The sequence below is a fragment of the Podarcis cretensis genome (genome assembly GCF_951804945.1).
Source record: "Podarcis cretensis genome assembly, chromosome: 5".
NCBI lineage: Eukaryota > Metazoa > Chordata > Lepidosauria > Squamata > Lacertidae > Podarcis > Podarcis cretensis.
In genome coordinates, this window is record NC_137174.1 from 57770384 (window position 1) to 57881673 (window position 111290).

General features: G+C 47.0%; 2 protein-coding genes across 6 annotated transcripts; one reads left to right on the forward strand and one right to left on the reverse strand.

Annotated features, from left to right (window-relative positions):
* The first annotated feature begins 15275 nt into the window (after positions 1-15275).
* Positions 15276-75763, forward strand: LZTS2 (leucine zipper tumor suppressor 2). 5 transcript variants are annotated; one of them, XM_079977438.1, is made up of 6 exons: positions 15276-15409; positions 19995-20044; positions 66636-67046; positions 67978-68574; positions 69960-70229; positions 71430-75763. In XM_079977438.1, the coding sequence occupies exons 3-6, from the start codon at positions 66666-66668 to the stop codon at positions 72096-72098; spliced, it is 1917 nt and encodes a 638-aa protein (XP_079833564.1). In that variant the 5' UTR covers positions 15276-15409; positions 19995-20044; positions 66636-66665; the 3' UTR covers positions 72099-75763. The 5 variants fall into 5 exon arrangements, with proteins under 5 accessions (XP_079833564.1, XP_079833566.1, XP_079833563.1 ...); XM_079977440.1 differs by lacking the exon at positions 15276-15409 and adding an exon at positions 18865-19124; XM_079977437.1 differs by lacking the exon at positions 15276-15409 and adding an exon at positions 19152-19348.
* Positions 75764-76497: 734 nt separating this feature from the next.
* On the reverse strand, positions 76498-108560 carry PDZD7 (PDZ domain containing 7). Its single transcript, XM_079977422.1, has 15 exons — positions 108099-108560; positions 106124-106264; positions 104737-104911; positions 101498-101674; positions 99270-99417; positions 98174-98234; positions 96461-96931; positions 95368-95553; positions 87619-87776; positions 85455-85546; positions 85123-85214; positions 84006-84077; positions 82445-83035; positions 81017-81117; positions 76498-77163 (listed from the first exon to the last, which is right to left on the reverse strand). Exons 1-15 carry the CDS (start codon positions 108289-108291, stop codon positions 77017-77019), a joined length of 2805 nt encoding a protein of 934 aa, XP_079833548.1. The 5' UTR covers positions 108292-108560; the 3' UTR covers positions 76498-77016.
* Positions 108561-111290: the final 2730 nt, after the last annotated feature.

Genomic DNA, 111290 nt, shown 5'->3' on the forward strand with positions numbered 1-111290 from the left:
CAAGAGCACTGTTGCCAAAAGCTTCAGGTCCAGACCAAAGAGCAGCAGCAGCAGCAGCATGTGTCTGCAGACCCACAGTCATTGGTTAACTTGTAAGTAAGGGTTCGCCAGAAGCAGCTTAGTCATACTGGCCACATGACCCGGAAGCTGTACGCCGGCTCCCTCGGCCAGTAAAGCGAGATGAGCGCCGCAACCCCAGAGTCGTCCACGACTGGACCTAACAGTCAGGAGTACCTTTACCTTCAAGGGGTCTACTTATGAGTAAGCAGTCCTAGGCACTCCTTCACTGACAGCAGCTGAGGTTAGGGTGTGATGTAGAAGGGCAGAGTATATGAGGCACCCCCCTTGAACTCATAGCTTCAGTCTCCCTGCATTGCACCTTGCCTGAACTCCTTGTGATATTGACCTTGGGATGTTGTTCCGTGTTTTGTCTCTGAATCATGCTTGGACTTAGACTGATTATTTGTGCTTCCTCTTAGTCTGTTTGGACTACACCCACAAACTCTGTCCTCCACTGGTGAGTACTTTTTGGCGAAGGCTTATATGTTTGGTAACTGGGACCCTAGCCCAGTTTTTAAACTTAGTTTAAGAAGGTCTCCTAGCTGCCATGCTGCAGGTTCTATTCTCTGGCCATCTTTCCTAGAATGCCTCTCTCTGAGGAAGGACCATCTTGGCCCTTTCTCTGAGCAAAGCCAGGGGGAAGAGGAGAACCTTGGGCCCTGCAGAAGCCTTACATGGATGGTGGCAGATTCAGCAGCAAGATTAAGTGGACAGGAGAGCAGCTTGACACCTTCATCCCCTGAGGTGCTTGTCTCATTCTGCTTCATGATTGTTCTTGTCCTACTTCCCATCCCAGCTTCAGATTGCTGTAAGCTCCTCCCTCGTGGTTAATTTTAATTCTTTTAAAAATGTTTACTGGAATGTTGTGCTGTCCCCTCCTGTACAACTCAAACAAAGATGTCTTCTTTTAGCTCTTAAAGGTAGCAAACACTCGCCATATATAGCTCAATGGCGGAGAACACGTTTTTCATGGGAAGGCCCCACGTTCTATTATTTCGCCACTCCAAAAGATCAGATAACAGATGATGTGAAAGGCATCTGTCTGCGATCTTAAAGCATGGCTGTGGGATCTGTGGCCTCCAGATGTTGCTGGCCAGCAACTTCTATTTTCCCTGACTGTTGGCCATGCTGTGTGGCACTCCTGGGAATTGAAGGCAAACAGCATATGGAGGGTCACAGATTAGCCACCTTTGTCCTAGAAAGTCACTGCTAATTGTACTGGGCATGTCAGACAAACGGTCTGTTCTAGTCTGAGGCAACTTCCTATGAAGATCATGCCCTCTCCCAACAGCAGTGCTGAATCTTGCGTAGCAGAACTTCTTAAGGAGAAAATATGTGTTTTGATCATCTGGAAGCCCTTCAGAAACCTATATAAGCCTGGCCATAGGTGGTCACAGTGGTTCCCCTCACTATTGTTCCCGGAGTTGATTTCTTTATTTACTTATTATTCAGGCCACCCAATAAATATATTCTCTAGGTGGCTCAGAAGAAATAAAATAATGAAAATATTGAAAATTTGAGAACAGAATAAATAGCATCACGAAACCTTCTCAACAACATGGAGAAAACCAGTCGCATACCAGACATTAAAAGCCCAGATTTCAAGATGGCCAATTATTTGAAAAGGTCTGGGTGAATAAAAAGGTATTTGCCTGGTATAAAAAACACACTTAAAATGGTGCCAGGTGAGGCATTCTAGAGAGACTATTTCACAGGCTGGGTGCCACCCACAACAATGTCCCCTGCCTAATAAGCACCTACCTTGTTTTACTTAGTGGGGGCATGGAGCTGGGCTCCTGAAAAGCATTTTAAGGTTCAGGAAAGTATATGTGGGAGAAAGTGATCTTTTAAGCAACTTGGTTCTAAGCCATTTATAGAATCATAGAAGTAAAGAGGGTCATCTAGTCCAGCCCCCTGCAAGGCAGGAATCCTGCCCACCCACTGTTGGGATTCGCAGGATACTGCATAAGTCTGCAGGCTTCAACAGGATGATGCAATACTCTGTGAAGTGCTGAGTCAGAGTGTGATTAATGTGATTGGCTATCACCTGTTTTAAAAAGGAAAGCCTGTTTAACAGTGGTTGTGGTTGCTGTGGTGGTTGTGCTGTGGTGTGGTGATGCTGTGTGGAGAGTATTCGTTTTTTTTTTTTTTAATAATAATTTTTATTCGTTTTTCAGACAGATAATAAAAACAATATAGAACAATATAGCTTCAAAATCATCATTTCATACCCTTCTTTCTTTTGACTTCCCCATACCTCCCCATCCCTGCATCCTTGTTTAATGGTTCTTTAGCAACCCTTAGGTCCATTGTCTTAATTCCCTTTCATAAAGTTTCCTTTAGTTTTTTTAATTACTGCTGCAATTCTTTACCTCTTACCCCCTGACATCTTAACATTCCTCAATTTTACAATTGTTTTTAAGATATATTTTAAATTTCTTCCAGTCCTCTTCCACTGTCTCTTTCCCCTGGTCACGGATTCTGCCCGTCATCTCGGCCAGTCCCATAAAGTCGATCACCTTTGTTTGCCATTCTTCCAGAGTAGGTAGTTCTTGCATCTTCCAATACTTTGCCAGTAGAATTCTTGCTGCTGTAGTGGCATACATAAAGAAAATCCTATCCTTCCTTAACACCACTTGGCCAACCATGCCCAAGAGAAAAGCCTCTGGTTTCTTAGGAAAAGTCCACTTAAGGACCTTCTTAATTTCATTATAGATCATTTCCCAGAAAGCTTTAACCTTTGGGCAGGTCCACCAAAGGTGGTAGAAGGTGCCTTCAGTCTCATTACATTTCCAACACTTATTATTAGGCAAGTGGTAAATTTTTGCGAGCTTGACTGGGGTCATGTACCACCGATAGATCATTTTCATAATATTTTCTTTTAAAGCATTACATGCAGTAAATTTGATACCGGTGGTCCATAACTGTTCCCAGTCAGCAAACATAATATCATGACCAATATCTTGTGCCCATTTAATCATTGCTGATTTCACCGTTTCATCCTGTGTATTCCATTTCAACAGCAAGTTATACATTTTTGATAAGTTCTTAGTATTGGGTTCCAACAATTCTGTTTCTAGTTTTGACCTCTCTTTCTGAAATCCTATTTTCCTGCCCTGTTTAAATGTCTCATTTATCTGGTGATAGTGCAACCAATCTCGAACCTTAGGCTTTAGTTTCTCATAACTCTGAAGTTTCACCCTTTCACCATCATATTCTAGAATCTCATGATATTTTGGCCATTTAGAGTCCATATTAAGCTTTTTTACTTCCCTAGCTTCCATTGGTGACACCCACCTAGGGGTTTTACTTTCCAGCAGATCTTTATATCTAATCCAAACATTATACAATGCTTTCCTTACAATATGGTTTTTAAAACTTTTATACACCTTTACCTTGTCGTACCATAAGTATGCATGCCAACCAAAGCTATTGTCATACCCTTCCAGGTCCAAAATGTCAGTGTTCTCAAGAAGTAGCCAGTGTTTCAACCAGCAGAAAGCTGCCGATTCATAATAAAGTCTTAAGTCCGGCAGGGCAAACCCCCCTCTATCCTTTGCATCAGTTAAAATCTTAAATTTAATTCTGGGCTTTTTGCCCTGCCAGACAAATTTTGATATGTCTTTCTGCCACTTCTTGAAACAGTCCATCTTGTCCAAAATCTGCAACGTCTGGAATAAAAACAGCATTCTAGGCAATACATTCATCTTAATAGTAGCAATTCGGCCTAACAAGGAAAGTTTCAACCTTGACCATATTTCCAGATCCTTCTTTACCTCTGACCAACTTTTTTTATAATTATCCTTAAATAGGTTCACATTCTTGGATGTTAAGTTTAACCCCAGGTATTTTACCCTTTTTGTTATTTCCAAGCCTGTTTCATTCTGAAAACTCTCTCTTTCTTCCATTGTTAAATTTTTTTCCAACACTTTCGTTTTTTGTTTGTTCAATTTGAAACCTGCTACTCGACCAAATATTTCAATTAATTCTAATACTCTTTTAGTACTAGTGTCTGGCTGTTGAAAGGTCAATACTAGATCATCTGCAAATGCTCTTAATTTGTAATGTCTAACTCCGACCTGAACTCCTTTAACCAACTGGTCCTTTCTAATCATGTTTAACAAAACCTCCAGGACTGATATAAAAAGCAAAGGGGATATTGGGCATCCCTGCCGTGTACCTTTTTCTATGGGTATTTCTTCTGTTACCACATTGTTTACAATTAACTTGGCTTTTTGTTTGGAATATATTGCACCTATACCGTTTTCAAAACCTTGACCTACCCCCATCCCTTGGAGATTCTTTTTCATAAAAGTCCAACAGATATTGTCAAAGGCTTTCTCCGCGTCCACAAAAATCAGAACTGCTTTCCTGTTAATGTCAACATCTAGCATCTCCAAAATGTCTATAATGTTCCTCACATTGTCTGACATATGTCTCCCTGGGAGAAAGCCTGTTTGGTCCTTATGAATCTCCTCTATCAACACTCTTTTCAATCTTTTTGCCAAAATGTCTGCAAAAATTTTGTAATCCACATTGAGTAAAGATATAGGGCGGTAGTTTCAGACCTGGTTCTTCTCAGTTTCTGTTTTCGGTATAAGTGAGATGAAAGCCTCTTTCCACGATTCAGGTGCCTTTTTCCCCTTCAGAATTTCATTGCAAACTTCCTTCAATGGTTGTATCAACCATTCTTTCAGCATTTTGTAGTATTTAGCCGTCAGGCCGTCTGGTCCTGGTGATTTTCCCAATTTCATATTTTGGATGGCACCCTCTATTTCTTGTTCTGTTATTTCCTCATTTAAGATCCTTTTACTTTGTTCTGGAATTTTTGGTAAACCGTATTTTCTGATGAATTCTTCTATTTCTTGTTCATTAATTGGCCCTTGTGCATACAATTTCTTAAAAAAACTTTGAAAACAATTGTTTATCTCATTAGGTTTGTGGATAATTTTTCCATCCATTTCTAGACTTGTCACGGTGTTCATTTTCTGCCTTTTTTTCAATTGCCATGACAGAAGTTTCCCACATTTATCCGCTGATTCGAAAGTTCTTTGTCTCATTTGCTTTATCTTCCATTCTATTTGTTGGTTCATGAGCTCCATGTACTGCATCTGATAAAACTTTATTTCTCTCAAAATCTCATGGGACTTTGGTTTGGACCTCAATTTCTTCTCTCCTTCTTTTATTTTTTCTAGGATTTTTTCTTTCCTCTCGTTTTGTTTCTTCCTCTTTATAGAATTCTGTTGAATTAGGAAACCTCGCATCACGGCTTTGCTTGCGTCCCAAATTGTTCTTTTCTCCACATCTGTTTTCCTGTTAATCTCAAAATAATCTTTTAATGTTTTAAGGGCCTTCTTGTAAATCTCTTCATCTCTAAATAGGGTGTCATTCATTCTCCATCTAAAGGATCCAGTTGTTGTTAGTTTCATCTCCATCTTCACAGCATTATGGTCGGAGCAAGTTTTTGGGCATATTTCTACTTTTTTTGTTCTTGACGCCAGACTGCTAGAAATCCAAATTTGGTCTATTCTTGTCCATGTCATTTTTGCCTCAGAAAAGAAAGTTCCCTCTCTCTCTAGAGGATTCCTTGTTCTCCAAATGTCAATCAAGTCCATAGTTTCAGTCATTTCAAAAAAGATCTTTGGTAGTCTCCCTTCTTTTGAGATCACTTGTCTCTGTGCTTTATCCATGTTTGTTGAGACAACTCCATTCATATCTCCCATCATTACGATTTTATAGTCTATAAAGTCAACTAGTGTCTCATGCAACTTCTTAAAGAATTCGGCCTTCCCCTCATTTGGGGCATATACTCCAACAATCAAAATCTTTTCTCCTTGGATTTGTATTTCAATTGCCAGGTATCTTCCTTGTTCATCTTTAAATATCAATTTTGGAGCCAATTTTTCCTTCGCATAGATCACCACACCTCTTTTCTTCACTTTGTCTGATGAGATAAATTCTTGACCAAGTCTCTTATTTATCAATAATTTCCTGTGTATCCTGGCAATATGGGTTTCTTGCAAACATATTACATCTAATTGTTCTCTCTTCAAAATGTGAAAAACTTGTCGTCTTTTCCGAGGAAGGTTCAAGCCATTACAGTTCCAACTAAGAAGTTGCAGAGACATTTTGTGTTTAAGTACCTGTTCCTCCAACTGCTCCAAGCTTCTGTTCTTCCTCCGATGGTGGTGGTAAAAGTCCAAATGATAGATTTGCTATATCAGGTGGTTCTTTCTCCTCTACAGTTCCTTTCTGCAAATCCTCCAGGTATCTCTCCAGAAATTGTTCTTTGTCCTGAATTGTTTTTATTTTGATCTTTCTTCCTTTAAAGTTAAAGGACAGTCCTTGTGGGAACTCCCATCTGAATGGTATGGTGTTTTTCTTCAACAGGTCTGCTAAGCTTTTATAGAAGGTTCTCACCTCTAAAATATACTTGGGAATGTCCTTAAAGATCTGTATTTGACAGTTTTGGATCACCAGTGCCTTTTGATAGTGCAAGTTCAATATTTTATCTCTTTCTTCTTTTGATCTCAGTGTGATTAGACAATCCCTTGGTTTCTTGTCCTGCCTCCTGCCCAGCCGGAAGGCTGTTGTTATCTCAAATTCATCTTCTTCCGCCCATTCCTCTTGCCAAAAAACTGCAAAGTTCTCTGTAAGGAATTCCACAAGGTTGTCCCCTTCCCCTTCAGGAACCAGTCTTAGTTTTAAATTCTTCTCTTTCCTCTGAAGTTCCAGTAAAGAGAGGGCTGCATCATGCTCATTCACTTTTTTAATAATAGGCCCAAACTTTTCCCTTGTCTCCTCAGCCGTAGTTTTTGCACTTTCTGCAATCTTTCGTGTTTCAGAGCTCTCCTGGATTAGTCTATTTATAGAATCTGTATTAGACTTTACGCTGGCTGTGTTAACATCTAGTCTTGTTGTCAACTCTGTTAATTTTTTGGAGTTCTCTGTCGACAGCTTTGTCAGTGCTTCCAGAGATTGATTTATTTTAAGGAGTGCCTGTGTCATAGGATCCATAGAAGCTGCTGCTTTTTCCTGTGCAGCTGGTGCAGTTCCTGATATCGAGCCCCTTTTCTTCTGGGATTGTTTTGCTTTAAGCCTTGTTACTATCTCTTCTGTTGGGCCACTCATATCCTCAAGGTCGTTTTCACAGAATTAGTTTCCAAGTGGAAAATCCCACTGTTACTTTTCCAAATGCAACAATTTCACTTGAGACCCTCTAGAGGGAGCATTCAATTGTATCCAAATGGCAGGGAAAAACAAAGGAGCAAGAAAGTATAACAGTAGCCAGTAGTTTCCAATGTCCAAACCATAAACTCTCTGTCTTCTATGTAGCCAAAATGCAACAGGGTAAATCTAAAGTCCAGTAACTTTGTTACAAACAAGCCCCCACTTTAAAGAGTTTTAAATGACAGTTCACATCCCGGTGTCTTGTTTGGGCAGCCCGACCTGGGGGGGTTTGACAGTGGAAGGTCTTATTTTCCCAATAATTTTCCAGCAGGTTAACAATGTCCCAATCCCTTCCCCCCTTCTCCTGCCTGTCGGGGGGGAAATTTAAGTCCGATGTCAGTTTGACAGCTTATAAAAAAAAAGAAAAGTTCCCTTCAAATGCAGCTTGATTTTTCGTTGCTTTGTTTCTCCTGCTGCTCCGGGGAGGCAGACTTCCTTAATTTATGCCTTTCCCGTTTTCAGCCAAATTTCTTATTTTAGTGTCCCGTCAATTTCCAATCTTACTCACGGGTGTTGTAGTCAATTTCCAGTTACAGGAAGGAATCGGCGCTCTCCGTTCATGGCGACGCGGCTTCACTCCGCTAGCTGGGTGACGACTCTCAGCACCGCGCTTACCCCGATGCCGCTCAGAAGCCTTTAAAAAGGCTCCTTCACAGTGCCGGGGGGCGCAAAAGGTGCCCACCGAATCTCCTTTGTTCACAGGCTCCGCGCCTGTGATTTTAGGGGTCCCCCGCTCGCCGTAGCGGGTAAGACCCGAACTAGCGAAGCAGTCCTGCCTCGGAGCTCGAGGCTCGGACCGCCATTAAAACGCTGGCGCCGACCGGAAGTCGTGTGGAGAGTATTCGTTTGCCTTAAGGAGCAGGTACTCTTTTTGGACTGTTTTTGTAAATACCTGTATATAGCTCACATTAAAAAGACTGCACTGGGAAAAACCTGGGACTCTGAGCGTTTCTGCTGAAAGCGCCGCGAGGAATTTCGCGACACCCACAGCTGTCCCTGGGTGGGCTCGAACCACCAACCTTCTGGTTAACAGCCGGATGCCCTGACCCATTGCCATGTTTCAATAAATTGCAGCAATGATTCAGTACTGAAGATCAGGGAAGGCAAAGGAAGGAAAGCCATAATGTCCTGAAAACATTATTGTAAGAAAATGGAAGGAACCTGCCGGATTATTAGAATGTACTGAGGGAAACAGAAGTAATTGATTCACTATTAATTTCATAACTGGCTGGTGGGGATGGCAGGACTGTGTCTGTCCTTCTGTGATGCAAGGGCTGTTTTGTGATGGGGAATGCTGGTTGGAAGGAGCAGGAAAGCCTGTAGGTGTAGTGACATGCTTCCAATGGTTTCTGGAATATGCACACTCTGTGCATCTGTCTTCTGTCTTACAAAAAAATACAGAATTTAGCTCCTTTAGAATTTCAGGGTGAGTTGTTGTTTTTTTTTTTTAATTAAGCAGTCTTCACTTTTGCAGACAGGTTTGGTTTTTGTTTAAGTGTAGGGTATCTGTTTTAAAACTCGGATCTCTGAACAAATTCATGGAGGATAAGGCTACCAAAGGCTAGTCGCCTTGTTGGCTGTGTACTGCCTCCATTGTCAGACCCAGCATGCCTCTGAATGCCAGTGGCTGGGAATCGTTTCTTGCAGGCTTCCCATAGATTGGCCACTATAAGAACAGGGCCCTGGCCTAGATGGACCTTTGGTCTAATCCAAGGGATTCTTCTTATGTCCTTTTTTAAAAAACAACAACAACACAACATTACTTGTTTCAGTAATCTCCTGCAAGTAGCTCAGCATAATGTTGTTTGATGCAACATTGTCCTCATAGCAGCAATATTTTGTTACTGGGGAAAAGCCATTCGTTTGCATTTAGTACATCCGTTTCTCTGTTCTTCTCCCAGTGGCTATAAACAATTAAGAAATGTTGGCTCAGTCTTGCCTGAACTCCCACAACTTTGTGACCAACGTATTTTAAACTTGTATGTGGTGCCAAATCCTAACCTGCTTAATAAATAAAACACTATTTACTTGTACAAATCTCCCATTCTTGGTTCAATTCATCCAGATTTATTTATTTGTACCCTGTGCCTTTGAGTTCCCCAGGCAAAAATTAGATTTTTCTGTGCAAGCTTTTAACCTCAAATAATAGTTTTTCTCACTCTTGCTTTTTTAAAATTCCCATTTCATGTGTATGTTGAATTTTATGCACACAAAGCCCTTTTTGTAACCTGAAATGCTCCCATAATAAAAAACCCTCAAAGAGCAAACTTGCTGACTCATGGGGCTGCTTGTTTTGGTTGCTGCGCTAGCTGACAGGTGTATGCCAGATTTCCAACATAATCAGTTTGGGAGTTGGACCAAATGCTCTCTTGGTGTCTCTTAATTGTTTTTTACTGATTATATCTGACGTCACTTGACCACTGTCTCAAATGTTCATTCTGTCTGGACACCCGGGAGGAGATGATTGTCTTAGCATCAGTTCCTAAGTCTGTGTCTGAATGGTAGCAAATAATGGAAAATGATTGCCTGTGGATCTTTTTGCTCTCGGCAATTCTGTATGCCTGGATTTGATATAATTCAGAGCTGTTTTATTTGCTTGCCTTTATTGTACTCCCTTCTTCTTAAATCACAATAAACTAAAACAGATTGACTATAGCAAAACCCTTTTCTATTTTCTTTCCTGGGGGAACTTCCCTGAACAGCGTAATGTGTATTTTCATTTTGGCAAAGCAAAAACATCCCACCCCCGGCCCAAATTGTGGAGTGAAAAAATGTTCTAATCCTCTGAATAAGTAAAGTATCTCTTTCTTCGTGGTTTTGAGAAGTTTAAAGTCTTCAGAATAATAATAATAAATCCTGATACATTAAGAAGTTAAAAGTTTTGCGGTGACAGGATTGGTCTGAGGAAAAAAATGTAATGAGTATTTTATTTAAAATGTAACTACTTTCTGCATACAGCTTTGCTATAACTTGCTGATGAAATTTTGGAATGTATTTTTTTTTAATCCACATGTTCTTTCAGCAAACAGCATTTGCAGTATGTTCTCCAATTTCAAATCTGTGTGGTTTTCATTATCACACAAAGATCATTATCTCCAGCATGAAAATTGTACTTTTCATTGGCAGCTCTCCATGGGCCTGTATATACAGCCAAATAACACGGGTGTAATGGAATACACTGATGTTACTTGGTCATGCCTGATTGTCGCTGTTATTAGTGGCATACCATGCTTTCATCGTACCTCCAGTATTAACTGCGACTGAATAGGAGACATTAATTGCGTTGATGGCAATAGACCCTTGGTGGGCTGAGCTCTACTTTGATCATGGCCACCAGGGCCTGTTCAATACATTTTGCTGCTTGAGGTGAAGGTCAAGATGCACAGAAGCCAACTGGACTGGTAGTTGAATGTTTCTTCAATATTGGTGAAAGGACAGGGTCTCGCTTCACAAACCCCGATATGGGTTACACACCTAGAGTTGTAGCCAGTGTTGGTTTATGGGTAATTTCAGTTGGTCCATTAATTTCAATGGGTATCCTTTGACTAGGACTAAGTTAGATACCATTCATTAGATTCTAGGATGAGGAAGCTTTTAATCCATATTTGTTAAGTTGTGGGCGAACATATCAGACGACACAGCGATTCTTCCAAAGCAGCTCTTTATTTGTAAGCTGGAACAGAACTGAACTGAGGAGCTCGGTCAGCCTGCTTATATAGAGCTCCAGAACAATGTAACTGTTGCCATTTTCTAAAACTATCCAATCACTGAACATCACTTTCTATCCTTCATTTGCATACAAACTATCCAATCACTGAACGTCACTTTCGATCCTTCATTTGCATAACTATCTACAGTATCCCCCTGCTGGCCCAGGATGAGAACTCAGTACATAACAATATTGGTCCCAAACTTCAAATGAACTTTAAGCCTAATTTTTGTACTTTTTGTGTTTTGTTAACTCCTTGTTCTTCTCGCCTCCTGTTTTGTGTAACATCTTGTCTGATGAAGACTTCTGAAGCACTCAAAAGCTTGCCACCTTTTTGTGACATCTTGTTGAGTCTCAATAAAGAATGTTGGAGTTGAGCCTACAAAATATGCATGCAACCCCCCCCCCTTGCAATTTCAAATTCTTAAAATCAGTTATCTGGAAGAAGAATGGCATTCTCTGCCCACCTGCCTTGTGTGTATATACCAGGCATAGGCAAACTCGACCCTCCAGATGTTTTGGGACTACAACTCCCATCACCCCTAGCTAACAGGACCAGCGGTCAGGGATGATGGGAGTTGTAGTCCCAAAACATCTGGAGGGCCGAGTTTGCCTATGCCTGGTATATACAAACAAACAAATCATTTTGTTTAAAGTATTATCTATCTCTGTATAAGCATTACTACCAGCACACATTTCTGGAGGAGAGGTTGTAGCTTGATGGTAGGCTGCATGCCACCCATACAGAAGATGTCAGTTTCAGTCCCTGGCATCTTCTGGGAAAGGTCTCGGAAAAGCAGTAGGGACACTAACCATGCACAGGGACCAGTGGTCAGAGCAGATGGAGGTGGAGAGGGAAAGTGTGTGTGATCTTCCACCCTGGCTGCATGTGACATAGACATGGTTTCAGCTCCATATGTTTGCTTGTTAATGTGTAGTCTGTGCTTAATGCTCACTGACTTTTCAAAGAAAATCTCCAGCAGTCTCCCTGTAGAGAGAATCGGCAGCAATTGTGTGTATATGTGTGTGTGTTTGCTTACATAACTAAGAGCCTGATCCTAAAACACATTGCTTCAGAAAACAATTGCAAAATGCTGCATCATGCAAGGACACACACACACACACACACACACACACAAAGCCTTGCAACAGCAGGGCTGTTATGCCAGGGGCTCAAGGCAGTTATGGAAATCTTGGAGCATCAGTTAATGGCAAAACCGACTCTTTTTTCTTTAACGTTTCATAAGCTACTAATCAAGGGGTTTTTTTTTATCTTTAATATTTCATGCGCAAAGTGTCTCCCAAATGCTGTGTGATTTATGTAAGGAATGAAATGCAGTGAGAGCAGAGTAAGTCGACGCTTGGTACTGGATTGGCTAATTATCTGAGCTAAAAATGATCTGAGCGAAAAGAAAAAATCGATAACATGGTTATGGAAACTACTATGTGTGTATATTGCACGGAGAGGGGAACTTTTGACGTATTTGGGTGGAGACATTTCTTGGAGTGGGTGGACAGATGCTGCTTGGTGTAAAAAAGAATAATGCTTTTAGTACGTTGCAGCCTGATGCTAAAAAAAGACCACACACATGCACACAAAACAAAACACTCCCAGCTTCGTCAGCAAAACAGGAAGAGGGTTGTCCATGTGCTGTACAAAACATCTCCCCGACTCCATTACTCCAGTGCAGCCTCTGGGATCCTCTGTTTAGGTGCTTGTTGCATGAATACGAAGGTACATCAGGGTTCTCACCCCCTCTGCCAGTGTATTCTGGCCCTAGGAACTCAGGAGGAGGTCCCACCTTGATGCAGAAATTGCTCTGAACCTTGTATCCCTCCCATCCTATTATTCTGTGCTTCTATAGTTTGGTAATAGGGGTCTGTGCTCTACTCCCTGCTTTTTGGGGGTTGGGGGGAGGGGCTCCAGGCATCTTCTGCAAAAGGTGAACAAATGCATTATTCACTGGAGATACATGGTGGTTAAAAGGAATGTAATGGAGTGGAAAAACAGGCTTCTTCTGCTCCCTGCCCTCAAAAGCACAGGAAGTTAACTCCTGTCTCGCAGGCAACATGGGAAAAGTCACTTGCCTTGAGATGCCTGCATAGCTAATGTCAAATAATGCATGCTCTGTGACAACCCTACGTGTTAATTCCATTGGAAATTATGGTTAATGAATTACACACAGTCTTTTTATGCCAGCATTTATTTTTCAAGGAACTTAATCTAGTTTGATCACTCATGTGTCTCCTGCTTTGCAGAGGTTTGTTTACCTGCTTGTTCCAACATGCATTTTGCCAGATGTCCCTTCTTTTTCTAAGATGTTACAGTGTGATAGTCGCCTTTTTCAAGTTGTTGTAGTTTGGCAGAACTCTAAAGAACATCATCAACAACTCTAGAGTTTCTCTTGTGCCATTCCCCACTCCCTTCAAGCGCTTGCTCTACTTATATCTTTTTTATATTGCTTTACTTGTTGCTTTTCTGCACTGTCCAACAGCAGAAGTTCTCTGGGCAGTATGCAATGCAAATGATTAAAGCCATAAAATTACACACACACACACACACACACACACACACACACACAGTAACCAGCAAGTGATAAAACCTGTTCCCATAATGCTATCAAAGGAAGCACAATCTTCCTACCACAAAAGCAAAGTGGCAAACAGAAATATTAGCGGTGGCATTTTATGCTATGACTCTATTGAAACGCCTCCGTCCCTTGGCCTTTTTTTAGTACATAACGCCCACTTTAGAACTATTTTGCTCCTGTAATCTTTACCAGAATACACAGTTCACTTTGGTCCAGGGTGGCACTCAAGTCACATGCACACCATACATGTTCCCCCTCCAAAGAATCCTATGAGCTGCGGTTTGTTAAGAGTGCTGGGAATTGTAGCTCTGTGAGTGGAAAACTACAGTTCCCGTGGTTCTTTGGGTGAAAGCTATGTGCTTTGAATGTATGGCTTGCACTGTGAGAACAGAGGAGAAGAAAACAGAGCATATGCAATGTTTCCATAAACGTGATCTTCCTCATAATGAAAAATATTGAATGAGCTCCCGTGTATAAAATGTGTGAAGTGCACAGGAGTAAAAATAAAAATGTAGGTAACTAACTCTCTTGACCCACTTGAAGAAAACAACCCCAAAAGTTACCATATGGTAATACCCTTATGAGGAGGAGTAACTAGAGCAGAGCAAAGTAGTGAGCAAGCTTTGAGGTTCTTCATAGCTCTGGATATTGAGGAAAACAAGGGGGAGGGGAGGAAAAGAAGACAAAATGTTGGAGCCTCGAAGTCCACAATTTGGGTCTTAAAATGGAGTGCAGGAGGTGTTGAGAAGATTATACACTCCTCATACAATAGATTTCAGGTTGCACCTTAAAATTTACTGTGACCAAAAAAACCACCCACAATGACAGTCCCTCCCTCAGCAAGTAAGGAAATCAGTTATTATTGCTTCTGTGTCCCAGCAGCCCTTGCTGCAACCTGAAATCTGTTCTGCACCTACAGAGTCTAATCTAATTAAGTCTGCCTAATGCCTCCTGCACTCCAATTTAAGGCTCTTACAAACTACAGACTAGTATTTCTCGCCATCCACCCCCAACCTCCCGCTGCTGCCTTATGTTTTGCTTAACACCCAGACTGAAGAAGAGTCCTGGAGACCTCGAAAGCTGGCTTAATTGTTGCTTTGTAATATTTTAGTTGGTCCAGAAATAAAGATATGTCTCTGACGGCACGTGGTGCAGAAGGAAGGTGGTTGTTTCTGAATAGCCTTTTTAACGAGGAGCGTCTAACCTCGTTTGCTTTTATTGACGTGCGCGCAGCCCGGGAATTACAGTATACAGTATATAGTGAGGTCAGGTGGTCAGCTTTTTGGCTCTTCCCTTGTAATCTCAGAAGTTAAAAGGGCACAACAGACTCAGAGGAGCATGGTATGGGAAACAACGACACAACACCCATCCCGGAAACAAGACCAGAAAAAGTGCTCCAGACATCATCATAACTTTAAAAAGTTGAAGGGAGGGCAAGAGGCATAGCTTTGGCCAAGCCAAGCCGGCATTGCCCGCTGTCTCTCTTAAAAACCCCACAGTTTTAGGACTGGGACGTTGCCCTCGACCCTAAAGGCGCCCTTCCTTACCCCTCCCCCGATTGATCGTCTGGGACCAGACACTGTCCGCCCGTCGGGACTCTCCCGAGCGCGGCCCCTTCCCACTGCCCGTTAGCTCGGCCGTCCGGCCATCTAGGGGGGGCTTTAGGGGGGTGGCGGCCGGGCGGAGCCTGGCGTTGGGGCCGGGCATGGACTGGCCGGGGGGCGAGGGGAGCTGGAGGCTGCGGCGGGCTGTCCTAGCGCTCCTCTGGGCGAGGGGGAGAGAGCTGGCTGGCTGTGTGGACCCGAGATGCTGTGTGGCGGTCAGTGGAGGAAAACGCTTTAAAACTGAGGCAGCGATGAATTAAAACGCGGGGGGCGGGGGGGGGCGTTGTAGGGCAAATGTGGGGATACAGGGGAGAGATCCTCCAGGCGCTTAAGGCAAGCCTCTGCGGAGGGCTAAATGTCCTCGACATGTTTTTAAACTAAGCTTAAAATAAATACGCTGCTGTGTTGATGGTTTGTATGTGTGGGGCAGAAGAGTTGGAGTGTGATATTTTTAGGGGGCTGAGAACCTGTGTAAGGAGCGTGGGGGTATCATGCACGGGGAAAATGTGCTACGAGGCTGGTGGTTCTGTGGGCTATGTAACCACTGTCCAGAAGTGGAATATGGGCAATGGGTTGTTGGAGGGTCTTTGGGGAGACAGATCTTGGGTGGAGTGGAGCAAGGGACTGGGAGATCCGGTGGTACTGAGGTGTTGTGCTGGGTCAAAGTGTGGGGCAGGGGCTGAAAAGGCAAAAGTGACTCTTCCAGGGACGGGGATTTGATTACTGAAGGGGGATTTGTTTGATTGATTGATTTCAAAAGCTTATATCATGCCTTTTCCCAGATAATGGATCAAAGGTTCTGGGGGTTCAAGGGGTTTGGCTGAGATGGGCTCTGGGTCTGAGAGGGTGGCTCTCTGTAGAAGTCTCTGGCATGCTGAGGGAGGGACTGTTTCAACAGTGTACATTCCAGGCTCAGGAGCCGGCAGGGACTGGAGAGGTTTCAGTGGCTTTCGTTCCCTGTCTCACCTCCAGTGCAAACTTTCCCCGAAGCTTCTTTCCGATATATGCAGTGCCCAGCTTGCCTGGCAGCCTTCCTTTTCCCTTTCGGAATATAGAGTTTCCATTTCACAGCCACATGGGGAAAGCTGGCTCCATTGCAATCAGATATATTGAAAACTGTGACTAGAAGTATTCGCACGCCTTCCCTCCCTCCTCACATCCCTGGCCACATCTACCCTTGGACGTTCTAGCTTATTTGGACAGGAGCAGAGACTTTGGTATCTGGAGTGGCAACTGCCTGTTATCCCCTCCCTCCCTGGGCAAACTCTTCTCTCCTGTTTGGTATTAGCTTTCAGCCCAGGATGCAGAGCAGATGGTTTAAGCCTAAGTACTCCTGCCTAGCTGGTTTGGATGGTTTTTTCAGGGTTGTGCTGCAGGCTGTGCCTCTTGGGCATTCCCCAGGTTATAGCTAAATTTGCCTGAATTGCTTCACCTTATGTACTCTCTGCACAGTGTGGTTTGTGCCCATTGGAGGTGCTAGGGCAGAAAGCAGTGAGCCCAACAGCTGATGGAGCCAGAGTCAATGAGATTCAGAGCCAACTAATTCAAGTTTTGCCCCCTTCCCCCTTGCCCTCCTTACAAGGCATAGGTGCAAACTCCCTGGGGCCCCAAAATTCCCCATGAAGGGGCCGGGCATCCACAAATTTTGGTGCCAGGGCTGTGCACACTGCATGGCACCCACAACCCTGGGTAACCACGGTCGTGGGGCCAAGTTGGCACTCCTGTTACAAGGGCAACACTGAGACATAAGGTGGAGGAAGCTGACAGGCAACGCCAGCTCATAGCAGTTCTCAACCTGTGGGTCCCCAGATGTTGTTGGACTACAACTCCCATCATCCCTGAGCTCTGGCCTTGCTAGCTAGGGGTGATGGGAGTTGTAGTTCAACAACATCTGGGGACCGACAGGTTGAGAAAGGCTGGAAGGCAAGGCTGGGTGGGCTGCCTGGCTGATGTCAGTTTCATAGCTGTCAACTTTCAGATTTGAAAATAAGGGATCAGCAGCCTCACCTGTCCCGGGGACAGTCTACGGGATATCTAACAATCCGGGATAGCAGCGGGAAGCAGCGGGAAACGGCACTGGAATAAGGGAATTCCCCGCAAAAAAAGGGAAGGTTGACAGCTATGGTCAGATTGAGGTTGGTGGGGCAGTGTTCCAGTCACTAAAATGGGCCAGCCATCGCTGCAACTCCATTGAACAACTTGCCGCAGGTAACTAAGAATTACTTGCAGGCAAATGGGTGAGGTGGTGGATGAGGGGTGGATCCTTCGCCTCCCTCCACCACTTGAGTTCTGTGCTAACCACAGAGGAAGGAAAGCCCCTTCCTCCCTGAGAAGCATGCAAACCAAGCAGGCTGGTGGAGAAGAGGCGGATATGGAAAATAATCTGTTCTTCCTTTGCCCGTTCACTCAGTAGCCTACTTAGAGTCTAAGGAACCTGTATCTGCATGCTGGCAGCAGAGGGTGGGGGCTTCCTTTCCTCTACAGCCAGCATGGAAACAGAAGCTGGTAACTTTTGTGGGCTTATTTCCAAGGCTATGCTATATCTTTGACCCCCAGATTCCCCTTCTGTCAAATTGAGCTAGATTTTTTCTCACTAAATTCATTATAATTTCTGCACTCTAACAGAAAGGGTTCCCATGTACCCTTACTCAGCATTAAGTTTCGCTGAGTTTGGTGGGTGTTTACTTATTCCAAGGTCAGTGTGCAAAGGATTGCAACCTTATGGTTGGGGCTGATGAGAGTTGGAGACAACAACATCTGGAGGGCCCAATGTTCCCCACCTCTGTCCTAGCCCATCAGCATTAGCTCAGCCCAATCCCTTAGCTTTGCATGGAACTACTAGCCCCCTAGTGTGACTGTTCCCATATGCATCATATCCTACATCTCCTGTGCAGATTCCGAGACCCCTAAATAGATGGCACTCCTCAGTGCTCCTCAGCTTTCTTGCCCTGCGCATACATCCTGTTAACACAAGCCCCAACATAGGAATGACACTTTACAAATCAAAGGAAGAAACTCTTATGTGAGCTCCTCATGGGTAGAGAACATATTTAGCTTTGCTCTGACTTCCACTTTTGGAAGTGTTTTCTCTTCTAATGTAGAACTGATGGCAAGTTTTTTTAAAAAAAACAAAAAACAAAATTGAAAAGCCACTATGTTTTCTTTGGTGGCATTTCTTTTGCCTGCAATGATCTTTTGAATTGGGGGCAGTAGTGGGATAAATGTGTCCCTCTCCTCTCTTCTGAACATAACACGACCTTATCTGTTTCACAACCTTGGGGGAAAAGAGATTGGTAAAATGGTACTTTTTTTACTGGGTCACATTTGTTAATAAGCATATGCAAGGATTTTGATGGTCACGTGACATTGTTCTTCAGAGCTTGGATTGGACCACGCAGTAGCAGGCTGACAGCAGCTGCTCCATGAGTAGTTAGTTGAGCGCTACATAATGAGCCGGTCTCTGCTTTGTGTTTGGAGCATTAAAGGGTCTGTAACATGATGCTCTGACTTCTAAGGCTGGAGAATGGGGTGGGAAGGAGGGAGGGAGGGAAGAGAGTATTGGGGGCTTGTAAGCTGTGTGTGATTTGCTCATTGTGCCCGCTGGAAAGAGAAAAATCTCATGGGCCTTCCTCTGGCACGAATCCAGGAGTTTTTGCGCTCTCCTGTGCCAGGCGCAGGAAAGAAGAGAGGCTGTACAAATTGCTGCTTTTTAGTCCTGATCCTAAATTTGGTGGCTTCGTGTGCATTTGCCTTAAGTTGTTCTAGGTTATGTCTTGGAGCTGGTAAAGACTACAAGAAATGAACTGCACAGAAACAGAGGAACGTGATATGCACTGCACATGTGGGAACATGCACACACGAACCTAGTTGTTAGCATGAAAGAAATGTGAAGCGACAGGCGTCCCTCCCCTCCTGTTCTCTGATTAGCTGGTAAGACTGTTTGGCTGTGACGCTGGCCAGGATTTTTTTGGGGAGTTGGAATGATAGTGAGAAGGGCAGGCAGCAGGAATCAACTTGAAACTGCTAGTGGTTTTACTCTTGCAGGATGTGTGAGCCAGCCTCATCTGCCATTATCCTACATGGACAAGCTTCTCTGGTGGTTTGTCCTTTGGTTCGGAAGTCTGGCTGTTGTTGACCGGGTTTGCGTTTGTTCGGTATGTCTTTCTGCCTTTCTGCCTGCCAAGGCATATGGTGTGGGATAGAGAGCAGGGGAGGTGGTGCTGTGCAGCTCACTTTTCTCTGGCACAGTTTGAAACATAATGTTGCCTAGAGGGAAGAGTGTCCCTGCCCTGATCTTCGAACGATAAATTTGAGGAGGGAAAAAAAACAAACTCCATTCAGCCGCTGTTAAATTAATTGCTTGCGTTTGTAACTTGGACACCAAAGCTGGCTGTTTGGGTGGAGAACTCCACTGTGGAGCAGATGAATTTATAGCGAAAATCACTGTAATGAGGGAGTCCTCCAGCAATGAATTGCAGAATAGAAAAGTAGAGAAGTACGAACTTTCCCTGTGGCTATTGAGTTGTGCATGTAGAGAGGGTCTCGGCTGATTTTAGCAAGGGGCGATCTGTATTTTCCTCGTACACCATCTACTGTGTATTTATCCTTCAATGTTCCTTAATTTTGCATTTGCACAAGGAATCCAGAGCAATATGGAGAGTGGGGACTGATAACTTCTGAGAACCTACCCTATAGCCTGGTTGGTTGTTGTGACTGAAACTCATCATGTGCTACACATGCCAGAAACTGCACTGATTTTTCACTTAATCTTCTGGCCTCACAATTTTTCTCTTGTTACAGGAGGAAGTTGATGACAGGAGAGCAGAGCTCACTTTCAAGACCTGAGGCAGGTAAGGTACATGAAGGGAGCGTCCCCTCAGATACCACAGCAAAATTTACAGAGTTACTGTCATTTGGCTTCTGTGTTCCTAGGATGTGCTGGAGGTTGAAATGATGTGCTGTTCTTTATATGAATCGCTTAAGGCCGCTCTCCTTCTCCCCATAATGCAAGCTAGTTTAGTTTAATGTGCAGTCTTTTGCTTACTCTGGTACATTTATGACTATATCAAAGTGCAGCAGATTTGGTTGGCAAGGAATGGCCAAGGAATCACATTCTGAACAGCCTCCTTTTTTGTCTTTCTCATTTATCTTCCCACCCCCTTCTTTGGACCCCTTGCATTCTTTGAGGGACTGACACTTTGAAAGGGGATGGTTTGTGCTTATGATAGCTTTTGGAGAATTTGCAACTCCCCACCCCAAATCCCCCACATCAAATGACTTAGATATTTAAAACAACCATCTCTCAGGATATTGCTCACCAATACCCTCTTTAGAAAACTGACCCTGTGTGTATTTGGAAACTTGGACCTTACTTTGGCTCAGTCTTGCATATAGAATGAAAAGATTTACCAGCTTACTAAATAAAACTGGGTAGTACATGGGACGCAGGTGGCGCTGTGGGTTAAAGCCTCAGCGCCTAGGGCTTGTCGATCGAAAGGTCAGCGGTTCGAATCCCTGCGGCGGGGTGCGCTCCCGCTGCTCGGTCCCAGCGCCTGCCAACCTAGCAGTTCGAAAGCACCTCCGGGTGCAAGTAGATAAATAGGGACCGCTTACCAGCGGGAAGGTAAACGGCGTTTCCGTGTGCGGCTCTGGCTCGCCAGATGCAGCTTTGTCACGCTGGCCATGTGACCCGGAAGTGTCTCCGGACAGCGCTGGCCCCTGGCCTCTTAAGTGAGATGGGCGCACAACCCCAGAGTCTGTCAAGACTGGCCCGTACGGGCAGGGGTACCTTTACCTTTACCTTTAGTACATGTTTTCATTGTGCATTCACACGGCACTCAGTGTTCCCCATTCTTGTCACTGCACCTGGTTGCTACCCTACTGCAATCCTAAGGCCTTTCCCTTTAATTTCTGTCCTCCTCTGGTGCCAACAGAGCATAGCTTAGCCTGCCCACTTAACTTGGCAAAACTTTTCTGACACTGGTTGTCTTTGTGGCAAGAGAGAGAAAAGAACTGGGATGCCTGCTTTGACTTCCAGAGGGGGAGTTAATTATGTAGCAAGTTACAAAAGGGCCCTCCCCACCCTTTCCCCTTTTTGTGAAGGCCACTAAGAGACTGACACAAAAGCACTCATTAAACCAGATGACCTTCCAATCTTGGGCTTGCAGTTCCTGCTCAAGGCAGCTCGGAGCAGTGATGATAAATGCAGTGAAATTGACATTAATATGTATTCAGAGCATTTGCAGATACGGACAGCCTTGGGGCTGTCTTTGCCATGTGTTATTGCCCTGTGTAGTAATAGTTTTATAATTTAACTGTGCATGAAAGGCTTGTCACATGTCTTGAGCTCAACAAGGGCAGGTCTAATGCCTCCTCAGATGGGAGGTGGACAGAAAGAGGCACCAGGGTCTTAGGAAATGGCCATGTTTATAGTAGATTTTTTTTTTTGTTCTTTAGATCTTTCACATGACAGTCAGACCCAGGCCGCTTGGCCTCATGGAAACTCATTCTCTGTTGTGTCGTCCCACAAAACTGTGGTGCATGCATGGACTGATGGACATCCTCCCTCATCATATAGCTGAGAAATTTGCTATTAGTCACTTTTGTGCTTTTCATCACTTAAGTGCTTAATTTCCAAAACTGGAGATGCTAGAACTCATACATCCTTGAAACACAACAGTCTTTGCTCTGGAAACTCTTTACATGGGTCCATAGCTGGTTGCAGTTTCTCCATCAGAAGGGAAAGGAGCTTGGAAGCTGCAGAAAGGCACTCCCTTTATTGTTACTACTTCACACATTTGAAAATTGAGCTCTGATTTTGAAACAAGTTCTGGGGCTTTCCTTTTGCATCCCTTTGGGTGTGATTACTGAAAGTACTTATAAAGTTCTTTGCTTGCTTTGTTTAATCTCTATATTCTGAAATGCAAAATTAACACCTGCAGCTTGGTGAGACCTCGCCTCTCTTCACAAGACTGCAGCTGCCCTCTGATTTCGAATGAAGTCTGCAAGCATTTCTCTGATAAAAACAGGGACATCCTATTCAATAATAATAATAATAATAATAATAATAATAATAATAATTTAAACCCCACACATCTGACTGGGTTGCCCAAGCCACTCTGGGTGGCTTCCAACATATACTGTATATACTCAAGTAAAAGCCGACTTTTTCAGCACATTTTTTATACTGAAAAAGCCCTCCTCGGCTTATACTCGAGTGAGGGTCCTTTCAGGCTGCTCCTTCCTCCTCCACCACCTTTGCTGCTGTTGGCAGCGGCGGAAGAGGGAACGAGCAGCCCAAAAGCAGCCCTTTTGGGCTGCTTGTTCTTCCTCCGCTGCTGCCGCCACCAGCCTCTGCCTCTTGGGAGCACCCTAGGTAGACAGGGGGGCAGGAGGGGCTGGGGGGGAGAGAAGCCCCCTCTGCGCACACGCACACACACTTCAGCCCACCAGGAGGTTTGTGGTGTGGTGAACCAGTTTATACTCGAGTCAATAAGTTTTCCCAGTTTTTTTGTGGTAAAATTAGGTGCCTCGGCTTATATTCAGGTCGGCTTATACTCGAGTATATACAGGTATAAAAACAAAATAAAATATTAGACATTTAAAAACTTCCCCATGCAGGGCTGCCTTCAGATGTCTTCCAAAGGTTGTATCTTATCTCTTTGGCACGTGGGTTGCATAACTCTATACCCTCCAACATTTCACCGATGAAAATAGGGACATCCTAAGGAAAAGTGGAGCATTCTGGGATCAAATCAGAAAGTGGAACGGCTTCTGTAAATCCAGGACTATCTCTGGAAAATAGGGACACTTGGAGGGTCTGGGAAACCTATGGCCCTCCATTTGTTGTTATACTACAGTTTCCATCATCCCTACCCATTGGCCGTATTGGGTGGGGCTAATGGGAATTGGAGTCCAGCAGCAGCTGAAGGGCCACATGCTCTCCACACTAATGTAAAGCTTCTGGGTTCCATCTGGCAATCATATTATTCAGGACTGTGAAATGACTGAACAGAATATGCAGGATATAATGTGCATGGAAGCAAGCCTCATATTTACATGGAAGTAAGTCTGATTTCAGGAGGGTTCACTTGTGAGTAGGTGTGCAAGAGGTTACAGCCCCATTAAATACAGCAGGATTTACCTTTGAATAAACATGCATAACAAGAACATCAACAACATCTTATTTATATGTTGTGCACCTGACCGGGTTGCCCCAGCCACTCTGGGCAGCTTCCAACAACTTAAAGCATCAGCAAATTAAAACATCAACGGCATGAATTTGGATGCGCCCAGGAAAGTGCTGTATGGCATTTCATTTACAAGTATGGATCTTTGTACTAGGAAGAAAGTCTCAAATGAGTTCATTGAGTCTCACTCCAAACTAGTAAGATTGTCTAGTACTGCTGTCCAGTGATGGAGGAACCCTCTCCGACACCCGGGGCGGGGCATCCCGTATGGAGTGCACATGCGCGGCATCCCATATCGAGTGTGCATGCGCAATGACCGTACGGGCTGCCACACATGCGCATGGGCTGCCGCTTGCGCATGTGGCCATATGGGCAGCTGATCATGCGCGGAGGCCATACAGGCTACCGTGCGAGCGGCATCCCCTACGGACTGCGCATGTATGGCATCCTGTAAGGACTGCACATGCGTAGCAGCCCTTACGGACTGTGTGCGCCCTTGGTAGCTCCACAGCTGGTGGGAGGCAGGGGCCACCCCCTCCACCCCCCACTTCTTACGGTCCTCCTTTCGTCTTCATTTCCGTTTTGCCATTTCACCTTATTTGTACCAATCTCAGGGTTTCACATATGCTTCCTCGTCCTGGAACTGCAAGCTTGGGTTGCAGATTTCGTTTTGTTAATGAATGCTGAATTTGTACAGTTTCACCTATTTATGAATTTATGAATTATGAAGTAGCCAGGTTTGTTGTTGTTGCTGTTTAGTTGTTTAGTCGTTTCCAACTCTTTGTGACCCCCATGGACCAGAGCATGCCAGGCACTCCTGTCTTCCACTGCCTCCCGCAGTTTGGTCAAACTCATGTTCGTAGCTTCAAGAACACTGTCCAACCATCTCATCCTCTGTCGTCCCCTTCTCCTTGTGTCCTCAATCTTTCCTAACATCAGGGTCTTTTGGCTTCAGCTAAAAGACACTCCCAGAAGAATTGTGTTTGATATCTAGATAAATGGGTGTACAACTGAAATGGCAATAGGGAGAAAGTTTGTACCTTGTTACTGATAATTTCGCTTATAAAATGACTCTAAACTTGAGTACTAAGACCTCCCAATCATAAAATTTGATGTGGAATAAAAGAGCTTCTTGCACAATTTTCAGTAGTGGATCATGCAAATTTTTTTAGTCACAATGCACTTTTATAGAGGGGGTGAATGAAGGTCATAGGTCGGTGGTAGCAAGCATGTACTTTTCATGCAAAAGGTTCCAGGGTTCAGTCCCTGACGTCAGTGTAGACAATGCTGAACCAGATGAACTAATGGTCTGACTCAGTGTAAAGCAGCTCTCTGTGTTCCTTTGTTTCATGCAAGGCAGGAATAGCCATAATTTCTTTTGATAGTTGTTCTAAATGGCTAAGATTCCAAGCTGCGAGGAGGAATTTTTGGTAGAAATGAAAGGTGATGTGAAATGGGATTTTCCCTTTCCTTTGAGTGCTGCGTTCCCGTTTACATGGCAGCTCAAGGGCTCACCAATACTGCATCCGAAAATGGTGCAAATTAGGGGTAGGGAACTTTTTCCAGCCCAAAAGCCACTTTCTTTTCTGGGCAGCCTCCTGGTGGCCTCGTGTCACTGGTGAGAAGGGCCAGGAGCAAAAATGGGCAGAGCAACAAATGCCAGTTTAACTTTTGTTCAGTAGCCCTGAACACACAGCCACACGTTTTTCCTCTGTTCTGCATCCAGGCAAGAAAGTGATGCATTCTGGCCAGGCAAAAAACCCTAGCCTGGGGTTTGCTACCCCTGGTGTAAATAAATGAGAATGAGAATCATTTCAGTTTTCTTCACTTTCTGATTGATTCCTCCTGCCTTCCTTGGACCAAGAGGCCTAAAATAAAGGCAGACTTGATTATGGTAGCAATATGTACTTACAGGAGCCCACAAACACAGCACGATCGGGCTGTTTGACTCAAAGGGCGTGCTCACTAATGTTTGTGTGATTGTGTTACAAATTTATAATCTATAGTAAAAACACAGCAAGGCAGAATACAATACTGTATATAATAATGAAATCAACAAAAATATCCATAATTAAAACACCCATAAAACATCAATAAATACTGGTTGGTTAAAAGGAGAGGGGAGGGGGATTCATGTTGTTAGAAGCTTGCCTAAACAAAAAAGTTTTCTAAAAGTGTCTGAAGAGAGGGATGGTTCCTGCCCAACTTCTTTTGCCAGGGAGTTCCACAGGGCAGTGCATGCCACACTAGCATTCAAGTAAAAGGCTCGAATCCTAGTGAAGGCCAACTGAACCTCAAGGATATGGGGAACCACCAGAAGTGCCCCGTTAGATGATCTGTGATCACGGTGGAGCAAAAGGAATCTGATGGTTCTTAAGGTGCTTTGGTGACCTGGAAGAGTTACCGTTTGGTATAAGCCATTTAGGATACCAATTTGTCACCCTATTTTGAATGGAGATCTAACACTACTATAGTTTTATGGATTTGCTGGAGGTGCCTTGCAAGCTGCTCTCCTGGTGCCAGAGGCCTCTTTGTGTGGGTGGGCCCTGCATGTCAATAGAGTTTCTGCAAACAGAATAACTCGTGGATCAGGTTAATTGTGGTTTCCTCCCCAATTTGAATAGATTGCAACCCGGAGGTGGCCACACCCCTTGGTGGGACGTAGGCTGCACAGATGGCTCCGTAGAAAGATAACTGACCAAACAAACAGGAGAGCTTGATTTCAAGGGAGGAATTAACAGGAGCTGTTCTGTGGAATGGCACAGCAGAGAAAGGTTGCTCCCTTGTTCCAGGATGCATCCTGCTTGGGGTGGGGCCCATGTACCTGGTGTGAGTGGCCATGTGCCTGATCTACATGCAAAAGAACATCCACAAGGCGCAACTCATTCCCACCCCCCGGCCTTGGGGACTGCCCCCACTGCGCTTCCTGTTAAATCGGTTTCTGTTGCTTCCTATGGAATGCCTTTGCATTAGGCGGTTTGATGGTTAGTCACCGTGTTCTGTCACACTCGGCAACATATCAGCTGTGTCACTGGAGCCTACCTCTTAGGTTACTGTGTCTGGGGAAAGTAGTCTGCTGGAACTAATTATTCCCTGATGTGTGGGAAGGGGATGGGGGGCCCAGTGGGTGAGGGCCTCTTCCCTTTGAATTCTAAATCTTGCTCAACATGTGCCACGAGCAACATAGATTAGCAAGCTCTCGTTTATGGTGCAACGGGACATTTCATGTGTTCTTGTTGCTGTTACTCTGCCCCAGGGAATTCTGGGAGTGGTGGGCGACTGTGCTCATGAGAAGTCCCATTCTCTCCCACCCTCCACCCGCCCGGGCTAGTAGCATGCTTGGCAACGCTCCTTACTCGAGCCCTTGTTGTTGTTTTTTGTCTCTGCTAGGAAGGGAAGAATTTTGAGCTGGCGCCTTATCTTTGCAGCTTGGTCAGTTCCCCATGACCCTGGAGCAAAGGACAGCCTCCCACACGAGGTTAGCAATTTTCTCTGCTACACTTGAAAATTGCAAGGGTTGGAAGCCGCAACCAGACTCCCCTCTGCCTCACCCTAAATGGCACTGATGCTGTGCAGTTCTCAATGGTTGAGTTTGGCCGCCCCCCCCCCCCACGGCAGAGAGGATCTCATTCTGACTTGCTAGGTTGGGAGGCCTGCCTGGGTGTAGAGCAGCATTCAGTCTCTTGTGTCTGCAACAAGGACATCCATCAACACAGGCAGTGACCACAGGGGGCAGACTGGAGCTGGGGCACAGAGTTCAAGCATGCAATCTGTCTCAGATGGATGACAGAGATAAGCAGCACAAGAATCAGGGGGCAGTAGGGACAGGTGCGGCAGCAAGCAAAAGCTTGGTTTCTGCAAAGGCAAAATTGTAAAGAGACCATTTGCCCAAATGAGCAGACTGGGCAGTGAAAGAACAAGGGCTGCAATCCAGAGAAAGCTTGATGAGCCTGCTGAAAGTAATGGGGCTTTGATGGGCATCCGTAAGCGCTGGGTCTGCAGGAACTGGCCTATCCTGTTGCCCCAGAAGTGAAAACTGTGGAGTGCTTTGCTGACCAGTAAAAGGATATTTTGAAATCCACAGATCAGCTACTTGTCCTCCCCTGAAATATCATGACAATCTTTCAGAATGGTTCCCTGACAGCTGAGCTCCTGTGCAGTCTGTTTCTAGATGGCGCCAGCCTTGCCCTGCCCACTCAGAATGCTTTGTAGCACAGGCTGGGTACACATTGCTTATTCCAACCCAACCCAGGGAGTCCTGGGAATAGTAGTTTGTTAAGGGTGCTGGGAATTGTAGTTCTGTAGGGGGGCAAAGTACAGTTTCCAGGATTCTTTTGTTTTTGAGTGGGTGGAGAATGTTCTTTCAATATATGGTGTGTACGCAGCCACAGTATCATCGAGGAGTCCCACCTGACATCTTGGCCCTTGTGCGATCATGCTATGCAAATCTATGCATCTACACATGCAGATGCATTGAAGAATTGTCTAGTGGAAATTCTGTAATATGTTTCAGCTGATGGATGTCTGTTTTCTGCCCACAAATTCTGAGGTTTCCCACTGAGGAATTTTAAACACTCAAACAAGCCCCTGGCCTTGGGAGGCACTTCTCTGTTCTGACAGATGTTTGGGTGATAACCAGTAAGTTAGTTTGTTTCTCAGGATGTTGACCTTCATCCGTGGAGGGAGGATGGTGACGTCTCCCTTCCTCCCAATGGAGAATACAAAGAAATAGTACAGCAACGGGGGAGGGATAGGACTTCACATTAGGAGATTAACAGGAACAAAACGCAGAACTTTTGGGTTTCCATAACAAACACCATTAGCATCTGACTGCACTGGGTGGTAGTGTTAGTCCTATTCAAGGAATACCCACTGAAGTTAATAGACAGGACCAATACAGGTTTATTAATTTCAGTGGGTCTACTCTGAGTAAGAGTTAACAGGCTACAATCTTCTATACTTGCATAGTTCTTTGTTGTTTAGACAAACCTATCCAGACATGTAGAAGTTATATACGTTTTATTTCTTTTTAGCTACTGTTGCTTTTTAACAATTTCTTGAATGTTTTGGATTATTTGTTTCTAGCTGTATTTATTGACGGTTTTCATATTTCTTGCAAACTGTTTTTAGAGTTTTTATTACAAGCAAGTGCTACATAAATTTGGTGAAATCAAAATAAATGTGGAGGGCTGAGATTTGGGTACCTGGGAGAGAGTGTCTTCTGAGATAAACAGGTCAGCTGTGAAAGGAAACAATAGCATTTAAGAAAGATGCAAGATGTTGCTGTTGGCACTGTGCTCGCTTTGTGAAGGGAGGGCTCATTATCTCCTCCCTCCTTCCTCAGCGGTGAACAGTGTTTTTTATTGCCTTACATCCATCCAGAAATAGAATGTCTCCCCCCACCCCCACCCCCACCCACCCCCACCCCCATCCACCGGTTATCTGCTTGGTGTCCTTTGGGGTCTGTTAACCAAAAGAATCTCTGTGATGTGCATCTTACACCCTTCGTTTGTTTGTGGAAAATGCTGCCACTTTCCCCTTTAAGTGAAGTTTGTTTTCCTCCAAGTCTGGCAGCTATTTTAGTGCAAGCTGAAACATGCACGTGGTCTGCGCAAAACTCCAGATGGAGCCAGACATGGCTCCGCTCTCTCATCTCCTGGGCAGGAACAGGCTTAACTGCTTTCCTGCTCTCTCATCAGCTAAGGGTTCATTGATGAGGCAGTTTTGCTTAGTCTGTGGCCTGCACCTGTGGTCTTCCTTTAAGCCTCCTTTTTGCACGTGGGGGGTGGGGAGCAGATAAGGAACTGAAAGGCTCTCCCTGAGCACAGATAACTGGATCTTTAAAAAGCTGAGAAGCTCCTTTGCCTAAACACATTTGGCAGGATGTGCTTCCCTAGTGCCAGGGGAATCCAGTGCTGGGCACCACAGCTCCTGGTTGGCACTGGCAAGAGCACAACTTTCTTTTTGCTCCTCCTTCTCCTTCTGTGAGTAATCAATGATCAGCCTGCTGTGGATGGATGGATGGATGGATGGATGGATGGATGGATGGTTGCATAAGAGCTTGGATAGGAACAAAGTTTAGCACTGTGCCAGTTTTAGCTGGTGCTGATGAGAATTTACTTTGCATTTTGAGCATGGATGGCATGCTAGCCTCATGAGCACCCCAGTCGAAGCCACTGTTGCTTCCCATTGTGACTCTAGTGGGCAAATCCCACTGAGCCAGCTATTGTTCCTCCATTACCAGGTCAGGCAGGACATGTCCTGATCCTCTGGAGGAAGTCTTTGTTAATGCAAGGGCAACAAACCCAGGCAGCCCCCCCCTTCATTTTAGTTTCCTAGTTATAGGCGCTGCTGCAAAATGAAAGCACTTGCCATTGAAGTTCCCTACCCTTTTGTTTCAAGTAGTTTGTTCTGCAGCAAAGTGTGCTATTTTTAAAGGCTGCAGGTTTGATAGGAACATGGTCCGGTCCGTTGCTCAAATGTAAAAGAGTTACGCATTTCAATGCAAGAAGGGAAGTGTTCTCGTAACTCCCTCCCTCCCCACATTATAACTGCAGTAGGGCTGGTGCCAAGCATTGTCTACCCCAGGTGAGAACTCTATTTGAGCCCTTCCAGCTCTATGTTACCCAACTAGTGGGATGGTAAATGTAGGGAAGAGAAAAGGCTGCATATGGAACCTTTCTAACAAAAGAACAGCCAGACCCAAATCTGAGGTGCACATCTGTCAAAGGTTCCCAAAAGCTCACAGCGTTTGCAATCAGGTGAGATGTATGTGCTATACTTTATGCTGTGTCTGTGCAAAGTGTGGCTGGTTTTGAATCCAGAGGCAACTTGCATGCATTTGAATGAGAAACAGAATTTGCCTCTGGGCTGAAAACCAGCCACACTTTACACCGACATGGCTTATTATTATTATTTTTTTAAAAAACATTCTATTCATTAAAAACCCAAGTGGTTTACAACAGTCAAACATAAAACCATGCAGTAAAAACCATATATGTATATATTAAAAACCCCAGAGATCAACTGTTACAGAAGGATATTTTCTCACTAAGAATATTATCTTAGAATAGAGAATAAGCATGGAGGCATAGAAAGGTTTTCAACAGGCATTTGAAGGTTGGAACATAAGGCGCCTCCTTGGACCTCTGTTCTACAGGACTGAACCGATGAAACTAAAGGCTGTTTCTTGTTGCTGAGAAATGGGCTTTCCAGCTTGGGGGATGACCAATGACATTCCTGTATAGATGATCTCATTGATCAAGCTGGAATATAAGGGTTCAGGTGGTTCCCTAAGGCACCCTGGACCTAAGACTTTCTGGGCGTTATAAATTAAATTTATAAATTAGCTTGGTAGTGGATGAGCAGCCAGTACAGTTGTTCTATAAATGATGTCACATGTCAGGTGTCCCCATAGGAGTCTGGCCACTACATTCTGCATTCTGCACCAGCTGGAGCTTCCGAACCAGCCAAAGGGCAGCCCCACACTGAGCACATTTCAGTAATGCAGCCTTGAGGTGACCAATGCCTGGGCTACAGTGGTTAGGTATGGTGGACATTCCCCAAGGAGCAGGATCCGCTCCTGATAGTTGAATGCTTTCTCCATAGAGGTTTGTCAAGCCCCCTACACTGCATTCATTTTGGCATCTCCCAAGATCTGGCTTGCTTTTCCAGAAGGCTTTTGTCTGTTTTGTGTACTCTTATTGTTTTTACCCTGTTGCTGTGGGAAACTGATTAGGTGGCATTGTTATTTTTCACTACTTCTGAGTACAGTGGTACCTCTGGATGCGAACGGGATCCGTTCCAGAGCCCCGTTCGCATCCTGAAGCGAATGCAACCCGCACCTGCGGGTTGTGATTCACCACTTCTGCGCATGTGCGTGATGTCATTTTGAGCGTCTGTGCATGCGCAAGCGGCGAAACCCGGAAGTAACACACTCCGTTACTTCTGAGTCACCGCAGAGTGCAACCCAAAAATTCTCAACCCGAAGCTACTTCAACCCAAGGTATGACTGTAGTGTACTTTTTTTCTATGTTATCTGAATTTATTACTACAGTGGTACCTTGGTTTGCATATGTCTTGGTTTGCATATGTTTTGAATTACAACATGTCAAACCCAGAAGTGCATGTCCTGGTTTGCAACTTTTTTTTGGATTACAACCCATTTTTTTGGGATTACAGTGGTACCTCGGGTTATGAACTTAATTCGTTCCGGAGGTCTGTTCTCAACCCGAAACCATTCTTGACCTGAGGCATGCTTTCGCCAATGGGGCCTCTCACTGCTGCCGCACCGCCAGCACTTGATTTCCATTCTCATCCTGGGGCAAAGTTCTCAACCTGAGGTACTACTTCTGGGTTAGCGGAGTTTGTAACCCGAAGTGTTTGTAACCCTAGGTACCACTATACAAACATATTTTTTTTGGAAGCCCCATTGGCGAAAGCACGCCTTGGGTTACAACCTGTTTTGGTTTACAAACGGACCTCCGGAACGGATTATGGTTGTAAACCAAGGTACCACTGTATGGTCTGTGTAAGACCTTCTAGTGAATGGAATGGAAAAGGATTTGGATGAAATGACCTTTAAGTCCCTTTCCTCCAGCATTTTGATTCTTTAAGATCAGCAAGGTGACTGTAGGCGTGTGTCACAGTGAGGGGCAGTGATCTTTGGAATTGTCATTTGGAGGAGATGGTGTACTTCAGGGAAGTTTAGTGGAGAACAAATAGATCTGTTTCTAAGCATGAACAGGGCCCACGTGCTGCAAGAACAGACATGGTTTTCATGTCTCTTAACTTTTTAAATCCCCAAACAGAAGTAGAAACTTTATGCAGAGAATTACCGTATTTTTTGCACCATAACACTCACTTTTTTCCTCCTAAAAAGTAAGGGGAAATGTCTGTGCGTGTTATGGAGGGAATGCCTACGGGTGGCATGTCTACGGATTTTCCTCCTCTAAAAACTACGTGCGTGTAATGGTCGGGTGCGTGTTATAGAGCGAAAAATACGGTACATAGTTCTATCCAAGTGGCAAGTTAACCGTTAGCATACCAGGCAAGGAGCTAGGAGTCAATAGATTTTGCTTCCTTGTGAGAATCTTTGCTAGCCTGGTTTTCCATGGAGAGGATAGTCCTCTCCAGGAGTGTTTCTGGGCATATATTGAAGCAGTCATGCCATTTGTTTATATCCCACCTTTTCCTCCAAGGGGCTCAATGTGCTTTGAAGTTTTAATGTGCCCCCTGGCACAGACCTCTTTTTCACAACTGCTTTTTTGTGCATCCCTGAAACCCAGGTTTTCAGGCAGTTTTTGGGTCCCGTGATTTGGCTGGCTGTTTTGATTTTAGACCAAGTTTGAGAGGATTTGCATCACAGCCTCTCCCACTTGTGGGTTGGAGAGACAGATTATGTCTGCTTATTATTTTGCTCACTGTTTCCACCTGATCTTGAGTCAAGCAGGAAGGTAGACCACACCTTTAAACATATCTGGGATGAGTTCCTTCTCCTGTCAATTCCTTTCATCTCCAGTCAAATCCCTTTGTATATTGTATTGTATAGTCCCCAGCAAAATAAACAGTCTTCACTGTCAAAATGCTTTGACTTTTCTGAAGGTAGGGGGTCTTGGAGATGGGAAACCAATGTCTGGGCTGTACCACTTCAGGTGGCCAAAGATTGGGGGTGGGCAAGGTAGGCAAATCAAGTAATTTGTTTGCTTGCAAAATTCAATCCTGCCTTCCCACCAAATGGTGTTTAAGGTGTTTAATGACAATAATAATAATAATAATTAATAAAATAATAATAATAATAATAATAATAATAATAATAATAATAATAATAAAAACAGAACAGCAATAAAATGCAAAGACTATGCTTTCACAAGTTCCTGGAACAGACCAGAGGGCTTCTCCTGAAGGTCTTAAAACCCCAGCTGTTTAGTATGGGAGACTGAAAGGTCTTGCATTAAAAATAAATAAAACCCTTCACATAAAATCCATAATGTCAGGGGGAAAGCTAGATTAGAACCTTTTCTGTGACATCCTTTTTTCTACCTAAAGGCATATGTGTAGAAGAAAAATTAAAGTAAGCCTTTCCCCACCCAGTCTACAATGGTCCAGTCCAGACACAGGTTCATCACTGAAGTGAATATTATTATTATTATTATTATTATTATTATTATTATTATTAATAATATTGTTTATACCCTACCCATCTGGCTGGGTTTCTACTAGAGCTCAATGGGTAGGCCTTATTTCCTAGAGACATTCCTTTCTTCCCACTAGGTGGTATGAAAATCATGGGACTGCTTTCTTTGGTCTACATTATTCTGCAGACTAATAGCTTTTCAGGAGGTGAAGTTGTTATTCGCAGTAGCCCCAGATGTGTTTTGTCAGGCATCAAAGGCTGGAATGAATGAATGAATGAATGAATGACAGAACGAACAAATGAATGAAAAAACAAATACCCCCTATACTTGCATGTATTTAAAGTATCCAAAATGGAGGAATTAATGATAATGATTGGCTATTTAGAATAATGAACAATGTTAAAACGGTGTATTAAAAACGTGTTTATTGGAGAAATTTGCACTAATGTACTGATGAATTTTCATGATTTTTTTTTTTAAATAATAATCTCAAATCGATGTAAAATAAGGAGAACTGTATTTAAGATTAGAAAAACAAGAAACTGAGAGCACCAAAAGTGGCAGATCTTTCCATCCTTCCCCACGGAATGGGCATAGGCTGATCCATCCAAGCAGTCCTCATGCAGCAAGGGATGGCTTGCTAACAATCTTGGAATATTGTAATGATAGCAGCAAAGCAGATAGCAAGCTGTTTTCCTTTAGTTTTCTGGCTGGGGGGCACAAGAAGCAATGGGTTCAAATGGCAAGACTTTCGGTTTGGGTCAGATGTTACAGAAACATTCTAGCCCTAGGAATGGTTGTTTGGCAAGGCTCATTGGGGCTCAGCCTGAGGAACTGCAGTGCCAGGACTCATCCTGGAAAGCCACAAAATTGTAATTAAGCTGGTGCCTCTGAAGATGTGGAAAGTGCATTTTCCTTACTCCTGTAAGTAGCCATAACTCACCACCACACGTGTGGGATTATGAAGAAGGTTTTCAAGAGGATGTGGCTTCCATGGGCCTAAGGCCTAACACGCCTCTTTAGAAATGACCACCAGGCGTTGGTCATTTGGGCTCATTGTGGTCGCTCAAAAGCAGAGCAGATAATCATGTGGCAGATGTGGTCGCTTGCAAATCCCATGCCAGTCTAGGCGATTTGATTAGGCGACTATGATGACTGATACTGTCCTGACTTTTCTGTGGCCATAAGATAAAAGGTAAAGGTAAAGGTACCCCTGCCCGTACGGGCCAGTCTTGACAGACTCTGGGGTTGTGCGCCCATCTCACTTAAGAGGCCAGGGGCCAGCGCTGTCCGGAGACACTTCCGGGTCACATGGCCAGCGTGACATCGCTGCTCTGGCGAGCCAGAGCCGCACACGGAAACGCCGTTTACCTTCCCGCTGGTAAGCGGTCCCTATTTATCTACTTGCACCCGGAGGTGCTTTCGAACTGCTAGGTTGGCAGGCGCTGGGACCGAGCAGCGGGAGCGCACCCCGCCGCAGGGATTCGAACCGCCGACCTTTCGATCGGCAAGTCCTAGGCGCTGAGGCTTTAACCCACAGCGCCACCTGCGTCCCTATGGCCATAAGATACTTGACTATTAAAGCAAAGCTAGGAACTGACCACATCCGCTCTTTAGATTGTTCTGGAAGACTTGTCGCAAAACACTGCTCAACCCTAGAAGTAAGGGCTTGTCCATGCTTCTGCTTATCCTGTGATTTCTGGACATGGGTCTGAGAAGTTTTTCTTTTGTCCCACCTCTTTCCAAAGGAAAACCCACAGTTCACTGCTTAATTGGAGCACATATCAATCAAAAAATCTAGCAGACCTGTGCTTAGAAATCAAACACAGGACAAGTGTGGATGAGCGCTAAATCCCACTGTTTTCAGTAGGGCCAACTCCCAGAAAAATGTGCATAAGATTGCAGCTACAGTGTTCTTTTATTCTGGGCTAAACTCCCTCATTTTGGTTCTCGTGGTCATTAACATACACACACACCCCTTAGCTCACTTTGCTCTAGACCAGGTATGTTCCTCTACCTGTTGGTGGCCTCTCATCAGCTTCAACCCATATGGCCAATGATCAGGGATTAGGGGGCTGTAGTCCAACAATATTTGAAGGGGGCATCAGGTCCCCAACTCCTGCTCTGGTCCATTTTGGGGGCGCATTCTCAAGATCTCAAGAAGGATTACTTATGTCTTGACGCTTTTAACCACATGCTTATCCCCACAGTACAGTTGACGCATGTTTAGTGTGTGGCCAAAGATTCCTCCACTGCCCAGCTCACAAACTTAATTTGCATTGTGCTTTTCTATTATTATTTCTGATCAATTAACCAGAAATGTTGTCTTTGTCACTGATGTGGATCGGCATCTCCTCGACAGCATTCTTTGAATGCTCTGTGATTGAGGGAGGGTGTTCTGTTGTGTCCTCTGAGTTGCAATTATTAATGGTTGGTTGTCCTTTATAAATCTAGCTGCCTCCTCTGTTTGCATTGCAAGGGACTATGGGGCAGACACAGCACCCTCGTAAAGGTCTGCAGTGCTACTAGGTGCAGACCGTGCATTTTCTCATCATGCACAGCCTCCTCAGCTCCAACACCCTCCAGCTGTACCTGGAGAAGAGAGACGACTTTGCAACTGTGACTTGCAAGAGCATTTTCAAGAGCTCCTGGCTGGGAGCCACAAGCCTTGGACACTGTTTCCCAGAGGGTTGTTGTGACTGGTCAGAGGAGTCCCAACAATGCCTAGCCAGTAAATAAGTAACTTGTCTCGAAACTTCGATTTGTAGCCATGTTAGTTTGTGGCACCAAAAATAAATAAATGGAGAGAGTTGTTAAGCTTTAAAAGACAAACACATTTATGATGCGCTTTTGTGGACTAAATGACACTTCGTCAGATTCATTAACTGTTTTCCTCATTTAACAGGTACACACATACACATGCGCGTGCACGTGCACACACACACACATGCACGCAGAGTCTGGGTATGGCTAGAAATTCTTGGGTCTGAGGAGGCCCTGAGAATGTATCTCTGCAGTGCCATGCAGGAGTGTACACTGCATTGACTTTGTGGATCACACGGTTAAGGCTGCAGCCCTCTGCACATTTACCAGGGGGCAAATGTCACTGATTTCATGGGGGCTTACTTCTGAGTAAGGATGCATTGGATCAGGCTGCATGTCTTAGTTTGCACATTTGGTGGGAATGGGGCAACAGGAATAATTACATCTTCAGCTAACTCTGGGTTTGGATGTTACAGAAGAGGAATTAGTAATGCTGAAGTAATTTTAGGAGATGCATGGAAAGCAAATATGACAGTATTACTCAATAGTCACGGGTACACTATTATGGTTTACCAAGGGAAAAGAGTACACCAGCTAAAATTAATTTCTGGCTTTCCTATTGTAAGACTTGTCATGTGTGTTTTCTGTCATAAGGAACCTGCTAGAAACAGATCTGGGTATCAGCTGGATTTTACATTTCCAAAAAGGGGGAATCGGCCATTGCGTGTTTCTTCATACCAAAATCCCAAAGTATGACCCAAAACCAGCACAGCACCCAGCTGTTCTCCTGCTCTATTTTAAGACCAATTCAAATTTATGGCTTTACCATTAGACCATATTTTTCTCCCTTCACCTGCACCATCTCCTTTGTCTGACATCCTGCCTGAGGAATTCTGGACCACTCAAAAAAAAGGTAAAGGTACCCCTGCCCGTACGGGCCAGTCTTGACAGACTGGGGTTGTGCGCCCATCTCACTCAAGAGGCCGGGGGCCAGCGCTGTCCGGAGACACTTCCGGGTCACGTGGCCAGCGTGACAAAGCTGCATCTGGCGAGCCAGCGCAGCACACGGAAACGCCGTTTACCTTCCCACCAGTAAGTGGTCCCTATTTATCTACTTGCACCCGGGGGTGCTTTCGAACTGCTAGGTTGGCAGGCGCTGGGACCGAGCAGTGGGAGCGCACCCCGCCGCGGGGATTCGAACCACCGACCTTTCGATCGGCAAGCCCTAGGCACTGAGGCTTTTACCCATAGCGCCACCCGCGTCCCGCCCAGGACCACTCAAAAACTTGCTTGCTATCTTGTTCCATTTGGGCTGGTCCTAGGTTTAGTAGTACTGCATCATCTTCTAAGGTTCTTCTGTAGCCATAGGTGGTTTCTTACTGTCTGATGATCATTAAGGTACTATTAATCTAAAAATCCATGTAGGAAGTATCTCAAGCCACACCTCCCTGGAGGATTCTGGCTGAGTCTGAAAGGAACAGTTTGTGCACTTTGAATTGGGCCAGAGAAAGAGAAAGGTGATATTTTGAAGCTGGTTGGTAAAGGTTGCTGTGAATCTTGGGAGTGCTGGGTTGTTGCTCTTCTGAAGTTAGCACTGCCTATGTGTGCTTGCTTTCCATCTGCTAAACCTGTATATTTCTAAACATCTTGTCCAAAAGGCCCCTTGATTAGATAGACAGAGAGAGAGAGAGAGACTTGCCAATGTCTCTGCAGGAAGTCTGTGACAGAGCTTTCAATGGGTGCCTGAATTTCCTGCATCTCAAGCCAGTGCAATGGGTTAGGTTTATACACGAGAGCAAAGTGACTCACCCTTTGGGGAGGAATTTCCCCTCTGGGAGAAACAGAAGAATTACACTGGATGTCAGTAGGCCTAAGGAGCAGCCTTTGGTGTTGGATGTTTAGGGCTTGCTAAGTTGAGAGATGTTGCGGTCTAGGACTCTAAACCTTCCTGTCTGCCTGGCAAAAGTTGCAACAACTTGGATCCGGATTTGTGCAAACAAATAAAAAATGTTCCACCTCCTCCCGCCCCATCTGGTGATGTGATGCCTGCCAAGAGGACTTGCTTCCTTGTCTCTGTTTTCTTTAAGAAAATCCCCAGCTGACAACACGAAGGAAAGGAATGCACTTTCTTGGAGGCAGAGAGTCTTATAGTGGACCCTTTCTCTGCTCCAGATCTGCCGGAGTGGGGGCGGGCTTGACGCTTCTCTCTACCTGTGTCACTCATCATTCCCAGTTAACCTTGGTGGGTTTCAGATGGATGAAGTAGAGAGATGGGTGCCTTTCTGTTGCAGGCAGAGGCCTCTACGGAACAAGCCAAACTGGTGCACGTGAAGCCCATTGAGCATTGTCTTAAGATGTGGTCTGTGGTTGGTGCTCAGGGTGCTTTGCCAGTTTTCCTTGCAGGTGATACCTGGCCTCAGAAAGCAGAGGACTATGATTGTGTGCACATTTCTCCATGTGACACAGCGCACTGGTAGGACTCTGTGCGCTCGGGTGGGCTGAAGGTAGATTGGGATCCATTAGCTGGTTTGCAGTAGACTGGCAAGGGTTTCTGGCTCCTGTTTCCTATGGGGGCAAGGCCCATATCTCAGTGGCAGTTGAACTGCTTTGGATGCAGAAGGTCCCAGGTTCAATCCCCGGCATCTCCAGGTAGGGCTGTGGGAGACCCTTGTGTGAAATGCTGCCCATCAATGTAGACAATACTGAGTTAAACTTACCCATGGCAGCTTCCAGTGTTCCTGTGCACTTCTCTGCAGCTAGGCTGACGTGGCTTTTTGCAGTGATATTTGGGGGGAAAGGCTGCAGCTCTGTGGGAGAGCATCTGTCTGGCAGGTAGAAGGTATTGGGTTCAATCCCTGGAGCCTCCAGATTGGGCTAAGAGCATGCCTCTTGAAACCCCAGAAAGCTGCTGCCAGTCAGAATAGACAATATTGAGCTAGAGAGACCAATGGTCTTCCTAATAGACAACAAAAGGCTTCTTTTTCCTCACCCAAATTAAGCTTTCAAGGGCCCCTGTTCTGCAGTAACTGGCCTGCCATTCCAGTGCACTAACCACTACTCCACACTGCCCTGCAGGCCTTCTTCCTGGCCTGTTAAGTTCCCTTCTGCTCTGGAAAATGCAATGTGAGTCCTATCCATGGCATAAAACAGGCTTGCCTGATATTGGAGGGGATGTCTTCCATTGTGGTGTCTGAGGTGTGTGGGGGGTGTCTCCTGCACTGTCCTGGGGTAGCACTGCCACTTGACGGGGCAGGGTGGGGCGAGGGCAGTGGAAGCACCGCGTTGGCAGTGGTGGCACACCTGCCACCACCCTGCCTTGCCCCCTTCTGGTCCTGCCGAGCAAGTGGCGGTGCCATGACAGAGAGACTAGCCCACCTCATGCCACAGATGGCAGCTTGAAGGACTGTCACGTAACCCCTTTTCTTTCCTTTTCCTTCTCTGTATTGTGTAGTGCAAGGGATTTGGAAAGAAGGAAGGGTGAATAAGAACAGCCTGGGTCTCAGCGAGAGGCAGCCTGGGAATCCACCTTGTGCATGGTAGATTCTTGGCCCCAAAGCCTCCTCTCGCCTCCCATGGGCTCTGAGCAAGTCTCTGCAGAGGCTCCTTAATTCCAAGCCTCCCCCGTGTTTTCCAGTCGGGAAAACAGCCTTGGCTTTGTTCGTTTGCTTTGCCCAGATTTGTTTAATGAAGGGGCTGTAGCTTCAGCTCCAAAGTTTGCAGAGCTTCTCTTAACAAAGGATGTCATCTTTTTAAGCCTGAGTGAAATTGCCTGCCCCCGCCCCTGGTGGTTGGCCACTTCCCTTTGCGACTGTGCAAGGACTGTAACTGCTTATAGATGGCTCTTCCTAAATATGCCTGGATAGCTCAGTTGGTTAGAGCATGGTGCTGTTAAGGCCAGCATTGCAAGTTCGATCCCCATATGGGACAGCTGCATATCCCTGCATTGCAGGGGGTGGACTAGATGATGCTCAGGGTCCCTTCCAACTCTGCATTTCTGTAATTCTAAAGCAGCCTTTCTAAGCCTTGGTTCCCCAGATATTTTTTGAACTACATCTCCCATAATCCCTGACCACTGGTCCTGCTAGTTAGGAATGATGGGAGTTGTAGTCCAACAACACATGGGGGCCAAAGTTTGAGAAACACTGGTTTGTATTCTGTGTGAGCTATCTAAAGGTTTTTATGATGAAGCAGTATATAAATACAGATAGATAAGTAAGTAATAATACTTACTTAATAATAATAGAATACTTTTGTTTAGAAAGGAAAAGGGAATATCAAGATTTCAAAACTTTGCTGATTTTAACCACTGATTTCAAAACTGCACTTTCGTTTCTTTGAACACTTGAGCAACTCTTGGTATGAAACAGCTGGTTATAAATATAGTCCACTTTTCAGTAATTTAGTTATCAAAATACCAGCTTTCTCTTGGGACACACTTCCACTTGTCCCATGCCTAGAAATCATGGGTCTGAGCAGTTTTCCGTTTCCCCTGCCACTTTCCCCAGGAAAACCTGCTCTTTAGTGCTGAATTGGCACAAACATCAATCTGCAGAAAACCCAATTGACATTTGGTCCAATTCAGCGGTAAAGATTGGGGTTTTCTCCTGGGTTGGGGGAGCAATGAGGCAAGCGGAAGTCTGGATGAGCCCTTGGCAACGCTTGTCAAGCTTAATCCTATTCCAAGCTGGAAGATTTATTTCATCTCTGTACAAACTATTGACAGAAAGGTGGAGAATTTGAAAGCTAGTTCTGAAAGTGTCTGAATGTTGACTCACCTTGAGGTCTTCACCCCATGTGATTGCTCTGACATTTCTCTTGTGACACTGTTCTGTTTGGGTGGCACAGCAGAAATATTTGAGAGCTATGTTGTTCCTCTCCTTCCTGCTATGATTCTGCCCCCCTCCCCCGGTGAGCTGTTAAAGTTGGTCATCGTTTCACCAGCCAAACCTGTGCAGCTGGATAGGTTGCATGTGCCAGATTTTGAAGGGGTTAAACATTTACTAGGCTTTAATGTGCTCTGTAAGCACATGACTGGCGGCACATGATGGATTCCATCCTGTCATGTGAGGCTTTGGGCTGGAGAGTGTGATGTGCTATGGGTGGAGTGTTCTCCCCATCTGGTGTTTGCCCAGCCTGGTGAATTCTCTTCTGCTGAAGGAGGCGAGGATTTGGGAGGGAGAGAGGACATCCTGGATTACATTACAAAGACTTGCTGGCTGGGATTGATGAGAGCTGCAGTCCAAAGCTTCTGAAAGGCACTAGGTTGGTGAAGACAGGAAGAAAACTCATACAGGGCAGACCTCTGAAAGCAGGACTACAGATTGTTAACATCTGTCAGAAACAGGCAAAAATGTGTAGCCGTCTGCAAACTTCAGCTTAACTAACATACTGCCCTCTAGTGTCAGATCAAGGGGAGTCTATCGCTCGCTTTCCCTTGAGTTGTGTAACTCTTATGATTGCATCCTAAGCATACTGGCTAGGCAGTAAGTCCCACTGAACCAAGTGGGACTTACTTCTGAGGACACTTACACAGGATTGGGCCATCTGGGAGCAAAAGCTACATAATGTAGTAGGAGCACTTGAAACATTTCAGAGAGACATCATCAGAAAACTAGCCATATCTCTGAATGCACTCGGGCCATATCTTAGTGCCATAGTTCCCAAAAGACAAATAATAAACCACCTGTGGGTGTCCTAAGGTGGTTGCTTTCTGGCCTGTTGTAGAACAGTCTCCTTGAAATCACTTTAAACTTTGTACAGATGGAGAGCAGATGTACTGTAAATGTTTTTCCCCCCAATAGATTTTTATTGAGATTTTAAAGGTTACAAATAGAAAAAATAAAGAACATATTTAAACAGGGGGGGAAAAATACAGAACAATACAAGAACAAAGGGGAAAAAAAGAAAAAAAAGAAAATGCAGATAATTAAAGAAAAAAACACAAATCAATCCTTTTACATAACTTTCTTTCCTTTGCTTATTTCCTTGACCTCCTCACACCTCCCTTTTTGTATTCTAATTCAATTAGACATTTCAGCAAATCCTTTCCATCTTTATTTCTATCCTAATGATTTATCTTAATATACTATAATTTTACATTCTGTTCTTTCACCAATTGACAATCCATTTTTACTTAATCCTTTATATCATTTCTGCTGAAACCACATTACTTCATTCCAACATCCTTCTAACATTCCTTAATTTTACAATGTTTCTGTAGATAAACTTTAAATTTCTTCCAATCTTCTTCCACCAACTCTTCTCCTTGGTCTCGGATTCTGCCAGTCATTTCCAGATGTACTGTAAATGTTAATGGCATGTGCTAAAAACTACCTACCTTGCTAGGCTGTTATAAGAAGATGAAAATAATAATAATAATAATAATAATAATAATAATAATAATAATAATAATAATGCGCTGCCCATCTGGCTGGGTTTCCCCAGCCACTCTGGGCAGCTTACAGCAAATATAAAAAACAGTAAAAATCAGACATAAAAAAATTCCTGATACAGGGAAATAATGTATCAGAAACATTTCCTGTAGTTCACAAGTGGATGAGACTTTGATTTTTTTTTTTATGTCCAACTTTTTTGGCTGATATATGAAAAGACCAGGTTTAAAGAGTTGTAAACACCTGATATTTGGGGTGTTTTCAGTTCTTTACAATTAACCATTGCTCAAAACCAGTGGCATGAGATGGGTTGGGCTGAAACCTGCCCAAGGTCCTGTGGACAAATAGGGATTAGAATCTGTCCTTGTTCCAAAGACAGCACTGCTGACCAAATAACATTTCTCCACTATTGGTGTCATAGGCCTTTAAGAGAAGCCCCTCCCAAGTGTCTGTCCCCCCCCCCCCAATATCTACCAAATAGCAAGATTCTCCAGTGAATTTCCAGGAACAGCTGCTGGGCGAATCATATGGCTGCCATAGTCACAGCAGGGGGTTGGGGATGCACTTCTGTTTGAAGAAGCAGAAATCCAAAGAGCAAATAAACACCAAGGCCTGGAGCAGCCTCCTGACAAGGAAGATGTGGGCAGGCCTGTCTTCTCTGATCGGCAAGCAGGACACAGATATATCTACTCTGCCATCCAGTCCTGAAGCCGCCTGGCATTCTTGAACAGATGAGGGGGTGGCAACATCAGGGGCTCACTGCAAATGCCTCGTGGTGCCAGAGCATTGTTGGAAGGGAGTGTAGAGGCTCAGAAGCAAACAAAGGCCAAAGGGCTCTTGATCTTCCAGTGATCCTACCCCATAGCCCTTGAGATTGCATACCAGAGTCCCCACTAAATCAGAGTTTTTCCTTTTTCCGAGAAAAAGCCATTGCTCAGAGATAGAGCATGCAAGGACATTTGAGGTTTGGTCCCTGGCATCTCCTGGTGGGACTAGAAAAGACCCCAAGACCTTGGAGAGAACCTGCCAGTCAGTGTGGAGCATATGGAGCTCTGTGTAGCATCTGGCTTGTTTTTCATGCAGCATCGCATTGTGACAGCAGTGCCAGTGGTACCGCATAGGAGAAGGGCCTTGGCTCAGTGGTAGAACGCACATGTTGCATGCAAAAAGGTTCCATCCCTGAATCTTCGGATACACTGCCAGGCAGTGTCTATAATACTTAGCAAGATGGACCAATTTTCTGGCTTGGTATAAGGCACCTTCCTGAACTCCCATCTGTGCTCTGCCACTCTGCCTACGTACCTCCATGTTTATTTTTCTCCCTGTGTTGTGAGGACTCCTTCCTCCCACTGCTTATCTGTCATTCCCTCCATTGCTGTTAATTCAGAATCTGCTGAAGTTCAGCACCTAGGATAAGCTAACCCGGGGTATTCCAGATGTTGTGGTGACCCAACAGCTCACATAATACCTGACCATTGCTGGGGATTGGACTGGATTCTGTGAAGTGCAATGAGGTGGCCTATATGCCTGCTCAGTCTGCTGTCCCAGTGCTAACTATCAACGGGCAACTTAAAGGCATATTTGTTTTGAAATGCTAAGGTTTGAGGCAAGTTAAAAATCCTGCATGAGCACATTATTGGAGCAGGGGGCAGTGAGCCATCGGAGGAATATCCCTGAAAGATTACCGGTATATAAATCAATGGCGCCCTCTAGTGGCGGAAGGAGAGAGCAATTTCTGGGGATCACAGGTTGGGGGGGGGGGCTGGCTTAAATAATAATGGGAGATGTGTTCAAAAGGATTTGGCCAGGCTTGAGGATGAGGACAGCTATCTGGGTTGGGGGTGGAATGTCACCATCTGGGGAAAGGCCTGCCTGCACCTGTACTCGGCTTGCCATCTGTCTTGGCTCCATCTCCTCAGTGGGCAGATCAGTTGCAAGCGACAGCACAGCAGCAGGCAGAGTCTTGCATGCGGCCATATTCCCAGGTCCTTGCTTGCTGCAGCCAATGCAAGGAGCTGCCTCTGTGGTGGATGTACAAAGCGAGATCAGGCAGCAGTGTGTGTGTGTGTGTGTGTGTGCGACTGACTTCCTGGCCTGCACTGCTGGCTGGCTGGCATGGGCTGGGGACAGGAGTGGTACACACATGCCTGGACCCAGGCAGATATGGACTAAATGACAGCATGGAGAGACCTAGTGCAGCCGTGGGAGGGGAGCCCGGGGATGGGTAGAAGTGGTCATAGAGCAGCTTAGGGGTGGATGGGAAAGGATGCATAGGCAAGATGACATGAGCTTAGTGTTTACTCTGAACACTAGTTTGCAGGAGCACAGGAAGCTTGCTTTATACAGAGTCAGACCAATCACCTTTCTGGTTTAGTGTGGTCTGCATTGACTGGCAGCAGCTCTCCAGAGTTTCAAATGGGGGGCATTCCCAGCCATACCTGGAGATGCCAGGAATTGAACCTGGGACCTTCTTCATGCAAGGCTGATGCTCTGCCAATGAGCTTACGTTGCCCTTCCTGGGAGACATGCTTTTACATCCTTTGAAACTTCCAGGTCCACTGCAGTGAAATGAAGGGGGCAGCCCTCTAGGGGGAGGAGCTCCATGCACATAGTAGAACTTCCGTAGAGATCGTTGAATTGCGAGGTATGTGTGAAGCCAATTTCTTCCCAAGGGATTCTTTCTCAACTTCCGGAGAATGACCAACTTACAAAGGAGATCAAGCCTCATTGCACCTTTAATAGAAGATGGATTTCTGGCAGATATATGCAGTCCCCCCCCACCCCCAATTCCTGCATGACAAGCTGCATGGACCAAAAATCTTGCAAGCCACAGAACTATTGAACATGCAGGAGTCTTGCTCACCTTTGTAGCCAGTCACCTTTGAAAAATAAACAAGGGGAAATCAGAGATAAGTGGAAAAAAGTGGTTATGCAACCACAGTTGCTCAGCTTAGGTCAGGGTGGAATAAGGCTGAAGCCTGTCCATAGCTACTGAACCTGCACCTACACAGTTGGGTAAAGATGTGCAACCAGAAAACATTGGGGCAAACTGGGCTGCACATGCTAACTGGAGGCCTCCCCCCCCCCACAGGTGCCCCTTGGGGGTGTAGAGTGTTTGGTGAGTGGGCAAAGAGCCCCGTGCTTTGCAGTCGAATGGAGGGTGTTTAGAGCCTCGGAGGTACATTCTCATGTACAGCGGTGAGCACATTGTTTAGTCGTTTCTGGCTCTTCATGACCCCATGGACCAGAGCACGCTAGGCACTCCTGTCTTCCGCAGTTTGGTCAAATTCATGCTGGTAGCTTCAAGAACACTGTCCAATCATCTTGTCCTCTGTCGTCCCCTTCTCCTTGTGCCCTCCATCTTTCCCTCCATCAGGGTCTTTTCCAGGGAGTCTTCTCTTCTGACGAGGTGGCCAAAGTATTGGAGCCTCAGCTTCAGGATCTGTCCTTCCAGTGAGCACTCAGGCCTGATTCCCTTAAGAATGGATAGGTTTGATCTTCTTGCAGTCCATGGGACTCTCAAGAGTCTCCTCCAGCGCCATAATTCAAAAGTAGAGCACATCAGCAGGCGCTAAAGTTACACAGCAATTGCAGTTGTGTGCGCGCGCGCTCCTACTCCACATCGCTTGCGGTTGGCGATGTGCGGATGCAAAAAAGTCAGTCGCGCGGCGCACCACCAGGCGACTCTGAGATGGGCCTCTGGGTGGCGAGGCGTGTGTCTCAGGCCCGGCCGAGTCGGTGGGGGTGGGGGAAAGGGAGGAGGAAAGTGGGGCTGGGCGGAGAAGGAGGGTAGGGGGCGGATCCGAGACACGAGAGTCCCGGTTAGCCGAGGGGAGGAGCCTGTTCAAACTTGTCGAGACGCGGCGGCGCTGCGAGCCGGCCGGGGGAACTGTGCCCCGTAGCGGCCCAGCGGCGGACCGGCACCATGGAGGCGGCCAGGCCAGGTGCGGGGCAAGGCGGGCAGCGGGAGGTCGCGGTCCACTTTCCGGTGGGGGGGGGGGAGACGGGCGGGAATTCGCTTCGGGGCCCAGGAAGATCAGAAGGGGAGAGCTCCCCGCCTCCGCCAAAAAAAAAAGAGCAGCCGATTTGTGCGCTAAGAGTCTTGGGCGCTGAGTTCCAGTTGGCGACCGAGGGGGCTTGCTTGGGAGCCTCTTTCGGGATGCCTTTCTCCAGCGACGGGTCGCTCCTCTGCTTCCCCCGTCCACCTCCCTTCCTGAAGGCGGCTGAGTTGGCTGCGTGGTCCCGCCGCGGCGATCTTTGTTGTTGCGTGGAGTCGGAAGCAGGCCGGCGATGTTGCTCTTTATGCGCCCCCCGCTTCCCCCTCCATCTGCCTGCTGGAATCACATTTTCCCTTCGCCATCCGTCGACTTGCGTCTCCCGCGCTGGGAAAGGAGAGGCGCTGCTGCCTCTTGTCCCGGCGGCGAGTCGGTTTCTGAGCGCGTAATGTTGTTCCTTCGCGTTACTTTCTCCATGAAAGGGCAACGGAGAAGCGGGAGTCTGCGCTGCCGGGCTTGTGCCCCTTTCTCCCTCTTCGTCACGGGGCAGCCTCTTGCCAGCCAATGAGCTTGTTGGTCTGGCCTAGTGGGCTTCTCCTTCTCCCTCCTTTCATTCATGGGGAAAGTTTGGCCGTGGCCTCCTCCTCCTCCACATCCCCGGTGCTCTGAATCTGCGCCAGGAACCTGGGTTGATGGAGGCCAGGCTGTGTGCCAGAGCCCTCCCTCCCCTGCCTGGATGGGTTGGCTTGGGGTTTATGCCTGTTGAGAGTCCATTGCAGGTGCTTGCTCTGAGCAATTGGGCTAGTCCAGGGAGAGGGCTGTGGATGCCCCAAAGGAACCCCAGAGTGACCCCAGCAGCCAGGATAGCCAGTGCAAAGCCCTTGGATGAAACTGTGCAGAGCAGGGGGAGTAAACCTGTGGCTCTCCAGATGTAGTAGGACCACAACTCCCATCATTCCCTGCCATTGGCCATGGTGACTGGGGCTGATGGGAGCTGGAGTTCAGTGGTCGGCTGTGGGGTCTGGGACAGAGTGTTAGTCTCTCAATGCTGGAGGCGGGTGTGCATGGTGTGTGGAAATTGTAGGGTGGGTGAGTGTAGGTTGCTATTTTCAGCACAGGTGTGGGGAGGCCAATGAGGAAACCGTCCAATGTTGATACTGGGAAATGCTCCCTAAGCATCCTGTAGGAGCACGTGCAACAGCTAAAAAGGCTCTTTGAATGTGTTTATATGCACACAGTTGCATATTGTGCTGGAAGCACGTGTGTTGCACTGGGCAGATCAAACAATGCTGGCTTTCCCTGTTGTACATGTGTTTCTGTCAGCTCCTCTTTCTGCATTTAGCAGTGGTGGCTGGCTGCCATAAGCCCTGGAGATTTTTGTTTGCATGTAGAATAACAGTGGGTGCTGTGGGCTAATATCAGAAGCATTAACTATAAAAGATCCTCTCTAGGACAAGAATGTGATAATAAGATGCATTTATATCCTGCCTTCAAGGAATTCAGGAATGAATATATGTCTGTCCTCAAGTTTTATCCTCACAACATCCCTGCAGGCTAGGCTGAGAGACGGGTCCAGAATTGCCCTATAAGATTTGTACAGTAGTTGGATGGGGAGTTGGACCTGGGTTTCCACAGTCCTGGTCTGACCCGCTCAGCAATAGTCCAGCAATATCTGGAGGGCACCACGTTGACGAAGGCTGCTCTAAGCCGTCTCACTCCAGCTCTATGAATTCTCTTATTCTGTTCTCTCTTTTTCTGTCATTGGGGGTACATGTGAGTGAGCTGGGGACTCCCAAGAGGCAACTGTGTGTGTTAATTACATTTCCTGGAGAAATGAGGTGGCCTCTTTGTGTTTGTGAAGAGGACAGACAACAGGAACCATTCATCACAACTCATTGTGTTCGGATTCTTGCCTCTGTGTATATGGTGCTTTTTAAGATCCAGCCTGAGCCTGTTTGCGGTAGGGACTCTCCTGTTAGGGGCAGCTTGCTGTCCTTTGCAAGCTTGTGAATCACCATTCTCTATAAACAAGAACCTGAAAGCCCTGAAACTTTTAAAACTCTCTGCTGCTGGCAGTTTGGTCCTGCAGGGCTTGGAAAAGTCTGGGCAAAGCACTGCCATTTGCCATTTGCAGCTTTCAGTTCCAGGCCAGTTCCCGTGAACGATGGATAGGAGAGAAAAGTATTGAAGGGCCAGGAAGCCTCTCTAGTGCTCAGACTGCCAGGGCTGGGATTTAGGGAATCTTTGGTGATGGGTGCATCCGTGCATGCAAAGGCAAGGGGGGGGGGAGCAGCTTTTTCTTGGGTACATTCTGCTGGCAGAGTTGAGAGGAGGGAGGGGGACTGTGGAAGGGTAAGAGTCTGCTTGCTCTCTGATCATGTTCTTTGTTCCTCAGCTTTAGGCTGGACAGGCTTGATAGCTTCAGCAGATGCCTCCGCTCCTTGCTTTGAAGTGAAATAGATGGGGGAAGGGAGGGTACAGCCCTGACCGACCTCCCCTCCCCTCCCTGCAGTGTCTTGTTTGCTGGGCAGCATTGTTACACAGACACACAGCTTAAGACCGAATGCTAAGAAGTGGAGGCAGCAGGCTTCTCCTCTCCCTTGATGGCTTTCCTAGACTTATTCAGATGCCGTGCACAAAGTAGCACATTTTATTCCAAAGCATTGGGAGTGGGGGCTGTGGTCATTGTTGGGTTACAACTCTCATCACCCCCGATTGTTGACAGTGCAGGCTATGGCTGATGGGAGTTGAAGTACAACTATATATAGTTGTACAGGTGCTGCACAGGTGCTGCCCTTCACTGCTGCATTGTGGGAAAAGAAGCCTCTGAGTGCTGAGAGTGGTTTGGGAGAAATGGGGGTGGAAAGGGGCTTCTTTTTTTGGTCTCCCAGTGGAGGATAAGCATAGATTTCCAACATGAAAAGCTACTACTGGTTCCCCATGGTCCAGAAGCATGACCCACATTAACAAGGGGTTGTACCCTCAGCATAGTGAGCCCAGTTCTATGGAGCTTCGTCCAGTAGGAACCAGACGAGGACTGACACTGCAAAGTTTCAGATGTTGGGTCAGAACAATTTTTTTATTTCAGGAGGCTGCTTTAATGTCCTTGTTTTCTTATGTTTAATGTTCTTGTTTTCTTATGTTTAATCTATGCCTTTTGTACATTGTATGTTTAATTTCTTCTTTGTGAGTTGCTTTGAGACAACTGTGAAAAGTGGGGTAGTAGACCTTTAGACAGAGAAACAAATGAAGAAACAGTTACAGTCAATGACTCTCAGATCCAGCTAGGGTAGGGATAGATGGCCCCCTTAGTACATTGTCTATATACCTCTGCAGATTTATCTCATGAAAAGCCCAGCACAGCGCCAAGGGCTCTTGAACCTCTAGATATGGCCCTTGTGGAAGGTTAATTGCTAACTGTAGCCAGTTGCTTTGCTCACATCTAGAGATCTCAATTTTGCAGGATATGAATGCCTAGCAGTGGTGTCCAAACTTTTTTCAAAGAGGGCCACATTTGATGAAGTGAAGGGCCGTGAAGGCCAACCAAAGTTGTAGTTGAGGTTTTTTTAGGATTTTACCCAGAAAATAAACTACCACAGGGGCCGGATTAAACCGACTGGCGGGTTGGATTAGGCCCCCGAAACGGACTTTGGACATGCCTGGCTAGGGCTTGCCCAGGGATGCGCAATGGCAGAGTTCTATTTCCCTGATAGCTATAGGCAAGCAGGAGTTCCATGTTGGGGATTGACAGGGCTGGGGGAGGCGGCTCCTTCTCCCAACAGCCCACTTGGTTTGTGTGCTAGCTGTAGGAGAAGAAAACCCCCTTTCTCTGCAATCAGCATGGAAATGCAGAGGGGTGCCAGAGGAGCAGTCAGTCCTTTCATCCTCCTACTTCCAGTCCACTTGGTAGAAGGCTCTTTCTTTCTTTCTTTCTTTCTTTCTTTCTTTCTTTCTTTCTTTCTTTCTTGTGGCTAGCTTGTTAGGAGGGTAGAGAAGCCTACATTTCCATGGGTGGGATTGTAGAATAGGACATCTCCACATCTATGGCAAGCATGGGAATGCTGGCTAGAAAAACAAACTCTTGAAAAACAAACTTTTGTTGGCTTATTTACAAGGCAGGTGTATTGAAGTGTATAAACTGTGAACTAGGAAGTCCTTCAAGCAAATGTTTCCTTTGCAGCAAACTCAGAGGTCTTAACAAACCAGTACTCTCTCAGCCTCAGTCCCTTCTCTGCAAAATGGGTATGATAAGGCTGATCTTACCTTGTGAAGCATCATTACTGGACCAATGTATGTGATACATTTTAAACTCTCTAAAATGCTCTGTAAAAGCGAACTATTTTGGTTAACATGTTGCAGCTAGTTGGGATTAAGGCTCTCTGCAGCTGGCCCTCTATTTAGATTGTTTATCTGCCAATCCATTTTTTTGACTTCCTGCTGTTTAAACTTGTACAGTGGTGGGCAGCCCTGCCCCTAGGCTTTGCCGCAGTCAGCAAATTAGAATCCCCTCTCTAACCCCCCCACCAAAACACCCTTAACTGTATGCTGAGTAGCACAGTGCCACCATACGCAATGATCAAGAGTTGATTGGAATTCTTCTTTTTCATTTTAATTTCCAAAGCAACTCCTTTCTTCCCCTTGACAACTGGGCCTGTGTTCCAGAGATCAGTTGGCAATCAGGCCGTGCCCCCTGGTATGTTGGGAGCCCTGCCCATCCCATGAGTCGCTGAGCTTGCTTTGTGCTCCTCTTCCAAAAGTGCAACACAGCACATTTCTCTCTGCCTGCAAGTATTTACATAGCTGAGGCAGATGCTGCTGGAATTGTGGTGCCCGCATATCCAGTTTGCCACTATGATTGGGTTAGCCTAGGTAGCGAGGCCTTGGGCTTGGGAGTACAGGAGTGTGGCCGGCTGCTGGCTGCTGGGATCTAGTGTCAGCATACTGGCATTTCAGAGGACTGGGGGAGTTGGGGACTGTGTGCGCACATGTGCACACATGCGCCTTGGGATCTGCTTATGCTACGTAGTTATGATGTGTCAGGTACTTGCAGGGTTCAATAGTGCTCAGAAGGCCATGTCTTCTTCTGCTTGTACCTGTTCATTCCCCCTTCTCTTCTTTTCTGAAGGGTCTCCGTGTTAATTGTACTGCTTTCCTGGAAAAAAAACCTGGTGCAGGGACATCTCCCGGTAGCTTTTGGTCCTCCTGTGCCAGCCCAGGTCATCATATGGGATTAAATCCTTACTCCCCAGGTTCAACAAGAGGGTGAAGATGGTTCCTCCTCTCCATGGCTTTATGTGGAATGTGTGTGTGCGCATGTGGAGAGGAACCCTGCTGGGTTGACCCAGCCGTGGCCTGACTGAATGCTGCCCCTGATCAGTGTGCACTAGGCTGCTCTTCTGGGTGGCCTGTCACTCCACATCCATCCAGCGCTCCTAGTGATCATAACTCATTAGCTTGTCATGTGTGCAGCTATCACATGGCCTGCCCTCATGCTGGGGAGAGTGGATCTGCACTTAAAGGGGTGGGATGCCCTCTGGCAGATTGGTCCAGTCGTGGTAACATTCGTGCTTTGGTAGGTGGCATCTCTGTCCCACAGTGTGCTGTTCTCTGTGTTCTACAGCATCTGCCTGCAAACAACATCTCCTTGTGTCAGATAACTGCATCATACTGTGTTGCCAAAGATCCTGTGTAGGAGACGGGTCTTCTTGACTTTAGTGGTAGAGCACCTTTGTTGCATGCAGTGTTGGCTGCAGGTTCAACTCCTGAAATCTGTAGGTAAGGATGGGAGAGACCCCCTGCCTGAAACCCTGGAGAGCTGCTGCCAGTCAGTGTAGACAATACTGAACTAGATGGGCCCATGGCCTGACTCCATATGAGGCAGCTTCATATCGTAGAGTTGGAAGTGACCACAAGGGTCCTCTAGTCCAACCCCCCACAATGCAGAAATCTCAGCTTAAGCACCCATGACAGATGGCTACCCAACCTCTGCTTAAAAACCTCCAAGGAAGAAAAGTCCACAACCTCCCAAAGGGGTCCTTTCCACTGTCAAATATGTTCCTGTTGAGTTTTTTCTTTATACAATAGAGGTAGGGGGAGGAAAGCACAGCAATGTGAAGTACAGTCATACCTCGAGTTGTGTTTGCTTCATGTTGCGTTTTTTCAGGTTATGAATGCGGCAAACCCAGAAGTGTTTACAGGAGAGAGCAGGAGCTCTCTATTGCATCACGCGCATGCACAGAAGAGGCGCTCTACTTACGGACTTTTCGGGGTGTGAATGGCACCCTGGAACGGATCGCGTCCGTAAGTAGAGGTACCACTGTACCAAAGTGAGTATTTGCCTCAAGATAACCAAATCACCCAGTGCTCTACAGGAAACAGCAACAAATCAGGGACCCTATATGTTTGACTGGAGAGAGACAGTGTTACAAACTGAGATATGAAAGCTAGGAGCTAAACGGCACCTTAAACCTAGGTTATGGGTGCAACAACGGAATGTCTAGGCGCACTTTTTAAATAACAAGAAAACAGAGCTGAAAAATGAATGAACTGCAGCTAAAATCTTATATTCATTTTTCACATGGTCTAGTCTTCATCTGAAGACTGCAAAAAACAACAACAACAAAGCCATGCTTCCCTTGCCTGCCCCCCAAATATTCTTAAGAGGGTCTTTTCTTCAGTCTTCAGAGAGTGGCTGGAAGTGGGGAGGCAGAAAAAGGTCCTTGTTTCCTTCTAGAAAAGAACTTCAGCTGACTGTGCCATCCATGTTCATAAACCTGAGGATGTTGAACTCACAAAGCATATCCTTGCATATAAATCTGCAATGAGCAAATAAATACAAATAAGCATTGATTCTGCTCTGAAATCCACTGTAGTGCATCCCAATGCATTTCTGTCTTGGGAGTCATAACCTGTGGAACAACCTTTCCCAAACTGGTGCCCTCCAGAGATCTTGGACTCCATCAGCCGCAGCCAGGCTTTCTCAAATCTAGACTTAATAGGCATCATGAATTAACCTTTTGAAAATCAGGTCAAAAGTGGAAGTCTCAAATAATAATGCTTAGTACTTTTTAATTAGGAAATTTTTATATGTTTTCCTGCCATTACTTCAGATTTTTAGACAAAAATTAAACCAAGGAGATAACTGAAGGATGTCCAGCAACATATCTGCTTTAGGATTTGAACATTGTTTCGCCTGTTCTATTTACTATCCACACAACTTTCCAGGTGCTATAAACTCTAATATGTGCAGGTAAAATGGTGCAACTTTCTAGGTGCTGCTTTGCATCCCTTGGCAATAAAGATGTTGGGATTTCCCTAGAATGGATTATTTCAACGTTGTCATATCTAAGGATTTTCTGATAGAAGAATTCCCCCCCCCCAAACACAGTCATTTTAAAATAAGATCTCTGTTTGATTGGTCCTAGTGATCTGGGTTTGACAAGCATTAAAAATTGTCAGACATTAGGACCAACCTCAACAAAACAATATCAGATTTATGTGTGAGGGTTTTAGAATATTTTCAGCCTTTCCTAAGGCAGTTTTCCTTTGCTCTTCTAAATGTAGAGGGGATAGTAGCAGAATGTATGTTTTGTTTTTTTTTTTTTTTTTTTTTTAGGAGGAGCTATTTCAATACTGTATAAACTCGTCTAATGTTTGGACCTTACAGATTCTATTAAGCTATTTACTTTAAAAATCAAATGAAGTTTCTAGTCCTCAGAATAGTTTAATTCCTCAGCAGTTTTGAAACTATAAATCCCATTTTGTGATACTTTGTTCACTGAAATATATGTGACACCCCCACCCATCCTGCAGAAAGAAAGAAAAACTCCCAAGATCCTCATCTCCCTTGAACTGATCTGCTTACTGTGCTCTCCTGCCTTGCATAATGGGTTTCCCAGGTGCTAGGCCTGAGTGGTACAATCTGCAACTTTCTTAGGCTGTTGTCTCTGAGAGTGGCCCAGCTGTGAGGTCAAATTCGGGACCTCCCTGGAGTCCCAGGCTCATTGGTTCAGGCCAACATTTGCATGAAAACGGGAGCTTTTGTCTCCCAACTTAGGCTTCTGCTGCTGTTCCTGCTGGTGGATTATTTCTCCCATAATCCCTTAGCTTGGCGGTTGCTGGGAGATGTTGATTATGTTAAGGACAAGAGGATCCTGACATCAAACAGGGCCTGGAGCAGCAGGGGCCTGCATGGAAACAAAGATCCGGTTTCCAGGCAGATGCCTGTCCTGGATGAAGAGGAGCAGCAAGTGTGGGGTGGGTGGGGGAGGGCATGGCTCCCTAGATGGACGGACTGTGGAAAATGGGCTCCCTTCTCTGGGTATCCCTGAAATTCAGCTTATAAATGCTTCTTGAACTCATGTGTTAGATGACGTACAGATTATTGTGTCTCGAGTACATTTATGTGTTGTGTTGGCAAGTTTTAGGCTGCTCAGAGAACTTCTTGTCATACGGCAGCCCATCAGCAATGCAAATAAAAGAATAGATTTAGATGAGGATAATGTCTCTGGCATGATTTTGGGCTGTTTTCATACTTTGTCTTTTGAGGTGCACTCCTTTTGTGATGGGACGCAGGTGGCGCTGTGGGTTAAAGCCTCAGCGCCTAGGACTTGCCGATCGAAAGGTCGGCGGTTCGAATCCCTGCGGCGGGGTGTGCTCCCGCTGCTCGGTCCCAGCGCCTGCCAACCTAGCAGTTCGAAAGCACCTCCGGGTGCAAGTAGATAAATAGGGACCGCTTACCAGCGGGAAGGTAAACGGCGTTTCCGTGTGCGGCTCTGGCTCTGGCCAGAGCAGCGATGTCACGCTGGCCACGTGACCCGGAAGTGTCTCCGGACAGCGCTGGCCCTTGGCCTCTTAAGTGAGATGGGCGCACAACCCCAGAGTCTGTCAAGACTGGCCCGTACGGGCAGGGGTACCTTTACCTTTACCTTACCTTTTGTGATTATGAAACCTAGAGGTGGGCATTTGACTAGCCAAAAAAGATCCTGCCTCTTTAAAGTACTGGCATTGTGAGGACAAAGGAGAAAATAAATAAGCATCAAACTCTTGTTTGTAATTACATTTCAGCTGGGCCACAGCGGCTGCCTTGGCACGTATTGGCAAGCCAAACTTTCTGACTTTTCGTGGTTTATTGTGAACAAGCCGTGTGTTGGTGCATCCTGCCCAATAGTTCCAGCTTCACTCCTTCCCTGACATGAGAGTGGTAAACAGTCCAGGAATACTTGGCTTATCATTATGTCTGAACTCACAGACCCTGGTTTGTTGCTCCTTAACAAGCAATGTTAACGAGCCAATATTAACCCGCGAGTCGTGGTTGATTTGCTGATTGGGACTTGTTAGAGAATAATACACCATGATCCATGGTTTAGATGCAATCTCCTTCTTCTCCAGGGTGGGGAGCAAAGCAGGAATGATTGGGCAATGTGCACTAACCCACTGCTTGTTCACAATAAGCTGCAATAGACTGGAAACTTTGGCTTACCGTTTCGTGCAAACATGGCCACTTCAACAAGTTATGTAAGAACCTGGCTGTTGTTTTCTTTAAAATATAGATACATTATTACAGGGGTAGGCAAACTAAGGCCTGTGGGCCGGATGCAGCCCAATCGCCTTCTAAATTGGCCTGCGGATGGTCTGGGAATCAGTGTGTTTTTACATGAGTAGAATGTGTCCTTTTATTTAAAATGCATCTCTGGGTTATTTGTGAGGCCTGCCTGTTGTTTTTACATGAATAGAATGTGTGCTTTTATTTAAAACACATCTCTGGGTTATTTGTGGGGCATAGGAATTCGTTCATTTCCCCCCTCAAAATATAGTCCGGCCCACCACATGGTCTGAGGGATGGTGGACCGGTCCATGGCTGAAAAAGGTTGCTGACCCCTGCATTATTATATGAGCACTCTGCTGTCCTGGGTTCATTTCAAGATGTTCCTTTCCATGTGTCTCCTTCCAGTGCTTGAAAGGGTGGGGAGGGATGGACAGGCAGGAAGCATGGGATACATTAAGCATAGTTTGGATTCATTCCAATGATCCCTCTGGATCCTTCTACTTGTGCTGGTAGGGTTGGTTGGCATCTGTCTGTCTTGGGAGACAATGGAAGAATGTGTCTTCAGGGGTGAAGTTAAACTGTTGGGGAGTTACAGCTGCTGCTGTGGCTGTAGAGACGATACAGGGGAGACATGTTTTGTTGCAGCTGGGGCAGATGAAGGTGCCTGGTTGCGCTGATGTAGGTGCACACTTCCCAGCAGTCGTTCCTCCTCTGGTTAGGGACAGCAGTGGCGATCACCAAAAGGAAAAAGCAACACCCAGAGCAGAGCAGCTATCCATCCTGTGCTTCTGTGAAAATTGTGCTGTATTCTTTAGTTCAGGACTAGCCAATGTGAGCCCTCTGGGTGTTTTTGGACTCTTGCACCCATCAGCCACAACCAGCCCTGGCAATGGTCAGATATGATGGGAGCTTGCAGCCTTAACAGCTTTGGCTGCCCCTGTTCTAGTTCTTGTTGATCAACAGGATGGGACATGTTTGGAAAGTATCCAGAGGGCTGAATGGGCTGAGCACAAGTCGTAGTTGATAGATATAAAGCCAGTTCAGGAGTCAGACTTTGAAAACACCATCTTTAGAATGCTTTCCAGCAACCAGTGAACTGAAGTTCTCAGTTTACGTTGATCAAGGTCCAAACATGGAAATGTGCACTGTCTAGGGAAGAGTGACGCTGTATAGCACACTGCACAAAAATCAGCATCTTTCATTTTGGCAGAAAGACTGGGGTGGCGGAGAATCTGTCTGCAAGATGCCTCTGTTAAAGTTTGTGGAAGCCGCAAATTCAGTATCCTTGGGTGATGCGGAAGGGGGTTGACAAAGGGCGGATTGTTGTCTGCTTGCTGTAAATGAACTTTCCTTTCAATGCTAACTGCAGTTTCTCAGCATGTGTCACACATCTCTGATTCTGTGGGCCAAAATAGATATGTGCATGCTTATTATACACTAACAGAATACACTTTATTCAAGTGTTGGAGAGGGTCAGGGGGTGTCTCCTGCTTTCCTATATCAACGCGAGTGTCAGGGGGAGCAGAACGAAACCTGTCCCTTGCCTTGCCATGCCATGCTATGCTTGACTGGTTTAAGCTGTTTTCCATCAGCCTGGCTTGGAGACCAGAAGTGAGCCAGGCTGTGAGAGGCAAACAGCCTTAAGTGGCTGAATATGGTGAGTTAAGACAGGATGGGGGCCTTTTTTGTTCTTCATACGCTCATTTTGGTGCAAAAAGTAAGACTTTATAGGCAAATGGGTGAATAAACATATGGATACCTAGTTTAGCTCTGTGTTGTGCCTGTCATTTAAATGACCGGGGGGGGGGGGAAGAGTTCCTTTAAAATAACCCCAAATTGCCAGTGACATATGGACATAGAAGATGCTGCCTTCGTGTCGGACCATTTCTCCTTCTGGCTCCCTGTTGTCTACTTTGAGGGCGGGGAACCCAAGGTCAGCCATGTCTTCTGGGGGCTACATGTGGGGTGGGGCCAGCTGCAAAGGTGGACAGAGAAATTAGTGTAAAATTTACCTTTATATGGTAGCCTAGTTTCTTATTATTTATTCTGTATCACCACACACCCACAAACCCCACTCTATCCTCCCTCCATTTTATACCAACTCAATCAGGGGGTATTACTAGAGAGTTCACATTCCAGCCAGGGGGCAGGGGTGGCACATCCTATTTTGCTGCCTGAGGCAATATGGGAAGTGCTGCCCTTCTGCTGCCACCACTCCCACCATACCTGCCACTGCTACTGCCTCTGTCTGTCATGTGCCCTGCCACTCCTCTGTTGTGTGCACTGCCACTTCGGACGCTGGTGGGGTGACCGTGGGGATGCTGCCTCAGGAATTTCTACTGCCTGAGGTAGTGATCTCGCCATGCCTAATAGCAGGGCTGGCCCTGAGCAGAGAGGGGCGGGTAGAATAGGGAGGGAATGTAGCATGGGGAGGATCCTAAGGGTCAGACTCAGATAGGGAGACTTGGGTGTTGCATTGTCTCCTGGTCCTGAGGTTCCCTCCCATCTCTGATCTACTCTGTGTGGCAGTCTTGAAGATGTCCTTCTACCTGGGACCTTGTAGCTGGAGATGCTGGGGGGTTAAATATGAGATCTTTTGCGTGCAGGTCATGTCCTCTGTCACTGAGCCATGGCATTTTCCAACTATTTGGGATGGCTGAGAAACTCGCATGCTCAAAACTCTTTGTTCTCTCCAATCCTGTGAGGAGATTAAGAAAACATCATGTTAGGTGGGTTCTTTCATTCTGCTTTTGTGAGCTATTACGGAAACACTTTTATGTTTTCTATCTTCTCTCAGCCATGAAGGCTAAGCTATCAGAAAAAGGAAAGCTTAGCATTTTGAGAATTTCAGCTAGTGTTTTCAGGCTGCACAAAAATGGCTCAGCTCCCGCTGTGAGGAGGCTGGCCTTCGCTATCAGGCAGAAGACTCTGGCTCTCTGATCTTGATAAATTTGGTTATCAGAGCCCCATCTTCATTCCCTTTCAGAATCTTCTTAAACATTTAACGCCCTGCTTCATTATTTCACTTGATGGGAAGCTCAGCAGGCCGCTTTTGGACAGAGACGACTTGGCCACTGCACAATCTATGCCCTGGTAACTTCCAGATCGGATTATTGCAGCACATGCGACATGGAGCTGCCCTTGAAGATGACTCAAAACTTCAGGTGGCCCAAAATGCACTGGCCAGATTACTGGATGGGGTTCCATTATACTAACATGGCTCAGCAGGGCTGGGGGACCTTTTTCAGACTGGGGAGCCATATTCCCTCATAGGCAGCATTCTGGGGGCATACGTACGGTGGGTGTAGCCAGGGGCAACAAGTGGATGGAGCAACAGGTGTGATTCCTTCCTCTGCACAATAGGTGCACAATTCAGAGGTTTCTACACCTGCCTCTCCATCCAGGCAAGTAAGAGGCATTGTCACAGTTCAAGGACACTTTCCAGCCAAGCAAAAGCACTCAAGGGTGGGGTGGAGCAGGGCCACTGACGCAGCGGGCTTTGGCATTTATGTGGCCTGAGGAGAGTCTCAAGGGACAGATGGAAAGACCTGGAGACCCAGATTTGGATTAAAGCTTTAGTTGACTGAGGCCCAAAATACCTGAAAGATTGCTTCATTCCCTAGAGGCCCTCTCAGGTGTTAAGATCAACAGATTGGGCCCTCTTGGTAGATCTGCCACCCCCAGGGCCATGTAGCGGCTCCCAGCTTCGGTCCTTGGCATCTCCAGGTAAGAGTTGGGAGAGACTTCCTGCCTGAAGCTCTGGAGAGCTGCTCTTGGTCAGTGTATACTGTACTGAGCTAGATGGGCCAATGGTCTGATTCTATATAAGGCAGCAGTTCCTATCTTCCTATCTCAGAGGTGAGGGAGGTGGTGACCTGGAAGAGAGTATTTTCTGTGGCAGCCTCTAAGCTGTGGGATTCCTTCCCTATAGAGGTACATCAGATTATAAAGGTTCCACCACATGCTGAAGATGCCTTTGACACCTGAGATGCATGTTTTTAGAACCCAACCTATTCTTTTGATTGTAAATTGTTTGATCTGATTTTTAAATTGTATTTTTAACATTGCTGTAAGACGCCCTGGGACTTTATGGTGAAGGGTGGATAAGAAAACATTTTATTCTTATTACCTGTTGAGTAGGAAGGGTATTCTTTAACCAAAGTTAATGCCATTTACACTTGTGGAACATTCCCTAATTTTTTGGCTGTGCTGCAACAGGCAGCAGATGAATTTTGCATCATCTCTGATCTGGCCCATACGAGCAGCTCATTGTCTGTACTGTTGCAGGCTCTGTAGGCTATTTTCCTCTTCGAAATTGCTTTCTTTCTTGAATAGATTCCAATTGCAAATTGTAGCGAACGTTGAATTGCGTTAACCCTGCCATGCAGCTACCTTTGAGTTAAAATCTGGCAGCTTTATAAACTAGTCTGTGCCGGCTTGGAGTAGGAACTGAATAATCCCTTGTCTATGGATAGGAAGCCTAAGCTAACTGGAAAGGACATTGATGCTATTCTGGTGTTCTCTGCATCAAGTGCAAATGGTGTTTCTGTGGCCATTCATCTAGTCCCTTAGCTCCCCATCTGCCCTGAACAATTTCCTGTGGGCACTTGGGAATTCCAGCTCCAAAGCTATAGACTGCAGCTTAATTATTTGCTATCTTATTATTTATGCCATCTGGACTGGGGGCTGAGCTGTCCATATTGTTTCCTCTACTGGGACATCCACAATCGGGGGTTTGTTTTTTGTTTGTTAAAGGCCTTAGCTTTCCACACTTCGAAGGCATGCTTATATAGAACCATAGCTGTCAACGTTTCCCTTTTTTAAAGGGAAATTCCCTTATTCCGAATAGGATTCTTCGCAAGGAAAGGGAAAAGTTGACAGCTATGTATAGAACATAAGAAGAGCCCTGCTGGATCCAGCAAAAGGCCCATTTAATCCAGTATCTTGTTCTCACAACAGCCAACCAGATGCCTGTAGCAATGCTTTCTGCACTTGTGATTCTGTTTGACAGTAGTGAAAGTGTGAGCATGGAGCTAAAATGTATATGAGGTCTGTCTGTCCACGTAGCCCAGTATAGTGTACTCTCATTGGGAGAAGCATTCCAGGTACTCAGGCAGAGGTCTTTCCCCATCACCTTTTTTAACTGGAGAGGCCAAGGACCGAACTTGGAAACCTCTGGATGCAGTGCATGTGCTCTGCCGCTAAGCATTGAGCCCTCACCGCAGCATGTGCACAAAGCAATGTGTTCATTTTCAGCAATCTGGAATTCAGATTCAGCAATTCCCTGTTGCAGTTTGGAAGCCTTATGGCCAGGGTGGACAGCCAGTGGGCATGGATGGAACTGGTGGCAGGTGGGTTTCAACCCCCCACCAAATTTTTCTTTCTTCCTCCTCCTTGATTAGGCCAAAGAACTGCCTGGGCAGGCAACACTAGAGTCAGATTTCAAAGTGAGGCTTATGGTGCCCATGGATATGCATTGGCAGGTTGGAAATAAGAACAAACCTTTCTTGTACTTCTGCAGATATGATGGTGTTGTTAAGGCAAACTATTTGGAATCGAACCGTACTTGAGTTTGTGTTCCCAAGCTTTGGGTTAGAGAAATGGAGCTGAGCTGTGACTTTTTGCAGATTGTCTACTGTTCCTCACACACCATATCCCCACCTCGGCACCTTGCTTCTAAAAAGCTTTTCCATGCTCTGCACAGTGCCAGTGAATGGATGTGGAAGAGAACAGAGAGCTGTTTTCTCCTTCTTCCCTCCCACCACCTTGGTTCCTTTTAATTAACTGCATAGGATTGCAGCTCAAGTGTATGTCACTGCAGCCTTTGAGTGCATGTAGTGCACGGAAAAACTGTCTGTGGACAAATGTCAGCTCCCTCAGCCAGTAAAGCGAGATGAGCGCCGCAACCCCAGAGTTGTTCGCGACTGGACTTAACTGTCAGGGGTCCTTTACCTTTACTGCACAGAAAGGCTGAAATCCTAGGTTATGTGTTTCTGCTTGATCAATGGGTGAGTGGTTCAGATGCAACGCTTGTAACCACTAGAAGCTGTGCATTCGGTGTAGTAGTCTGTGGAATTCCTTGCCACCTGACATGAGAGGTGCACCCTCCTTGCTGAACTTCAGGCTCATGACTAAGACCTCCTTGTTTCAGGGGGCATTTTAAGGTAGTGTTCAGTTTTATGATAAATGATACAAGCTGTTCAATAGTGGAATGGACTCCTTTGGGAGGTTGTGGACTCTCTTTCATTGGAGGTTTTTAAGCAGAGGTTAGATGGCCATCTGTCATGGATGCTCTAGTTGAGATTCCTGCATTGCAAGGGGCTGGACTCAGTGACCCTAGGGGTTCCTTCCATGTCTACAATTCTATGATTCATAATTTATTGTTTAATTTTCTGGGTTTTGTTTTTAGGTGCACCACTTAGAAACATGAATGATTAAGCAATATATAAATGTCTTAAATACGAAAACATATATAAGAGTAAAATGGATTAGGCTCTGACTGCAATTTCCTTGTTGATATAATTTTCCCGTTTGACACAAGGGCGCTGGTCAGTATCAAGACTGTGTTGCTATTTTCAGTCTCCTTCTTGTGTGCTTGAATTTTCAAAATTCAAGGCCTTGTTCCCAGAAACATCCCTTCTTGGCCTCACAAAAACTAGAGTTAACTCTTCCTGCAGCAGTCTCTCCTTTTAAATTTCTCCCTGTATGTTATTATTTCAAACTTGTTCTTGTATATTATTAACTACCTCCTCCAGGTTTTTCTTTTTCTTTGAAGGCACAACTTTCCAGTCTTCTTTGCTATGGAAAAATGTTGGGGAACTTGACTCACATTTTTCTGACCTCTGTTTTGTAAATCTCTCCCTCCTTCCCTGTGCACTTTCATTGCCCCTTTGCCAAAACATCCAAGTTCTCTGAAAGCCCCACTTAACAGAAGCAGAATATACAAACAGAGATCGTGATCTAATTCGTATTCGCATGGACTGTACAAATGCATCTGGAATGTGGGGTTTGGGAGCAAAGGCCCATCCCATGACTCAGCGCTGGGCTTTCTTTTTTCTTTTTTAACAATCAGGGGAAGTAGAAGTTGTCAGGAAGTACTCCTGAAGTGTGTGTACTGGAAAGAACTTCCTGAGAAGATCTGATAGTGATGGTCTTCCTCCTGCAGTGGCCTCGCTTATTCCATATACACCCCTCTCCCCAGCCCTTTTGCTGAATAGGAGAACAGATTCTCAGTCATCTAAAATTCTTTGCAGTCATTACAAAATCACAGGGCTATGAGATTGTCAGCCAGACAAACAAGCCAAAGTGGTTTGGGAACATTTTCTTGCAGCTAGCTGCTTTGGCTTCTTTTAGAAAAAGTTTTAAAAGGATGTTTTTTTGTTTTGCAGTCGGCTCACTTTGTGCAAAAATGTAGCCAGGTAGGATGCAGCAGAAGTTACCCCTGAAAGTGAATCCTTTCCGTTGTACCTTTACTTCCCTCCTGTTCTTGCATTACGTTGTTTTGCCTTGCTGTGAATCCCGTACTTGGAGCATCTTTCTATTTTCTGTTCATCACACATCTCTCACTCCTTAAGTTCCTTCATCTCAATATCTGCTCCTTCAGCAATGTAATTTTCCTGACCTTAACTGCACCTTTAGGTTCACCTGACTTCCCCCAGTCTCTTGCCACTTTCCTAACCTTGCCACTGGTATATTCTGTACTGCACTGGCCACATTGTTGGTACTTAATCAATTTTGAACAGTTGTGCCTGTCTGAAGATTTTTGTGAGTGCAAATCCCACAACCTCGGTTGCTATCATCTTGCTGCTTTCTGGTGTGAAGAACTAACAGAAATGTGTTGCATATGTTTTCACTTGTTAGTCAGTAGCACCTGTGGCCACCGTTCATTCAGCCGCTCTCTCACCTCATTCACATGCCTCCCATTCACATCTCACTGCCTGAGCAGCTGGATTTCAAACATGGCAATGCAAAAGTTATGACAGTGGTTTCTGTCCCTCTTAGATGTGTTGCTGTATCAGGAATGTTTGAGTTGATGATAGCACACAGAAGGCACACACCCCACAACCTTGGGCTAGGATATTTCTGATCTCTTTGCATGAATTTGCAGACTGTAATCTGGGCATCTCAATCTGGCAACTGTTCCCTTTAACACCCTTTAAATCTGTGAGCAAGGGTAGAGTCTTTTGCATGTTGATGCTCTCTGAAACATTGTAGTGAAACACAAATCCCTTTACGCTGGGGAGCATTGGGGAGCCTGCCTTTCATTACGCAAGACCAAAGGCTTGTGGTAAGCAAGGAAAACAAGGCCAAAGTATTACCTTTGAGGTCTTTCTCCTGTTGTAGATCCTGTTCTATTAGAGTCGTTCTCCGCTCCCAATTCCCCTCTGCTTTTCTAAAAAAAATGCTCATGTCCTCATGCACTGCCCAAGATGGGAGCTGAGCAGGGGCTGGTCTAGTGCCTAGGGTTGGAATAAATGCGAGTTAGTTCCGCTCGGTGATCCTGAACTGCTGGCAGGAGCGGGAGACACAGGCGCTTTCTATTTAAAGCACAGCACAGAGGGCAGGTTATAAAAAGGAAATCTGCTCTGCGGACAGAAGCGAAGGGAGAGGGAAGCCGAGAGCTGGGAGGTGCTGCTGTGCTTGGCCTTCCCTCCCCCATGGCTCTTCTCCGTTGGTGGCGGAGAAATTGCCTCCTGGAATCCTTCTGCTTCCTTCCACCCCAGCTCCCCTATCAGTTCTAGGTGGGTGGCTTCCCCATTGACTACAGTACCTCCTAAACCGAACACGTAGCATGTTCTGCTTCTTGTGGAAGGGGGGGGAAATCACATGCAATTGCAGGAAGGATTAACAGAAGCCGTATGTATAAATGGCAGGCTAGTCGTTTCCCTCTGTGCAACATTAGCAGGGTGGTTGTCTGCAGCCCCACTTGGCGCTCCCGGATTGAGCTGCAGAAAGGAAGAGGCGTGCAAAATAAATCCACGTTGGAAAAGCAATTGAGCAATGGCATTTTCCATGGAGACTGGCAGGCAGCTCTAGCTGGCTGTCCTGGCTCTTGGAAGCAAGGAGAGGCAGCCAGGATGCCCATCTTGGAAGGAACAAACAATACCCCAGCTGTCTCTCCTAGATTCAAGGGCCAGAAAAGACACACAGCCTTTCTAGCTGTGAGAGAGGCTTTGCACTTCATGGGCTGTTGCTACTTGCCCTAGGCAAGTGGGTTGTTGCGCCTCTGAAACATAGTATTGCATGGGAACTCTAGAGCAGGCAGGGGGAACCTGTGGTTGAACTTCAACTCCCATCAGCCCTGCCTAGCATAGCCGATTGATGGGATTTGTAGTCCAACAACAGCTAAGAAGCCGCAGGTTCTGCTTGAAAGGAAACCTGCCTCTGTGGAAAGAGTTGGCACTCTAGTCTCCATCCAGTTCCCTTCCAGCCTTTGAAACTCTTTGAACACCATCAAAGGTGCCCTTTAAATGATAGTGGTTCCTATGTCCCTGCTGTTATGTAAAAAGGCATGGCAGGTACCTTCTCTGCAGCTTTCTTATCACTCCTGCCCACTCTAAGTGTGCTGAATCTTGGGTGGGGACTTGCTCACTTCTCTGTGCAGTAGAGATAGCTTGAGAGGCCACTCCCCACATACACATTGGTTTATTTTGCAGTGGGGCAGGAAAGCAGTGGACGTAACTGCTGCTGATTCTTCCAGGACTAGTTTATATATGTAGAGCATATAAATTTACATCCGGACATGTGTTGAAATAGGAGGATTTGTAGCATCCATAGCATTCTGTAAAAATAGCTCATGGGAGTCTTCCTGGCTTGATGGAGACCAGGAAGCAAAACACCCTTCTCCACAAGTGCAAGGTAGGCTCTGGACCTGCTGTGCAAGGGAGATCACTCCTCCTTTGTGTTTTGGAAGCTACCTTTAACCTTAAATATCATTGCCTGGCAGTGATATTGGGGGAATTTGAGTTGCTTTTAGACTGGGATTTTCTGAATGCCAGTATTTCCCTGGCAGGAAAGAGACTGACTTAACTTTTCCAGTGTAAATGAACTATGGAACACAAACTCTGCTCCTTGGCCTGTTTTCTATTTTGCTTTTCCCTCCTTGCTGCCAAGGCTTCTCTTTCTCCCCTAAGCCACCTTTGATCGTCTCCCCACATAGCAGCTCAAAGGGACCTTTCCCATTGACCTCTGGCTTGGCAGAGTGTGGAGGTTGAGAGCTGATGGGCTCCTTTGTGTGGTCTGATTCCTCAGTGATCGGTGCTGTCATTCCCAGGCGAGGCCTTCTTTTTCTTCTCCTCAAAGGAGAACCAACTCTGAGAACAGACCCTTGCGTCAGAGGCTGCTTATTTTTTGGTGGGCCCTGCTGATGTGGTGATTTCCTGGTCATGTTCTTAGCAGCCAATCCCTTCTCTCTTTCAGACCACGCGCAAAGCCCCTCCTGCGGACATCATGGCCATAGTGCAGACCCTGCCTGTCTCCATTGAGTCCGCCTCTGAAGGGGCTGCCCAGCTCCACACGAGTGCCTGCCCGTCCCCTGCAGCCATGGGCAGTGTCAGCAGCCTAATCTCTGGCCGGCCTTGCCACAAAGCCACAACAGAGTTTGGCCCTTTCCGCCTGCCTGGCGGGGCTGGTTCCCAAGAGCCCCTGTGCCATGGACTTCCCACCAAGAAGAGCAGCTATGCTTATGTAAGCGAAGAGGACTGGGCCGAAGAGGTGTCTCCCATCAGCCCCTGTAGTGACACGGAAGACCTGCAGGATGACAAGACCCGAGTTGGCACCATCCGCGGACCACCCCCCAAGTTGGTGCCTGTCTCGGGGAAACTTGAGAAGGTAAGTAGAGAGAGCGTGCTTTGGGCAGAACATGCTGGTCTGTCTAGATCAGCCTTCCCCTATCTGGTGCCCTCCAGATATTTGGACTACAACTCCCATCATCCCTGACCATTGGATATGCTGTACTAGGGCTGATGGGAGCTGTAGTCCTAAATTACCCGAAGGGCACCAGGCTGTGGAGAGTTGTTTTAGTTGATGAATGTTTCCTCAGCCCTGTCAAAAGGCTAATAAGGATCCTCTTCCTCCATTGTTCATCTCTATCCTGATTCTGTCTTGAGAGAAATGCATACTGAACACAGGACCCTTCTCAGTGCACCTATAATGTTACCCATTTAAACCCAGGAAGGTGTATGCAGCTAAGGCAAAACCATGGTAGGGTGTCCATGGGTTTCTGCAGGAATTTTTCCAGGGGCATATTAAAGCACCGAAAGAGGGAGCAGGTTAGTTTCTCACGACCCACAAAATAAGCAGAATAGTGTCTCTACATTTTGGCTCATAACTCAGCTTCTACAAATGCCAGAAACGCCATCTTTATTTTAAAATGAAAGCTGGGGATTATGGTTCATCCACGGTAGGGGCAACTATTAATGAGCTCTCTTATCCATGTTGCTAAATGGTGCTTCTGTTTGCCTTTCTCTGTATCAGCTAAAAAAGGGCAGCCAGAGTCGCACCACATCAGTTACTACAAGTAGCACCGTAGCTTAGGAGAGGGTTGTGACAGCTGAGGAGAAGGCAGGTAGGTCCATCCTGTTCAGAAACAGCCCTTCTAATCTTGACTGAGATTAGACAAGGCCCATTACCTCTCTTGTGATATATGGAGTACGCGTCTGCCCAAAGTGTGATAAGGCGGGGAGGGTTCATTATCCATTGATTTAACCTTCTGGTATCAACTTCCACCCTAGCAATCCTGTGCCTGTGTGCTGTTTTTCAGGCCATGGAGAAGACGCTTATCCGCCCCACGGCCTTCAAGCCAGTCATGCCCAAGAACCGCAATGGCCCACTGCAGGGGCACTTGGCTCTGCGTCCCGGTGCCTCCGTGCTCTCCGAGAGCCAAGCTAGTCTTGCCCAGCTCTTTGGCGGTGCCCCTGCGGGCAGCACCGAGAAGCACAACTCCCTGAGCTGCCGAACCAGCTCTCACTCAGGGACCATGTCGGACTCGGGGCGCAACTCCCTCTCGAGCCTCCCCACCTACAGTACTGGATGCAGCCAGCAGATGGAGCCAGTCAGCATCTCCATGGGTCACATCACCCTGGACGGTGGCGGCGGCGGAGGAGGCAGTTCACGTGGCCTCACGGGGCCTTCAAACTCAGACAGCGGCCGCTCATCGTCGAGCAAGAGCACGGGCTCTCTGAGCGGCCGGGGCCACCATTCCTCCGACAGCGGCTCCTGCGGGGGCCGTTCGCCTGTGCACAGCGGAGCGGATGAAGCCCTCCTCATTCACGAACTTGAGGAGAAGTTGCGGGAGCGTGAGGTTGAGCTGCAGCACCTGAGGGAGAGCCTGGACGAGAATGAGGTGGCCATTTGCCAGGTAAGCTGCTCGGGGTTGCTCGCTTGCTCCTAATGCAGGCAGGTCTGATGCAGCAAGGGGAGCACTCGTGTTTCTCACCAGGGAGAGGGTTTCTTTGGTTTCTGAAAGGCTGCTTCTACTGTGGGACTGCCTTTGTTGGTGCTTGGAGAGGCAGCAGCTTCTCGTTTTACCAGGCAGCTTTCATGAGGCAGTTGCTGTAGGGCAGGAACCGGCAGGTTCATCTCCAATAACGTCAAGCAACTGGGAGCTCCTTTGTGGCACAATTAGGTTAAATTCACCTCAAGGCAGAAAGGGGTACACTGCCTATCTCAAGGTGCAGTGTGTTGTCATTGTTGAGTAGGCTGGCAGCACTGCATGCTGGAAACTAGTCCTTGCAGGAATTAGCAGCATAACTTGGTTTCCAGTGTGCAGATTTGCCACTCCCCTTCTTGGCAGCTTCCGTACTATGACATTAACAAGTTCTCCAACTGTTTGTCTCGCAGCATCCTATTGTGACAGACAAAAATGAGTAATCATAAATAAGGTCTACATAATCTAATAAAGGAGCATTGTTGTGTGTCTTGTTACCAGAGTCATGATTTCACAAATGTTTCCAGTCTGTCATCTTGCTTTTCCAGACAGCATAATAATCTGTTCCTGGAACCCAGTTTGCACTTTGTTATCATCTAGGTGAATTAGCTGTAATTTTGGGCACTTGCAGGCTGCTATTATTGTAATCTTTCTGTTGAGACCCAGTGGTTGGCTACATCCCCTCCCATGCTGACTAGGATGTGTGATCAGGAGCATAGTATCCAGAGCACAAAATGTGATAGTTTCATTATGGTGCGCTAGTTGAATCTGGACTAGTGCATGCAGTCCTGGACACCATGTTTTAAGGGGGATACGGGCAAGCTGGAGAATGTTCCATGGAAGGCAACCAGGATGCTGAGATGTGGAGGAACCAAGTCATATGAAGAACGGTTGAAAGAGCTGGATGTGTTTAGCCTGGAGAAGAGAAATTTAAGGGGAGACATGATAGCTGCCTTTGACTATCAGAAGGGCTGTCACTCAGATCAAGAAACAGATGTGTTCTCTGTTGCTCCAGAGGGCAGAACTTGCACCAATGGGTGGAAATGGCAAGGAAGCTGATTTCAGCTAAACATTAGGAGAAAATTCTTAATGGTAAGATCTATTTATCAGCCTTAAAAAAAAGTATGCAAAACAGGGACTGTTTCCCTCCTCCCACCTGCCTGAAATTTGACAGGTCTGATCCCTGGGAGGGGTAGTGGAAATTCTGGAATGTTGATGCCAACTGAATTAAAACACAGAAGCTGCAAGCGGTGGCAGAGCTTTCCTAATGCAAGCAGTGACCTTGGGGTTGATGAAAAGGGGTGCTTTCCTTCCAGGTGTACGAGGAGAAGCAGAGGCGCTGCGAGGAAGAGATGGAAGAGCTGCGGCAGGGCTACACCGCCAAGCTCCAGCAGTCAGCGCAGAAGGCCCAGCGCAGCCAGCAGGTGCTGCAGCTCCAGATCTTCCAGCTGCAGCAGGAGAAGAAGAAACTCCAGGAGGACTTTGCACAGCTGCTGGCCGAGCGGGAGCTGCTGGAGAAGCGCTGCGCCTCCTTTGAGCGAGAGCACACGGAGCTGGGGCCCCGCTTGGAAGAGACTAAGTGGGAGGTGAGCCCAGGCTGCGTGAAAGAGGGGCTTCCCTGGCTCCCCCGCCCCCAGGTTTGAAAGTTGCATAGTGCACAAGGTTGCACCGCTAGCAGAGGGCTGGCTGTGCTGCTTTCAGAGATCCTGGAGGTTCCCTCTTGCCTTATTTCCCCTTAGAAGTCTTTAAACACCTGCCTTTAGTCTATACAGGGACGTCCCCCCCCCCAATCACTAGTTATCCCTTTCTGGCTGAATTGGAGGACAGTCCAGAGCAGCCTTCCCATCCAGCTGCCCTCCAGATGTTAGTTGACAACAACTCCCATCATCCCTGACCTTTCACCCTGCTGACTGATGGGAGTTTGAGCCCAACAGCCTCTGGTTGTTGAAGAAGGCTGGTATAGAGTCTTGAAGTATAGCTTTCACCATGGGTTTGGGAATAATCCCTGGCATACTTTTTAGTTCTCTCTCATATCCTCAAAACACATTGTTTTGGGCACTGTTCAGAAGATGTCAAGCAGAGATGTTTGGGTCTTTTGGGGTGGGGGGAGTGGAGGGAATCTTCCTGTTGACAGGAGCGCATTTTTCCTGGCCTTTGGTGGGAGAGAGTATCAGGGCTCACCCTGCTTGAGATTATTGGACTCCCTTTTCAATCTCTTCCGTCCTTGCCCTAGGCTGTAAATGCACTTATGCTGTGATCCAACGGCTCCTGTTCTGCAGGCTGCGATTTTGCTCCAGGGCTTGAGGACAGCAGGCTACCTTCTCATGGAGGAGAAGGCTAAGAATGGTTACTAGCCATGATGGGTGTGCTCTGCCTTCCACTGCTGGAGGCAGTAATCCTTCTGAATACCCGTTTCTGGAAACCACCAGAGGGGAGAGGGATCTAGTGCTCAGGGGTCCCGCTTGCGGGTTTCCCACAGGCATCTAGTTGGCCAGTGTGAGAACAGGATGCTGGGATAGCTCAGTCGGTAGAGCATGAGACTTAATCTCAGGGTTGTGGGTTCAAGCCCCACATTGGGCAAAGGATTGCAGGGGGTGTGGACTAGACGATCCCCTTGTTCCCTTCCAACTATGATGTCTATGATTTTTCTATGACTGGACGGTCCACTGGCCTGATCCAGCAGAGCTTTTCTTACATTCTTAATCCAACCACGCCTCTTGCTCTGCTGGGTCAGAATCTCTGGCATCTTCCAGGTCAGCTGATGCATCTTGTTTCACTCCCACCAGGTGTGCCAGAAGTCTGGCGAGATCTCGCTACTGAAACAGCAGCTGAAGGAATCGCAGGCGGAGGTGGCTCAGCGGGGCAACGAGCTGGTGCTTCTGAGGGCCCAGCTGAGGGAAGCAAGGGCTGAGCTGCAGGCTGGTGAAGAGCAGGTGCTGGGCTTGCAGGAAGTGGCCCACACCAAGTCCTTGGAGCTGGAGGTGTGTGCCAACGAGCTGGCCAGGCGCAAGAGCGAGGCGGAGCTGCTGCGCGAGAAGGTGGGGCGGCTGGAGCATGAGTTGGAGGGACTGCGCAGTGTGGGCGGGGAGCTCTGCCCCCTATTGGCCGAGTGCGACGAGGCCAAGGCCCAGCGCCAGGCAGCCGATACCCTGCAGGGCTTGCGCTCCCAGGCCGAACGGCTGCGCGCCGAGCTGCTGTGCGAGCGCCGGCGCGGCGAGGAGCAGCGGGAAGCTTTCCACGCCGAGCGTGTCACTTGGCAGGGGGAAAAGGACAGGGTCATTCGCTACCAGAAGCAGCTGCAGCACAACTATATCCAGATGTACCGGCACAACCGTGACTTGGAGAGCCAGCTGCGCCACCTCAGCCTCGAACTCGAGGCCCGGGACATGGAGGAGTACGAGATGCATGGGGGCGAAGGTATCTGCTTCGAGGAGATTGCCGCCACCGAGATCTGACCGTGCCTGGAGGAAGAAGGCCTTGGTGAATAGGCTGTGCGGCCGCAGACAAGGGAGCGTGCTCCGTCGGACGTGAGAACGGAGTGAGCTTGGGACCAGTGGTGGAGGGAGAGGTCTGCTATACCTGAATCCCACTGGGTAGCACTTGTTCCATTACTTAACTTGGCTGGGGAACTCCCCCCACCCCCACCAGCTTAACAGATTTCACTGCCATTGAGATAAGGCAAGGACCAGAAGCCAGGCAGTTTCACTGGGAGGTAGAGGCTGCTAAGGATTTTGTCAGTATTTTCCAGACCTGCCTTGTAGGGAGGCGGGACTAACCTAATGAAGCCCGCCCTTTGGAATGTTGTCCTCTTCCTCCATTCCCCACCCCTCCCCATGGGGAAGCAGCTGCCCTCTAGGTCCTAATGCTCCTCAGCCTCCCACAAAGGTGCTGGCTGTCGTATAAAATGGCTACCACTGTTTTGCCTCCTGTTCTGCGGGCTGGAGATACGGTGAAGGCAGGAAGCTCTCTCTTCTGCCACTACCTGTATGAAGTGACCCAGCTGGCCCTCAGCCACCATCTGGCTAGAAATTAGGCTGAGTTGGCTTTGCTGACAGCCAGCTGATCCACTTAACTGGTGGGAAGGAATTAGCATCGCCTGTTTTTAGGCTGGCTGGAGAAGCATTTTACAGGATGCTCTTTTGACCTTTGTCCCAGTCCTGGGCTGGGTAAAGTGAATCTTTAAAACAAATGGGGGGCATACAATCAAAAGCCATCGAGAGAACCCCAGATTCTGTGACTCTGACAAGTTGTACAAATTAAGCAAACTTGCACACATGCACTTTGTTTGCATAATTTGTGCTGCTTACAGTAGTTGTAAAGGGCAGGTTGTTTTGTAAGGTCCACACAAGCTATTTTTTTATAGTCATAAGGACAGCAATAATAAGAATGATAAATAGCGGTAAGACCCAACATTGATTCTCAGGATGCTGAATTCTGGTCCCACATTTAGTGCTTATTTCAGTGCTAAAGAGCGTTCAGAAGAGCTCTGCTGGGTTAGACCAAAGGCCAATATTATGTTTCCACAGTGGCCAACCAGATACCTAAGGGAAGCTCACAAGCAGTGTATGAGCCTAGCAGCCCTCCCCTGCAGTTTATCCACACACCCCTCAAAAAAAGCTGGTATTAGGTGTCAAACTGCTTCTGGTGTATGGAAGTAGCATCTAACAAATGTGACTGGTAGCCATTGTGTGGAATTACAGAAGATATGCCGGCCTAGCCTGATCTCACCCAAGGCATTGTGGGAAGACACTGTGCTAGGCTTGCTGAGGAAAAGTAGTCTCCCCCTGTGCTGTGGAAGCAGGAGCCCCCCCAGCCCCTCCCTAAGAAGACTAAAAGGCCAAAGCTTCTCAGGCATCTGCACTGGCTGCCTGATGCCCTGTCACGTGCCCTAACCTTAAGGGGAGCAGGACAGCCAAAGTGTCACAGTTTATAGACGATGTCTCTGAATTTTTATAGACAATGTAATCTGCATTCCTGCCCCATCCTCACTTCCATGATGAGTCCTGTCATGGAAAATAGGCAGGGTATAAGTAAATATATAATAACAATGATGCCCAAGTTATTTTTATAGGACATTCCCAGATATTTGAACGCCTCTTGTTGTAAGCTTGTTCTCCATACAAGACCAGGGCCTGCCCATTCGCTTGGGGTTGCTGAGTCTTGTACCAGGGCTCTGAGTTACTTGCTAGTCCCACTCCTCCCCCCCCCCCGGGGCAGGGGACCCTGCTGCCTGGGGACCTGGGATGTCCTTCTACCCCACCCCCAATTGCCTTTGTCGCTCCTGGTTGAGCTCTGATTTGAGAGTGCCTTTTGTTTGGCCTTGCTGCCTGGGTCTTCCCTCCACCCCCGCCTGCTTTTCTGCCCAGCTGTATCCACTCCCTGCAGGCTCCATAAGCTGCTTGAGGGCCCAGTGGTACTGCCTTTGAGCCTGCCTGCAGCACCATCCTCATGATACCCCCATTGCTTTCCTTTCAGGCCTGGCTGGCAGAGTGCCCTGCTGGCTACTGTTTCTCATGGATGATGTGGGTAGGCCATCATTTGCCAGCCTAATGTCCTTCAGATATTTTGGACTACAGCTCCCATCAGCCCCGGCTGGCACACTGGCTAGGGCTGTTGGGAGTTGTAGTCCAAAATATCTGGAGGACACCAGGTTAACGAAGGATGGGGTCAGTTGATGGACAGCGTCCCTTGACTGTTCCCAGATGCCTGCATTCTCAGTTCCATTCCACCTCATGGCTTCTAACCAAATGTGATTCAGTTTGAATCCTGGTTCTTTTGAACGCTTGGTTCCTGTTTTCAGTCCAGCCTTCCTTTTGGTCTTGGAGGCAATTGAACACCAGAGTTGCTCCATCCAGTGCCCTCAAGCCCACACATCTTTAAAAATCTGTACGCAAGCTGCTTTTGGAAGTGAGGAAAAAGTCCGACCCAAATGCCCACCCTCTATTCTCACATCCAAATAGCCTAGGGACCTTTTCTGCAGATGGGCTCTTCAGAGGGCATCATCTCCACTTGCGGAGAGCGATGCCCTCCATACCTGCTGTGGAAACCCTCCCTGATAAATTAAGCTTTATGCTGCCCACTAGCTTCCTGGAGGTAAAGTGTTTTTAAAAAGAGCTTCATTGCAAATGCCCTGCAATATTTGACCAGGAGCAAAAAAGGTCAGCGAAGCAGGGCCTTGTCTTCTGGGGTGCGGAAAAGTAATTTCCAGAGGAGCTTGACTGAGAGTGGCTGAATATCCTGTAAAGGAGAAAAGCTCTCTATGGTGGAGTGGAGAGATGTAGCCAGGCTGACTGCATGGGGACAAGGCACATATCCCTGGGGTTAACAGGGTATAGTTGAGCAAGGAGGACTAGGAACAGGAATGAGTTATCATTTCAGCCAATGCAGGAAGAACCAGATGGCAGAGCAAACATGGCTCACCACCTTCTCCTCGACCACCCCGAGTTCTCCTTTGTGCAGCTAGTCCTTGATGTGCCCATCCTGCCAAGCTGGTCAGATGTTCTTAGCCCCGTCCCTCTGGCTGTGCAAGCGCTGAGCAGAGAAGCCTCTCCTTGAGTGACTTGTGACCAGAGTGCAGCCAAAGCCCAGCCTAGTTCAGCACCCTGCTTGACAGCCCCATTGCTAGAGGAGGGACTGCCTGATATCTGCCAGCCTGGTCTAGCCTTAGCTCCAGTTCCTCCTGTTTATCCGCATGCAAGAAAACGAAAGAGCACACTCAAGAATTTGGGGAGGACGCATTCCAACTCTGGATTGTTTGCAGAAGGGAGTTTATGGCTTCCACGTTCACTTGGGAGATTGTTGTGCATTCCAAGAGAACAAGCCATCTCCGCCCACTTCCACCCCTGGTCATTCTTAACTCTCCTGTCCATAGCTATGGGAGTGCACGAGATTGGCGCCAGGGACACACAACACTAGACCAAAGGAAAAAGCTTGGTGCATGTTATTTCTGTGACTGTTGCTTACCTGACCCCTCTCTTCCCCTCCCTTTTTTTAGCACCACTTTGTGTTTTACTTTTTTTTTTTTACTTTTATTTCTGAAATTGTATATTTTCCAAGCTGTGTAAATTTCTTGTACAAACCAAAAGAAAAGTGTGAATTAAAAAAAGAAGAAGACGACAAAGCCACTTCTGTGTTTTTTAAGAAAAGCCACCTGGTGGTTTGATGGGTGAGGGTAGTGGAGCATGGAAGGATGAAGATAGGGTAGAATGGTTCTGATGATGGATGAGTAGCAGAGGTGGGTGGGCTGGTGGTCTTCCACTTGTTGCTGTATAAAAACTGGGTCCAAATGCACCTTGGTTCACAATTGCCACCTTCACTCAGTGGCTTGCAAAACATTTGTGGCAGCATCTTTTAAAAAATGCCCCATAAGGAATGTATCCACCTGGGAAATGGACACTCTCTGATCCAAAATAGCAACTTCAGCTCAGGGATAAGAAGAGGATGGATCTATCCCTTTCCTTTAGCAGATCTTCCCTATTAGGCAATAGCTGGGGGATGCTTTGAAACAGACATTAGGATTCCAGGCTAGAGATCCTCTGTAGGTCCTCCCCACGTGGAGTTCAGAGAAGAGGATTTTCCTTTTTGCTGGCTTGCAACATCATGACCATTGCAGAGCGGCTCTGAGGCTAGATGGAAACAGTGACCACCAGCTTGCTTTGCTATACATCTCCTACTGGGACTCCTGCCTGTTATTTCTCTATGGATTTAGCATTTGAGTTTCAATGGAATAAAGTATTGGGTGAATATATTAAGCCCTGTTTCCTGCACTAATGATCTTGTGGACTTTGGGACGGTTGTCTCTCCAAAAGGAGAAAAGAAAATCCACAATTCACTTGCAGACGGATGTTCAGTGCTCAATCTGAACTAGCCAAGTGTCCAAAAAGTGGCCAGGCTGGTTTAAAGGTGCCAGCCCTACATCCTGCTATCTGAAAACCTCCACTCGAATGAGAGCTGTACAAAGTTCCATATGCCAAAAACAACTCTGACGCCTGCTCACTACAGCAAGAAGTTTGTTGCAAAGCAACTAGTCCTGGTTGCAGCTGTCCCACTTACAGCTGCTCATGAAAACATCTTCTTGGTGGATTTTGGAAACAGAACACCTGATTCCTGTCGAGGCTGGTCCTATGATAGGTGCACCTGCGCTTCCCTGTTGCTACTCCAGAAATGGGAAGCTCGACATGTTCCCTTAAGCCCCCTGCTTGCTAAGTGGCTTCCCTTCTTACCCAGCCAGTAATTTGCTTCAGTGGTACCGCTACCTTTCTGAGCAATAGGCATCCATCATAAACAGGTCCTTTGCTGACAATGGGGGCTTGCAGCCACTTCGAAGGCCTGGGCTGGCCACGTTCTTCAGGACACGTTGCTTTGTCCACGGCATTACCTGGCTCTCTTCGGCACCTTCACCACAATCTCCATGGGCTCCTTGGCTTTGTTGCGATAGGCCTGGCGGATGATGTCCACAGCTCGCTGGTGGGTCACGTTCTGCAAACTCTCCCCTTCCACTGCAACCAGCTCTTGGCCTGCCTAGCAAAAAAAACCCCAAAGGAGTTAGAAAGGGAGGCCCAGCATCCCTATATGTTTTATATTGGGGAAGAGATGTAGCTCAAGAAGAAGGACTGCAGCTCAGTGACAGAACATCTGCCTCCCATGCAGAAGGTCTCAGGTTCAACCCTGAGCATCTTCAGGTAGGGCTGGGAAAGACCCCTGTCTGAAACCTGCCAGGGAGCTCTTAGAGCAGAAGCATGGTAGGTGCAGCTACACTTCAGAGCTAGAGTCACCAAATATACACGGGAACCAAGCTGTCTTAGCTATGGTGATGCTGCATGGAACAAGCCCCTCAGCTGACCTACCTTTCTTGTGTCTCACTTGTGTAAGCAGCTCCATCTTTGCTGTGCCCCTTGGTACTCTGTATATCAGCCTTCCTTAACCATTCAGATGTTTTGGGCTACACCCTTCAGCCCCAGCTAGCATGCTGATGGGGGCTGATGGATATTACAGTCTAAAACAGGAGCAGCCAACATGGTGTCCTCCAGATGTTGTGGAATACAACTTCCATCATCCCTGACCTTTGGCCATCTTGGTGGATGGGGATTGTAAGCCCAAACATCTAGTGAGCACCAGGCTGGGGAACACTGCACATATTCTTCAGTGCTGGTTCCTTGGATATGATGCCCTCGGTGAGCTCCCTCCCCTGAACAAGACCTCTTTCTCACTGCAATTGTTGCTGCCCAACGACTTGCCTCTCCCATTGCCTTCAGTGGGCACCACGGCTTGCCCATTGCAAGGTGTGCAGAAGTGACTGCTCTTGCTCTTTGCACTGCTCAGGAGGTTGAAGAGGGGAGGAAAAGTAACAACAAGGAGGAGGAACAGTATGTCCAGGAGCCTCCAGAGATTGGCAGCGGGTCCCCTGTTCAGATGTGGACCTTAGCAGATGCCCAGCAATGCCACAAGAACATAAGAACAGTTTGCTGGAGCAGGCCCATCTAGCCCATCAACCTGTTCTCACAATTGCCAGGCAGGTGCCTGTAGGAAAGTGGCCAGGAGGACCCAAGGGCAAGAGCACGCCCTTCTGCAATTCCCAGCAATTTGCGTTGAATCCACAACTGTCTCCTGTTGTCTTTAAAAGCCATTCCAAGTGGTGGCCATCACAGCCTCCTGTTGGAGAGAGTCCCATAGTTCAGTTACGTGTCAAGTGACAAGGCCGAGCTGGATATTGCATCCTGAGTTAGCAGAATAGATTGATCCCTGTGTATAGCAGTAATGCAAAAGCTAAGCTGGAGAGAGAGAGAGACTCCTGTCTCTGGGCTTGGCAGGGAGGTGGTCTGGCCGCAGAGAAGGGAGCTTTGAAGAAACTGGCAAGCCTTAGGTCAACACCCTCCTCCACCGCCAGCAGCCCTCCATAAATATCGCAGAGGAGTGTCACCTGTGCCTCTAGCCAGCCATTGACTGTTTCTCCCCGCCACAGCAACCTGGGGGACCATTAGGCTTCCCCCCCTCCAGAGCCACCTGGCAATCTGGGCCTGCCGTCCCCTCAGCGAAGAGGCCACTGAGGGGGAAATCTAATTACAGCTGCTCCCGGGGACAGATGAAAAGTTGCCTGGTGGGCGGGCGGGCGGGCGGGCCAAGGCCCACAATGGTTCTTTGTCAGCGCCCGGCCTCATTACGCAGGCCTTGTGAAATGCCGCACAGCGCCCTGAACCGTGGGGAACCCTGAATGGCACAATGGGGTGTGTATGCCTGCCGCTGGGGCCCTCGGCCTCATTATAGGACAAAGCACAATGAGCGTTTACTTGGTGGGGAGGGGGCGGATGTCTTAAAAGGGTGAAATCGCACAGGGAGGTAGAGCTGTGGGGATGTCAGATGGAAGGCGCAACCCCTTTGCCATGGAAGGGGCAATGTAAGTGGGTGGGGTGGGGGTCAGGTTCCTGGTATGGCCACCATGGCACACTCTTCTGTTTGGGAGCCAGGAGATTGGCTTGCTCAATGTGGGTTGGTGGCTCCTTAGAAAGCTTTGATCACTCTTTCGCAAACACAGGGATCAGTGTGGCTCACTTGGGATTCCCCTGCTTGTGATCCAGTGATCCCATCCCAGTCCTGTGGTGATGGACTCTGAGACATAAATACTCTGGAATAAGGTGGGTCTGTTTTGTAGAGATGCCTTGAACCCTAGTTGTGGATTATGGGAAAATCCTGTTTTGCTAGCATAACCCAGTGTGTCCTCATACTGGGACAAAAAAGTGGGATAAAAACGTCATTGATTAATGAATAAATAGATCCAGGCTTTGCTGATTAAGGTCTCCCTCCCTGGCAAAGGGATATGATATGGCACACTTGAAGGATTGTTATATTAAAGGTAAAGGTACCCCTGCCCGTACGGGCCAGTCTTGACAGACTCTGGGGTTGTGCGCCCATCTCACTTAAGAGGCCAGGGGCCAGCGCTGTCCGGAGACACTTCCGGGTCACGTGGCCAGCGTGACATTGCTGCTCTGGCGAGCCAGAGCCGCACACGGAAACGCTGTTTACCTTCCCGCTGGTAAGCGGTCCCTATTTATCTATTTGCACCCGGAGGTGCTTTCGAACTGCTAGGTTGGCAGGCGCTGGGACCGAGCAGCGGGAGCGCACCCCGCCGCAGGGATTCGAACCGCCGACCTTTCAATCGGCAAGCCCTATGCGCTGAGGCTTTTACCCATTACCTTCCTGTATATGGATTTGACTGGCTGAAATCTCTCTGTCTCTTTTTTTACTTCTTCCACATTAGTCCCACTTATGCACCATGATTTTTAGATTACAATGGTTTCATCAAGATCCTACAAGCTGCAATAGATCCCTCCATGCAGTCTTTTTCAGTTGTACAGTAAAAGTATGCTTGCATTGAAAGCAATTTATTAATTCATAGCAATAGGAACAGAGGAATAAATTTAGTAGGTTCTATGTGTCGCAATTCCACACAGAAGCTACAGACCTGTTCATCTTTGGGGATTAAGCTCCCTTGCACTCGGGAGGAGTTACTTTTGAGTAAGCTTGCATAGGATTAAGGCTGCATGAACAGTGGTGTAGAGGGACAGTCTGCTTTGATGGGAGGAGGAGAGAGGAAGAACAGACTGTAGAGACAGCAAAGCGAGAGTATAGGGATTAGGGAAGGAGAGAGATTGCTGCCTGCTCTATGACAGACTCCCCTGGGTGACCTTGGCCAAGTTGCTTCCCTGCTAGTATCGGGGATAGGAGGGGGGGTGCTGTCCTCCTCTGCTGGTGGGTTATGTGGGGGGGAGGAGCTTGGTGTGCAAATACTGGCTCCCAACAGAGCTGCTGAAGCAACTGCACAAATCCTATTGAAAGTGCACAGAGTAAGTGTTGTTTGCTGCATGCTGCAGAAGCTGTGTATGTTGCTGTGGACAAGCTGAGAAGAAATATATAATGGCTATGCAAAGATCAGCTACACTAGGGACAACCCATGTGCTGCGCTCCAGATCCTGTTGCCCTCACACCATCCCTAACCATTGAGCCATGGTGACTTGGGCTGATGGGAGTTATAGTCCTGTAACATGGAGAGCACACACTACATTGGCTTCCTGGACCAGACTTTCTCCACCTTGGGCCCCCAGATGTTGGACTACAATTTCCACCATCCCTGGCCACTGTTCCTGCTAGCTTGGGATGGTGGGAGTTGGAGTCCAATAACAGCTGGGGACCCAAGGTTGAGATAGGCTGGCCCAGACCAGACTGAGTAGTGCTTTGCTCTGGGTGTACGAGTGGGCCATGGGCAGATTGTAATACTCAGCTGCTAAGTAGAGAAACAAGGTTTGTGGGTGGGGGGTACCTGGCCTCTGTATGGAGCTGGTGCCGCTGAAAGCCAGCCTTGCTTTGCTGCTCTGCTTACCTCCAGTTCTCCACTCAGGGATGCTGCTCCCCCCGGAAAAATCTTTTCAATCTTCACCATTGGCTGCAATTTGGACTCTATCCCACCGGAAATACTGATCCCTGGAAAACAAAGTAGTTCTCTGTGAGCACTCGGGAGTAAGTTGGAAAAGTGGCTGAGCCAATACAATCCACTGCCAATACCATCCTCCCTGTCTGGAGAACAGGAGCACCAGGTGTGCCAACAGCCTGGAACAGCAGGTGGTGCCAGAGAGTGGCGCACATGCTTCGCTTGCTGGCAATTCGGAAAACAATAGGCCTGCAGACTCCTTAAGCACATGGTCTTCCAATTTGGTGTCCTGGCCTTGTGAGGTAGCAGGACCAAGCCAAAAGTTGTTGCTGCTGGAACAAAAGACTCGTTTCTCTTTCCTCACAGCAATTGGACTTCTCCATGACTGTTAAAAGTGGCATAATAGTGCTTTAAAGGTATGGTGTGGATGAGACCTAATTCTAAACGGGTGTTCACCACCTTGTTTACCTCCAAAGCAGGGTAGTCCTGCTGAAAAACCAGAGAGGTTTCTGAACTTTCCCTTGTCATCCTTGGGCAGGAGAAGGAGAGGTCCTTCAGCCTTCCAGATGTTACTGAACTACAGCTCCTGTCCTCCTTCACCGTTGGCCACACTGGCTGGGGCTGATGGGAGTCGAGTCCAATCTCCCTTCTCCTGTTCTAGGGAAATGGGAAGTACAATCCAAGCCAATACAGGGGAACACAAGCAACCTGGGTGGCAAACCATTGCAATGCTCCTCCCAGACTGAAGGAAGTCTGTAACTGCTATCGACTTTGCTGGAGGTGACAGGAAGGGCTATCCATATGTGGCCCCCCTCCCTTTGATACCTTCCAATGAATTGAAGCCTGAAATCTCAGATCTATTCCTTTCGGTAGTCTGAGATTCCTCACCTCGTGATAGTCAGAGTTGAGAGCTGTTTCCTTAAAGGTAAAGGTAAAGGTACCCCTGCCCGTACGGGCCAGTCTTGACAGACTCTGGGGTTGTGCGCCCATCTCACTTAAGAGGCCAGGGGCCAGCGCTGTCCAGAGACACTTCCGGGTCACGTGGCCAGCGTGACATCGCTGCTCTGGCATGCCAGAGCCGCACACGGAAATGCCGTTTACCTTCCCGCTGGTAAGCGGTCCCTATTTATCTACTTGCACCCGGAGGTGCTTTCGAACTGCTAGGTTGGCAGGCGCTGGGACCGAGCAGCGGGAGCGCACCCTGCCGCAGGGATTCGAACCGCCGACCTTTCGATCGGCAAGTCCTAGGCGCTGAGGCTTTAACCCACAGCGCCACCTGCGTTCCCGAGCTGTTTCCTTAGCTGTACGCAAATCACCCAGGAGGAAGGGCTGGGACCTTTGCTTCCATTTCCAGGGCTGTCAGTGGTGCCTTTAACTTACCCAGAGACTGTTTGCTCTTGGACAGGTTGACCGTCAGCAGATCATATTCCTCCTCCAGGACATCACTGGGGCCATTTTGGAGCAGGCCCTCTTGGTCAGCGGCCGGGGCGTCCTTGAAGAGCTGCTTCAGCTGGGGCCTACCTCTTCGGGGCCTGTTGACCGCAGAGTACAGGATGTCCTTGGCAGGCTGGACTTCCCCATGTGGCCCCCAGACTGTGGCTTTCCCATGGCTTGACTTGGGCGTGCGAGGCCTCCCTCGGCCAGGCCGCCCATCCCCTTGCTCTTGGGGTTGCCCCGCCTCTTCCCGGGGGGGTGCTGCTCGCGTGGGGCTCGCTGACATTTTTGCAGGCTTGCTTAGGAACCAGTGGGGCTGCCCACCGCCCCCAGCAGTTGAGGCGGAGATGCTGTGGGAGGCGTAGGCATCCACTGGCACATCGGGAAGAGGGGTATAGCCTCGGGGGTGAGTCCGTCTAGGGCTGGACGAGAGCTGCAGGCCTTTCATCCTATCCTTCAGCGCTGCTGCTGCTTCCTCCGCCTCCCCTCCTTTCTCCTCGCTGGTCACTGGCTTCAGGAGGAAGCTGCCCCGGAAATCTGAAACCAGAATCACAGGATGTGACCATCACCCGAGCAGCACTGTCCTAGCAATCCTCAGAAAAAGGGAAAGCAACTTGGTGAGATGGGTCTAGTATCTGAATGCCTGAAGTGAACGTGGAAGGAACCGTAGCTCCATGGGAGAGCATTTTCTCTGCATGCAGGTCTCAGGTTCAGTCCCTGGCTAGGAATGTTCCCTGCCTGACACCCGTGAGAACTGCTTCCAGTCAATACCAAGCTGTTTCTACACCTATGGTCTGGGTTTTAGGCAGCTTCCTCTGTCCCTAACTTGTGGAAAGGACTGGAAATGTGTGGTTGAAGTTGGCTAATACTTCCCAGTTCCTTGGTTGCACTGGAACTTCCATGCGGATAAGGATTTGTGAAATGGCAACCAACTTCAACCTTGTTCAAAATATAACATTTTGAGTTAATGTCGCCATACTGAATACAAAAGAAATGGTTGTCTCAACTATGCTTCCTCGGCTGAGATTTTTTGGAGTTGTGTGTGTATGTGTGTGTTAGCAGGAATCACAAATATGGCCTGTCCCATTGGTTACCACAATACCTATGTGCCATTCTTGGTTCCTAGGTAAGGAGCTGGCTTAAAGCACGTCAGTCCAATGACCCCCCTCTTTGCAGAGCACTATCTCTCCCTATGAGCAGAGGCTCACAGAAGATTTTCACCAGCCCTGTTGCCTGAGTTAACTGAACCAGAGGTGCCAGATATTTGGGCCTGACACCCTCCTTTGCCAAACACACACCACATTTTGTAGAAACCCCAATGCTGCAACTAGAACATCTCTTGCAAATGAAATTAAATGTGCACATTCATGCCATCTGTGTTATAACTCACTCCCAAACTCAAAATCAAAGTCTTTCCCCCCACATTGAGTCCTAAGTACAGTATTTTGCGGGGCTACATTTAAGCACGGTGTGTGTGTGACCCCGAGGATGAAGGCTGGAGACTCACCAGGCACTGGGGTGATGAGATGTCTCTTGGGAGGTGTTTCTTGCTGTGCTGGGCGGAGAGCAGGTGACCTCACTGTGAAGAGGGAAAGGTGGACAAATTGAGCTTCATTTTCTTTTGCACAGTTACCTTAGGTGGCATGGTGGCCAGCCCTTCTTCCTGGCTACTTTCCCCTAAGAGGTTAATTTCTAGAGAAAAGGGGGCTTCCGGGGCTTCGGAAGTCAGGCCTTCTTCTTCTATAGAAGGCTTATTCGCCCTACTCCCATGAGAGTATTATGTACACTCTGTGATGAAGGAGGATGTGCTATGTACATGTTCAGAAACTTCATCGTTCTTTGCATTAAGGATGGGGGAACCTGAGGCCTTCCTGTTATTGCTGGACTCCACGTTCCATCAGCTTCAGCCACTGCGGCCAAGGATCTGGGATCTTGGGAGTTAGAGCCCAGCCCCATCTTCAAGGACCACATGTTTCCCTTCCCTGCTTTATGCAACTCCAGGCTCAGTTGTGGTAGGTTGAAGGCACAACCGGCAGTGCAGACTGGCAAGCCAAGGGACTGGCTGGGGCCCCTAGATAGTCAATTGCTAGTTGCCCCTAGATAGTCAATTGCTAGTTGCATGAATGGCACAACATCCATTTTGCCCATGGGTGTAGCCAAGGAGGGCAGGGGGGCAGCTGCCCCCCCTAAATCAAGTAAATCAATGAAAAACTAAGTTTCTGCCCCTTAACATGAAGCCTGCCCCTCCCCGCAACATAAATCCTGGCTTCACCCATGATTTTGTCTCTTGGTGCCAAGAAGAACTGAGCAGAAAAATCAACAGTCATTTGGAATAAATATTCAGATGGTTTGCAAGAAATGTTGATTCAGCTGAGCTCTCCCCAAATCACCCCATTTGCTTTCTTTTCAGGACAAATAAATAGACTGAAATAATCCTTTCCTCGTGGCAACCCTTTTAAATAGGAATGTTTTCCACCAATTGCTTCTAACATCCATAAAACGAAAGAGAGCTTTGAGAAGCCCCCCCCCCAATCCATCACCCTCCCCCAATATAAAAGTAGGTGGGGGAGGGAAAGTGTCCCCCTCCTTCTTCCACCTGTGATCCTTGCTGGTTCCTTTCCCACCTGTTCTGCTCTTCAGGGCATCATAGGCTTCGAGCTCCACCGGCACAACCATACTGTCAAAACGGCCCAGATCTGTGGGAGTGATCACACTCCTGTAAAAAAAAAGTGGGAGAGAAGACTCGTGGGTGTCTGGTGGCTCAACTGTCTGCTCATGCAATGCAGCTGTTTTGGGGGAAGAACATGGCAAATAACCAATGAGCACCAGAAGGAAGCAATGGTCACCCTGGGCAAGGCTGGGATGATGTGCGCTTCCCTCCTGTGCTCCCTCTCCCCACCCTCTGAGTTTAGTGGTGCAGTTCACCCTCCCACGGTTTATTGCTTCCTGTTCCTACCTGATATCTCTGAGGAGAAGCAACTTTTCAGGCCGGTCGAGAATCGCCAGGAGTGGCCTCACCAGATCTTCCACCCCACTTTCTTGGATGTACTGTGTGTTGGGGAAAAAGTAACCATCAGCAGAGATCACCTGGCTATTCAATTTGAAGCAGCAGCAGATCCCCTGATCCCCGTTACTACTCTTGTTGCCCAGCTCCCTCAAAAGGGAGGCCATCTTCCCCTAGGCTCAGTTGATGGGTGGGGAGTTTAATCCTGCTTTCGGTAGGGAACTCTCTCCCAGGCTAAGCAGGACTGAACTGCCTGGGCATCAACGGATGGCTGGGGGCTTCAATCCAGCTTTCTGTTGGAATCCAGATGTGAGACAGGTGTTCATTTGGGGGAAATGGGGAGGCCTGGCAGGCCAAAACTGGGCCACAGACCAAAGGTGGTTCCCCCTCCCTGACCCAAAGTTGGACTCATATGCCTCATCCTAGCTTCAAGGGGGCAACGTGTGGCCCCAGCCCTCTGCAAGCAATCAGTTCAGATTTCTGACAAGAGTCAGGCTGGGAGGGGAGACAGAGAACAAGGCATGTCAGAGATACAGTGTGGTGCTGGTGTTACAGAAAGAGCCCAAGAAAATGGGCAGCCACCCCACATTCGGCTCTGCTTCTTCCCATTGCTGGTTTCAGCACTGCCCACCATTTGTAAGTGGCCCTCAACAGATTAGTCCCAAGGGAGTGTGACCCTTGACAGGAAAATCTAAGAGAATACAGACAGTGGACCTATCTGCAGACTGAGCCATTTTAATCAGAATGCTATCCTTAAACATTTTAATAAAGCATTTCAAGGTTGCAGTCCTAGACACACGAGAATGTAACACACACACACACACACACACCGTGAACACAATTCAACATGCATAGGGCTGAATTGCATGCTTGGAGGTGGAAGTCTTTATTAGTTTATAGGATTCCTGATAAGCGATAAGTAATCCTGCCCTTAGCGGTCTTAGCAAAAAGAAACCCGTTTCAGGGTGGCTGCTGCATCAGGCTATCAAGCAATCCTCTCCCTGCCCTAGTTTCATTTGTCCCTCTCTGCACGAAGATTAGTACCCCCCTCTCTTGGGCTTCACAGAAGCAATCTTGGGAATGAGTTTCAACAATGTGCTAGCTCAGAGCTCCCTCTAGTGGCACATCAAAGGCCAACAGGAATGGTGAGAAGTGGGAGGTACCAAACTGGTGAGGGCAAACATTCCATACCTTGCAAGTGTCCCAGAGAAACAAGGACATCACATTTTTTTCTCACAAGAGGACACTGGCCTTTTTGGGTGCTGTGACCTCACGCAATTACGCACAGCAACTCCCCCCATTTTGCATGGCACCCATGCCCAAAAAGCACTGGGGTTTTTTTTGGGGGGGGGGATTGCAGTACAAAATGGTGCAAGATCAAAGCACCAAAAATGGCCGCTGGCCTCTGGTGAAAAAAAATGGGAAGATGGCATCCTGGTTTTTGCCTTTGATGCATTGGAGGGTATGTAAGACCTTCAAAGCTGCATTGAAGGTTGGATTGCCAGACATGCCAATGCCTGCTTTGCCCTACCAGATTTTCACCCTAAACCTGCACAGAATAGGCTCTAAATAAAAGCAAGCAAACCAACTGTAGCCACAAACACTCTTACTCCACTTTAAGAGTCGTCTCTCTCTCTCTCTCTCTCTCCCCCCCCCCAAAGTCCTGGGAACTCTAGTTTGTTAAGGGAGCTAAGAACTGTTTGAAGATTTTCAACACATCACAAATCTCAGGATTCTTTGGTGGGGAAGCCATGACACTTAAAGCAAAATGAGAGGCTCTTAGTTAAATGAATGCAATGGGTGCAGACCAAAGCCTGCCAAACCATGTGCCAGAGTGAGACAAAACGCAAGAGCCTCATGTTGGACCATCCTGTTAATCGTCCTGTTTGGCACAGTAGTCACCAACCTGCTGCTTCTGGGAAGCCTGTCAGCAGCAGGACAAATGGATGCTTTAAAGCACAGCCTTACAGAAGAGAGGTGCAAACGTAACTGAAGGCAGAGTGAGGCAACTATAGCTCATAAGTTGTTGCAAGACATTTCACAATCAAGGGAGAGATTGGCCCATTCAGGCACCATGGCACACATGGCACACATGGCAGCTGTCCTCCATCCTTACCCGAGTGCAGTGTCTCAGCACAGCTGCTACTTCATCCTCCATCAGCAGCTTCCTGGCCATGTCTTCAATAAGCAGCAGGTGGCTCTCAGTGACTTTGCTGCGCTCCGTGCCATTGTACTGGGGAGAGGAGCCCAAGGAGGGGAAAAGGCGGCCTTTTTCTGGGAGGGGCACCACAGAAAGTCAGTGCAAAAACATAATCCGGGAATAACAAACCATGAGGCCATTAGCCACCTGGAACCACAAGCCTGAAATGTACGCATGCACTTGAAATCTTTTGTCTGTGGGTAACTACTGGCATTGCACATGCAAGTTATTCTGTACCCACAAGTACCCCAGTGTAGATGAAGATGGTCAGGGTGCTGGATTTGGATGTGGGATGTTCAGGTGTTGTACATTCACAGCTGAGAAAGGAAAGGCGTGAAGAAGTAGCAATTGATAGCAACACAAAAACACACACACACACACACACACAGGTTTCCAAAGGCATGCTCACGCGAAGCTACATGCTTGTTGGCCCAAGGCACAGCATGCCTTCCTGCTCAGTTACCCCGTCTCAGAGTGCGGGTGACAATCTTCTGTACGACGCTAACTGCAGGCAAGAGGGTGAGATGGGAAGAAAGAGCAAAGACAAATAGTTTGGAATCTGTAGTGGAGGGAAGCGGGGGCCATTTTGGACTGGTCTCTGCTCTGTCTGATGAAAAGGGAGAAAAGGAAAACTACTGCCATTCTGCCTTTTGGAGAAGTGTTTTTTTTCCACAATTTGTGCAAGTCTGACAGACAATGCTGTCTGTACCACCTACTGGCTCCTACAGATTGTTTTATGTGTGTGTTCTTCAACCAGTCATGGTGAAATAATTTTGCATTAGTGATGGGTTTATACCGGGCCATCCACACATCTTTCTGCTTTCTTAGTTGTCCTGCGATGTTTCCCCAATGTTAGTGCATTCTTACCATATAGAGGGGCACGTCTGCGTCTAGTGCAACACAAGTGAAATGATGCCCCCCCCCCGCTCCAAACATTTGTGGTGTGATAAGTTACAGGATTTCAGCAGCGAGTTACAGAGTGTGCACTGACTGCACAAAGCAGTATGCACGCCTTGGACCTTTGCAAGTGCAAACAACAGCAAAAGCAGAAGGGTGTATGACTGCCCCAATAGCATCACAAGCACAAATAATCACAGAAAAGATGCCTGAAGACGACCATATTCCCTCATGGTCAAACCTTCCAGGGTCCACATACCAGTTGTGGGTGTGGCCAAAATGTATTACTGCACTTCAAAGGACCCAGCCCAGCCAGGTAAAATAACTAGACAAGAGCACGGAGCAGGGCCTGAGCAGAGTTTCTGATGACCAGAGAGAGCGAGATCTGGAGAAGGGGCCACATTTGGCTCCTGGCCCTGAGGCTCCTCCCCCCTGACATAGGGAGGCAGGCCAGTATACAGTACAATTCTCTGTGCCACATTTCCCCATGTTTCCCAGAGACTTTTCCTGACACTTCCAGTTTAGTGATGAAATGCTGAAGCAAGGGTTATGACAACTTGTTGTGCCAAATGTAACCTCCAGAGGATTAATGTGCCTCACAGACGGTGTGGTGGGATAATGAGCTGCTTGTGCGTTGAAACTGGATCCCTCAGAGCTCACTCAGTGTAGTGAAACCCTGCCTTGAGCGGAGCCCTTCAGCATGGCTCCGTCAGTCGCTGGTAGAATCTGACAGTGGGCGTTTGCGGAAACGTTTCCAACATAAAAGCTGTTTCACAGACATGCGCCTCCTGGATTCCCTGCGTGACAGTTTCCGGCGAGGGGTGGGGGTCCTTAAAGGCTGTTCTGATACCTCCTCGCTGTTCTCACTGGAAGTATCCCAGAGCCTCCCCTCCGACTCCCTTTCCTTTGGAGCTCCCGCACTCCCCCTACTGGTTCCCTCTTCTGCTGAAGAAGAGGCTCTCCTATTCTCCTGAAGCCTTCTCACCACCTGTCCTTCCGATGGCAGTTCCCTGACATCCACCTCCCCCCCAGGGCCCCCTTCACCCCCTCCCGCCTCCTCTCTTACTGGCGGCGAGGACGGAAATCCCTGGAAGGAACTCCCCTCATCCTCCGAGGATTCAAACACTTCTAACCACGGCCTTCCGCCTCTTTCCCCTTCTTCCTCTCCTTCGTCGGAATCTGTTTCCACCTCCACTTCTGACTCTGGGAACCCTTCAAATTCCCCTTCCTCATCTGTGGTCCCGAAGTGTTCCCTCCCAAACCTTGCCACTGGTTGTGGTTTCCTTGGGAAACGCCGATGAAACGTTTCTATTAAAATCTCGTCTTTGACTTCCTCTGCCGGTACCCATGTGTTTTCTGACTCTTCCTCCCCCTCCCATTCTACCAAGTATTCCACCTGATTCCCCTTCCACCTGGAATCAATGATCCCCGCCACATCCATGTTGCGTTCTCTCTCTTCTATGACGGGTGTCCGGGTCACCTCCCTCTCATGTTCCCCCCACTCACACCCCTCTCTGTATGGCGACAGTAATGACCTGTGAAATACTGGGTGCAATTTCATGTGACTGGGCAATCGGAGTTTGAATGCTACTGGGTTGACCTGCTGTATGACCTCAAAGGGTCCCAACCGTTTGGGTCTCAATTTCTTACACCCTCCCTTGAACGGCAGTCCTTGGGTGGATAGCCACACCCGGTTACCCACCCTTATGGTTTCGCCTTCCCTCCTATTTCTGTCAGCTTGCTTCTTGTATTCTTCTTTGGCTTTCTCTAAGTTGAGTTGGAGCTGACGGTGGATCGCTTCCATCTCTTCAACAAAAATTTCCGCTGCAGGTACACTCCACCTTCCCCCGCCCTCTCCTGGAAACGCCCGAGGATGACACCCATAATTGGCTAGAAAGGGACTCATCCCTGTGGACACGTTCTCCGCGTTGTTGTAGGCAAATTCTGCCAGAGGTAACCAGTCTACCCAATCAGTTTCTCTGTCCTTTACATAACACCTCAGATATTGTTGCAAAACCCCGTTTGCCCTTTCTGCTTGCCCATTTGTTTCTGGGTGCCTGGCGGTGGAAAAACTTACCTCCACATGCAACATGCTCATTAGTTTCCTCCAGAACCTAGAAGTAAATTGTTTTCCTCTGTCGCTCAAAACCCTCAAGGGGGCGCCATGCAACCTAAAAATGTGCTCCACAAACAACCTTGCGGTTTCTTCCGCTGTCACTGCATGTGAACAAGCTATAAAGTGGCACATCTTAGTTAGTAGATCCACCACCACCATGACCGCGGTTTTCCCTTTGGATCTCGGTAGATCGGTCATGAAGTCTATGGATACCATCTCCCATGGCCTTTCTGGGGTGGGTAAGGGTTCTAATAACCCCGCTGGCGCCAACCTCTCTCCCTTTGCTCTTTGGCACCTGTCGCATCCCCTGACATACTCCCGCACGTCTTCCCGCACCTTGGGCCACCAAAACTCCCTGGTAACCAACCACATGGTCTTGTGCTGCCCGAAGTGCCCCGCCGTGGGGCTGTCATGCAACTGTTTAAGCACCCGCCCTCTTAGTCCCCCACCTGGTATGTAGAGCGCCCCTTTGTAATATAGTTTTCCGTTCTTTTCCTCAAACCCCCCTGCGTTCTCACCTGTCTCCCTGAGTTCCCTAAGTTTCTCTTGGGCATATTCATCGTTTTCAATACCCTCTACCAGTTCTCTTTGCCCCACCAATGCCGCCCCACAAACCCAGTGGTCCTCTGAGATGATATGTCTTTCTTCCGCCCCTCCTTCCCCCTCCAAGTACTCAGGTTTTCTGGAGAGAGCGTCCGCCCTGACATTCTCAGCCCCTGGCACGTAGCGAATTTCAAAATTGAACTTGGAGAACTCTTGCGCCCATCTTACTTGTCTCTGGTTCAATACTCGGGCTGTTCTCCAGTATTCTAGATTTTTGTGGTCTGTCCGCACTTGAACCTTGTGTTGCGCCCCAATCAACAGGTGTCTCCATCTCTTGAACGCTTCGTGGACAGCGAGTAATTCTCTGTCGTACACCGTATAATTCCTCTCAGACTTGTTCAATTTCCTCGAGAAGAAGGCACACGGCCTCCATTCCGACGTATTCGCTCCTGGCTGCAGAAGCACGGCGCCCACCGCTCTGTCAGACGCGTCGGTTTCCACCCTCATCGGCTGCTGCAGATCCACGTGTAAGAGTTGTTCTTCCGAAGCAAACGCCCTCTTTAAACTTTCGAAAGCTCGCTGCGCTTCTTCCGTCCAGACAAATTTCTTCTTGCTGCTGAGACAATCCGTGATGGGGGCTGTTAAATGGGCGAAGTTCTTGATGAACTTCCGATAGAAGTTTCCGAACCCCAAAAACCTCTGCACATCTTTCTTAGTCTTCGGTGGCCTCCATTCCAGCACTGCTTGCACCTTGCTAGGATCCATGGCCAGCCCCTTGTCCGACACTTCTCCAGTTTCACCCACAGCTGGTTTTCTTGCAGTTTGCTCAGTACTTCTCTTACATCTCGCACATGCTGCTCTTCATCCTCTGAGTACACCAGCACATCGTCCAAGAACGCAGCGCAGTTCTTGTACAGCAATGGTCCTAGTACGTGATTCATGAATGATTGAAATACTGCGGAACCCGCCTGGAGGCCGAAAGGCATAACGCAGTACTCAAATGCCCCCAAGGGGGTGAACATAGTGGTTTTCCACTCATCTCCCTTTCTCATACGTATCAGGTTATACGCCCCCCTCAGGTCCAGCTTGGTAAAAATCTTCCCTTTTCTCACCCGGGTCAGAATGTCATCGATTCTGGGCATAGGGAAGGTCACGGGTTCGGACACTGCGTTTAGGGCCCTGAAATCCACAATTAATCTCGGTTTGTCCGAGTTTTTTTTGTCTACAAAGAACACTGGGCTACCCCCCACCGCTCGTGACTCCCTGATGAACCCACGCTTGAGGTTTTTGTCAATAAACTCCCTTAGCTCCTGCATTTCTCTGTCAGACATTGCATACACCTTGCCCACTGGCAATTGCGCTCCTGGAAGTAAGTTGATTTGGCAGTCAAAGGGTCTGTGCGGGGGTAGTTTATCTGCTTCCCTTTCGCTGAAGACGTCGGCAAAATCTGCATATTGTCGTGGTACCCTGCCTTGTTCCATTGCTTCTATCTTTGCTAACGTGGCCTGAGTGCCTACTTGGCCCCCTTTTTCTGTGCAGTGTCCCATACAATGTGCTGACCCAAAGGAAACCACTCTCTGATGCCATCCCACAAGCGGATCATGCAGCGCTAGCCAGCTCATCCCCAAAATGATGGGCGCTCCTCCCAACGTGGCTATATTAAACGCTATCCGTTCCGTGTGTCTTGCCACCCTCATTGTCATGGGGACAGTCTGCTGGTCTACTTCTCCCCCCAACAGCGCCCTCCCATCAATCGTGGTCACCTGCAGGGGATTTTTTAAAGGAATGGTTTGTATCTGATGGGCGGCTGCAAACTCCTTACTCATAAAGTTGCAGGAGCTGCCTGAGTCTAATAGCGCCTTCACTTTTAGTGGGTGTCCGTTTGCCAGCTCCAGCAATACCTCTATTACAAGAGCTGGTCTTGGGGGTTCTGGCGTGGGCACATTTACTGTTCCTTGGCCTGGCTGCTGTGCCCCGTCGGTGGCAGCCAGGCGTTGGCTTTTACTTGCTCCTTAGCTCCTTCCCCCTCCTCCCCAACAGCCCCCGCCATTCCTTGCCATTCCTTTCTTTGCGGACAAACTCTGGCAAAATGACCTGGCTGTTGGCAGAGAAAACATTTCTTGGCGCCTTTTCCCTCCTTCTTCCGCCCTTCACTGGGGTTTGAAATTGCGCGCGCGTGCGCGCTGTTCCGATTTCCATCGGCTCTGCTGGCAGAGAGGGCTGCTCTGGCATCTCTGGAATGCGGAAATCCCTCCAACGCTCCCCTTTCCCTTCCCGCTTCTCCAAGGCTCTGGCCTCCTGGCGTGACCCTATGGCCAGCGCTGATTTAGTCAGATGGTCCATAGACTCCGCCCTGGGCCCCCGGGAAAGTTCGTCTTTCACTGCCGAAGATAGTCCTTCTTCGAACAGCATTTGTATCGGTTCCGCTGACAAATCCCATCCTAATTTATGGATCAACATGGTGAACTCAGTCCAGTACTCACGGACAGATCGGTTCCCTTGTTTACACGCCATTAACTGCCTGCGCGCCACTCCCTGCTCAATCTCGCTGGAAAACATCAGATCCATGGCGCGAAAAAACTTCCTTGTGTCCCTTAGGGCTTCATTATTGGCTGCCATTAGTGGCCTCACCCAATCTCTGGCCCCGCCTTCGAGATGCCCAATCACAAAAGCAACCCTCGAATCCTCATCAGGAAAATCATCAAACTGCAGATTGAGGGCATATTGCATCTCTGTCCTGAAGGCTTGATAATTCCTGGGATCACCCCCAAACTTCTGCACCAGTCCTGGCACTTTCCTCGAGAGCTGGGCGGCTTTCCCCTTTTCTGCATCATGGGCCCTCCTCTCCTCCAGCCTCGCCGTTTGCAGAGCTAACTGTACCTCCAACATCCTGTACCTTTCTTCCAGGCTAGGACCGGCTGCAGCTGCTCCCCCATCTCCGGCTCCGGCTGGGTTGCTCATGATGCCTCTCTTTGCACAAGCTGCTTTCAGGGACTGTCAGATTGCTGTGGTGGGATAATGAGCTGCTTGTGCGTTGAAACTGGATCCCTCAGAGCTCACTCAGTGTAGTGAAACCCTGCCTTGAGCGGAGCCCTTCAGCATGGCTCCGTCAGTCGCTGGTAGAATCTGACAGTGGGCGTTTGCGGAAACGTTTCCAACATAAAAGCTGTTTCACAGACATGCGCCTCCTGGATTCCCTGCGTGACAGTTTCCGGCGAGGGGTGGGGGTCCTTAAAGGCTGTTCTGATACCTCCTCGCTGTTCTCACTGGAAGTATCCCAGAGCCTCCCCTCCGACTCCCTTTCCTTTGGAGCTCCCGCACTCCCCCTACTGGTTCCCTCTTCTGCTGAAGAAGAGGCTCTCCTATTCTCCTGAAGCCTTCTCACCACCTGTCCTTCCGATGGCAGTTCCCTGACAGACGGACTCTGGCTACCTTCCTGCCTGTAGACAGACTTCACATCAAAGCATCAGCATTTAGCAAATGCACTTCCCTTGTTGCTTGGGGCAAGAACCTCCCAACCAGTAGAAAGGATGAAAGGCCAAATGGAAAAGCCCTTAGCACAGAATGGAAGATGCTGTTTCTCAGTGCTCTACTAAATGAACCAACAACCCAGTCTATGTCCACCTGGTAAAATGGGCCCCTAATCTTGGCTAGGCCAGATTCTGGGGCCTTCTCTTTTGGTCATGGTTTGCGGAGAGAAATGGACAGCCAAGAAAGGAACAGAAATTCTCCAGCTCAGCTGTTGATATAAATAGGAATGGTGATTGGTTCCGCTGCCTGCTGGCTGGCAATCACATTCAGGCTGTGTACACACTATAAGCTTTAAAGCACATTCAAAACACACTCTTGCCCTTTCTGAGTATTGTAGTTTGTTAAGGGTCACTGGGAATTTTAACTCTGTGAGGGGAAATGCTCACACACTTGACAATCTATTATTCTTCCTGCTTCTGTCCCTGCCCAATAAAGGGGGAAAGCCTTGTAGTTAAAGGTTCTCTTCTCCCCACCAAAAATCTCAGTGGATCTTGCTGCCATGCACAAGTTTACAATCAAGCAGGACCAGAGTACTGTGTTCTCTGGAGGATGCTAAAAACAGGACATCTTTTTGTTACCTTTCTCGCCATCAGACCGCGCTGGCGATTTGGACCGCCTCTGTGTCTCTGGTGACCCAGCTGCCGAGCTTGGCTTCCCTGTCCGGGTGCTTTTAAAGAACAGGTTCATGAGGGTTTTGGAGCGCTGGAGCGTGGCCTTCTTCTCCGGGGAGACTGGCTTCTCTTTCTTCCTCTGGCGTTTCTCCTCTGGGGCAAGAATCCAAAAGTCATACCTGAAGATCACAACCGTGGGATAACCCAAAATCTGATCCTTCCCCACTCCAGCCCCATTGACAGTGTATTGTGGGTACCATTTTAAGAAGGAGAAGAAAAGGTATCTGATTATATAACTTTCTGACTCTGCCTGTTAAATGGGGGCCAGAAACCTTCTGCATGATGGAACAAAATGCACAGACCAGTGTCTTTCAGATGTGCCATGGGATTTTCTCCTCTCTGCCTACATATTAAGGACCAGGACTGTTTAGCAATAAGGTACATTTTCAGAACTCCCTAGTAGAGAAGTGGTCAATCAAATCCCTGTGGATAGGCTGCAAGCTGGACAGGAGCACAACAGCACTCTGCCCACCTGCGATTCCCAGCAGCTGATATTCAGAGGTGTAATGTCTCTGACAGTGGAGGTAGAACACAACCATGGCTAGTAGCCACTGATAGACTTATCTTCCATGAATTTGGCCAATCCTCTTCTCTTTGCTTTATCCCTCTCTCCTTCTTCCTCCATGAAATTATTTCCTGGGTCCACATTTAATATTTGACATCAAAATAATGTTGCATTAATGTAGAATGAAACAGGGAGGGAAATGTAAGCTTTCCAAAACTGCAACCCTCCTGATTTACACTACATTATTGCTAATATTGCTATAATGATAATGATGATAACAGCAGCAGCAATCTCAATTCTCTCAGTATTTATGTAGTCAAAACAGAAAGGTACCCCTATCACCCCAGCGGCTCAATAAAGACTGAGCATGCTCATTGTGCATGGAATGCTCCCTGGGGGGAAACGGGACATGGGGAGGGCAACTGGAAGGAGTACCTAGAATCCTGTTGCAGTTTCCATGAACCATGGTAAGAATAATGGTCCCATGGCACCTACCATAAATGGTCAGATAGCTCTGCGATCTCTTGATGGGCTGTCGTGGACGGCTGAGTGCCAGAAGGAGGGCAGTTTTAGGGGAGGGGTCTGTTGTCTCTCTGCTGGCAAAGGGCCGGTGCTTCTTCAAGCGGAAGGACTCTTTGAGGCTCTCGGTACGGATGGCGGTGTCTTTCAGGATCTTCATGGGCTCCACAACCCGTCGGGTCTCCATCACCAGACTCCCCGAATAGGAGGCACCGTCCGACAGCGGATCAGTCTGCATGGCGGTCTCTGCTCTCTCCAAGGTGTGTCTCTGGACTGGCAGTTCAGCAGAGATGCCAACATCTACCATGCAACTTTGTGCTGCTGAGCTGGGGATCGGGGCCATGAACAGGCCATTCATGGAGCTGAAGGGGGTCCCTGAGGAGTAGGATGATGCAGAGGAGCTGGATTCCGAGGTCTGGGACAGCTCCTGCAACTGGCCATTGGTCACTGTGTGGAGAGAGAGAGAGAGAGAGAGAGAGAGAGAGAGAGAGAGAGAGAGAGAAAGAGAAATGAGCATTATAGGAGTCTTTCCTGTTTTGACAATCCATGTTAGTACAATAAATGCACAGAAGCTACCCATTATTGCACACAGGCCAAATGACTTACATTGCTTTTGTTGTGGGAATATTGCATTTCCACAGCAAGGAATGTGCTACAACTTTGTATCTGGGGAAAAACAACAATCCCAATTGTTGTGCCAGATAGTTCAAGCACTGCTATTATTATTGCTGTGTGGAATGAGATTATGAGTGTGCCATGGATACCCACCTGATACTGAGTTAGATGTACAGTGGTACCTTGGTTCTCAAATGCCTTGGTACTCAAACAACTTGGAGCCCAAACACTGCAAACCCAGAAGTAAGTGTTCTGGTTTGTGAACTGTTTTCGGAAGCGAAACATGCTCTGTCCTGAGTGTTACGCTTCGGTTTGGAGTGCCACACTTCCGTTTGGAGTGTTACGCTGAGGTCTGTCTATTTTTGCTATTTATTTTGCGTTTTTGTTTTTGTGGCTCTTTTTTGTTTTTGTGACTGTGTGGAACCCAGTTCAGCTACTGATTGATCGATTGTGTGACTGCAGTACATTGTTTATTGCTTTCATTTTATGGATCAGTGGTCTCATTAGACAGTAAAATTCATGTTAAACTGCTGTTTTAGGAGTTGTTTTTAAAAGTCTGGAATGGATTAATCCATTTTGCATTACTTTATGGGAAAGCACACCTTGGTTTTGGAACGCTTTAGTTTTGGAACGGACTTCTGGAATGGATCAAGTTTGAGAACCAAGGTACCACTGTACCAAAGTCCTGACTCACTATTAGGCAGCTTCCTATACTCCTCTGAACTGCTGTTTTCTTTCTTCGTGCAACAGACTCATAGATCTATGCTTTTACAAGCATGTCCTTAAGGGTGAAAATGCCAACTGGGAGGAGAGAATTTGAGCTCCATCAACAATGGTCTGTGCAACACAGCACCCACTCCTGGGCTATTCTTTCTGCATGTTTTGTCTTTTGATGACACTGCATTCTTTGCAAACAGCCCAAACACGAGGGTGAGGGAGGAAGGAGGGTTGTTTTCTGAAATGCAAGGAGGGAAAGCAATTTGCTTGCAGGATGCCCTGGCACTCCTTACTCATCCTTAGCAAAGCAACATCCAGCATATTAATGTAGACAAAAAATGTGCATTTGTGTCTTACATCTGTTGAGCCAGCAATACTCAGCCACCATTTCCTTGTATGCAGGGAACCTCCCCGTCTCCTAGATGGAAAGCACAGAAGAGAGACACAACACGTCATGGGATCATTTGCTGCCTGCCCAGCACTGAGCGGTGTCTTCAGAGGCTAACCCGATCCCAGGCGGAGAGACACTTTGATAAATAATGCATCCCCCACTGCCAGGTCCCTTCCCAGCTGAAACTGAATCTGCTAAGTCTCAAGAGTCTGGGTCCCACAGCGTCTTGGGGAGGGAGTTGCTGGGCGTCACAGAAGGCAGCAAGAAAGAGAATTCAGTGCTGCTGCTTTGGCAAGCAACTTCTTAGAGGGCATGGTCTCTTTTTCGGGACACTTTTAGCAGAAATGGAGGGCTTCTGCTTTCCACCTCTAGCAGCTACCACTTCCTAAGGGCTCATCAACACTTTCGCTTCACCCGTATTTTTTACTTTCTTTCCACTTGACCGGTATTTTGATTGTATTTTATACCAGTTAATTCACCCTGATTCAAGAGCTTTCTTCTTTGTTTTGTAGCCATGTCTTGTAAAAATCTCACCCATTGAATCAGATCTCATTAGATGTGTGGAAAATCCAAAGAGAGATTTTGCTTAACTGAGCTTCAGTTCAGTGGGTAAGATCAGATTTTTGCTAGGGACAGCTGCAGAACAACGAGAAAAGCTCTCAAACCCTGGGGAATTAATGGGTACACGATATGATCAAAAATAAGGGTCAAGCAAAAGTGTGGATCAGCCCTTTATCAAAATAGTAGTCTTTGCTCCCTGGCCCTTTGTAGCCTGCTTATTTATAAAGTGCCATTTTCCTAGGCCAGGGTGCCACGCTCTCTGCTGAGCCATAGAAAGGATGTATCCTATGTCTGGCTAGGTAGAGAAAGAGATTACACCTGTAGGAAGCTGACTATGGGAGCTGGTGAGAACTCTGACAGCATCCAGCAATCAGGATCTTGGTGCCTCGTCTCATGGCCCTAACCTCCCACAGTAATGGGACCACTGGGTCATCCTCCCATAGAGTAGCACCCCTTCCTATCCCAATCTTGGCCCAGCACTTGCCAAGGCACAGGCCTCACCTTGATGGTCAGCATGATGTGGGTCTGCCCCTTTAGCACTTCCACTGCCTTGCTATGGCTGATGTCGTCAAACTTGACTCCGTTGGCTGCAAGGACTTGGTCGCCGACCTTGACCCCATGAAGCTCAGCAAGCCCGCCGGGATCCACTCTGGGAACGATACGACATTAGGATGATTATTCTTGAATGGGAACAGTGAGGCTTTGGGCAGGTATACAAGGCATTCCAAGTCAAGTGAACAGGACAAGGGGAACTAGAATGTGTTCTTGGCCAACAGAGAGGGGAAGCTGTCAGACGGTTGGGCCTAATGACCCTTTGGGTCTTTCCAGCTCTCCAGTCCCGGGATTCTATGACAATAAGGGTGGTAACAACTCTGGTTCCTCCTAGCACAACTGAAAGGCATGTCCCTTTAAGGCACTTTCCCTCATGGCTCTCAAAGGAGAATGAGGTGTTAAGAATGGACTCTGAAAACAGAAGAGCCTTTTTTACCTTCTCTTTAGATTATGGTTACCAGATTTTTTTCAATGAATCCGGGGACACTTTTTTTTTGGGGGGGGGGAGCTGAGTAGCAACAGGGAGTCAGTAGTGGGGATGGTGAGGCAAAAGACCCTGGGCCCAAGCACACATGCATATTGTATAAAGGTGCAAAGCCCTTCTTTCTCACCCTGAGAAACATAAATGCGCAGAGTTTTTAAAAAACTGGGCAATGGCTGCCCACCCGTGGTTCCCCAGCCTCCCCGGATCTGTCAAAACAAAAGGGGAAGGGGGCCGGAGATCGGAGGAGTCATGGGTGTGCGATGCACCATTGCCCAGTTTTTTTTTTTAAAGTCTGCACATTTAGGTTTCACAGGGTGCGAAAGAAGGGCTTTGCACCTTGCCCGGCAGAGAAACCGCGCGCCTTGCGCTGCTCCTGTGCAACGGCCACCTGCCTGCTAACAGGCTGGCTCCGGGCTGCTGAGGCTGCCACGTTTCCTGGGGACAAATTTGCAAATCTGGGGACATTCTGGGGATGGAATTTGTCCGGGGAAAGATTTTCAAATCCGGGGATTAGATTGGAGGTAACAGCCAGGATGTGAGTGACTCCTTCTAATAAATTCACCAATGGCTCAGTAAATTATTGAAATGACCCAGCTTTTAAACTAATTGTGGAAGATTGGCATAGGCCCCGTAAATGTATTCAGAGCTGAAGATTATTTGTCCCCAGATCATAGAAAGCCATGGATCAAATCTAATGATGTGGTCATGCTACAGAAGGTGACATCAGCTGTGGCTTCACTGAGGCTGCATGCATTTGGGACTGAACAAACTTGATTGAAAAAGTCTAAATACAAGAGGCAAGAGGGCTGCTACAGTCGCATACAAATGCTACATAGACACAAGATAATACTACAGACATAAGATATGGCCATTTTACTCTAGATTAATTAACCTGAAAGAAGGATCTATATTTGGTATCAAATTCAAATAAGATTGAATAACCATTACACTCACAGCCCTGTACCAAAAGAGTGGGGGGAAATCTACCTTTTTCTCATGATATACCTAACCCAATTTTACATTTAAAATGTGGATCAAGGCTGTTAAAGAGCACCTATTAAACAGATCCATTAAGTTCAATAAGATTTACACCCAAGTAAACGTGCATAATTGAGGTTCAAGCTAGCTCTGGTAGTTTATTCTGCTGCTTGCAGAGTGAGCAAGGATAGCAACCAAAACAAGTTCTACAATGTACTACTGTATTTCTACAAAGAATTATATCGTATCATTATGGCTGGAGCTTCTTAATAGAAATGGTTTCTATTAAGTATTATGCAGGGATAGTAAACCTAATCTTAGGCTGCATACAAACCATACATTTAAAGCACATGTCTTCTTCCAAAGAATCCTGGACATTGTAGATTGTTCAGGGTACTGGGAGTTGTAGCTCAGTTAGGAATAAATTACAGTTCTCAGGATTCTTTTGGGGGAAGCAATGTGCTTTAAATATATGGTGGGTACTCAGCCAAGGTGGTACCAAGATTCCAAAACAGTTAAAAGTGGCAAGCTCCACTGTGAAACAGCTCTTTAGTGCTCAATCAGAACAAAGGCAATTCAGGATTTTTCTCTGGGTTGATGTTTGCTCTGACTGAGCACTAAAGAGTGGGTTTTCCCTGAGAACTGAGTGGGGTGAGCAGAAAACTGCTCAGACTCATGCTTTCAAGTGGAAGTGTGGACAAGCCTCAAGACTTACTTGGAGACGTAGATACCAAGGCCATACTCTTTCCCCCCACGGATGTTGAAACCCAAGCAGTAGTCATCAGAGGTGGTATACAGGTGAATGATCCTCCGCCTCCCAATCTCAGAGCTCGTGTCTGATGGAGTTGAGCCACTCCTCTCCACAATCAGGCGCTTGTTCACCACATCAACCCTGTTGCGAGATAAAGAATTCACCCAGTATTCTGGACTCTGGGAGTTCTACACAGGCCTTTCCCCATGAACAGCTGAAATATTTTTGAATGGAACTTGGAAAATCAATAAGCCCATAGGTGGCGGGCAGAACGTAACCAGAATTGCAATCTGGATGTTGAACAACCGTAACTGAGACTTAGGAATAGACCCAAGGAACAGGATGATTTATTTATTTTTTGTACACAGGGAGGGTTCACTCTTCTTCCACCTACCCCAGCTATCACCCTGAGAAAAATGGCTCTCCCCATTTGGTAATTAGGCTTAGAGGAAAGCTTCCATGGATGCAAATGGGAGCTTTCCCCTCTTAGGGATAATTGCCATGTGGGGGAGTGGGGCTAAGGGAGAGAGAGAGAGAGAGAGAGAGAGAGAGAGAGAGAGAGAATGAGAATTAATGTGTCCATGTGTGAGACAGAAAGAGAATGAAAGCAATGTGTGATGGCTCCAGCCATACTAGCATATGGCCACCTCTGAAACAAAACTTTATTTGGATCAGGGCTTATTAGGGCTCACACCCAAGACACCAAAACATGTCTCCAGAACATGCTTTTAACAGGGCTTGAGCTGGTCATTTCTAGTTTCAGAAGAGAACCTCTCCATGCTGGATTTGGGGATGATGTATTGTATTTTAGGAAACTTATATCCAGTGCTATTTTTCTAGAAAAATAGGTGCAAGAACTCAACATGAACACCTCCCTCATTCTTTTAGAATTGCAACGGGACCTACAGACCAGCATAAGATAAAACATATGGATAAACTGAACACATAAGACTTAAAACAGGTAAGGAATATAAGCTAGTAGTTAAAAGGTGGTTATATCATACATAACTTAAAATGATAGAAACAAGGACAAATGGTTAAAAGCGACTATAATGGAGGGAGTGTGAAGAAGCACAGGTCTTGTATTTTGGGCCTAGTTTGTGGCGCAATAATATGATAATCACCAACGAGCATAACCTAAAACAAAAGCAGTCAGAAAGCTCCCCCTCTCCCCGCCCATAAACCAGATTAGAAGAGTGTGCCAAAGCTTGCACAAAACCTTGGCACCAGCCAAACCTTCCTGGGAAAACATTTCCAAAATCAAAGGGGCTACCACTAAGAAGGATTTGAAAACCTGTGCAGACCTGTCAATCATTAGCAGACCAGTTGCACACTTTGAGGAATGATTTCAAAAGATCTGAGGGCATATTAGAAGATACCTTGCCTGAAATTAACTACAAAGTAGCCCAGTCCTGCAAGCAAATCAGGAAAAAACAAGCAAATGCACCAGCGCATCAGAAACAGCATCGGAATCTTAGAGACAAATTTCACGTATCTACTTACTGTGATATAACTGATACACCTAATACAGCTAATATAATACAGCTAATATGAAGAGAAGTGAAATGTATGTGAAGAAGTATCAAGTGGATTAAATTTTCTAAATAATACAGACTTATCTGATGTACTATATTTACAAGATTCCCAAAAACTAGTTGACTCATACCCTCAGGACTTAAACGTGAATCTTTTGTGGGCAACTACAGCAGTTCTACTGTTATATGTCACAAAGTTTAATGAAACAGAAAACATGAAATTCAGTCGTGGATCTTTCACAGTAATGAAAGACGGAATACAATATGTACTACCAACTGTACGGGTTATGAATGCTGTGAATAATGCTTTTTCCTCATCTGAAATGAATATAAAAGAGAGAGGAAAATAGGTATTGATTGCCTTTCCCTACTGCTTATGGAAGCGAATGTGCTTCATCAAGTCAGTTTTGATGAATTTATCCAGAGTTTTGCAATCAGAAAACTTAGAAAGAAGCTATTTTAATTTCAACATGTCTTGTGTCATTTCCAGAAATAACATGCCGTTTTACAGTTTAGCATTGTTTGATTTTGAATTGCATAAGGGGCACCAAAATCTTTTCAGTGCTTAGGGGCTCTAAAGGCTTTAATCTAGCCCTGCTGCTTACAGAGTCCCATGCATACCCCCTTGATTCTCTTCTGTTTTCCTCTTTCACATTAGCAGATGATTTCCCAGCCCTCTGCTCATCACTATTCATTTCCTATCTACATATTATGCACAAAGCCCATGTCCAGCCTCATTTCCCCATGTGTTTTAATGGCCTTTTTATTCATCCCAATTTGCCTACATTTTCAGTGCATTTCCCTGTTACTTTCCTTAATACAAAAACTCTGATCTTTTGAGGTAAGCTTGCCATATGTGAGGAAAATTCCTGACACGTCCTGGTTTTCAGGTGTAAAAAAGGCGTCCGGGGGGGGGGGGGGATTTTACCGAATCGGCAAAATGTCAGGCAAAACCCAGATGTATGGCAATGTGATGGAAAAAGCAGTGGAAACAGCTCCAAAAGCTTAAAATCACTATTTCCCCCCAAATTAGTTTGGTGGTTTCCTTAAAAAGCTCTACAATTTTGGGGGCTTCCTAAAAAAAAAAGTTTGCGGATGTCATGAATTATACTTTTAAAATATGGCAACCCTGTTTTGAGGGATCATTGCATGACATCCTAGTCAACTACAGCTGGCTACGCAACACACCTTTAAAACACATTCAGAGCACCTTGCCCTCCCTGCAAGAATTCTGAGAGCTGTAGTTTGCTAAGGGTGCTGGGAATGCTAGCTCTGTGAGGGTAGGCCACAGTTCCCAGGATTCTTTGGTGAAGGTGGTGGCGTGCTTTGAATGTGCTTTAAAAGGTATTGTGTAAACACAACCCAAGCAGTGCAACTGTATGTGATTGAACCCCACCTGGAAACAGCAGTAGTCTGGAAGTGCCCTAAGTCAGAGGGGAGCATTTAGCCCAGTAACCCCAGGTCACCTTGACCCGTCCCTCTCCTACGCCCTGGTCAGAGTTCATCCCGATAGCATCTCCTTGCTTCTCACGAAACCCGATCGCACCTTCTCTGCTCCGCTGAGCCCAGCACACTTGCCTCGGCCCTTACAAACAACACATTGTGATTTTTGGTTACCCAAGGGCCTGCTGACAATAGGGTGTCACCATAGCAGGCAGTTCCGCTTACCATGTGGTCTTTTCTTTGGAGAACTTTATCCCTGGCACTTTGCCCATGCGTCTCACGACCATCCGCAGCCGGTTGTTCCCCGTCAGGACTTTGACTGCGCTTCCCATTGTAATGTTCTCCAAGCTCACACTATTCACCTCTGTGATTTTATCTCCAACACACAGCCCAGCCTGTTCTGTTGGTATTAAATACAGGTAACTCAACTTGGGCTAAGGATTAGAGAGGGTTTCTCTTTCCTGGTTTTCTTAATTTTTTTTTTTACAGTATTACTAAAATGACAAAATATAAAAGTATATAGCGCACACATTTTAGAGTAAGGCAGGGTTTCTAAAACTTTCTACTCCCAGTTGAAACAGCTGAAAACTACTGAGGTCTACCTCAGTCACAAAATGGTGGTTCAGGAAGCAGAGTTTGGAAAAAACAGCTGGCATTTACTGACATCGTTTCCCACTGATATCTAATCCATCTTTGGAAATGGTTAAACTCTGCCACAGCATTGTTCTTGTGGCAAGGAGTTCAATGGGTCAGTTTTCCTCAGGCTAAGTACATAATTTGCTTTGGAGATATTGTGAGGGCCTCCTCATTTCAGGCAGGATTTGCTGATTCAGGGGCTCCAAGTGGAAAAATCTTTTAAAAATATTTTCCCCTCCCCATTCCCACATGACCCTAAAAGTATTTTTACCCATCTTCTGTAATTTCTTCTCCCACTCTCCTTTCACACTCAACTTCTACCTAATTTCTGCCCCTCTCCCACAACTACAAGTTTCTTTCATCTCTCCTCCTTGGTCCTTAGGCATTTGCTTCTTCCTCCTGTAAAAGCTTTTCTCTCTTATCCCCTTCCTTTATATTCCCAGTTTATTTATATAACAACAGCAGGCTTTTACTTTATAATTTTCTTCTTTGGCCCTTTTGCCTCAGAGGAGGGAGAGGACCATGTATACCACATTGAGTTCCTTGGGGGAAAGGTGGGCTAAAAATGTAATAAATAATAATAATAGCCTTGATAGCATATTTTCTCTCTGTTTAAAAGACTTATTCTTCACTGGAGCTCTAAAGACCTGTATGCATGGCTCTCGGAAAATCTGACATTTTGCGATGTCATGGAATTCTATACTGATGTGCTTCCAAAACTACTTAGCAACGTGACACATAAACATTGTCTCAAATAAATTACTTTGCTTGGGTTTTGCTGCAACCTCCAGACATGGGTTAGGTCCTGGAGAAGAATTGGTCAGCACTGGAAGACCACTTGCTGGCAAAGATTTAAGTCTAGGTGATTCTGCCAATGTTGCAGGGACTAGAATGAAGTTCTGAGTTTATGGATAGAACATCCGAGCAGCTTGTTGTCTCTTTTTAAGGCTGGGAGGATTGGAGAGATTTTGCTTACCTGCACTGCTGCCCTCCTCCACCTTGCTGACGAAGATACCCAGGCCATGCTCCGAGCCTCCGCGCACACTGAAGCCCAGCTTCCCATCTGTGCTTTTTTCCACCGTAATGGCATTGATGGCATCACTCTCATCACTGTTAGCTGTCATGGGGATACAGCATGATATAATTATGAAATGACACCACTAAGGACACTCACTGCGCTGGGATGACCAGCAAAAGGAGCTACTCATGATCCTCTACCCTAACACTGGGAAAGTGATAGTAGAAAGAATTGCAAGAGAAATATGCCACACCTCCCTACACTCTGCATTTTAGCCTCTCTTCCCCATCATTGTGGGTCCACCAGACTCAGAAATGACATCTGGGCAGGCTGGAGGGCATGCCATGAAATCCCTGACAGTTTACTTCCTAGGGAGACATGGGAGCGTTTGTCAAAGTGTATCTCCTCTGTCAATGCACACATGGATGTCCTGTCTAATATAAATGATTACAATACACACAACACAAACCTAGAACTGCAACAAGCATCTCCCCCTCCTCTTCTCCTATCTGGCAGCAATATTGTAAATGCCTTCACACCCTGGGAACATGGCCAGCTCCAGAAGAGTCCCAACTAGAACTGCTTTTTTATGTGGATGTGATTTTATACTATTTTATTATGCTCTCAGCTTTTCAATTTTGTAATTGGTGTTTTTATCTTGACACTGGCTATTGACTGTAATAAAATGACTGCAACATGTTAATAGGAGTCGTGGGAGTGGCTTTGTTCAGGGCAAGGTCAAATGAGGAGACAGATCAGTCTATTGGAGGGGGTTGGGGTTGGGATGGCAGGAGCCTTTTCTCCTCTAAATCTCTAGATTTTGACCTCTATATATCAAGGAGCCTGTAAAATGTTCTATATGACACCTATATGTTTTGCTACCTGGGGCAAATAGAAGAATGGGGGAGGGCAGCCCTAGAGAAAGCTCTATCTCCATCATGGCCCTGATCCAAATTAGCTCTTTCTCACCCTATGATCCCTATGGTTGCAATTCACAACTAAAATCAGGCCCATGCAGAGCTTGTCTGAGGCCTGATGGAGGAGTCTTGTTAGAATAAAGTTATAGACCCTGAACAGTGTAAGTCTGGCAGGCCTGGTGGCACTCCTCATTTGGCTGGCTTAGCCCTCTGAGGCCTGGAACAGGTATACCCAGCTGTATCTCACCCTCTCTGCTCGAGCCTGTTTAAAATGCACCCTGTTTAAAAAGGATCCACAGTTCTGCTCATGGACTTCTCATACCGTGTCTTCTTTGGTCCTCAATCAGAAAGTGGCAGCATAGTAGAAAGTCCCGTTTTGCCGAGGCTCAGCATTGTGGGAAGCTGCCTGAATCAATTTTATCTCTCTCCCTCAATGTAGAGGCTAATTTAGGGGAGCATGGCTGGTTCAGTTGCACTGGGTGCGGAGCCTTGGTGTGCCATAGTGGCCACTGCAACTATAATGTAGTATGGAAGGCAAGAGGTATGGGGTGCTGAATTTTGAGACCCCAAGGTCTGCCATTGCTCCATGTCCTCTTATCTCTGCCCCTAACACCTCATTTCTTTGCACCAAATAATTGCCGAAAACAACCCATCCTATATAACATGAGGTAACATTTACTTCCTGGAATTATGCATATTACAAATGCATGTTTCTAATTACTGTGATACTTCCTAATCACATAATTGGCTTATTTACTAATACTGGAATGTATATAAAATTGCAGGGCAATGAGGTGTGCGTGCTAATTGGCTCTCTTGGGTCACAGCAACTTCCTCATAAATCTGCAACTGATCTTGCAAGGAAAGGAACAAACAGCACCATTTGGCTATGGCTCTACTCCTTTGCAAAAGGATGATACCAACTCTCTCCATCCAGCCAGGATCTGGCTTGGCTATGTAGGTAGAAATCACGTCCCTTGCACACTACCACCTCCCACCTTCATCCCCAACGGTACCTTCAAGGGGTGTATTGATGAGGATAACTCTTCCCATGGGGGACGAGGTGCGATAGTCCCGAAGGTTCCCATTCAGGAGCCGGTTCTGCCTGCTCAGCAGGAGGCGATTGGCAGTGCTGATGTCACTGCTGGAGCCCCGGGAGTGAGTCGGGTAAATGATTTCACTCTGGAATGAATCAGGAGTGTATGCCATGGCAGGACAGGGTGCTGGTTATGCACAGAAGGACTCTCGCTGTTGGGTCTCTTGATGGGTTGGAGAAGCACACTGCGCTTGGGCCTGATTCCTTCAGGAAAGTTGGGCGAGTTTGTTACATTTTGGCCCCTTAGGTTGCTTCCCACCAGCGGAAACCGTTGCTGGACATGTTTCCATCAATCATAGTATTACCTCTCGTAGACTCATTTTGTTGTTGTCGATGGTGATGTTACCGCTGAGGATTGTCCTTAGGAAAATTCACCTATTTTTAAAATGCAGGATCCAATGAAAACATCTTGAATCTCATGGGTTTAGATTCATGCTCTTTCTCTGTCTTCCAGACATGTATTCTGTAATAATAGTAGTAGTAGTAGAAGTAGTAATACTATCATTTTTTTACCCTAAAGCCTTTAGTCAAATTTAAGCCCTATGCACATTTAACTGGAAGCAATTCCCATTGAATTAAACAGGACTTATTTCTATGTAAATAAGTTTAGGATGGCTGCATGGATTTCTTTTGAGTTTGTGGTACAACAAGAACATGTCTTATGGCACTCCAGAAGTCTCCTTGACAAGGGAGCATACCCTCAGTCAGTCCGCCTAGTACCTGAACTTTTGAGGACAGTCATAACAATATTTTTGCACTCACAAGGTTGAGAAAATGAAATTTAAAAAAATGAAATTTGTGGCTGGCAGAATTTTTACAAAAATATTACTACCTTTCACACAGTGCTCACTGCATCCACTCTTTGAAGTTAGGTGTGTGTGTGTGTGGGGGGGTCTAATGCTAATTCAACAGTTTCAGACATGAAGGCACTTCATATTTATTATTTAAGCAATATGGTGGATGAAGACATTTTTACAGTAAGACATAAGCATGTTGCAAATGTTGTTTGAAACATTTTCATTGTAGTGGGACTGTTGTGTTCCATGGAATTTATGTAGAATAGAAAGCAGGAATAATATTGTTTGACTATGGCTGACCTAGCTAAATGTAGAAAAATTAAAGCTGAAAAGAAAATGGATCAGATTCTTTTCCTTCCAGTGTCACAGTGTGATTCTATTTTAGCACTTTTAGTCTAAAAACATCTGTTGATTTCAGTGATGTATCTTCAGGTTTATGGCTTGGCAATTTAATAGAATCATATCATTCTAGAGTTAGAAGGGACCACAAGGGTCATCTAGTCCACCCCCTTGCAATGCAAGAATCTTTCACCCACGACCCTGAGATTCAGAGCCTCATGTGCTCTACCGACTGAGCTGTCCCAACCAAATCTTCCTGGTTTGCACAACGTGACTGGATATGCACTTGTTCAGCTGAGACCAGAAGTAACCCTACCTTGATATGCTTATATTTCTCAAGGCATTTACCGCTTAAGAATTACACTAGGGTGGCTTGAAGTGGGTACACTAGTTTACAGTAGCCAGTGCCAAGCTGAAATAATAATTTTCTATTTTTTAAAAAAAAAAATCAAAAACTTTTAATGAATTGCCCAAAAAACTAATACTTTTTAGAGCTTTGCTTGTAAATAACTCGAGATGCTGCAGGAATTCTGCTTTGATTTCTTAATGCTCTCTGCTGAATATCCTGGAAGCTTTGCATTCCACCCAGTATAAAGCAGTATGCAACAGCCAAAGCTTTTGCTCATTGTAACATTCTCAATAAGAAGCCTTAAAAGAGACTATGTCCCAAGCATGGGCATTTGTTCCTCTACACGGCTGTTCAGTCCGGGAAGATGGAGATCTCTCTGCTTTTGCTATGTAATCACTCGGGGGAAGAGAGGGGGATTTTCCAGCTTACTCTGCATCACTGATACTCAAGCCCCAGTCTCCCCCCTGCCGCAGTCTCCTTGCCTGCACATTAGCTGGAATGAAGCCTGCGTGCAGAGTGACCTGACCTTAATAAATAAGTGATGTCATCTCTTCCATTAGAGATACAGCACGGGGGCGGGGACCGCAGAAACCCTTGTGGGAGAGGACAAGATATGGGGCACGCCCCAATTCTGATACAAGGCCACTAGTCGGCAACTTCTCAACAACCGTCGCTTCTGCTCCAGTGTGAGTGGAGCGGGATGTTTCAGCACCTTGGACAGGTCTCCCGAAAGCACCTGCATTAAATTGCATCCTGCTACCTGCAGGTAAACCTTCTCATGCCTAACGCCCTTGTTCTACCTGGCAACTCTCTCTGACCTAGCACAAAATAATCTACAGACAGTAGAGAGACGAAAAGGGAAGGGTGACCCGCTCAGAAATGCAATTAACCCCGATTAACATACCCCTCCCATGCCCCCCTCACCTGTTTCCATGTTGCTCTGCAAACTTCCTCACCTGGGACAGACACACAGTTGAGCCTGCAAACCTGGTGGCTGCTAGAGGTACCTATCACCCCCGTCACATGGATTGGCTGGTCAAACCAGGAACAAGACCTCTCATAGGTCAGAAGAGCTGTCAGTTATTCACAGCACTTACACGTTGTATCTCTTGTGGAGGGAAGGGGGGAAACTCAGCAGGTATGTATCTGGACTTGTAACAAGCAGAGAAGAATGGAAGCAGCTCCAACAGAGAACATTATTAGGACTATCCATTTGTTCTGCAGTCAAAATGAACAGGTAACGGCATGTGATTGCTGAAGAGGGATGTATCCTCCCCAATTTAAAATGGTTTATGTGTGTTAATTACTGGAAGCAATTTTTTAGATATCAAAATACCCCATTGAGATTATTGTCTATGTTTTGATGCTTTTGTTGGACTTTGTGTCCTGCTTACGTGTCTTGTACATTTATGATAATAAAAGGAGACATATCTATACTTTAGTAAGCTGTAGAGGAAAGTCTGTACATCTGGTAAATTAACTTTACATTTGAAGAAGAGATTCCCATTTTGCATTAGTATATTTGCTGAGCAAAATTATTTAAAATATACACATTTATTATAGCCATTAACATCTAGTCCTAATAGGGTGGCCAAATGCAAAAGAAAGCGGGGCCTTAATAGTCACC

Excerpts from the sequence above, each read along its gene's own strand:
- LZTS2 (XM_079977438.1), top strand. The coding sequence starts at position 66,666 with ATGGCCATAGTGCAGACCCTGCCTGTCTCCATTGAGTCCGCCTCTGAA. Across the intron at positions 68,575-69,959 it reads ATGAGGTGGCCATTTGCCAG|GTGTACGAGGAGAAGCAGAG; the intron begins GTAAGCTGCTCG and ends CTTTCCTTCCAG. Across the intron at positions 70,230-71,429 it reads TGGAAGAGACTAAGTGGGAG|GTGTGCCAGAAGTCTGGCGA; the intron begins GTGAGCCCAGGC and ends CACTCCCACCAG.
- PDZD7 (XM_079977422.1), bottom strand. The coding sequence starts at position 108,291 with ATGGCATACACTCCTGATTCATTCCAGAGTGAAATCATTTACCCGACT. Across the intron at positions 98,235-99,269 it reads ACATCATGCTGACCATCAAG|GAGACGGGGAGGTTCCCTGC; the intron begins GTGAGGCCTGTG and ends CTTTCCATCTAG. Across the intron at positions 95,554-96,460 it reads GAGCTATCTGACCATTTATG|AGGAGAAACGCCAGAGGAAG; the intron begins GTAGGTGCCATG and ends TTCTTGCCCCAG.